At 37.8% G+C, this 121896-nt stretch overlaps 5 protein-coding genes and 2 long non-coding RNA genes across 9 annotated transcripts in view; 2 read left to right on the forward strand and 5 right to left on the reverse strand.

The window, feature by feature from the left end:
- The window catches only part of LOC125239187 (segmentation protein cap'n'collar-like), a 252847-nt gene extending 212692 nt beyond the window's left edge, over positions 1–40155 (reverse strand). The window contains exon 1 of the mRNA XM_048146705.1: positions 39936–40155. The gene's annotated coding sequence lies outside the window, so the exon portion shown is untranslated. The remainder of the gene's footprint in view (positions 1–39935) is intronic.
- A 5430-nt stretch (positions 40156–45585) lies between these two features.
- Positions 45586–61347, reverse strand: LOC125239301. The gene is made up of 10 exons (XM_048146844.1): positions 61263–61347; positions 55394–55475; positions 53130–53325; positions 52048–52111; positions 51230–51305; positions 50640–50740; positions 50000–50092; positions 48593–48713; positions 46252–46402; positions 45586–45756 (listed from the first exon to the last, which is right to left on the reverse strand). Exons 3-10 carry the CDS (start codon positions 53285–53287, stop codon positions 45699–45701), a joined length of 822 nt encoding a protein of 273 aa, XP_048002801.1. The 5' UTR covers positions 53288–53325; positions 55394–55475; positions 61263–61347; the 3' UTR covers positions 45586–45698.
- Positions 61348–64422: 3075 nt separating this feature from the next.
- Positions 64423–80431, reverse strand: LOC125239259 (chromatin assembly factor 1 subunit FSM-like). The gene is made up of 8 exons (XM_048146792.1): positions 80296–80431; positions 79209–79371; positions 76719–76782; positions 69812–69887; positions 68847–69282; positions 67891–68219; positions 65499–65643; positions 64423–64520 (listed from the first exon to the last, which is right to left on the reverse strand). Exons 1-8 carry the CDS (start codon positions 80423–80425, stop codon positions 64463–64465), a joined length of 1401 nt encoding a protein of 466 aa, XP_048002749.1. The 5' UTR covers positions 80426–80431; the 3' UTR covers positions 64423–64462.
- LOC125239260 lies at positions 70211–74388 on the reverse strand. Of its 2 annotated transcripts, XR_007178513.1 has the most exons (3): positions 70956–73462; positions 70803–70870; positions 70211–70718 (listed from the first exon to the last, which is right to left on the reverse strand). It is a non-coding gene; the product is annotated as an uncharacterized LOC125239260 (long non-coding RNA). The 2 variants fall into 2 exon arrangements; XR_007178512.1 differs by having other exon boundaries at positions 70211–70870; positions 70956–74388.
- LOC125239261 lies at positions 74801–75702 on the reverse strand. Of its 2 annotated transcripts, XR_007178515.1 has the most exons (3): positions 75139–75702; positions 74987–75054; positions 74801–74902 (listed from the first exon to the last, which is right to left on the reverse strand). It is a non-coding gene; the product is annotated as an uncharacterized LOC125239261 (long non-coding RNA). The 2 variants fall into 2 exon arrangements; XR_007178514.1 differs by having other exon boundaries at positions 74890–75054.
- A 5177-nt stretch (positions 80432–85608) lies between the features above and the next one.
- LOC125239437 lies at positions 85609–91292 on the forward strand. The gene is made up of 4 exons (XM_048147014.1): positions 85609–85673; positions 87055–87242; positions 88637–88805; positions 90704–91292. Exons 1-4 carry the CDS (start codon positions 85640–85642, stop codon positions 90844–90846), a joined length of 534 nt encoding a protein of 177 aa, XP_048002971.1. The 5' UTR covers positions 85609–85639; the 3' UTR covers positions 90847–91292.
- An 18378-nt stretch (positions 91293–109670) lies between these two features.
- Positions 109671–117822, forward strand: LOC125239438. Its single transcript, XM_048147015.1, has 5 exons — positions 109671–109686; positions 110485–110584; positions 112619–112752; positions 115353–115488; positions 117702–117822. The coding sequence occupies exons 3-5, from the start codon at positions 112637–112639 to the stop codon at positions 117789–117791; spliced, it is 342 nt and encodes a 113-aa protein (XP_048002972.1). The 5' UTR covers positions 109671–109686; positions 110485–110584; positions 112619–112636; the 3' UTR covers positions 117792–117822.
- The last annotated feature ends 4074 nt before the right edge of the window (positions 117823–121896 follow it).

A 121896-nucleotide genomic window follows, 5' to 3' on the forward strand; every position in this document is an offset into this window, starting at 1 on the left:
TTTGCGTAACTCCTCAACGGATGAAGCAGGAGTGGCACCTCTAATGCGCACTTCATATTCCAGCTCCGACTTTTGAAGAGACAAGTACTTCACGGACAGCATGATGAACCAATTAAATATTTGGGTAAGTGGCGCAAATCAAAAGCAACTACTTAAAATTAAAATCAACTATTGTTCTCCGCACTGTTACAATGAAGAATGATGATGATGAACGTTTGGTTTTTATAATTGAAATTAGTAAAAATAAAAAATAAAATTGTTAGCACAAAAAAGCAACGCTACTAATGTGTACTAGTTTATCGTCAGTCAAATAATACAATATTTTATAAAAAATCACAATATAAAACAATTTATCCAGCTTCTGTGAGCAAGTTACAAGTAAAAAGGAATCGAGGAAAAAAAATATGATTCAATAGTCACTAAAATATATAATAAAACTATATAATAAAATGTATAATGCTGAAACTTCGTACACCTCAGTAGCAGAAAAAACCAAGAAGAAAAGAAAAAGAAGGCAAAATAAAAAAAACGTTTCACAAAAAAAACCACAAACATACACTTGGGCGCCAGTGTCGCGTTCTCTAGCGTTCTAACTCCTATCGTCTCGTTAGGTATGAGGAAATTTAAATGAGGAGTCAGAAGAACGGTAAAACAATATTTATTCCCATGATTAGCTCAGCCGGTAAGATGGGTAAAAGTCGTGGTTCGTGAAAATACTACATAAGATCGGATTCCGCTAGTCGATTGTAGCCACAGTACTCCCCTGACGATGCCGAGGTGGTAGGCGCCGTTTTTCTGATCGGCGCTGAGTTCAGCGCTGCTCGAATCTGCGTGGCGCTGAGTCGGGGAAAGGGGCCAGAAGCAATACGGCAGGCGGGCGGCAAGCAGGAAGCCAAAAGAAGTCACTCTGGACTTGGGACCCCAATTCGGGGTACACTATTAAACATAATTAAAACACCACAGTAATTTAACAAGTTGAGGAACACGTAGGGACGCAGTTAAATTCGATTACGAATTTCGATAGGTATCTGATCCGTAGCAGAGATCGATAATTAACGACGTGCGTTCCACTCAACTCCAAAGATAAAAATGGACGAGTGAGTGATGGGCGCAATGACACAGCGCCTCGACCCGTGCATTCATTCATGCACTCGCGAATGTGAACATTATTGGGAGTGAATGTTTACCGCGGCGCGACATATTTAAATCAATCAGCGTGATGATGATTTTATACTTGTAAATACGTAGTTTTAAGACATTATTGTTGTATATTTTAATATGTAATATAGTTTATTAGTAGTGTAGTATTTTTAGTTAGGTAATTTAGTAGTTTTAAATGTTTATTTTTTAAGAATGTAACGTATTACGTTACACGCTCGAAAGCCTCCTGTTCTTCAGCGCTAAAGTTGACGGGATGAGAAGGTTTTGCAGATCCGGTTAAAAACGCGTGAAGTGGAGCCTGAGTTGCTGCTGCTCCAGGGATAAATCTGCGGTAGAAGTTAACCATCCCTAAGAATCTGCGCAACTCCCTCACATTCTTTGGAACAGGGAATTCTTTGATGGCATCGACCTTGGATGGGAGGGGCTTGGAACCTCCAGCTGAAATGCTGTAGCCTAGAAACGTTACCTCTGGCGCACCGAAGACACATTTGGAGATGTTAACCACCATGCCGTACTGCTGGAACTTGGCAAACAGCTGGCGCAGGTGCTCTTTGTGAGTTTCTTCGTCTTTAGAGTATACCAGAAAGTCATCTAAATAGGCATAGCAAAAATCTAGTCCCCTTACCATCTCATCCACGAACCGCTGGAACGTCTGGCCAGCGTTCCTGAGTCCAAACGTCATATAGGGGAACTCAAAGAGGCCAAACGGTGTAGTTATGGCAGTCTTCTGAGTGTCTTCTGGGTTCACGGGAATCTGGTGGTACGCTTTCTCAAGGTCAATGGTTGAAAAGACCTGACAACCAGAAATGCTGTGGGCAAAGTCATGTATATGCCGAATAGGATATTTATCTGGAATAGTTCTGGCATTGAGCATCCGGTAGTCACCGCAGGGTCTCCAGCCGTTGTTCTTCTTGGGAACCAGGTGCAGCGGAGAAGACCAAGGTGACTCTGAAGGTCTGGCTATTCCACTTTGTAGCATTGTAGAGAACTCTTCCTTGGCGATCTTCAGTTTGTCCGGGGCCAACCGTCGAGGAGAGCAAGACACAGGAGGCCCTGGAGTAGTCCTAATAAAGTGGAGGACGTTGTGCTTTGGCACGCGATGAACGCCAAGTGGTCGAGTAATGTCGGGGTATTCAAGTAGTATATGATGATAATCTGACTCACCCGACACCACTTTCACTGATGAAATTTCGTCCGTCGAACATCCAGGCAAAGCCACGGCGCACAAGCTAGTCATCCTGTCGATCAGCTGTTTGTTCCTGCAGTCAGGGAGAAGGTCATAATGTGACAGGAAATCTACGCCAATTATAGGCTTAGTCACGTCCGCAACAATAAATTGCCAAGCAAAGTCGCGGCGCAAGCCTAGGTTCAAGACTAAGTGAATATAGCCGTAAGTAATTATTGGTGAGCCGTTCGCTGCGGCTAACTCATAGTTGGTTGGTTGTCGCCGATATTTAAGTTCGGACCTCGGGAAGACACAGACGTCGCTACCAGTATCCACGAGAAACTGTATCTTCGTTAATTGGTCCGTAACAAATATGCGACCGGGACGAGGGCAAACGGCGGTCGCCATTATCGAGTGCCCCTTTCGTTTCCCGCTTGATAGTCGCACGGCTTCACGCACCTTGTAGCCTTCTCGCCGAACTTCGCATGGTACCAGCACTCGGGAAACTTGCGGTAACTTGACTGCGACCTCTGAGAGCTGGAGCGGTTGCGAGGCTTCCTGCTGGAGGCGCGCGATCTTGATCGCGACGGCCTGTCACTATTAAACTGACTTTTCAGCGTTTTCATGTCATTAGTCAACTCACTCACTTGACGCATGAGGATAGCCATTTGTGAATCAAGCGCAGACGCTGCTGCTACTTGAGGAGTTGCTATGTCGTGGACACGGTCAGCCAACTCGGCGAGCTCTTCAATAGGATCATTGGGCTTCGATGCGATCACAAATTGCAAGTTGTTAGGCAAGCGCGACGTCCAGATAGATATAAGGAACTCGTCAGGTATATTCGGGCCAGCCAAATGACGTAGGTGACGGAGAAATTGGGAAGGTTTTCTATCGCCCAACTCTTCCTGGCTAAGTAGCTGCTTTACCTTCTTTTGCGGGGACACCGAGAGTCGTTTGATTAGCTCCTCTTTAATCTTCTTGTATTTGTCGGTAGCTGGTGGTGAAACAATAATATCTTCCACCTCGGCGGCGTATTGCGAATCAAGCTGCGCGACGATGTGATTATATTTGGTTGCGTCGGCTGTAATATTGGCAACGCTAAACTGAGATTCCATTTGAGCGAACCATACCGCAGGTTTCTCCGGCCAAAATATGGGAACTTTTACGCCAATGCGATATATTTCCGTAGATATATCAGGAGTACCTTTCATTGCTTTGCTGCTCGTCGGTGGCGTCTCGAATTCACCGTTCTCGTTATCACTCATTTTCAGTGTTCTACGTGGTCACCAGTGTAGATGCGGTAGGGTAAATAATATGCACTGGATAACTTGAATGTAGCGCGGTTTATTATTTACTTCACATCAATATTTATAGAAGGAGAAATGAGATTATAAACATCGAGAAGAAAATTAAATGTATCTATCTGTTTGACATGGAAAAAGTCAACAACGGTATCCTAGATACCATAAGAACCGACTGCGCCTGCGGGCGGCTATCTATATAATAAAAAGGTCGGTCTGTCCGCGAGTAATAAAATTTAAATGTATACTGAAATTTTGATACATTATTTGTTTGCCGAATTACTTACCTACGGAAATTTACAAAAGGTTATTATAAAAATACAAATTATATACAAGAGGTAAATTCCGACCCCAAACCGAAAAACGAAATCCTTGCCAGACATCTGTTGGCTACGCGTAAACAACGAACCAACGAAACTGTCAAAGAGTATGTTCAAGCCTTAAAACTTCTTGCCCAAGAATGTAATTTTACGCAAGTGACGGCAGACGAACATCAAAACGAGTCCATGCGTGGAGCGTTCATCGCTGGCATCAGTTCGCAGAAAATAAGGGAGAGAATACTAGAAAAATTGAATCTTAGCTTAGATGAAGCGGTCAACTTGGCGATTTCTCTAGAAGATGCTGGAATAAACTCACAAGCATTTAGCAATACCTCTAATACATCACAACATCTCAGTGCCTTACCCGAGTCTGAAAACACGGAGAATTTAGCGGCTTCATCGTCCGCCCCTCATCAAAACTCATCGAGACGTCGTTGCTTCTTTTGTGGAGGAAATGTGCATCAGCGCATAAAATGTCCTGCGGCCAACGATACCTGTCAACTTTGTTCCAAAAAGGGCCACTTTGCAAACGTGTGTAGATCCAGACAACCACATAGAGTGAATGCTATATGGACGGATGATGTTCCACATGATGCCATTCTGTCTGCTATCTCTGCCGCTTCTCCAAGTAGTCTAAGTAAAGCTACCTCGCCTATAACAATTAACGGATTTAAAGCTGAAGCGTTGATAGATACAGGAAGCTCTTTGAGTTTTATAAATAAAAGTCTGGCTGAGATACTCAAGTTAAAAATAAAGCCTTGTCATTTTTCTATCACTATGGCAGAACTTAGTCACGTTTTTCACGTTCAAGGCACTTGTCGCGTAAATATTCAAATTGAGAAGCATCAATACAAACAACAATCGCTTTTGGTAGCAAATAACTTATGCTCAGATGCAATTATCGGCCATGATGTCCTGAAAAATCACTCATCTGTGGAAGTGGAGTTTGGAGGACCGAAGGAACCATTACGAATCTGTAATGTCATGGCAGCGTCAGTCCCGCCGGCGTCCTTATTTACCAATCTTTCTCCCCACACGAAGCCTATAGCGGTCCGGTCCAGGCGCCATAGCGACGATGACGAGCGGTTTATAAAATCAGAAATTTCTAAACTAGTGGAAGACGGTATCATCGAACCTAGTATATCTCCCTGGCGAGCCCAAGTTCTTATTGCCGGTGGAGGTGTACACAAGAAGCGGATGGTAATCGATTATTCTCAAACGATTAATAAATATACCGAATTGGATGCATTCCCATTACCAAGAATAGAAACTGTTGTCGCAAAAGCTGCCCAATACAATTATTTCAGTCAGATTGACATAAAAAGTGCGTATCATCAAGTACCTATTCTCCAAAAGGATCGAATATTCACAGCGTTTGAAGCGAATGGGAAATTGTACCAGTTCACCAGAATTCCTTTTGGAGTCACCAACGGTGTAGCGGCCTTCCAGCGTACTCTGAATTATATCATAGAAAAAGAAAACTTAACAGGTACGTTTGCTTATTTGGATGACGTCACTGTATGTGGAAAGACAAGAGAACAACATGATATCAATCTATCAAAATTCAAGGAAGCCGCCTCCAAATATAATCTGACACTAAACGAAGACAAGTGTGTATTCGGTAAGGAAACAATTAACCTACTTGGCTACACTATCAAAAATAACACGATTCAACCTGACGAGAATCGTCTAAAACCACTTCTTGATTTACCAGCGCCAGAAAACGCGGCAGCATTAAAAAGAGCCTTAGGACTTTTCGCTCATTATTCCAGATGGATACCTAATTTCTCAGAAAGGATTAAACCACTGCTCTCAATAAATACATTTCCACTTTCTGTCATTGCAATGACTTCTTTCAACGAAATTAAGAAAGACATAGCTAAGGCATCACTGTCCGCTGTCAGCGACGACGCCATGTTTACAGTTGAAACCGATGCTTCAGAAAACGCGCTAGCCGCGTCGCTGTCTCAAAACGGACAACCCGTAGCGTATTTTTCTCGATCCCTGAACGACTCAGAAAAGAAGCAGCCTTCGATTGAAAAAGAAGCTGCCGCTATAGTTGAGGCATTACGTAGATGGCGCCACTATCTCATTGGCAGACACTTTCTTTTAATAACAGATCAACAGTCAGTAGCGTTTATGTTCAACCAAAATCATTCGAGCAAGATAAAGAACGAGAAGATAGAACGATGGAGATTAGAATTGTCTTGCTTCAAATACGACATAGTTTACCGACCTGGAAAAGAAAATACAGTCGCCGACGCCTTAACCAGAGTATGTGCGCACATGAACATGGACAATTTAAAAACATTACATGAGAACATGTGTCATCCAGGTATAGTCAGAATGCACCATTGGGTGCGATCCAAAAATTTACCATACTCTATAAATGATATTCGCGAAATGACTGCCAAGTGTCGGGTTTGCGCCGAAATAAAACCAAGATATGCGGCAACAAGCGGTCAACTTATTAAAGCAACGGCACCCTTAGAGCGACTGAATATTGATTTTAAGGGGCCACTGCCGTCTAAGTCGCAAAATAAATATATATTGACTATAATTGACGAATACAGCCGTTTTCCATTTGCTTTTGCATGCAAAGATATGACATCAAACACTGTCATCAAATGTCTAAATGAAATATTCTATACATTTGGCACACCTATGTACATACACTCGGACCGAGGAATGTCCTTTATGTCGCAAGAACTTACGCAATATCTTGTGTCTCTGGAATAGCTTGCAGTCGCACCACACCCTATAATCCCCAAGGCAACGGACAGGTTGAGCACCTGAATTTCACCTTATGGAGAACCATTCAGTTGAGTTTGAAAACAAAAGGCCTGGAAATAGCCGAATGGGAAAGGGTGCTATCTCTAAGCTTGCACTCGATACGATCCCTATTGTGCACAACTACCAATGCTACTCCACATGAGAGAATGTTCAATCACCCACGAAGGAGTCCTAATGGGGTATCATTGCCAGTTTGGATGACCACCCCAGGTCCTGTTCTAATAAAAAGGAGCGTGCGTAATTCAAAATATGATCCCGCTGTGGAAGAAGGCTATCTCCTGCAAAGCAACCCAAATTACTCCTACGTCAGGCATGCTGATGGAAGAGAAGGCACCATATCAAATAGACATCTTTTAAAAAAAAAATTAAAATACGTTTATTACCATAACACAAAAAGAGTACAGCAATGGAATAAAAAAGTAATATGCTAATTCACTTAAGGTGGCTCGCTTAGGTTACCCGAAGCTCAGGCTGCGTTAGATGGCGTTAATCTTCAAATTACCAGTCTTATTTTTTTTGTGGAGTCGTACAGGCATTTATATACTTTCAATTATGCTTCGCGAACATTTAATATTAAAATTGACGTATTACAACAAACATTCAACTTCTCATTGTAACGTTAATCCCCTTAATGTAGATAAATTTACTATTTTACACTATTTCTAAGTACCACTCACACATACAAACAGTGTTTTTGTATTCCTTCTAGTCGATAATTTCACGCGGCGACAGCTTGTTTAAATAGCCTTGCGGTAAATACGTGCCATCGCATGATTTGCATGGAAGTACTGGGTTCGAATCCAGGACTTTTTTTTTAATAATACGTCGGTGGCAAATAAGCATACGGTCCGCCTAATGGAAAGCGGTCACCGTAACCTATGGACGCCTGCAACTCAAAGAGTGTCGCATGCGCGTTGCCGCCCCATTAGAAACTTGTACACTCCCCTTTGCTGCGTGTGCACAGCAAAAAGGAGTGTACAAGTTCAAAGGAGGGTTTGGGTTGCCGACGACTCAAAGGACAATAGACGGAACAGATTAGTTCCGTAAGTCCTCCCGTCGTCAGCACCCCACACCCTCGTTGAGCTCTGGCAGCCTTACTCACCGGCAGGAACACAACACTATGAGACACTATTTTTTGTTTTATTATTATACATAAATGTATATGTACTCGTACAGTAGTTACTGAGCGTTTTCCACAAAAAAGATTAAAAACCTATTCTCTTACATGGTAATAATTTTTGGGTTCGTCGAACTCAGAATTTCTAACATAATTATCCTAATCTGATATTTTTAAAAATTCCAAAAAAGTATAGATAAATTTTAGTTTCTTCGAATGATTTTTTTTCTAATTGTTTATTTTCGATGGGGCAAGGGTATTCAAATCGCTTTTGAAATCTTAAATTAGTAAATGAAAATGCAATAGTTAACTGAGTAACGTAATGCTTTAAAAACTCAAGTGGACTTTTTTTATCTAAGGAGTAATTTCGATAAAATATTATATTTAGCGAGGGTATTAAAAGTTGTGTTTTATATCTCAACTTAATAAATAGAAAATCAAAATGACAATAAAAATATCAATAGGTTCTCTAAGATAAAATTGATACCTTCGGCTCTCCATTCTTGCTCGGTTAATAAAAAATACGAAATTTATATAAAAAAAAATACAAAAAGTTAATAGAATCCTGGGAATCGAACGCACCTTCACGGCGTGACAGACGACTGTACACCAACGACGCCATTACATAACACGCTGTTCCCGACGAAATTGGGCTATACATATATAATTAATTAAATATAAATAATAATGTCAAATCCATACTAATATTACAAATGGGAAAGGGTGTGTGTCTGTTTGTTTGTCCGTCTTTCACGGCAAAACCGGAGCGACGAATTGACGTGATTATTTAAGGGGATTTAGTTGAAGGGATGGAGAGTGACATAGGCTACTTTTTGTCTCTTTCTTACGTGAGCGAAGCCGCGGTCAAAAGCTAGTTTATTATAAATGGGAAAAGCTGGTTACTCTATAATCTGAAGTGGAAGAATTCGTTGTTTCACCAAAGATAATGTGTGTTTGTTTGTTTGTCCGTCTTTCACGGCCAAACGGAGCGACGGATTGACATGTTGTTTAAGTGGAGACAGTTGAAGGGATGGAGAGTGACATAATATGCTACTTTTGTCTCTTTCTAACGCAAGCGAAGCCGCGGGCAAAAGCTAGTACAGCACGGGTAGCATGGTCGCGCGCTAGACGATAAAATATCAGGCCGTCCCTGTCGCACTATTAGTAAGTGCGATTATAGGGACGGCCAGATGTTTTATCATTTATCGCGCGACCATAATTGCCTGCCTGGACCAGATTATATTGATGATAATTATTATTTGTAACCAATTTGTAACCATTTAGTTAATATTGTCTTCAGTTACCGCGATAGTTACTCATGAAATAAAAACTATGAAAACGGATTAAATCGCGTATACTCGTAATGAGTTTAAAATTCATCCCGATGTTTCAAACACTTTACAGCGTTCGTGGTCAACGGGTGACTGAGGAAAAATTACAATGTGCAAAAGCTACTCGTACCCATATTCTTGTATATAACCATTTAGTTGTTGAAGAAAAACATTCACACAACAATAACATAGGTCAACCAGCTCAGTAAATGCAATACTTTACTAATACTATGCCCACACTAGGACCTATGTATAATGTATTATACCAGACGTGTAATATTTTATTTTATCAACAAAGGCATAATAAAGGATTGTATTGTATTTTTGTATGAAAATAAAAAATAGGAAAGCAATATAGTAATAGTCAAATATTCCATTAAAAAAATAAAAAATACTTAATAAATCCATAAAAGTTCAAATGATTAAAAAAAACTTCGGATTCGAACCCACGATCTTCTGCATCATAGTCAGTCGTTTGACCGAGACGCCATTTCGATTTACATTAGCAGTGTCGAAATACACGATATGTATCTTTGTTGACAAAATGCGTCATTATTTCTGAGTCTGCTTGAGTTAACTAAACCAATATCTTTAAATAATTACTTGTCAAGAGCCAAATGTCACTGATGACAATGTCAACTAAAAATGCGCGAAATATGACGGCTCTGTGTCTGTACACAAAATTTGGCACGCACATTTACGTAAAATTAATAAAAAATTCACAAGGATTTGTCCATGATTTCTGTATGAAACAATGTATTTCATTCACTACCGCGACGACGGATAATGTATAGTAGATGTATGCGCATATTTTTATTTAGTTGTAGTGTGCGGTGACTAAATAAATGGTAGATGTTTTTTGTATGGAAAGCGAGCCACCTTAAGCTAAGCAAAATAAGAGCTAAGTACATTTTTTTTTCGTGCTTGGTAAAAGGATTCAGGTCTCAACATGTGCTAGGTTATAATACCCAGCGTTGATTTTCAGACTGATCCTTATTCCGTTGCCAGGGTGAACATCATTAGTAACAATAATTACGAGTTTTATTTATAATGTATATCTCTATGCCAAATAAATATTTTCTATTCTATTGTATTCCAAATCTAGAGTTGCAGAAGAAAAAAAAATCGTTGTGAGGGGCGGTTCGCGCAATTGTGTGTGCGTGCATGTGTGTGTGTGTGTGTGTGTGTGTGTGTGTGTGTGTGTGTGTGTGTGTGTGTGTGTGTGTGTGTGTGTGTGTGTGTGTGTGTGTGTGTGTGTGTGTGTGTGTGTGTGTGTGTGTGTGTGTGTGTGTGTGTGTGTGTGTGTGTGTATGTGTGTGTGTGTGTGTGTGTGTGTGTGTGTCTGTTTGTGTGTGTTTGTGCGTGCGTGCGTGCGCGTGCGCGCGCGCGTGTGTGTGTGTGTGTGTGTATGTGTGTGTGTGTGTGTGTGTGTGTGGGCGGGTGGGTGGTGTTTGTATAAATATAAATATAATAGACGACAATTATATATTGTTTTGTAATAATTAAATGCTTTTGTAATTTATTGTATTGTATTGTGGATTTAAGCTATATTTTGTGGTTTGTTTTACCTTACTTTCTATATGTAAATTTGTTCATGTAGTTATATGCTTAATTGATTTATTTATTTTTTGTATTTGAAGAAGGTAGGTTTTGGTTAGTTTTTTAAATTTCAGGAAATGCATCGGCTGTTTTAGTGGTGGCGGTAAGTCGTTCCAAATTTTTGTTGCAGCGAACTTAAAGCTCCCTCTGAAAGACGTTGACTTGTGTTTTGGAATTACCAGCTCAAGCTTTCTGTGTGTTCTCAGCGGTCTATTGTGTATATCTTTAATCCATTTTAGTTCATCAAATAGGTAACGTGGTGTCTCTGTCTCTATAACTTTTCGGACTGTAGCAGCAAGGTGCAGGTGCCTTCGACTTGCCATGTTCAGTATACTTTTGCTGTTGAGGTAAGGCGAGATGTGGGCTCTCTTTGGTATGTTATAGCAAAAACGAATACATGCATTTTGGACTCGTTGAATGGATTTTTTCGTTTTTTCTAGGAGCCTAGGACCGTATACAATGTCACAGTAATTTAATTGCGATAGAACTAGAGATTCGGTGAGAGTTTCTCTTACTTTCTCAGTTAAATACTTCCTAATACTATACAAAGATTTAAGTCTATAGAAGGAGTTCCTGATTTTTGCATTCACATGCTCCATATATCGCATTTCGCCGTCAAGGATAAGGCCAAGATTTTTCGCCTTTTCCACACGTGTAACTGGCTCTGATCCTATGTAAATGCCGGGGTTTTGTGCAAGGATATTTTCACGTTGTTTTTTGGTTCCCATTATGATATACTGTGATTTTGATGGATTTAAAGCCAAGCTATTTTTAACTGACCAGTCACGTACTATGCTCAAGTCTTCATTTATCTTTTCCAGTGCCAGACTTATATCTTTCACTGCAAAAGAGTGATATATTTGTGTGTCGTCAGCGTATAAGTGAGCATTGCAGTATTTCAATTGTTTAACTAAATCTGCAGTATATACAATGAACAGCAACGGACTCAGAATAGATCCTTGAGGTGTTCCTCTGTTAAGATATTTGCGGCTGGACTTGACCAGGTCACCCTGTTCCGTTTGTATCTCTACATACTGCTGCCTGCCATTGAGAAATGACTGAAACCATTTGCATGCATTTTCAGATACTCCATAGTAAGCTAGTTTTGCCAATAGTAGTGTATGGTTTATGCAGTCGAAAGCGCGGGAGAAATCTAACAGGATGAGTATGGTTCCATTTCCTTGATCTGAAGCTGCGATGATATCGTTTGTGACCTTCGCTAATGCAGTGGCGGTACCATGTTTACTCCGGAAACCCGATTGTGAAGGTGGAAGTAATTTATGTTCTTCTAAATAGTTAGTAAGCTGCGAACATACGACCCTCTCCAGTATCTTTGAAAGCAAAGGAAGAATGCTTATGGGTCGAAGGTCCTTGTAATCCTCCGCCTGGTCAGATTTAGGGATAGGTCTCACTTTAGCGATTTTCCAGCTATTTGGGAATGTGTTTGATTGAATAGACGCGTTGATAATGTGCGTTATTATTGACAGGGTGGCGCTTAATGTGAGACGTATCATGTCAATTGAAATACCATCATAACCACTCGCTTTTGTGTCGATTGATGATATGATTTGGGATACCTGCTTTTCTGTGCATTCCTTTATTTGAAATCTGTGGTCTGTGATATTTTTTCCCGCGTAGAGGTGTATTGCATCACTGGTACTATGTGCATTTCCCGGAAGCTTTAGGAAGAAGTCATTTATTTCTTCAGCGTTGTTCAGATGATGTGGAATTCTAGGCTTGTCATTATCTCCCAATATAGATGATGATTTAAGGTGTTTCCACATTTGTAACGGGTGACTCTTGTTTTTATTTACGAAATAAGTAAAATAAGCAGTTTTTTCTCTTTCGAGTGCTCCATGCGTGTAGTTTCGTAGGTTTTTATAATACTCTCGGTGAGACTCTACCTTGGTCTTACGGGCTCTGGCTAGAGCATCGTCCCTAAGATTCATCATCGTTTTTATGTTGTCTGTAATCCACGGATACGACTGATTATTTATTTTGATACGACGCACTGGTGAGTGTAGATTAAATAAATATAAAATAAATTCATTGAATTTTTCTACCTTATCGTTTACGTCAACAAGATATCTTATTTGCTCCCATGGAATGCAGCTCAAATCCGTTTCAAATACGTCCAGATTTATATTTTTCAGGAAACGCGTGTAGGAATACTGTGGCAACTGTTTCGGTTTTGTTATATTTAATTCTGCAACTATTAGTGCGTGGTCACTAATATTGTGGTCATTTTGTACACATATCCTTTTGCATAAGTTAGGACTATCTGTTATAAAAAGATCTAATAGCGATTGACTGTCACTTGTAATCCTTGTGGGCTCTTTTACTAACTGTGTAAGGTTTCTTTGAGTCAAGAATGTTTCAAGTTTTCTATTACTTGGTCTGTCTATCATTAAGTTTACATTGAAATCTGTCAGTAAAAAGGTGCCTTTGCATCCTCCAAAAGTATCTAGAGATTCACTAAGTGCATCTATGGCGCTATCAACTGATATGGATTCTGGTCTGTACGCAGTGCCTACGGCGAAACGGCCCATTGCACGAATTTGTACTTCTAACCACATTTGCTCGAGTGAAGACGGTGGGTGCTGCTTTATACGTGCTTTAATTCCTTTACGAACATAGAAACCGACTCCTCCCCCCTTTTGACCTCCGGGACGTGGGTTACTTTTCAAAGTGTATCCAGGAATTGCTGAAGTAAACTTCGCTTCCCGGGACGTAACCACGTCTCGTTTAACGCCATTATGTCAGGTTTATATCTATCCATGATAATGAGTAACTCATCGCGTCTTGTATTTAATGAACGAATATTTAATAATGCTAAAGTTAAATGGTGTCCTTTTTTCCGACCTATTTTGATAAGATGATTAGTGTTAATGTAATTACCATGATGATATTTAAAATTAAAGGTACAGTGATTTTCAGGGTCATGGATGCTGAGTGGCGGCGGGTGGTGAGTGAGTGTTTAACGTTGCAATTTTTATGTACGAAGATGTTAAGTGTATGATGTTTAAGCTGGATGAATATTGTATTTAAGTTGATTTGGGATCGGTATTCTAATGTAATAACCATTTTTGAAAATTTAAAATAGCTTATTAATGACATAATTTTATAAAAAAACAATTTCGATAGCAATATATACTTTTTAAATGTGATATCCATATTACACTTGAATTGATATTTGTTATTAATTAACCGAGTTTGGTTATACGTAATAACATAATTAAACATACTATTTATAAATTGATTATTTTTAAGGCATATCTTATAGTTATGACACTTAAGATAAGGAGCACTTGAATTAATGGTAACAGCATTATGTAAAAGTTTATAATACGACATTAGCTCAATAAAAACCTCATTGCTTTGTGTTTGTTTGTTTATGTTATTACAGTCATTAAAAGCATTTGATTGTAATTTGTTGTAATAAATATATAGTGCTACATATTTGATTTTAAAAGCTTTAAATTTGGCTTCAATAATCTTAGTTAGAAACAGTATTTTACTATGCGCTGAGAACAACTTATTTTTTTTAATATAGTAAGCTATACATCGTTCACACAGTATATAGTATTTTGATTGTAATTTGTGACAGTAAATATATAGTGATACATATTTGATTTTAAAATCTTTACATATGGCTTCATTAAATTTTGTTAGAAGCAGTATTTTATCATGCACAGAGAACCACTTAATTTTTATAATACAGTAGGGTATACATCGTTCACACAGTATATAATATTTTGCAAGAGACTGGTATTTATGACCTCCATAAAGTGACAATTGAAAGGAAAATATGCATGCATTAACATAAAAAACTAGAAAACAAAACAGTATAGTCAATGTTTTTACGTAACAAGCTACCAGCGAGTTAAACAGAGTTGTAAGGCCGCTACTAATTAACACTACTTTGAAACGGCTCTGAATGGTTTTTGGAAACCTTTCCATTACTAAGCTTTTCCAGTGTTGATTCGGCTGTGATTCGTACTACTGAGCTGCTCTCGGAACGCCGCATGTAAATGCTGCCGTTTGAAGTCCATACGAATTTGTAATTAAGTTCCGATCCAGCAGCTCTTGCTTTGCTAAATAAGATCCTATTTGTCTTGGTCAAGTGTTCGTTTATATATACGCGGCGGGAGTTTCCTGGAATGTCCAGCATATCTGTGGTCAGGCCGCGGCGCACTTTCGCTGCACGCAGGATTTTTTCACGCGGCGCTCGCCGGGTTAATGTCAGCACAATAGGTCGCGGTCGCTCAGCAGGACCGCTGCTCGCGCCGCCATTGCCGCGCTGGCCCACTCGCCGCACGTCGTCCACATCCCGCGGGTCAAGCTCGACACCTAGTTTCACACAAATTGTATTCACCATTTGTTGCAGGTTTTCCCCATTGTTTTCAGTCACCCCAGTGATTTCTACATTTTTGAGTAGGCTGCGCTGTTCTTTAGCGTCGAGTTGTTGACGAAGTTCGGCAACTTCCGCGCGCAGGCTCTTCACCTCGGCTTTGCATGCATTGAGCTCTGCAAGTTGGCTTTTCATTTGTAAGATGTCATTACGGAACTCTGTGATATCCGCTGTTGTACTGTTGAGTGAGGTGGTAAACTCGCCCATTTCCTTTTTCATTTCCTCGAAAACGTGCTGCAAATCATGGAGAGCTTTTGTGAACGAAGGTGGTACCTCGCTGGGCACTTCCATCGATGTCCGGTCCTGGGCCGAGCGCAGGTGATCTGCGTCATCAGTCTCCGAATCTTCTTTGGGGTCCAACTCGGTCTGCTTCGTTGAGCGAATAGGTGTCTCATCATTCTTGGCAACATTTTTGCTGGCCTTACAGCTAGGGCATAAGTATTTATTAGTCCTAACTAACTTTTGTTCGTCTCGAGTCAGCTTCATGCAGTGTGTGTGGTATTTTTTGGGGCATTTTGAACAGCAGAGGGCCTCACCCTCGCCGTTCGCTTTCCCTTTAGGGTTCAGGCTGAGATCGCAGCACCCGCACCGCATATTTTCATATAATGTTAGTCCTGCAACTGATATAATAATTTGAGTAGTCGTAAACGCCCTCTCTCGGCAATGTGTAGCGTTGTTAGATTGCGGCGATCGCTACAGAAACCGATGTGTTTTTGCGCAATATCGATTTGTAAACCAATGGGCTATATAATTCTGGCGTTTGACGATAGATGGCGCTGAAATAAACCCCGTTATTAAGTAGCGGCATAGACTAAACTAAATAAAGGAAGACATGTAACTCAGTACATCGCTTTATATGTTTGACTCGTAAAACAATAGATGGCATTACTATACTCTCGCGACAAATGGTATTGTTCAATTCACGAAATAATTTCATTTAAATGACCCAAGTCGTAATATTTAAAAATTTGGAACTTGATCATACAACATTATCATTATATAACACCAAAATTTACAAAAACAATTAAGTATTTTTTTACCAATCGGGATTTTTCGTACAGTTCGCATCAGAGTAAAGGACCTCCCCTAGGAAATGACATGTATAAGCGTTACATTTTTTCGTCAGCATCGGTAAGAGGATAGTTAGTGTAGCGGCTACTCCGTCTGATTCGCAAACGTGAGGTCCCCGGTTCCAACTCCAAGAATGACATATCTTTTTGTATTTTTTCTTGTTTTACTCTGATATTTTTTTTTTATTATAATATTTATAATTAAGAAAAGTAACAAATTTTTATTATAATATTTATAATAAAGAAATCTTTGCTTAAATGAACATGAGGTATACAGAAAAAGAAAGGCACTTTGCTAAAAATAAAATTATTTATTTACTTAAACATAAATTTTCGTAACGTATAAACGTTAAATAAACTTCAAAATAATAACACGAGCTTTTTTATAGTCATACTTGTTATGGAGAATTTCTGGCCAAAAGCTGCACTTTTGGATGGAAGCAAGCCGCTTTGCATGGTGATATTAGACATCATAGTAAACGATTTTTTCCGAAAATATTGAAATTTCATCCCTTAGGAAACCGAGCGTAGCGAGGTGTTTTATGAAAATGAAAAAATTCTATCTTTTTATTGTATCGTCCGATTTTGACAAAACGTATCTCAAATGAAAGGTATTGCTTTATGTAATTAAAAAAAAAATATTATAAAAAAAGTAAGAAAAAACTTTAAAAAAGTAAATTTACGTCTCACACAGCTCACACTGAATAGCTTCAAAGAATGACAGACAAAATGTACAATGTCGATATATGAGTTTTTTTATATCAAAGACAGATAAATTCATAGTTGAAAACTAAAGACCGCATCGAAATCGGATTAGCGTTTTTTAAGATACAAGTTGCCAAAGTTGGGAAAATTTGCTTTATATGGCCACTTTGAAATTCCTTTGCCAGAAAGTCAGAAATAGTATATTTTTCTTACACCGAAAAGTACATAGTGACAGTACAACTCAAATTAAATAAAAAATTCCGAGGATATCATAATTTCATGCCTTAGGTTAGGACGACGAGCGTAGCGAAAAAAAATCTTATTTATGTACGTCGTCCGATTTTGACAAAACATATTTCAATTGAAAGGTATTGTTTTATGTAACTGTATATGTGTGTATGATGTCTATTACAAATGCATACTTATAACTGTAAGAAAAATATAATGTTTCTGACTTTCTAGCTAAGGAATTTTATAAGCGACCATATAAACAAACTAAGCCAACTTTGACAACTCGTATCTTAAAAACTACTGATCCGATTTCGATTCGATTTTTAGTGCTGATTATAATCATGAATCTATTTTTCTTTAATTAAAAAAAAAACATATATCGATATTATACATCGTGTCTACCGTTTTTTGTGATACGAAAATTTAAGTTTTTTTTAATCTTACATTTTTCCAATTTTTTTCAATATTTTTTTGAGTTACATAAAGCAATACCTTTCAATTGAAATATGTTTTGTCAAAATCGGACGACGTACAAATTTTGTTTTTCGGTTTTCTTAACAGACTTCGCTACGCTCGTCGTCCTAAGAGATGAAATTATGATAATATGACAGACCCAATCATGGACAGTTTAAGAAAAAAATTCGCCTGTTTTTGATATTTCACTGATAAATGTAAAAATTCTACCGCGAAGCGTGTTAAATCTTGAATGTCCTATCCTTCTTCTACATTTCAAGCGTATTGGAGAATAGATACTCCTATTGGTTTCTTCATAGTTAACAAATTAAAACTAGGTGTTTTTTCTCCAATTATGGACGGCAGTTCTCCAGTAATAGATCCCCCATTAAGGACAGTGAAATAAGTTTAAAATTTTACTTTTAAAGCCAACTGATACGCAATTAGTCGATTTTATACGCCATAAATACAATTAGTTTGGGTTATTTTAACATAGGATTGTTTCTTGTAAATTTTGGTTTTGTAAATTGTTCCTTGTCCATCATAGGAGGTAGGCAGTTTTTCGGGTCCAGTAATGGACACTCGCAAAATAACGTCATTTCATTATATCTTTGGAGCAACAAACTAGTATCTTTTATACCTTATCTCATGCTTAATGCAGCAAGTAAAACGCATTCAAGATTACACCGTGCGTTATTTTTTTATTATTTTATACATGAACTCATCTCTCTTAGCAACATTACTAAGAATTTGTCTTGATATTTTTTTCAGTAAACTGGCGAATTTTATCTTGTCTCCAAATCCTTCAGAAATAACCGAATTAATTGAAACTTCAAAATGAAACAGCTCTACAACTCTAGTTTATGGTACATAGCCGTCAGGTTTTAGAAACTTATTTTAGATACTTATTTTTAAGGATTTGTGTTTTTTTGTCCATAATGGCAGCACCATCCATTATGGGGTATTTTACCTTATCCTCGGAATTTTTAATTTTATTTTGAGTTGTACTGTCACTATGTACTTTTTTGTGTAAGAAAAATATATTATTTCTGACTTTCTGGCAAAGGGATTTCAAAGTGGCCATATAAAGCAAATTTTCCCAACTTTGGCAACTTGTATCTTAAAAAATGCTAATCCGATTTCGATGCGGTCTTTAGTTTTCAACCAGAGGCGGCTCGCGGCTGTAATTTGTGGGTGTTCACCCAAATAATCATCGTAAGGCCCAAGGTCCTACATGTATGTAGCCTACATAACATAATCAACACTATTAACTGTGTATTTGTAATTCCTATTACAACGGCATAAAGTCTAGTGTTCCTGTTTGTACTTATTCAATGTGATTAAATTTAAATCATATTAAATTGGCTCAGAGATGCATTTTTTTTCTTTCCTTCAATTTTCCAACAAATGCCTTAACTATAAGTTTAAATTTCAGTGAAAAATATTCTTTATTTAGTTTATATAGCTGCCCAGCTTCAGGGTTAATAACAGTAAAACATAAAAATGAATAGACGAAAACTGCAGTTCATTCAGTAAATGAACGCGGGATTGTGAATGTTTTTTTTTTTATTTTCATCGAAAGATGTGATAAGTCACTGACGGTCACTATCGGTCCATGCAGACTCACCACCTCCGCCGTCCGCGCCCGCTCCAAATAAAAGAGATGGAAAGCAAAACAGTTTATCACTTTTTTCACATCCACATAACCACGGTGTTTTTTCATACTGTTCCGTTTTAAAAACACGTGTAAAATTTTGGTTTTTGAAAAAACATATTTACGTAAATTTAAGGTCGGGCCGCGGTGGTCCTTTAGCTTTTAATTCTAATCGCGTTGCAAAAGTTTTTTCACACTCTTTTATAAATGTCACATTGTATCCATCCATTCTCACACACTTGCAATAAAAACAATTTAATCGGTTTCAAAATAAGGCAAAATTGTATTCCCGCGCGTGCCTTAAAATAAAACTTGTTTATCTATTGTTTACTAACAATTAACAAAATAGCGCGCGAAATACGCGGCTCGCGGATGACCGCGACGCATTTCGCGCCTGCGCGATGCAACGGAGACGGTAATCAAGGACAAACCCACAGACCTATATCGAGATAGAAGGAAAAAGCTTGGCGGTTGACAGGGAGACCGATCGTGTAACATTTCGCATTTATTGGTATTCTTATTATGATTGGATTATCCTAGTTAATTATTAATGTAATTTAGAATATTTATAATATAAGTTAGTTTAAGATTTTTGCATGAATGTATTTGTAATTTAATTTGTGTTGCATACTTTTTAATCTTTTGAATAAATAGATAAATACTTGATACCACAAATGTGAATTGACTCGACAGTTTGAATTCATGGCTTATTTTTACATCGCTCGTACTCTAATAAGAACAAATCAATTTATTTTCATTACAATCATTACATACACATTATTCTAGCATTTATTTCATGTTTATAGGTCGTTTGTTTTGAACGCACGCCAAATCGAGCTCGTCAAATTAAAACCGCAATGGAAAACTAATTTTGACATCCAATCGTCGAGCAGACTGCCGTTCGCGGTACTAAATATGATACTTTTTCTTTCTATCTTGATATAGCTCTGTGGTCAAACGTCCCTAGGAGCGGCGCTCCAGATTTACCTAATATTTCATACATAATCTTCTGTCTCACGCGCGGAGCTATGACTAAACTTCTCTTTCGCTCTTACTGAATTTCGTATTAGAGAATGTACTGAATATTTCTCCATAGGAGCGCAATTCAAAGCGCTCCGTTGAGCGCGGTGCGTATGAAATTGTATAGGAAGGGAATTGGCGGATTAATATAGACTGTATAATGAACTTTTAAGAAATATAAGTAATTGTTTGATTGGACTTTTTTGCGATAGTTTTTATATAGTATAATACATTAATTTGAGGTACCATAATTGATGTATTACTATAGTTTAATTGTGATTATTTTTGGGAGTGCACCGCACAAGCGCACTTTAGGGCAAGCCGCTACTGTTTTCAACTATGAATTTATCTGTCTTTGATATAAAAAAACTCATATATCGACATTGTACATTTTGTCTGTCATTCTTTGAAATTATTCAGTGCGAGGCGTAAATTTACTTTTTTTATACATTTTTTTTTCAATTTTTTTTTCAATTACATTTCATTTGAGATACGTTTTGTCAAAATCGGACGATACAATAAAAAGATAGAATTTTTTTCATTTTCATAAAACACCTCACTACTAGGGAATGCAAAACCGGTACCAGTCCCAGAACCGTGACTGAGATTTCCGGTACTGAGAAAGAACCGGTAAATCCCGGTTCTTCCGTACTTTTTGGTACTGAGGGTTTACTAGTACATTTGTTGAGGTTACATATCTACAATTTAATGTTCCTACTATACAACTCATGATTTAAATAATTCATATGACCTATTATTTTATTCCGTCCTCTTGACTTCGGCGGCAAGTGATTAGAGAGTCGAGTAGGTATAGGACTTATACCTATGGTTTTTATAAACAGACAACAAGTAGGCGCGAACAATACTTAATTTTCTATGATTCAACTTCAAATCATACTTATTTTTCTAATATTCAATTATATATATAAAAAAAGTAAAAAACAACAATATAACTGTTTTTCAAACATATTTAAAAAAATCCGGACCTGGGTCTCGAACTCGGGATCATAGACGTGCAAGTCAAATACACTAACCCCTAAGCCAAAAAACAAGGAGCCGCCCGGCTCAAAATATTGAATCATATTCAGATATGGTTACTCGGCAATGTAATTAATTATTATCTCACTAGACGGCACTTTTAAACATTGAAAATAGCGCCATCTGTAAATAACTCGAAAACTAAGAGGTACCAGCGACGATAACTCGCGTTAAGTAGGCCGTGTAGCGATGTACTGAGTTACATGTCTTCCTTTATTTAGTTTAGTCTATGGTAGCGGTAGGACGAGAATAATTTGTTTATTTTGGATTAAATTACGTGCACTCGAAGTTATGTACAGTATTAGCAGAATATTTAACGACACTAACACTTCACTTAACAAGTCTACGTAGTCCGAAGTGAGAAACTTGCACATAAATACACAAAACGTCACAAAAGTTTTGTCCTCGTATGATAGGGCCGATAGGGGTTTTGTAGAGTTTTCGTCACATATACTCCGGGAAGAACTATAATAACACTTCTGCACAGAGAGTAAGTCTTTACACAACCTTGACGATCGAAATTTTGGCCGAAAAACTATAACTTTTTCTCGTATCGAAATATAAATACGCGGTGTAACATTTTGATGTTGGCGGTAGAAGCGCCACCTGGCGAAAAAACCGCCACCTGGCGAAAAAAGGGCACCAATCCCCTCAGATGATGAATATTTTTCCATATCCTCTGATGACTCTGACGACGTGCCTATGGCCGTGACCGAGGAACCACCTGAAGTTGAGGCAGAAGAACCGCCTGCGTCTGACGAGATTACTGAGCCACCGCCAGAACAAGCGCAGAGACCACCAGGCACGCCTCCAGTCGAAGTACGGCGCTCAACGCGTGAGCGGCGTCCGCCGGCCTACCTAGGGGACTACCAGACATCTTAGGAGGGGGTGAATGATGTGTATCTCTATGGTCGTTGCCATGGATTGATTTATAATATTTATGTCAGAACTCTGTTATTACTATCCTTGTGTTTTTAGCTGAATAAAGCCAAGTTTTCTTATGGTTTATCTCTCTATTATGTATCAGTGACAAGGGACAGAAATCATCACTTATTTTTGCCGGTGATTATACCTACTTTGTGAACTTATAGTAGGTACACAGTAATCCTACTTGTCAATATTGTCATGTCGAAACTTCAAAGAGTTCAAAGGGCCGTATTTTGGCCTACTAAAAAACATCGCACGATCCACGCGGACCACGCGTTTTCACAGAATATATAATACGTTATTTAAAATGATTAATTGTCATTAGTACCACTACCTACAAGGCTACTATCGAATGATCTGTACACCCCACATTGTTTATGGTCTCTATGAGACACTAACTCTATATATATCTGTGGTGAGCTGTCACTGCTCTCTTGATTCTCCTCCGCTGAGCCAACAATATGGCTCCCTTATTTTTATATTAAATCGTAGTTAATCCGTAATGCGAATATTATAATCTGACACACAATGTAATGTTTTCAATATATAAACAATATTAAAAACTGCATTGGCTGGATTTTGGGTGTTTCAATTAATCTCATGTAAGTACCAACATTCTTTATATTTCACATGTCGGCAGCGACGCAAATTCACTGCGCCCTTCGTCTGCTATTAGGTTATGGGCCCAGATATGAACGCTGCACGATTGGAAATTTGTAACCTGATTTGTTAACACCAAGACGGTTTAAGATTTTGAGGTTATACATGTGACACAAGATTTCTCTCCCCTCGAGTAATCTGATATATTTCCCAAATCCAGCCAATTCGCATTTATCAAGATGACTACACCAATGAAGAATACGGACCATAATATCCCTGTCGAAAAACTTGATGGCATCAACTCCTACGTCAACTGGAAATTTGCTATGCAAATGTTGCTGACCCTGGAGGGTCTATGGAAGTGCGTCGAGGGCACCAATGCCGATACGACCCTAGACAGCCGTGCTTTGGCTCGCATTTGCCTCTCCATCAAGCCCAATTTATACCAATATGTCAGAGATGCAAAGACTGCTAAGGAGGCTTGGAAGAAGCTGGCGGATACGTTCGAGCCAAAGGGCCTTTACAGGAAGGTACTTCTACTTAGACAGCTTCACAGGATTGAATACAAGCAGTATTCCAACATGTCAGAATACATAGAGGCTGTCATGCGGCTAGTACAACAGCTTGATGACATCGGGAAGACCATTGATGATGCTGAGGTTGCTGAGATACTGCTGTCTGGCCTACCTCAAGAGTTCGACAATCTTGTCTCAGGCTTGGAGACTGCCTGTTTAACCAGTAATTTGAAAAGTGAGGTTGTCCGTACGCGTCTGCTTCAGGAGGAGCACAGGCGCAACGGCGAGGAGAACTCCACGGCTTATTATGTTAAAAAGAAGAAGGGTGCCTTATTCTGCAAATACTGCAAAAGGAATGGACACACGGACAAAAGGTGCTTCAAGAAGAAAAAGGATGAGCAGAAGAATCCACACGAATCTATGTATGCTTGTGCGAATGCAGCCTTCAGTGAGGATTCCAAAGAGTTCATTCTGGATTCCGGCTCGACGTCCCATATGTGCTCAGACAAGGACCTTTTTAGTGAAACCCAAGGTAAAAGTTCTATTGTTTTTATTGCTAATGGTCAAAAACTAGTTAGTAGTAATACTGGTAGGGTTCCCATAACTTCTAGTATAAGCCTAAATAATGTTCTCCATGTGCCAGACCTCACTAGTAATTTGCTGTCAGTAGGACGTGTTGCAGACAGGGGATATACTGTCATTTTTAATAAGGATAACTGTCAAATATATAAAGAATGCAAAATCACAGGCAACCATGTTTTAACTGCTAGGAAAGAAAAAGGGTTGTATAAAGTTAAGGTGCAAGGGCGGCGTGTCCTTGAGGAGGAGTCTCTCAAGCCCATGCATAGGCAAGGGACAGAGAAGGCTCATGCTGCGTCAAGTGTGTCTATGGGCACATGGCATTCACGCCTTGGACATTTATCAGAAGAAGGTATGCGGATACTGGGTGATGGGAAACATTGCATGAATTTTCGATTTCAGGCTCAAGACATGCATGGTAGTTGCGAGTCGTGCTTGGCTGGGAAGATGCCTCGAGCTCCTTTCCCGGTCAGCACCAGCCGTGCTTCCCAACCGAACCAGCTCATACATTCAGATGTCATTGGCCCGATGCAAGTACGCTCATGGGGCAACGCACGCTACTTGCTAACCTTCACGGATGACCATACCCGGAAGACATGGGGATACTTGATGAAGAACAAATCTGAGGTGAGTTCCCATTTCATTAATTTCAAAAACCTAGTAGAGAAACAAAAGGACTTGCCAATTAAAGTGCTTCGCACTGATAATGGTACAGAGTATGTTAATCATAGACTCAGTAGTTATCTTCAGAAGCATGGCATTATTCACCAGACTACTGTACACTACTCGGCACAGCAAAATGCCAGAGCTGAGCGTGCAGGAAAAACTATATTTGATAAAGCAAGAGCAATGTTACAGGAATCTGGCCTTTGTAATCGCTACTGGGGAGAAAGCGTAATGTGCGCGATTTATTTGAAAAATAGGTCTCCTACCAGGGCTCTGTCGGGTGACATTCCTGAACGCTTATGGTCTGAATCTGAGATAGATGTTAGCCATTTACGCGTCTTTGGTTGTCTTGCTTATTCTTTAATTCCTAGTCAAAAACGTCGCAAGCTAGATGCAAAAGCAAAAGCGTACATTTTTGTGGGTTACGGTGAACATTGCAAAGGTTATCGTTTGAGTGATCCTGCCAATCCTCGTAACGTAATACTTTCAAGGACAGTATCTTTTATAGAAAATAAATTTCCTGGTAAAAATGACAGGTGTAAGGCAAAATGCGGAGATGATTTTTATTTTTATAATGTTGACATGAGCAATGGCAATTTTAATGTTAACAATTTTAATAATGTGGATAATTTAAATTCAAATAAATCTAGTCATGATGTTTTAAATGATGAAATAATTTTAAATAATGAAATGAATTTAAATAATAATGCCAATTTTAATAATGAAAGTGATAAATCTAACAAATCTTGCTCAACTAGCCCTCGTCAAATTTCAGATGCGGAGACGCTGACGCCACCTGCGTGGTCGCCGTTGTCTGAAAGATACTGTACTGGCGATGAAGGTGATGATGACGCGCGTGATGGGGACTATGTGCCGGAGGGCTCAGAGTCTTCGCTTCCTGCGTCATCACTTGATAGTAATGACAAAGGTAATGGAGCTTGTGTCCCACTGGACATTGTGTCTTCTGTGCCGGAGTCTTCTTCACCTGGTAAGGAGTCAATGTCGTCGGTCACTGCCGACGCATCTAACTCTCGCCCCGTACGTAGTACGAGAGGTACTGTACCGAGCAGATTTGACAGCTACGATTTATCCATGTTATCAACCATGGCTGACGGGTCATTAGATGAACCCTCGTCATATGAAGAAGCGGTCAACTCTCCAGAGAAGGATAGTTGGTGCGAGGCGATGCAAAGTGAGTACAGCTCTATGATCAAAAATAAAGTTTGGACGCTAGTTGATAGGCCCAAAAACGAAAATATTGTTAAGTGTAAATGGGTTTTTAAAAGGAAACTAGATGATTCAGGTAAAGATTCTAAGTTTAAAGCTAGACTGGTTGCTCGGGGCTTTAGTCAGAAAGAGGGGATAGATTTCACTGACACTTTTTCACCCGTAGTGAGGCACAGCACCTTGAGAATTTTATTTTCTTTAGCAACTGAATTAGAATTAGAAATTGATCATATAGATGTCACTACTGCATTTTTAAATGGAGAATTAAATGAACGAATTTTTATGGAACAACCATCAGGTTTTAAATCTAATGACAAAGTTTGTTTGTTAAATAAGAGTATATATGGCCTGAAGCAGGCAAGTAGGATGTGGAACGCAAAAATCCATTCAGTTTTGTCACAAAATAATTATATACAAAGTAAATGTGAACCTTGCATATATACTAAGAAAACTGAGACAGAATATGTAATTATAGCTCTGTATGTTGACGATTTCTATATTTTTCATAATAATTGTATTAAAAATGTTTTAAAACTTTTGCAAGATAATTTTGAAGTTCGTCATTTAGGTAAATTACAAAATTGTTTAGGTATGAATGTTTATAGGAAAAATGGCATAACTACATTAGATCAGTCAGCATACATAAGGCGTTTATTATTAAAGTATAATATGATGAATTGTAAGGCTGTTTCCACACCACTACCTGTAAATGTAAAATTTGAAAAATCAGAAAAAGCATGTATTGATGATGATGCATATAACTATAGGCAATTGTTGGGCAGTTTGATGTATTTAAGTGTTTGTACAAGACCTGATATATCATTTGCATGCAGCCAGTTAGGCATGTTTAGTAATTGTTTTGATGAAACTCACTGGCGCGCTGCAAAACGGGTTCTGCGTTATTTAGCTGGTACAATTGATTATAAACTGTACTTTACTAAAAGCAATAGTTTTGATATTAATGCTTACACAGACGCGGACTGGGCAAACGATATATCAGACCGTCGATCTTACACCGGGTTTGTCATAAAATTAGGCAATAATGTTATAAATTGGGAGGCCCGAAAGCAGCGTTGTATTGCTCTATCTAGCTGTGAATCGGAGTATATAGCTATTGCTGACGTTTGCAAAGACATTTGCTTTGTTAAAAGTTTCATTTCTGAAATTCTAGACAAAACTTGTAATGTAGTTGTATTTAACGACAGTCAAAGTGCACAAAAGTTGCTTCTTGTAAAAGATCACTCCCATAAAAGAACTAAGCACATAGATCTAAGATATCATTTTGTAAAAGATTTAGTTCAAAAGAAATACCTAAGTGTACAATATTTGCAAACTGACCATATGGTGGCAGATGTACTAACTAAGCCTTTATGTAGTCAAAAACATAACACCTTTGTGAAAGCATTAAATCTCAAACCGTAGTTTCTAAAATGTTTTGTTTTTGTGATGAACTGATGTTATTATGTAAAGTTATGCATCATTTACTGTTTTTATTCTTAGCATGCTATAATATAAGATTGTATGAAAGCTTGTTATATTTAAGCTCTACATAAATGTTCTTAACTAGAGTTACGTCAATATAGTAGAGCCATATTTAAATATAATATAATCCAATGTGATGTGTAAGGAGGAGTATCGAATGATCTGTACACCCCACATTGTTTATGGTCTCTATGAGACACTAACTCTATATATATCTGTGGTGAGCTGTCACTGCTCTCTTGATTCTCCTCCGCTGAGCCAACAATATGGCTCCCTTATTTTTATATTAAATCGTAGTTAATCCGTAATGCGAATATTATAATCTGACACACAATGTAATGTTTTCAATATATAAACAATATTAAAAACTGCATTGGCTGGATTTTGGGTGTTTCAATTAATCTCATGTAAGTACCAACATTCTTTATATTTCACATGTCGGCAGCGACGCAAATTCACTGCGCCCTTCGTCTGCTATTAGCTACGAACTACGATAAGACGATAAAATGTCCAAAACGAGTAAATCTTATTTTTGTAAACGATAAATCGGTCCACGAGTGTCGGTGATAACAAAATGGCTTATTATGTTTGCCTTGTGTTATGTCAGCAAGTGCCGCAAACCAGCGGCCCGTGTCTCGAAAGGTACAAGGTACAAGCCTTGTATTACAAGTGTGTTTCCATGACAACCCATACGATTTGACAGTTCGCGCACTTGTAATACAAGGCTTGTACCTTTCGAGAAACGGGCCCTGGGGATCGATTTTTGAATTTAGAACGCACGAATTCGCCGTTCGAAAGTCTGTAGAAAACGACGTAGTGCGATTATTTGAAAAAGGACGGCTAGTAATTTTAAATTAAAACTAGTGGTAGCGACCACAGAGTAGTAATAGAACAGAGGGAGTCTCACTGAAGACCGGCTGTGACCCAACAATGGCGGACGTTTTTTTTTAATGTTATTTTATGGCTTGGTGGCGACTTTTCAAGCCAGCAATGGCAGACGGTTTGCGATGTGCAAACACGATTTAAAATCAAAATAATTATAATTCAGGTCAAAAGAAAATCAATTCTTCACTTAATTTATCTAAATTTAATTATTTTAATGGAAACTTACAAATATCTTGTTTTTAACAAATAATAATGACTCAGTGCGCCGTGTGCAAACACTATTTAAAAAAAATACTGGTCACACTCTTGTTTTGCAGTTTGTTGGTTTACGATTATGAACATTAATTAATATTGTGATTATACGCATAATAACGCGATAAAGTATTAATTTATGCATGAAAAGTTGCTCCGTATTATTTTTTCTTTCGATTATTGTCATTTTTACACAATTTGACAACGCATGTAGGCATATTTTCTTATTTTTCTGGAGATGTTTTCGCCACGGGCGCCTCGATCCGACTAACGGGAGATTAGTGGATGAGGTCATAGACAAAGCTATCAATGTGGATGATGGAATCACAGGTTTTTCTTCGGAGTTATCCGTCCATAGAATTATAGGTTCATGGTAGCGACCACCCGTTTTCGATTCTGTTAGTAGAATTTAAATCGCTAGTAGTGGAGATATTATTGAACGAATTTCACGAAATCGAATAGCCGAGATTCAAAAATCGGCCCCCGGGTCTCATCGACGAACTTGCGACCATCTCCAACGCACTTTCGCCACTTCGTCCGCTTCTCCGCAAGCTTCTAGTATAGTCCATAGAGTTTGGAGTCATAATAATTTCCACAGAACCGAAGTTTGGTTTTTTTTAGTTCCTTGTGGGTGTATTTTTGACATACCTACTAAAAATATAGTAAAATATATTAGTGCAAAATGCGTTTTTTCGACCGCCAAAAGTTGTATAAAATAGTATACTATGAAAAAAAAAAACCTAAAATTTAATAATCGTCTCTGGTATCAACTTAATGGAGAATTAGGCAGCAAAAAAATTATAGCGTTGATGTTTAGCAAAAATATAAATATTTTCCACTATTTTGATAAAATAAAAACTGATAAAAATCATAAATTTGATGAAGGGGACAAGTGAATGTCAATGTCTAATATGACAAGTTGGAAAGAGACTTCCGCTAGTAACTCGTAACTTTCGAAGCACCAAATGAATGGGACTTGATTTCTAGTAGGCTACATACCAATGATAGCTGTTGAAATCTTCACTCTCAGACTGATAGCCTAACATACATAAAAACAAACAGACAGACGGACAGAGTCCCACCAGAAGGGTTCTTTTTGTACCTTTTTGCTACGGAACCCTAAAAAAGGGAGCCACAACCGAAGAGGTATTGAATCTCCTTCTGGGTAAAGAAGTGTGTTAAAAATTGGCAATAAATTACGAAATCATAGATTTGGACCGATTCTGACCTTTACACAGTTTTCGTATACTTTAAGCAACGAAACATGTATTACTGTAGTTTTTGATGACCGGTCTGGGGATCGATATTTGAATTTCGAACGCACGAATTCTTCGTTCAAAAGTCTGTGGAAAACGACGTAATGCTATTTTTGAAAAAGGACGGCTAGTAATTTTAAAACTAGTAGTAATAATGACCACCCGTTTTCGATTCTGTTAGTAGAATTTAAATCGCTAGTAGTCGAGATATTATGGAATTATTATGGAAAGAATTTCACGAAATCGAATGGCCGTCGAGATTCAAAAATCGGCCACCTAGAAGTGGCAAATATCATTCTCACCAATATTTTTGCGTGTTTTTAATTTATTTTAAGAACAAATGACATAATTTCTTTACCCATTTCAATAATTATCATGATATCACTTCAATCTTAGACATTTTGAATAAAATAATTTTGTAGGCATCATCAGTGTAGTTATGATAGTACATTTAATAGGTGGCGCTAACAATAGGGAGGTATGATATACTATTCAATATACTCTATGGGTATGATGATTGTCAATCCTTTATAAATCATCCTTAGGTGCATTGGGGTAATTCGGAAGTCGCCTAATTTCGAAAGTCACATAAATAATGTAAAATACCTACCCTATAATGGACGGTGATGCCATTAAGGACAAAAAAACACAAATCCTTAAAAATAAGTATCTAAAATTAGTTTCTAAAAACTGACGGCAATGCAATATAAACAAGAGTTGTATAAAAGTATAAACAATAGAGCTGCTTAATTTTGAAGTTTCAATTAATTCTGTTATTTCTGAAGGATTTGGTGACAACACAAAATTCACCAGTTTACTGAAAAAAATATCAAGACGAATTCTTAGTAATGTTGCTAAGAGAGTTGAGTTCATGTATAAAATAATAAAAAAATAATACTCGGTGTAAACTTGAATGAGTTTTACTTACTGCATTAAGCATGAGATAAGGTATAGAACATACTAGTTTGTTGCTCCAAAGATATAAAGAAATAGCGTTATTCTGCGAGTGTCCATTACTGGAACCGAAAAACTGCGTACCTATACCTACTATGTTGGACAAGGAACAATTTACAAAACCAAAATTTACAAGAAACAATCCTATGTTAAAATAACCCAAACTAATTTTATTTATGGTATATAAAATCAGCTCATTGAGTATCAGTTGGCTTTAAAAGTAAAATTTTAAACTTATTTCACTGTCTTTAATGGGGGATCCATTACTGGAGAACTGCCGTCCATAATTGGAGAAAAAACACCTAGTTTTAATTTGTTAACTATGAAGAAACCAATAGTAGTATATTCTGCAATACGCTTGAAATGTAAAAGAAGGATAGGAAATTCAAGATTTAACATGATTAGCGGTAGAATTTTTAAATTTATCAGTGAAATATCAAAAACAGACGAAATTTTTTCTTAAACTGTCCATGATTGGGTCTGTTACCTTATCACCATTGTTTCCATCATATCAAGATTCCCCTTTCGAAATTACCCGAGTATTTCTGTGCTTCGAAATTACCCTAATGCATCCGTAGTGTTCTATTGAACGCGTGGGAATATTATTGATTTACCGGTAAAGTGTCGAAGGCCAGGGTATTCCTATCGGTGACAATGCATCATCACTATCACTATCACTATCACTACATAGTATAAAACAAAGTCGCTTTCTCTGTCCCTATGTCCCTATGTATGCTTAAATCTTTAAAACTACGCAACGGATTTTGATGCGGTTTTTTTTAATAGATAGAGTGATTGTAGAGGAAGGTTTACATGTAGGTATAGTACCCGTGCGAAGCCGGGGCGGGTCGCTAGTTATTTATAAGGGGTTGTTTTCACCTACTTATAGGTACAGTTGGACACAAATGAAGAGGTTTTAAATACAGTATGAAAATAACCGAACCACAAAATTAAAATTTTGAGAGAAACCCCTACATAGTGGACCGATTTCCATGAAACAGGACAAATTTAAACGACGGGGTGTTACAAGTTTGTCTGTCTGTGGCATCATAGCTCCCGAACGGATGAACCGATTTAGATTTAGTTTTTATTTTATTTGAAAGATGAATTAGTCGGGAGTGTCCTTAGCCATGTTTCATGGAAATCGGTCTCTACGCCAGGGATTTTTTTTTCAAAATTTTAATTGGACAGGTAAAGTTTTTTGAAGATCTTAGGGACCATCCACACTCATAAGACGCATGTCTTGCGGCGCGCAACGGACGTCTAAGTGGTCACACAAAACTGACAGCGAGTTAATTCTTGTTAACAACTTCGCTAATTGGGCGTCCCAAATTCTGAAAATACCCTAAATCCGAGAGTCAGACTGTAAACCTAGGTTTACACACATTTTACGAATAAAGCTACTCTTACTAAGAAACTTAAATGCGTTAGGGAAAACCCGGATAACAGCCAAGGTCACGTTCTTGACGATGATCCATTTACCGAGAGAAAGATTTTCCTTAGCATTCATTTACTAGAATTTTAGATTCATCGCCATCATCATCATATCAGCCCTTTATCACCTGCTGAGCATAGGCCTCTCTTCTAGTACGCCACTTGTCCCGGTCCTGAGCTAGTCTCATCCAGTAGTCAATTTTCGGATCCAGTTGTGGTTTTCAAATTTTCCGGATGACTCGTCCACCCCCAAGCTTTTCTTTGCCAAATATTAGCTATATCGTATAACAAAACTGGATTTGCAGATTTATTTTCTGATTATGTTTGGCTATTGAAAGTAGCAAACGAGTATCTTGCCGTGATGTCTTTGACGAAAACATAATTACAGCAGATAAAGTTAACGGATTTCTAGCAAAAAAATAGTTGTGGACAACATCTTTACACAATATGAACGTAATATATATATATATATATTTCTCAAAAACTTGGATTTTGAATCCTTTTTTGAATAAGTCACTGGGCTAACGGATGCCAAGCATCTTACATCTGTGAGCGGTCAACATTCTGTTAACATTTTAGTCCATCTGCATGCCATCACTCTGTCTAATAGCAACGTGTCCCGCCCAACTCCATTTTAGTTTGGTAATGACGAAACCCACGTCTTGCACCTTGGTGCGACGACGGATCTCGGCATTCCTCACCCGGTCTTGAATCTTGATTGATACCGAGATTACCGAGCATGGCACGCTCCATGACTTTCTGTGTAACTCGGATCTTATGCACAGCCTTTTTAGTGAGCGTCCATGTTTCGGCACCGTAGGTCATGGTGGGCAGGACACATTGGTTAAAGAGGCGACGAGTCTTCAGGCATTGTGGAATGTTGAATGAATTTTAGATTAGGAAAACGTACTTACTCGTAAGTATTGAACTAAATGTAAACAAAATCTACCCTAAATATGCGCCATAAGCCACTTGACGGTAAAGTACCTAAAGGAGAAAATATACGGGCACACAAAAAGCAAATCGAATTACACATGACCTATGCCGTTGCTCTGGAAAATAAATAAATAACAGACGGATACTTTTATCAATCACTTTTTTTGTTGCCTCCGTAAGTGTAGGTATTCATTCATTCAACCATTCATTAGTTCATTACCAGCGGCCTTGGAACGGATAACTATTAATCAAATGAGAAAAACTGCCACAATTTGGCGTTTGATTCTTTTTTACTACAAATGAAACTCTATAGTGACTCTATACTGGCGAAATCTGCAAAATATTTAATCGACTAACTACTTTATCTAGCAAAATTAACTTAAATTTACGTATAAGCTGGGAATCGAACCCGGGTCTTCAGCTTCCGGGGCTAACGTGAGCACCTCTTAGCGCGCTAAACTTACGTGCCACTACTTGTACAAGTTGTACAATGCTAGCTCTGTCCATAGAGTACTAATATGTATTCTGTGCCATAGAGGATTAAGCAAGGAAAGAGTTGTAACTCCATACATCAGTAAATGCAAGTTATTTGTAGTGACATCTAACGTCATCCACGCGTCAACTAGCGTAAATTATCAGTACTGCTACTTGTCAATAGCTGTCACGGCGAACAAAAAGCCTAATGCTCAACAATTTTTAGCTAATATTATAATACTATTAATCAGTACTCTGTTTTCAATTCCTTCTGCTTGTAATATAAGTTGTAAACTGTTTATATGTTGTATATAAGTAAACTGTTTATATGTTGTATATAACTTGTAATATAAGTTGTAAACTATTTAATATAACATTTTTGGCAGACGCGACACTGTTGGCACCTAGTGTCGAGTAGTGGTACTAATAATGTACGCTGTCTGACCGTTTTTAGTTAAGCAGCTTTTGCGGCCTAACAATTTACACCAAATTACTAACAATTTGCACATATGAGTTATCACTTATTTTATTTATACACACACTCGGCTCTAGTTAGTTTTTTTATTATAAATGGGCTTACTCTTGGCCACAGACTAGCCAAAGGCAAAGACGTGGCCTACGATAAACATGTATCCGATATCGGATCTGGCCCTGGGGGCCGATTTTTTAATCTCGGCCATTCGATTTCGTGAAATTCGTTCAATAATATCTCCACTACCAGCGATTTCAATTCTACTAACAGAATCGAAAGCGAGTGGTCATTACCACTAGTTTTAAAACTACTAGCCGTCCTTTTTCAAAAATAGCATTACGTCGTTTTCCACAGACTTTCGAACGGCGAATTCCTGCGTTCGAAATTCAAAAACGCGACGCGAAACGCCACCGAAACGCCGCAGAAATGTAGTCTGGCTCTGTCACGCCAATACGCAAGAGCGATAGAGCGATAGCTACGAAAGAGATATTATCGTGAGCGTTTCGTGAGCGTTTGTGCATTCGACTACGCACACTGATAATGTGAAAACGCTATCTATCGAGTAATGTTTTCTTAAATGTCAAGTAAGTAATGGCAAAGACATATGTAACTCCGTTTAGACAGTTACAGTCTAAGAAATAAACGTACCTTAGAACCATACGGTACGGTGGCCTAGATGGCGTTACACCTTTGGGGGACGCTCGGCTAGATGGCGGTAATATTAATAATTGACATTTTAACACATATCAGGTTAAGAATATGGGCTAAATTGCCAAATCTGAGGTTCAAAAGTTTTAAGCCCGTGTCGAGAGATGGCAGTCTATGCACTGTGAATACATATTTTACTTTGACAGTAACTCTCTATAATACTTGATCCTCTTTGGTAATGTAATGGTAATGATAAGTACTCGTACTATATATTCTGTGGTAATGGAAGAGGCTTCGTCGCTAAGGCCGGCAACAGACAGTCTTAGGGAGGGCGCACACGGGGGCGACAGTCGCTCGACGACTTTTTTGTCTCTGTCGTCACCCCTTGCGACAGTCTCCGAGGTGCGCACACGGGAACGACAGCGACGTAACCACAGACTACTAAAAAGCTATTACCATAGACTAATTCTATTATCTTTGGATATTTCGGATGCAACTTTTTCTTTTTTCATGAAATTGAGAGCCTATCTAAAATAATTTTTTGGTACTTCAGGATGAGTGTTTAAAAGTTTTGATGATTTTACAACCCGGCATCGTTTTTTCTTAATATTGTCGGAATATTCTTTTAAATTCTTGTCATATAAAATCAGTCTTTCCTCTACTTCTTCAATTAAAAGACAGATATCAATGTCGTCTTCAACAATCTGCATTTAAAATTATGTTTTTTTTTCGAATAACTGGCATCATTGACAACCGACCGACGACTGTTTTGTCGCCGTGTGCGCACTTGCATTGAAACCCATAGGGAAGGAGACAGTTGCGTCGCAGGCCTGTCGTCGACCCCTGCGACAAAAAAGTTGCATCGCAACGTGTGCGCACCTTCATACTAGCCCATAGACCGAGCGACGGAGACAAAACTGTTGCGTCGCCCGTCTGCGCCCTCCCTTAAAAATTCATAATCTTAAAAAAAAATTGTATGCAAACTGACAGTTCAAACTAACACTGACAGATCTGTCAGTGTCATTTTGCATACAAATCTTTTCTAAGATTATGAATTTTTAAGACTGTCTGTTGCCGGCCTAATAGATCTAACAAACTAACCAGGGCAAAACTGCAAGTCAGTAAACTATGTATCAAAACTATCAAATAAGTGATAATACGTGCAAATCATTACTTGTTTGACGATTTCACGGAAAATTGTAAGGTGGGGCAATTAGGATAGGGGCAAATTACAACTACCTATAGGTACTCGATTTATTTCATGTTTTGCATATGGTAGATGTTTTCAGTGGATACATATAGGGCTCAAGTGCAAAACATGAAAAAAAATCGCTCAGTTGAAAATTGAGGTTATATATATTGTTTAACAATAGTAGGGGAGCCCAAGAGCAGATTTTTGTCATTACTCGAACTTGCCACTGATAAATTTATATGATATCTTGCCATTGTACAATAGAGTACCTAACTGTCTTGTTCAGATACACGTACATAAATATGTGAACACGAGTCTAAATAACCACAAAATTAAAATTTTGAAAAAAAAAAAACCCTACATAGTGGACCGATTTTCATGAGACATGGTGCATGGCTAGAACACTTCCGATTAATTCAGCATTCAAACAAAAAAAAAACTAAATCGGTTCCACCGTTCTGGAGCTGCTGCCACGATGCACACAGACAGACAGACAGTCAAACTTATAACAAACTTAAATAGGAGGTATAAATCTTTATTTACATGCACATATTTACATAATTATATAAGAAACTAAGACTAAACTTAAAAGCTAGCTAATGTTTATAATATGCCCCATTATACCAAGGATACTGGCGACATTTCCTCGCTGTATCGCAATGCTAAAACGTTGTGCGAGGAACTCGCCAGCTCTTCGGTCACCAATTACCTCAACCAGACATTTCGCGACTTCAAGGAGGAGGTTAGTTAAAAACATAGTTATACTCGATTGTCCCGTTTAAAATATTGCAATTTTTATGGGAATGTAAGCCAACTGCCACGTAGGCGTGTAATTCCCATATTTAATATAAATTATATAGAGCGCCAACAAACTGGTTTTTAATTTAATTTTGGCGCATTATAATGAATGTTTGCATAAGTGTAATTGTTTATTATGAATATCAATAAATATAATATGAATAATAATAATACCTGTTTGAATTTCTCGGAATGACGCCATTAATTAAACGATACTTAATAAGTTAGTAATAGTCGTATAGTCAGCCAATATACTTTATTTTCCTCAATTATACAACTTCATCATCATCATCCTCCTTGTGTTATCCCGGCATTTGCCACGGCTCATGGGAGCCTGGGGTCCGCTTTGACAACTAATCCCAAGATTTGGCGTAGGCACTAGTTTTTACGAAAAGCGACTGCCATCTGACTTTGGTAATGATAAGTTCAAATCTTTAAGTGTTTGTGTTTTGCTCGACGCAAAAATGACGGGGTGTTATACGTTTGACGTGTTTGTCTGTCTGTGAACCGATTTAGATTTAGTTTTTTTTTGTTTAAAAGCTGAATTAGTCGGGAGTGTTCTTAGCAATGTTTCAGTCGGTCTAGTATGTCGGGGTTTTTTCAAAATTTTAATTCTGTGGTTAGGTTATAAATCATAATTTTGATTGATACAAGTTTTATAGGTAGATTTAGTTTAGTTATAGTTTAATTTATTAGTTCATAGTGTATTTAAGTATGTATTTATCTATTTAAGTATGTATATCGTTTAATTTATTAGTTCATAGTGTATTTAATAGTACAAGCTTTGCTTAGTTTGGGGCTAAGTTGATCCGTGTAAGGTGTCCCCAATATTTATTTTTTATTTATTTTATTTATTTATTTGTTAGTTGTTAGCAGATTGTAACTATCGTCTTGATATTGCGTTTTAAAACATTAAGCTTGAAGATTTAAATCCAAAGAGAAGTAAAAGTTCGGTAGACTGATCGTTAGTGGGCGTTTTATTCTTACGTACCTATTAATAGAAAGTTTCGCAAGTAGGTAATTTCTCAAAATACAAAAACCATTAAGGCCCACTTGCACCAACCACTTAACTCAGGGTTAGTGGGCTGTCAACTGTCAAATTCCATATAAAATGGTGGGTTAACCCTCCATCTTCGTTGGTGCAAGTGGCCCTACCTAAGAGCCTAACATAGCATTAGCTGTACTTAATAAAAACGACGTAAAAAATATTTAATGCTGTATTTCTACTTTAATTTTGATTTTTTACATTTTATTTAATTATAACATGTGTCAAGGGAGCAAAATAAGGAGTTTTTATTGAATCCTGAACAAAGCATAAAACAGAATCCTAATTCCTGAATGTAGTAATAGTAGTAATAGATCCAAAACGAGCAAGTTGCAGTTCATAGGACAAAATTTTCTGCACATTTTTTATATAAAATAATAAGTATTTTGGAAGTACCTTATGAAAAAATGAATGTGGATAAAGGTAAAATAAAATAAAAAAAATATTTGGCTCTTATTTCCTTATACATAATAATATATAACCTACATAATAAAGTACTAAACAGTTTAGAAGGTTGACAGTTACTGTCAACGTTCTAAATGTTCTAATATACTTTATCGACAGATTTTTTAATTTTATAACGTAGTGAATTTTATTTTATAAGCACCTAAATGAGTAAAATATCGTTGACATACCACACGGTTAACACGGAACAATAAACAGTCAAATAGATAGACGTATAATGATAAAATAAATATGAAATAAGAGTTCCGTGTTCACGTTTTTACGTACTTATATCTTCATACTAAGAATCGTACCTTGATTTTTAGCGCCACCTATTAAATACTATCATAACTACACTGATGATGCCTACAAATTTTTAACCGACTTCAAAAAAAGGAAGAGGTTCTCAATTCGACAGTTTTTTTTTTCAAAATGTGTATTTGACGTGATATCATGATTTTAAAATAAAGAAATATGTCATTTGTTCTTATAAACCATAAAAACAAGTAAATTTATTTGGGGAAAATATGATTTTGGCCACTTCCAGGCTGCGAACAGCGCCATCTAGTTTTAAGCCTAAAATGCCCATAATTTTCAGAGGTACGCTTTTTTGTATGGGCTTTGTCGGTTCAGTAGTAAATCGTTCTTGATTTTTAGCATACCTACTTCCTATACAGTGTGGAAAAATCGAATGCCACATCAATGCCTCAGTCGGGACTCGAACCGGTCAAATGTGACAATAAATAACGTGCCTTATTTTATGATGCAGATTGAAAAGGTTACTGATAAGGTTCATTTTTCTCTAAATAACAAATACAATCAGAATAACGGAAGGCCATGAAAATTTGGCACATTATTTGGCACGTTATTTTTTGTCACATTTGATCGGTTCGAGTTAGGTCGACTGAGGCAAGCGATTTTTCATAAATCCTTAAATGCAGAATTTATTGTTTTTAAAAACAGAGGAAAGTCTCCCTTACACAAAATGTGCTATTTACAATATTTAAGGTAGTTGCCATCCATGTGACATTCGATTTTTCCACCCTGTATACTCATAGATATTATTTATATCGTATTTTAATGTTGGAAGTGTAATTTTTGTTTAAGTATACTTATATGACCCTAATATTTTTTTATATCGTGAATCGTGACCAAATCGTGACATAACAAAATAACAAATCAAGTGAACGCATAATATATACTCTTATTACTCTTACATCAAAACTTATGATTGACATATTAATATTACACATTAGATTTCCTACTCTAATACAATAACCGTTAAGTCTATGTCACATAAATAACGTCCATCTTTTTAAGCGTTGCGTAGTTATTTAAATATCGACTTTCCCTTTTAGTAAAAAAGTAACCTAATGTTCATTGCTTTAAAGTACTTATTTACTATATATTTACTTATCACATGTTGCGTCTCGCTTCTCTTAACAAAAATATGTTTTATTGCGTAACAATATCGGCCTATTTCAAAGATTGATTATCAACCTTATGCAGTCAAAAAAGGGTTCATTTTGATAAACACTTCCATGCAGTTATCACGTTTTGTTTACTGTTTAAATGAATTGTCAAATTTAAGTGCTAATTTGAGCTCAAATCAAGGCTTTTTATGTCGCAGAAAAAACATGTGATGTGCACACGGAACTAACGATATAATACATATGATCATAGTATAATAAACATTATAAATAAAATACGTTGAAATATAATGAATATTTAAACATTATCTTATTATAATAAAAAAAATCTGGCTCCCATCTATACTTACACTTAATTGAAAATCCGAAAAATCACAACACAACACCAATAAAGCACCTCCGGAAAGTTTAGAAAAAAGTTAAATTCGAAAAAGTAAACACTGAGGTAACGCGACCGAATTCAAAAGTCGCGGTTGGACAGCGGGGCGTTAAGCAGGCAGTTGCTTCGCGATTTGGTCGGGTTACGATGACGAAAAACACAATCGTGCGAACGGCAGGACAGAGACTGACTGGAACATGGCGGGCGATGACGTAAAGGCTATTTGTACAATTAACGCGATGATAATACTATCTGCTTTAAGAAGCGTTGATACCGTATTGATAAAGCAAAGTGTCTGCGATTTGAGAACTGCGAATATAAAATAATATATCAGTTAAGTACATTGTGATTTGGGGCGTAATATTTTAACTATAGTTGTGATTCAAGTCATTAAATCATAGTCATTTATAAATACTTGATCCAAGTTGTTGGCTTGGCATGTGATGAAGAGTACCTATTGCTAAGTATGTCAGATATACATAATATATGTAGATACTCAACGGACCTTTAATTCTAACGATAACAAAAAAACCTACGCAAGTGCATCTTAGGCATAAATAGGCTAGTTTCCTATAATTTTTTGAATATTGTATAACTAGCTTTATTAATAGTGTGTGAACCTGCCTTAGAAATCTATATTATTTGTGGTCATTGTTCGTTAATATTTCTTGTAAGTGGGTAGCTTTTGCACATTTTAATTTTTCCTCAGTCACCCGTTGACCACGAACGCTGTAAAGAGTTCGAAACGTCGGGATGTATTTTAAATTCATTATACGCGATTTAATCCGTTTCCATAGTTTTATTTCATTAGTTTCCTATACTTAAAATAAAATATTTTATGCAGTGCACGAAATAAAACACCACATAATTAGAAGAATAATATGGACAGTAGTTATGTTTAAACATAATTTCTATTTAATAAGTCAAAGAGAAAGATGTAAAGTAAATGAATTGACCGTGACGTCACTCCTCAGTATTTCATAGTAATTTCATATTAGCAAATCGTTTTGACATTTCTTAAAAAGAAGCTGATTTGACTAGTAGGAAACTAGCCTATTACTACGCCAGGACATACAAGTCGAGAAGACGCTATGTATCCTTTTTCTGCAAATAAAATATTTCTATGTCTACGAGTTATGTTTTAAGACGATACAGGAGGGGTCAATAGGGATGACGACTACATACATAAAAAAATGCCATTCTGTTTAGTCCGTCTGTTAGATCGTCCAAAAATACTGAACACATATTTTTGCTTTTTCTAATTATAAAAAAATACAAAGATCTAAAGCATCAAAGTTCCGGAGTAGGGGCTTGTGACGTCACTTCTAAGTAAAAAATGTACCTAGGCGTGACGTCACGCGAAACTTCAACGCACTGTACCGTCGTCATTTTTCGTTTACGAGAAAAAATTAAAAAATACGTGTCTAAGATTCTTTGATAATCTAACTCACGGACTAATTAGTTTTTTCAGTCGTCTCGCGTATTTTCTATATAAACGCTTTCGAGTATTTCCTATCTGGTTTATGAAGATAGAGCAATGATTTTTGCAACACAGATTAGTATTACTTTTATCTGTGTCGGACCGTTTTAATTTTTTTGACATTCTTTTTTTTTTTAAACGAAGAACGCAGGTTCATGTTGTCGCCAAGCACGGCTTGGCTAGTAGATAACCTTCGCTGGAATTGTATTAGATATTTGTAGAGTTGCCAGATGGTAGGGATTTGCCGGGATTTTCCCGAATTTTTGCATTGTGTCACGACTCACGATAAATTAAAAAAAAAAACAAGAAAAACATTTGCAAATACAACAAGACAAGTGTTGTTGCTGCGTCGCTCGGAAGAAATGTCATTCAATTTAGTAAATCACATAAAATAGGAGTCGATTATCGTTCAAAAATGTTTTGCTTGGCAGAAAAGCAAGCGTCTGAAACACACGTGGGCGATTCTCAGAGATGACGTTCGGTGCCTGATTTCGGTGCCGATTTTTATTTACTACTTTTTTGATATGTCAGTCAATTTACTAAAATCTAGCCTAAATATAAAAAATATTGGTGGTGGAGGCCTCCATTAGAACCTTATAGTTTTTGAGAAATCATAAATTTTAAAATCACCGAAATTATGTATGGGCACTGTAATCAATTTTCACCACCGAATTCATTTATTTACACATTAGTCCACATTTCAACTTTATTTATAACTTATTATTCAATTTATTGATATTTTCATGTTAATTCGATGACAGTTTATGTAAAAAGGTTAATAATAGCGCAATTTTACTAAGTTTAACATGATAATATCCTGATCATTATCTAGTAGTGAATTTTGTACCCATAGTACTACTATATTTGCTTACAAACATAGTTTTATGTTTTTATAAAGTATATCCTACTCTTTAAGTATGAAATTATAGAATATAATGTTCAATAGACCAGTTTACAACGTGGCAATCGAAGTCGGTGGCCAATTTTTTTGATATCGGTGGTCAAAAAATCCACCGAAACCACGGAAATCAACACCACTGATCAATATCAAATTTTATCGCTTTTTGGAGATAACTGCAATAGCATGCATGATACAGAGGAGGTGTCATAATGACGAAATAACATCCTTTCAAGGATTCATAAGTATCTTGCATAACGACAAATGCATTAAAACCGTGGGAGTAAATTGAACCACCGAATCTTAAAAAACATGAGACCAAACCCACCGAATGACTGAGAAACCTTTAAAAAGTCCCCTTTATAAAACGGTACCGCATCTCTTCTACTCTGAATGGTTAAAACATACTATACCTAATTGTGCCACTGCCTCCCTGATCTATTAATTTGTAAGAGTACCGTCATGTTTAAAAAATTACACCGAAATCAGTCACTAGCCCGGGACACCTCGTAAATGTAAACATATTATTTTTATGTAGAAAATATGATAGGCTAACTAATACCTTACACGTGAATATCTATAACAACTGCGAACAACAACTCGATCTTGAGTTATGATTTTTTGTTTTGCAAATTCTGGGTGCGGGACACGTCCACCGAAGGTCATTTTTCACCTTTAATATCACGTGGAACATGCTGATCACATGAAATTGGTTTTGTCATTAAAAATTTAAAAAAAATTAAAAAGTTAGCTGGCGGAAATTGGTTTTGTCTTATGTTTAGTGGTGTAAATTATGATTATTTTATAGTGTACAACAAGGCATAAATGTCCATTTTTACCCTCGTCTACTATTTTGGTCTTCGCTTCGATCAGACCAAAAAATTACCTCGCATAAAATTGTACAATCTACTATAAATGTAGGTATAGGAAGTAACACCTAAGTACAGTCAACCAATTGGAATCCTAGGCCACTCTACAACTATGTAAAACTAAGGCTTCCTTTTGTACCTTTTTGGTACGGAACCCTAACAAGCAGTAAGACATTTCTTACGACCTGATTTATAACGTCACTATGACATAGTTCTACAGTGGCCTAGGGTTCCAATTGGTTGACGGTACATAACTAAGTTTGTTAATCATGATCAATTTTATATGTTTGAAAATGTAGGTATTTTTCAAGTATGTAGGTATTTTTAAATGATGATTTTTAATCATAAATATTTAATAAATTGATAGATTTGATTTAGTTTGATGTTTTATATCCAGCATTTTGTTCGTGTTGGTGTGGTGAAAAATGTTGTGTTTCACTCGGCGGCAAAGTTTGTTTAACCATCGTGCCTTGAAACCCTCGCAACGCTCAAGATTCCACTTTTGAGATTCCATTTGGTAGGTAGGAGTTGAAAAAAAAAGATTTTATTTTGTATTTTTTTATTTTTTTTATTTTAGGGTTGTACAATAAATAAAAAAACTTAATGTATAATGACATTAAAGAATTACTACATCAGAAACTATGGTTGGCTTAATAGATTTAAGTTTTTGATACATTATTAAAACAACAATATATATCTTAACATGAAAAGAAAGAGGAAGATGCAAAAGTTAGGAAAATTTCGATGTAAATTTTACCTCGGATCATTCGATTTGGCAACCCCATGTCTAATCCATAAAATTGATATCGTTGAGTATCGTAGTTATCAAGATAATGGTTATAATTAGTTGATTATTTGTTACGATAAAATTATATTCCGGTATTAATCAAGTAGGTGTAGAATAATATTTATTCAGATATTGTGCAATACCCATAATTCCTTAAGCAAGGGAAAAAGGTGTTGTTTGTTTGTTCATGCTTAAATTAGATTCTAAAGATTAAACACGACTATACATGTTAAACTATTGTGAGAATATTCAAATAATCAAATTACAATACGGTTGTACTCACGTTATTATATCGCTATTGCTGCGACATGTTTCGGGCCAATTCGGAGGCCCCTCTTCAGGCATATAGGAGTTCACGCGACGGATAAACTCCGCAGACCGTCCGTCGCGTGAACTCCTATATGCCTGAAGAGGGGCCTCCGAATTGGCCCGAAACATGTCGCAGCAAAAGCGATATAATAACGTGAGTACAACCGTATTGTAATTTGATTATTTAAACACGACTATATTTGTTATGTCAGCAAGTGATTAAAAAAGTTGATTTTCAGGGTTTTGAATATTTTTAGGCCGATTTTTATTTATAAATATCTTCGCAATGTTCATATTGTTTCAACCTCGAATTACATTATGAGCTTTTTCGATACCCATAAGAGACAAAAATATATAAATTGCAGTATTTTTTTTTCTAACCAATTCTTACCAACGGACTAGCATCAAAGAGTAGTATAATATTAGCATAGACTATTAAGAACGGTAAAGGCAGACTCCACGGGTAGCAAACTGTAGTTAATGTTTTAATTTTACGCGTTCCAGTAACTACAAAAATTGCCTCTTGGGCTCCCCTACTCTTACTAAGTTTATGATAAAAACCAAACCCTAGATAGCACCATAGAGCAGCGGTTCTCAAACTTATTTTCCCATGGAACCCTTTTGGAAAACAAAATATCTGACGGAACCCTTAAATTAAATAAAGAAAAAAAAAAATAGTTTATAGCAATCTTTATACTAGATTCTAATGTGAGGTATTACATGGAACTGTTTTTATTTTTACAATTGGTGAATATTTGGTTTTATGGAATAGAGTAAAAGTCGCATATCAGTCGACCAAAATTCACACGGAGCCCCCAGAGAGGTTTTGCGGAGCCCTAGGGCTCCGCGGAGCACACTTTGAGAATGGCTGCCATAGAGGATCAAGTAAGGAACAAGGTGTAACTCCATACATCAGTAAATGCAAGTTATTTGTAGTGACATCTAGCGTCAATTACGCGTCAGATAGCGTAAATTATCGTTACCACTACTCGACACTAGGTCTCGTTTGCCAACAATGTAATATTAAAACAGTTTAAAAATTATATTAGGTACAGGCAGAAGGAATGAAATCAGAGTACTTACTGATTAATACTATTGTAATATGAGCTAAAAATTGTTGAGCATTAGACTTTTTGTTTGTCGCGACATCTATTGACAAGTAGCAGTACTGATAATTTACGCTAGTTAACGCGTGGATGACGCTAGATGTCACTACAAATAACTTGCATTTACTGATGTATGGAGTTACAACTCTTCCCTTATTCCTCTATGGCCTCGGCCGAGGCACGTCTATACATAGCACGCTAGCCTCGCGACATGCCTCGCCCTGTGTGGACCGGGCTAATAAATCTGTAAATAAAACAACATTTATATGTATTTAACATATTTACTCAGTACAGCCTTATTGGCTCCCATCCATATATATTGGGTTCGTTGGATCGCCAGCGTCTGAAAGAAATTAAAGTGTACGTAATAGCTAGCCATACACGTACGGAACGGTAGTAGAAACTCCGCGAAAGGTAGTATGACTCTGTCACGCCAATACGCACGAACGATAGAGATAGATATCTACGAGCGTTCCGTGAGCGTTTGTGCCATTCGGCTACGCACACTGATTTTGACTTCTGCGCAATAAAGCCTCCGCCACACATAAAGCGTTTTGATAGCGTAGCGTTAGCAGAGCGCAATGATAGCGGTGCGCCGGCGGAACGCTGGCGTTCCGCTCGCAATCCGCGCTCGTTAGTTCCCGCCGGCGTCCGCTGTGCGCAACGCCAGCGTTCGTCCGGCGCACCGCTATCGTTGCGCTCCGCTGACGCTCCGCTACCGCTCCGCTGACGCTCCGCCTACGCTATCGAAACGCGCATGTGTGGCCGAGTTTTCACGGTCAGCGCTAGTTTCCTGCCGCTACTTATGGAAGTATGGATGAAAACGTATGACATTTACTTGGTCCTCCGAGTGGGGGGGCTGTTAGTTAAGGAAAACACGCCGTGGTCCAAAAAGTAGTTCTTCTGCTTTTTGACAGCCTCATACTCTCTTTTCTTTGCCTTCTCCACTAGAGAGTTGACGTAATTCATGCGGTCTAATATCTTCGCGTCTGTTGACAAATAAATCATTATTTTATTTAATTACCACATAGGCATTTTTAAGTCAAATCATAGAAGATACGTAAGGAAAGAGTTGTAACTCTATACATCAGGAAATGTCAGTTATATGTAGTGACATCTAGCGTCAATCACGAGTCAATCACGCGTCAAATTCTTGGTACTGCTACTTGTCAATAGATGTCGCGACGAACAAAAAGTCTAATGCTCAACAATTTTTAGCTAATATTGCAATAGTATTAATCACTACGACACCCACGGGAAGAAAGGGGTTGGTGAAATTCTTAACCCGTCACCACACGGGGCTTGACTGTGGGATATGCATGGGATATGGGTTAAATTGTGGCGTAGGCGAGAGGCTGGCAACCTGTCACTGGAATGTCACAATTTGGATTTCTTTCAACCCCTTTTTGCCAAGAGTGGTATTGAAACTTAGTAGTTCATGTGCTCTGCCTACCCCTTTATGGGATATAGGCGTGATTATATACATGTATTAATCACTACTTAGTTTTTAATTCATTCTGCTTGTAATATAAATTATAAACTGTTTTAATATTAAATTTTTAGCAAACGCGACACTGTTGGCACCTAGTGTCGAGTAGTGCTACAGATAATTTACGCTAGTTGACGCGTGGATGACGCTAGATGTCACTACAGATAACTTGCATTTACTGATGTATGGAGTTACAACTATTTCCTTATTTATTCCTGTATGGTACACATATGTATAATTCATTCGCCCTTATCACAAATTAAATATAACAAGATCATACCATCCCATACATTAAAATGCGACCGCCTAAGACCGCGCTTACACTCCACCACACATAGATGGCGCCACAAACTCGTTTGTGGCAGCGGCGGAAAAGTGAAACTAAGACAAAGACAAAAAATAACATTTTGCTCTCTGTCACTCTTATTATAATTTGTATGTGACTGTCTCGTTCGGCAGTAGTAATAATATTATTTGGCTGTCTAGTCTATCCTATCCTTTGTTTAAGCTTTCATCCCTTCGCATCACGTGCTCTATGGTGGTTTACTGACGATTCGCCGAAAAACGTTTCCCAAAGTTTCACATCCCAAACTATTATTCCCAAATTATCATTTCCCAAATAAACGTTTGGCAAAACAACTTATCGCAAATTGACATTTAGCAAAACTTTTTTTGGCAAGTATTTGTTTCCCAAAATATTTACTTGGTCAAATTTCATTTTACCAAATATTATTTAGTCAAAGGTATTGTTGGGCAAAATTTCCATTTCCCAATATATTGTAATTAAATGGCGCACTAGAAATTTGTTTGTTGATTTTATACTTTGCGTCCAAGATTTGTGTGAAATAATGTGTATGTCTTACTTTTTTCCTCTTGCTGCAAATGTCAAGGATGACATTTTCACTTGCATGTCCGGATACATTTTATTACATATATATATATATATATATATATATATATATTAAAAATAATTACTTTTAATTAATTACTTTTAAAAGTCATTTCCGGTTTGCTCACTGTCAACCTAACACGCTCCTCCTCGCTTCGCTCGTCGTCGCACCTAAACTGACTCTGTCACACACGAGTTTTCTATGTTACAATAGTAATACAATTATTACATTACATTTATGCCTTTTAATATTTATTGTCAAACGTTGTTTTGCATGGTGTAATTTGTAGAAACATTTTTTGACAAAAAAATAGTTGTCAAAATAATTTTGTCCAGTAATTAATTTGACAAAAATAAAGTTGAGCAAACTTTTCTTGTCCAAGTGAAGCACTTGGGAATAAGACTGAAATTATCATTTGTCAGATTTTAAGTTAAATTTGGCAAAAAAATCTTCGGTAAATTAAATGGATGCCGTAGAAATGAAAATAAACCTAAATATTTTCGAAATTTGCGATGTGAAATTTTTACCAAACATGTTTTTGGGATATAAGTTTTGCCATTAAAAACATTTGCGAAATAAAGTTTTGTCGAAATAAAATTTGACTAAGTAAAATTGTGCCAAATGATAATTTGACCAAACAAATTCATTGCGAAACATACCTTTGCCAAACAATACTTTGGGAAATGAAACTATTCCGATATGATTATTGGGAAATGAAATTTGACGAAACGTTTTTTGGCGAAACGGCAGGACACCGCTCTATGGTACACATTAAAAGGGCTAAGTATTTAAAAAATCACCTCCATGATGAACCTTTTGGTGGTCCATCCCTTCAATGCCCCTCTCGAGAGCTCTAGTGGGACGAGTGTCTAAGTTCATCTCTGGTTTGTATGTGCTCGGGTAATCTATCCCGGCAGGTTCCTGGAAACAGGCACCGGGTGAAACGAAAAATAAATAAATATTGGGGACACCTTACACAGATCAACACAGCCCCAAGCTAAGAAAAGCTTGTACTATGGGTGCTAAGCGACGATATGCATATGCGATATGCATACCCCCTGGATCCACGCATGATACTTATATACATAGAAAACATCCATAACTCAGGAACAAATATCTGTGCTCATCACACAAATAAATGCCCTTACCGGGATTCGAACCCAGGACCGCAGCTTAGCAAGCAGGGTCACTACCGACTGAGCCAGACCGGTCGTCAAACTCAAATAAATTATTTATTTTTCAAGTAGGCATATTACAATGACTTATAAACGTCAAATAAAGCTAGGCCAGCTCTAACCCTACGCCCTACGCCTCAGCCTCGAGAATATTTCAGTGTTGGAGGGGGGTATCCACTATGGGGTCGACAAGTAACTCGGCGGGCCACTTCTTTTCAAAACATTACATCTTAATAATTAACATGAATTAAATAGCAGCGTTCGAATGACAGTGACAGTGACAATTTTCTGAATTCGAACGCCGTGAGATTCAAAAATCGGCCCCCAGCTCATGATTCTGAGAAGAATGAGCCAAAACACGTCCATATCTGGTCAAATTCGATATTCGGGATTGAAAAGTACCCAGTATAAATGTAGACAGTGGGGAGGGAGGGGGAGGGGGGCTTACTACTGAATGGAAATGAAAACGCTAACTTGGTACATGTGCGCGATAATAAGTAAAAGGAAAGAGTTGTAAGTTTGTAACTCCATACCATAGAGAAATAAGTTAGGAACGAGTTGTAACTCCATACATCAGTAAATGCAAGTTATTTGTAGTGACATCTAGCGTCAACCACGCGTCAATCACGCGTCAACTAGCGTAAATTGTCAGTACTGCTACTTCTTAATAGATGTCGCTACGAACAAGTTTAAGGCTCATCAATTTGCAGCTAATATTACAATAATATTAATCACAGTAAACTATTTTAAGTTTGTTCTGCTTGTAATCTCAGTTGTAAATTGTTTTAATATTACATTTTTTGGCAAACGCTACACTCTTGACACCTAGTGTCGGGTAGTGGTACTGATAATTCCGCTACTCGACGGTAGATGTGACTATTAATTAATGTACCAGTAAATAAACTGTTGTATGGAGTTACCACTCTTTCCTTACGTATATTTCTCTATGATCTATGATAGTAATAACGCAATTAAATAAATCTTAAAAGGGGGAGCGGGTTGGACCCACTAATCCCCCCTCTCCTTATTTACCTGGAACTTTGCTGACGGGTCGTAAGGCACCAGAAGCCACTCACTTTTTGGCTCTCTATTACTGTATTGCAATAGCCGGTATTTTCGAGTTACCTTAAAAAAAAAAAACATTTTACAAAAAACCGTTCTTCATTTTTTTTCGGTGTTAACCGGATATTACACCGTATTTTTAATGAACAAGTGTACTTCTTAAAGTCCAAGAGATATGTTTAGAACTTTTGAAGTCGGGGCTAATAAATACCTATGTACTAACGCAACCATAGATTACATATAAAAAGATCATAGCAAACCATACATTAAAATGCGACGGCCTAAGAACACGCATCACTACACCACACATAGATGACGCTACAAGAAAACTGTAGCTTTCAGATAAATACATACTTACATACATAGAAAACATCCATGACTCAGGAACAAATATTTGTACTCATCACACAAATAAATGCCCTTACCGAGATTCGAGCCCGGGACCGCGGCTTAGCAGGCAGGGTCACTACGCGCTAGGCCAGACCGGTCGTCAAAGTCAGTCAAGTGATGTGAAAACTAAATACGGAACCTTGATTTTTTTTAAATCACATTACGGTTACAGTACACCAGTTACACTTGCAACTAAAAGTAAGATAAAGGTATAACGTACCTCGTGTATCATATTGCTGAGGTGTATAATGGTTCGACAATCTTCTAGAATATTCTTATAAAAGAAGAAAAGGTGCGGTCTGCCCATTTTTTTCTGTGGTTCTGTGAATAAAATCCAAGAGTAGCAAAGAGGAACAAGTAAGAAAAGAATTGCAACTCCATACATCTAGTGCAAGTTATTTGTAGTGACATCTAGCGACATCCACGCATCAATCACGCGTCAACTAGCGTAAATTATCTACCACTACACGACACTAGGTCACGTCTGCCAAAAATGTAATATTAAAACAGTTTACAACTTATATTACAAGCAGAAGGAATTGAAAACAGAGTACTAAATTAATACTATTGTAATATTAGCTAAAAACTGTTGAGCATTAGACTTTTAGTTCGTCGTGACATCTATTGACAAGAAGCAATACTTACGCTATTTGACGCGTGATTGAGGCGTGATTGACGCTAGATGTCACTATAAATAACTCGCATTTACTGATGTATGGAATTACAACTATTTCCTTAGTTTTTCCTTTATGAATGTAGGTACATGTGAAGGTTCTAAAGACTATTAAAATGTGAATAAAAGTGATTTACCCAGCCTCATCACCAATTGGTACAACTCTAGAACATTTTGGTATTTCGCCATGATTGTTTGCGTTATGTAGCCGATCTGAAAAACAATAATATTTTAATTAGGCGCCGCTTTCCATCAGGCGGACCGTGTGCTTGTTTGCCGCCGACGGAGTATAAAAAAATACAAAAATCAGTATTCGTTCGGACATTTGTAAAGACTGTGTTTTTATTATTTTCCGTTAAATTCCACACGTCACAAAAAAAATTTCATCACTTTCATACATAATAAAGAATTTATTAGTGTGAGAGACCCTTAACAATAACATTCAATTTAGTGTCAAGTGATTGACGGCACATGTCAAAATAAATATTAAATTGATCCTGATGATGAACATCACTGCGTGTCGAATTTAACGGAAAACAAAAAAACACGGTGTTATATGTTTGTCATGGAAATATGATCATAGACAACATGCCGTCCTTTTTCTTCTCATTGGAGAAAAAGGGAGGCAGACAGACCTATGATCATATTTGTATGATAAACATATATATGATAGTGGACTATCGACCGTAACTACCGTAAGCCCTTTTGGCCGCACCATAAATTAAAGAAACTTAAGTAGATTATATCATCCCATACCTTAAAATGCGACCGCCTAAAAGCGTGTAAAATGAAGATGGCGCCATAAAAAATGTCTTGTTGCCATCGATTACTTGTAGATGGCGTTAAATGTCACTTTATCTTCTTAGTAGTTTGTGCTTTCGAGCTATAAATCTAAGTCCTCTCAAATTAAGTTATTTATTAAAATAATACATAATTATACTCAATGGAAACTTACTTCAAAGGGCATGTGATTAACGTATGTGTCTCGCAGTCTGAAATATCTGTGGAGACCTTTGCTCCTGAAAATTAAGTTTAAAAAGATAAGGAACGATATTTTTTTTTTCTGTGATGATGACATTATGGAAAATATTATTTTTTATAACCTTATACATTTTCCTAAACTTCAATTAATTTTTTTAATTTATTCAGTAGTGAAAATTAATTTTCAAAAAGTGGGGTTTTCAAATTCCCGCAGAAATTCTCAAAACGTAACGTGACGTCATGACACATTTGACGTCTGTAAGTGGGAGCGAGAAAAAGTCATTCTTTTCTCGCTCCCACTCGTGTGTACGGTGCTCCCGTGTGACGTCACATTACGGTCGATCGAGCGCGCCAAAATGGCCACGTTTCAAATGTTCAGAAATTGCCCGTAAATGGTATTTGGTTTTAATTTTTTTTTAGTTTCCTAGTTTATATTTTGGATGTGTTGCTTATATTGAGGTATGTATGTTGTTTATAACATAGTATAGTATAGACATAGAATTAAGTTTGCACGCCATATTTTATGTGCAGTCTTAATACACGTCGTCTACGGAATCGTACAGTGTACGTGTGTTTCATTTAATCGGCTCCACAACACATGGCAACCGTGACAGGGCTCGAACCTGCAATCTTCGGACACCATACCACAATATTTATTTTTAGTAATGTAATAATTAGTAAGGTTAGTAAGTAAATCGTGTAAAAAAATACCATGCATATTCCCTATCATTATTTGAGCATTTCCTTTTTTTTTCGCCACTTTTATGAAATGTGATATTTTTGGAAAAAAATATGGTATTTCTACTTAGAATCACTAGCTTTTTCAATCCTAGTAGTTAAAAAAATTGTCCCATACGATTTTTTCTGATTTCGTTACCATTTTCCGTATATAACAAAAGGGGAAAGTAACAAAAATGTGTGAAAATTCTGGGACACTTTTTGTCTCCCAGTGAGATTGAAAGTACTCGTGATTCTGAGTATACAATTGACCTAAAATTTCCTAAAAAAATCAAAATAGAAAAAAATGGCAAAAAAAAAACGGAAATGCTCACTTACGCTCGTCTCCACATATACGATATGGCATAGCACAGATGGGCTATAGTGATCGAGTCCGGGTTCATGGTGGACAGAGACTTGATGGTCTGGTTCGTCTCGTACGGGTCGGTGTCGACGACCTTCCCGTGGCTCTTCTGAGCCGGAGGCGAGTGCTTCATCAAGAACTCCTCGTCTTCGTGCTTCAGGAAATAGCTCTCTATTTAACACAAATATATATTACTAGCTTTTGCCCGCGGCTTCGCTCGCGTTAAATTCGTAAAAATTTTAATATATAATACATACATACTAGAGATGGGCCGAATATGGACTTTGCCGAATACGAATATTCGGCCGAACATTCGGTTCAGCTCATACCGAACTGAACATTCGGCCGAATATTCGGTTACGCCATATTTTTAAAGCGGGTGTTAAGTTAAAACTATTAAATGATTGAGATAATGGTTACATATGTTACTACAACTATGTTCTTATTAATTATGCTTTAGTGGATAAATAAAAGTTAGTTAAAACAACTCTGAACTCTTCTCAACTCTCAAACTACGGTTTTTTAACTTTTTTACAAAACAATTGTATTTACATTTTGACGCATAGGTAATTAATTATCTCTTTTTATTAGTTCCTTAGAAAACTACTAAAAAGGAGTTTATTATCCAACGGAATACGTGAGATCCTCATTAGTTATTTACTTTGTTTATTCGGTAAATATTCGGCAATGCAACCGAATTATTCGGCCGAATACGAACATTGAAAAACTTGCCGAATATGCCGAATACCGAATATTCGGCCCATCTCTAATACATACAGTACATACAATCACGCCTGTATCCTATAAAGGGGTAGGCAGAACACATGAAACTACTAAAGCTTCAGTGCCACTCTTGGCAAATAAAGGGTTGAAAGAAAACGAAACTGTGACATTGCAGTGACAGGTTGCCAGCCTCTCGCCTACGCCACAATTTAACCCATATCCCACAGTCGCCTTCTACGACACCCACGGGAAGAAAGGGGGTGGTGAAATTCTTAACCCGTCACCACACAGGCTCAAGCAATAAAAACTCATTGGTACGAGCCGGATTCGAACCTGCGACCTCCGGAACGAAAGGCGCACGCTCTTACCGCTAGACTACCAGCGCATCCCTAAGTCTATCCCTAAGTCAGTGTCGGGCGGACTGTCCACGCGGAGCGATCCGCGCGACCAATTTTTATGAAGTTGATCTAAAACGCTCCGTGAAGTTAACACATATAGTCCAGTGCGGGACCGATTTTTGAATCTGGAATGCATGAATTCGCCGTTCGAAAGTAGTATTACGTTGTTTTCCACACACTTTCGAAAGCGTTCGAGATTCAAAAATCGGTCCCCAGGGGGCCGATTTTTGAGTCTCACTGTCACTAAAATACCGGTTGAAAACGGTGATTTGCCTATTATTTTCAATGACAATTTTCTGAATTCGAACGCCGTGAGACTCAAAAATCGGCCCCCAGATCGTTTCACGTGGTCGGTCCATGTGTCACTAAAACCAGCCTAGGCCTACATATAAGATTCTTGGCCTACATATCAATAGACAGTTACTGTCAAAGTAAAATCTGTAATCACAGTGCATAGACTGCCATCTCTCGACACAAACTTAAAACTGTTGAACCTCAGTTTTGACAATTTGGTCCATATTATTAATATTAGCAATATTAGTCAAATATTAATATTAGCGCCATCTAGCTAAGCGTTCCCCAAAGGTGTAACGCACTCTAGGTCACCGTACCTTTTTCTCTAGGGCTTTGAGGTACGTTTTTTTCTTAGACTTTATCCGTGTATACGGAGTTACATATCGTCACTACTTTGAATCTCTACGCTGCTCCTCAAAGTTAAAACTCAGTAAGTCTATATGCATTCCATACATACTTACTACAATTTTCTTTATTGACAGACGAAGATACAAGTTTTTTTAAAAGTAGTGACGATATGTCTTTACTACATATATAAGTAACCTGTGTGGTGACGGGATAAGAATTTCACCACCCCCTTTCTTCCCGTGGGTGTCGTTAGTCGTAGAAGGCGACTATGGGATATGGGTGAAATTGTGGTGTAGGCGAGAGGCTGGCAACCTGTCACTGCAATGCCACGGTTTCGTTTTCTTTTAACCCCTTATTTGCCAAGAGTGGCCCTGAAGCTTTATTAGTTTCATGTGCTCTGCCTACCCCTTTATGGGATACAGGCGTGATTGTATGTATTGTATGTATGTATGTATAAGTAAATAAAAGAGTCCCACCATCAAGATTCCTCGTTTCATATTGCCGGCGGAAGGTCTGCGCAGAGTCGCCAGGCTCGTGGCAAGGCAGCCCGGCGTACGCCTGGAAACCAATCAATCAATTATTTATTCGTTATCACTACAAAAATACTCACGGAAACAGCTAATAAAAGAAATTAAGACATACAAGTTTTTTTATTTTTTTTTATTTAGTTACCACGAGAGCATTTTTTTTATTGCCATTTTTTATTTTTTTGGGTTCATTGTACTCAGAATCACGAGTACTTTCAATCTCAGCAATGTGTAGGACTCGCAGCAGCTCTAACACGCTCAAGAGCGACAAACAATTATGTAAAATATAGAGTTACTGCTATCACAAAACCATATGCACTAAGCAATGAAATAACAAGGACCTGTCAAACGAAGCAGTTAAAAACAGAAGACAAAATTGTGATATGCGTCGGTGAAAACGACCACAATGTGAAATATACTTTATCTCAGTTGCGGATCATACTCAAAAAGCTAGCTAACTTCACAGTGTTAATATTGAGTGTTCAACAAAATGTGAATGTACATAGATTATGTAAGGAATTTTCTAATAGTCACTTTATTGATTGTGCGCGTAAGACACTTTCTAAAATGTGTACTTCAATTAGTTATGAGATAGACTGTATTGACTATCGAAACAAATATTTAAACTTAAGTGAACTTAAAAAAATGATGGTGCGTAATGAACCAAGCCAAGTGAGAATTAAAACAAAATTAAGAAAGGGCACTATTCCATATTATTTTGCACGTGATAACTCCAAAAAACTGGCAGAAAATGTAAATAAGAGTCCTTTACAGTGCTCCACAGAAAGGAACCAGACAAGCAAAGGAACAATACCTTACTACTTTCCGGTAGTGAATAAAAATGAGTTTTTTCGAGCCTAATCATATCACTCCCAATGTTTTTTCAATCTTTCACCAGAATATAGCTAGTATTTTAGCCAAACAGGATATATTACAACTAACATTAAATGATCTAAAGCAAAAAAAATACGTTCCGGATATAATATGTCTAATAACGGAGACGTTCCTTAAACCAGGCTATGAAAATTACGTAAATCTCTACAATTATGACATGGTAGCTGGGTTTTGTAGAGAGAAACAAAGGGGTGGATCATGTATTTTAGCTAAAGAGGGTCTAAATTATAGGGAAATACCAGCTGTAAAAAATCTGGCCGTGGAAAAAGTGTTTGAGGCCTGTGGCATAGAATTGCCACAGCAACAGCTTGTTATTATCTGCCTTTACAGAACACCGTCATCTAACGTAAACATATTTTTGGACAAACTTGATTTATTGCTTCATGAGTTACATAATTTATATAATTCAAATATGAATTTCGTAATAACTGGTGACTTTAATATAAACACTTTGAAAAAAAGCTCTTCGGTAACAGAATTAAAAGATCTCACGAAAAATTATAATATGATCTTACACATTAATGTACCCACTCGTAAGTCATCATGCATTGACCACTTTTTGAGTAATATTCCTACAGCCAATGCAACTGTTCTTCCACTATATCTCTCTGACCATGATACAGCACAACTATTGAGCTTTTCTACTAACATGCCAGTGCCGAAGCCTACTACATTTTATATCTATAAGAGAGACTACAGCCGAGACAACGTAACAAAATTCAAGCACTGTCTGCAGAACATTTCTTGGTCAGACATCTACGAAGAAACCAATTTAAATCTGGCTTTCAACAACTTCCACGATATACTTTGTCTCTTCTACAATCTCTGTTTCCCAAAAATACGAATAATGGTAAATAATACTAATAAACAGAAACAAAACTGGATAACTAAGGGTTTAAAAGTGAGCTGTAAAGCCAAACGTCAAATAAGATACAAGTATTATAAAGAGAAAAATGAAAGCCTTAAGACTATGTATACCAAATATTCAAGCCTACTAAAACGGTGTATTTATAGTTCTAAAAAAAATGCTAACATAAAATTTATTAAAAAAAGTTCTAACAAATGTAGAGCATCATGGTTAGTCATAAAAAACACAATATCTTGCCCAAAGCCACCAGTAACAATAGAACGCGTCGTGCATAATGACACGATAGTCACAGATCCAGTTGAAATCGCCACTACCTTAAATGATTATTATGTAGAGTCTACTTTGAAATTACAAACTCTGCCGTCCATAAATTATAACATCTATAACATTAGAAGCAACTCCATGTTTTTGAATCCAGTGTCGGAAACTGAACTTAAAAATATAGTGGCGTCTTTAAAAAATACAAAATCAGAAGGTTATGATGGTATTAGTACAAGTGTGATAAAGGCCAGCATAACTGAAACTGCGAGCATTTTAACACACTTAGTAAACCAATCATTTATGTCGGGGACTTTTCCTGAAGCGCTTAAAAAGTCGGTAGTAAAACCACTATTTAAAAAAGGAAAAAAAGACGACATAAGTAATTACCGGCCAATAACATTGATTCCTATCTTATCAAAAATCTTTGAGAAATGCATGTTAAAGAGATTGCTTGATTTTTGTACAAAATACGACATTATCAAAAAGGAGCAGTTTGGCTTCCAAAAACACAAATCAACAACTTTAGCCATTTTCTCGATACTAAAGCTAATATTTTCAGGTCTTAACGGAAATCACTGGACTACAGGGCTATTTTTCGATCTCTCTAAAGCCTTTGATTTTGTATCTCATAGTTTATTATTAAAAAAACTCGAAACACTCGGAATAAGAGGGCCAGCTCTCCAGTGGATAGAGTCATATTTAAAAAATAGGAATCAATGCGTCCAGATTACAAGGAAAAGTGAAAATGACGAGATGACTAACTACTCATCTGGATATAGACACAACCCAAGCGGAGTCCCACAGGGAAGTGTTTTAGGGCCAATATTATTTTTGCTCTATATTAATGACATCACTGACATAACGAATCACAGTTGCATTTTATTTGCTGATGACATATCTATGATTGTCACGTCTGATAAAGAAATTTGTACAATTAATGACCACGAACAAGAAATTAATAATACGATCGATAAAGTAAAATACTGGCTTAATTCGAATAACTTAAAAATAAATCTAGATAAATCTAAATATATAAATTTTAATAAATCAATAAATCCGAATTTAAATGTTAATTTGCAAGTTCCTAGCATAGAAAATGTGACGCAGACAAAATTCCTAGGAATAACTCTAGATGAGAATCTGGACTGGAGGGCACAATTGGAGAACGTTACTAGTCGAATAAATAAATATGTGTTCGCACTCAAACAACTCCGTAGAGTTACTGATGCTAAAACGGCATTATCCTGCTATCATGCGTACGTAGAGTCAGTTTTGCGTTATGGCCTAATAATATGGGGTAATAGCACAGACTTTAATCGAGCTTTTGTCGCGCAAAAAAAATGCATTCGAGCATTAAACGGGATGCGACCAGGTGAATCTTGCAGACCGCTTTTTGAAAGACTTGGTTTGTTACCACTTCCTTCTCTATATATTTGTGAAATGTGCATGTTTGTTCATAAACACTTAGATTTATTTAAAAAAGCCTGTGATAGCCATCCACGCTCTTGCCGTAACCCGGACAGATTATTACCCGATGAACATCCAAGATTAGCAAAACATAAAAAAAGTTGTACGATTATGTGTCTTAATATGTATAACACCTTACCAAACGAATTAAAACAATTAAATATTACTGCATTCAAACGACAGTTGCATGAATGGCTTAAACAATTTAATTTTTATAGCACAAAAGAGTTTTTGGACATGAAAAATAATTAATTAATCTGTACGACTTTATATTTTAAATGAATGAAATGTATGAAATTTATTAATGTATACATTTGCATGATATTTTTATAAGTTTTTTGTATATAGTTTGTGTACATAGTTTGCATACCATTAATGGTTAAACATGAAACTTACCACCTATCGCATTAACACCTGTGTAATTGGTATTGTTTAAAGCAAATAAATTATTCTTATTCTTATTCTTATTCTTATTCTCACTGAGAGACAAAAAGTATCGCAGAATTTCCATACATTTTTGTTACTTTCCTCTTTGGTTACCCCATACAAAATATACGGAAAACGGCAACAAAATAAGAAAAAATCGTATTGGACAATTTTTTTAACTAGGATTGAAAAAGCTAGTGATTCTGAGTAGAAATACCATTTTTTTTTAAATATCACATTTCATAAAAGTGGCAAAAAGAAAGAAATGCTCATTTATTCGTGATAACTACAAAAATACACAAGTACAAAAACAGACATTATAAAAGAAATTAAGACATAAGTTACTACGAAATGGTCCCGACTCGAGGCCGGTAACCGAAATTGATTTGTTCCCTGTCAAAACGTTATTGTAGATTACCGGTTAATGACAGAACAGAAATTTGAACTGTTTACGAACAATATTAACCGATATTTTGAAACCGGTTCCGATCCCTGCTCGAGGGTACAGTATAATAAAGAGTACTATCGTAAAGTATGGCCACTCCCGCTCCCGATGAAAGTGCCGTCCACCCTCTCGGTTACCTCACAGTTACCGCCTGTCAATAACGCGAACAGTCGACCTGTCATATCTCACTCATACAAGCATATATAAGCATTCACCTCAGAGGAAAAAATTCTATAGAGAGGACAAGCCGCGCGCGGCCTGGTCGCAGATGTAGGCCCATTGGGCCTACACCGCCGCCAGTTCGCAGTCCGCTGTCATCGAGTGTACACGCGCGCTGTTCACCGACGAAAAACGAGTTTTATCCAAAATGCCGAAGTGTGCAATAATAACTTGCAAACATCGCAGTGACCTGAATAATTTCCAAGGCGATAGGATAACATTTCATAAGTAAATACTATTTATTTCCTTTTATTTCACATAAAACACGAATTCAACGTAATACTCCGAGTTGTACCATGTAACCTTACGTTTGCTTGTGCTTTAAAACGTTAATTATACATTGCGGCTACACAAGGAACATATTGTAAACAGTGTAGTGTTTTGCGCCGCAATGAACGGTGTACAAAACGATTCACTAAGTGAGACATTTTTCTCGGAAACGAGGCGAGGCGTTCCTGCTATTTATCGTTGTGTGCGTGCGCGATCGCGCTCGCTTATCGTTCGCATGTACACAACCATTGAAATGATGCTCGTGTATTGCGCAATAGGAGCGTCCAGCTACAAGTGTGTGTGGATTAGGTGTGTGCGTGCATTATCTTTACAATTACTGGTGCTTTGTGTGGGTTGCGCAGACCTTGCGACAGTTGCGACAGGCGTAGCGTATTCTATACAAATCGCCCGGCATGACCTATCTCCCGAAATCTGTGGCATTCACCTACACGAGCTTAGACTGTGCGCTAGGAACGCGCCTCTTTCTATTTGATCGCCAGTGTCCGGGATGTGCCGAGGGTCAGCGCTGGTCTTCCGTCGGGAACATTTTCAAAATCAAAACAAAAAATAAAATTTACAGCACCAATTCTGTCCATAGAGGAATAAGTAAGGAAAGAGTTGTAACTCCATACATAAGTAAATGAGAGTTATTTGTAGTGACATCTAGCGTCAATCACGCGTCAAATAGCTTAAATTGTCAGAACCACTACTCGACAACAATGGTGCGTCTGCCAAAAATGTAATATTAAAACAGTTTACAACTTATATTACAAGCAGAAGGAATTGAAAACAGAGTACTGTAATATTAGCTAAAATTGTTGAGCTTTAGACTTTTTGTTAGCCGCGACATCTATTGACAAGTAACAGTACTCAGTCATTGACATACTAGCTCGTATTTACTGATCTATGGAGTTAATATTCTTCCCTTACTTATTCCTCTATGGTTCTAACTAATGTAACTCTACTACCTCGGGAGATAACTCGCGGTAAAGTAACTCTTCTGGGTCGTTGGGATCCGGCGCGGTGGTGGATGAACATTGGTATACCACTGGAAGTGTAGAGTAGGTACTTAGTGTGGAACAAAACACCAGGGTACGTAGTCGAATGGCACAAACGCTCATGAAACGAAACGCTCGTAGATATCTATCTCTATCGCTCTTGCGTATTGGCGCGACAGAGCCAGACTACCTTTCGCGGCGTTTCGTTTACGTTTCGCGTCGGAGAAATGCCATTCGGCTACGGGGCCAGGTGTATTGAAATATACCTATTATAATATATTGATTCAAACTAACACGATCTTCACTCATATTATTAAATTAAAACGGGACTTAATCGCGTAAAACTTACGTTTTATATTTACGTTTTATATTTTAAATATTTAAATATTGTTTTAAATATAATACGTAAGTTTTACGCGATTAAGTCCAGTTTTAATTTAATAATATACCTATTATAAATTGTACGCCCTATCGCAATTTGGACACAATTTACTATAACATAAAATTTTCAAATTTGTACCCGTTTATTATATTATATACTTACAAATGCTTAAAAATGCTGCTAAAAACAGGCTCCTTACATACATTATAATTTTTATAATTATTTACATATGTACGCATTCACACAATTTTTAATTCGTGAAAAGTATTTTTGTAAATGCATAACATTATCACTATAAAATTATTACTGTTCTTATATTTCATTATAATTGCATGTTTAATTATATACCTAATTTCAAATTAATTACATTTTTAATGTCAAGTTAATTACATTTCCATACGCGCGGAACATATTTTTTTTAATTATTGAACATTTGATTTCTTCTTCGTGGCGACATCTATTGACAAGTAGCAGTACAGATGAATTCGTTACTTGACGCTAGATGTTGACTTTGAAAACAACTAGTGTTTTCGGAAAACTGATGCATGGAATCTGGATTTACCGCTATCATTAGATCATTTATTTACTTTATGTATTTATTTATATAAGAAAATCTTATCACTAATAAACCGGCCAAGAGCGTGTCGGGCCACGCTCAGTGTAGGGTTCCGTAGTTTCCCGTATTTAAAAAAACTGTTCAACCTATCTATCTATCTATCAAGTTCAAAAAAATTTTCATAGAAAGTCTTTATAAAGTTCTACTTTAGTGATTTTTTATATATTTTTTAAACTTTCGGTTCAAATGTTAGAAGGGCCCCCCCCTTTAGAAGGGCCGGGGACACATTTTTTTTAACTTTTGGAGAGATCATCTCAGAAAATTTTAACAATATCAAAAAATGTTTTTAATAAACCCATATTCATTTTTAAATACCTATCCAACAATATATCACACGTTAGGGTTGAAATGAAAATAATAGTTATTTGTTATACAAGGGGGCAAAGTTGTATTTTAACGCCGAGTGTGGAATTGAAAAACGAGTAAGTGAAAGGATTCTATAGTTGAACCACGAGCGAAGCGAGTGGTTCGAGAATAGAATCCTGAACTTGCGAGTTTTTTAACACACGAGAAGTAAAATACATTTGCACCCGAGTGTAACACAAAACTTTTCCCCTCACTATAGCGAGGAAACTACAACGCAAAAAATGCGTTTATCACTGCTTCCAGTAGTTCCACAGGTGGTAAATCATCTTTATTACCCGATTCACCTACTTTTATCAATTTTAAAGCAGTTAATTTGATTTTATTCAAGGTCAAATTACTTTACCCACTAGTGGATAAAATGCGTTTTTACCCGCTGGTATTAAAGGACAAAACGCGTGTTTCCGAGCTAGTGAGGGGAAAAATCAATTAAAATCACTCCTCACTTAACGTGTAGGAGTTTGCCCACATAGATATATATAACATTTTTTCTCCACCTTTTATTTTACCACTATGTCGGCGTGATTGATTTACATATTGGTTTCAGCCAAATTTCAGCTTTCTAGTACTAACAGGACGGACGGATGGACGACAGACATGGCGAAACTACAAGGGTTCCTAGCTGACTACGGTACCCTAAAAAGGCGAGAAATTCAAATTTTCTTTGGACAACAATCGGACGCCCACTTTCAGAAATTTTTGAAAGTGTTATGGCTCGCCGATGATTCCGCCAACGCGCAACGTTTAGGAAGGCACGCGCTTCATGAAGAAACTGGCCTGGGTGGCTAGCCGAATGGCACAATCGCTCACGAAACGCTCACGAAACGAAGCGCTAGTAGATATCTATCTCTATCGCGCTTGCGTATTGGCGCGACAGAGCCAGCGGCGTATCGCTTTCGTTTGGCGTCGGAGAAATGCCATTCGGCTACGGGGCCAGTTAGCCCTAGATTTTTCAAATTGCCGCCTTTTTAACCGCCTTCCAAATCTTAAAGGAAGGGGTTTTCAATTCGTCTGTATTTTTTTTTAATGTTTGTTCCTCGATATCTCCGTCGTTACTGGACCGATTTTGAAAATATTTTTTTTGATTGAATGTATTTGCATACAGATTGGTCCCATTTTTCTCAGAACCCAGTTCTGATGATGGAATCCTGGAGAAATCGAGGGAACTCCTCAAATCTGAAAGGCATACATATGGTGATTTTTGTGTTTTTAAAGGAACAGCATACATTTACGTACGGAACAGTGACATTTGGTGCAGTGAAGCTCCTTATGATGGTCAGAATGGAACTCCTAAAATCTGAACGGCACACTTATAGTGACTTTAGTATTTTTATAAGAACAGCATGCACTTACGTCCAGAACAGTGACATTTGGTGCAGTGGAACTGCTGATGATGGTCAGAACGGAACTCCTCAAATCTGAACGGCACACTTATAGTGACTTTGGTATTTTTATAAGAACAGCATGCACTTACGTCCAGAACAGTGACATTTGGTGCAGTGCAACGCTGATGAAGAGTGAGCCGCCCCTGGTTAGAGTTCCGTTCTGATAATCATTCTCATCTGTAAGTACTTCAGAATCATCCAGATTTCAAAATTGGTTCAGAAATGACGGAGATATCGAATAACAAACATTAAAAAATATACAGACTAATTGATAACATAATCCAACATTTGAAAGTATTTATCACCAGAACCCCAAAGAAAGGCGGTTTTTTTTTCTTGAAAATTATTTAGTGACAAGATTTGCTTAAAAAAACCACTAGTATATAAATATTATTTATTAGACAAACAGGTAATATTTTCTCGGCTACCATTCTTCTTCGTCTTCCCCAGACCAGCCGTAGTCAAGGTTCGGCGACCAAAGCCTAGGAATAAATACACTAACAGTCAACAGCTGTGAATACAGACAAAATGCCAAAAAGGCCAGGCCCCGTAGCCGAATGGCATTTCTCCGACGCGAAACGAAAACGAAACGCCGCGAAAGGTAGTCTGGCTCTATCGTGCCAGTACGCAAGAGCGATAGAGATAGCTACAGCGTTTGGTTTCGTGAGCGTTTGTGCCATTCGGCTACGCACCTTGCACATAAAGGTGTGTATACATATTTTTGGCACTTTGTATTCACAGCAGCGTATGGTCGTGCGATAAATGATAAAACATCTGGCCGTCCCTGATATTTTATCGTATTCTAGTCGAGTCACACGACAAAGGGTGCGGGCGTCGCCGCGGCTCTACCGTGGCGCCGCCTCCGCGTCTCGGAAGCATAAAGGAATAAGTGAAAGAGTTGTAACTCCATACATCAGTATATGCAAGTTATTTGTAGTGACATCTAGCGTCATCCACGCGTCAATCACGCGTCAACTAACGTAAATTATCAGTACTGCTACTTGTCAATAGATGTCGCGACTAACAAAAAGTCGAATGCTCAACAATGTTTAGCTAATGTTACAATAGTATTAATCAGTTTTCTGTTTTAATTCTGCTTGTAATATAAGTTGTAAACTGTTTTTAATATTACATTTTTGGCAGACGCGACACTGTTGACACCTAGTGTCGAGAACTGGTACGGATAATTTACCCTATTTGACGCGTGATTGACGCTAGATGTCACTACAAATAACTCGTATTTACTGATGTATGGAGTTACAACTCTTTCCCTATTTATTTCTCTATGGTAAAAAGTGAGGTCAGTAGGCCTAGCACATGATGGCCGCGGGAGTATGTCGAGATAGATGACACGTCTTTGTCTAATTGTATTAATGGCATAAGGACAGGTAGTCTATCTCGTGGCGACATACTCTCGCGGCCATCATGTGCTAGGCCTGCGGGTAAAGTAAGGTTAGTACCTCATTGGCTGCTGAGTCCTGGCGGTGGTAGGGTAGCGGCCAAATTTCTTATAGTACTCCCTCAAGTTTTGCAGCTTTCTCTTTTTATCCGACATCGCCTTGTTGATCAGTTTGTGAGCTTTTTCGATCTTCTTCGCGAGGTATGCTGTGATTATAAATTCGTATATTATTTTTCCCTTCACTAACTCGGAAACAGGTGTTTTGTCCTTATAATACCAGCGGGTAAAAACGCATTTTACCCACTAGTTGGTAAAGTAATTTGACCTTGAATAAAGTCAAATTAACTGCTTTGATAAAAGTAGGTGAATCTAGTAATAAAGATGAATTACCACCTGTGGAACTACTGGAAGCAGTAATAAACGCATTTTTCTGTCTGTCAGTCCGTCTGTGCGTCTGTCTGTCAGTCTGTCTGTCAGTCTGTCTGTCAGTCTGTCTGTCAGTCTGTCTGTCAGTCTGTCTGTCAGTCTGTCTGTCAGTCTGTCTGTCAGTCTGTCTGTCAGTCTGTCTGTCAGTCTGTCTGTCAGTCTGTCTGTCAGTCTGTCTGTCAGTCTGTCTGTCAGTCTGTCTGTCAGTCTGTCTGTCAGTCTGTCTGTCAGTCTGTCTGTCAGTCTGTCTGTCAGTCTGTCTGTCAGTCTGTCTGTCTGTCTGTCTGTCAGTCTGTCTGTCAGTCTGTCTGTCAGTCTGTCTGTCAGTCTGTCTGTCAGTCTGTCTGTCAGTCTGTCTGTCAGTCTGTCTGTCAGTCTGTCTGTCAGTCTGTCTGTCAGTCTGTCTGTCAGTCTGTCTGTCAGTCTGTCTGTCAGTCTGTCTGTCAGTCTGTCTGTCAGTCTGTCTGTCAGTCTGTCTGTCAGTCTGTCTGTCTGTCTGTCAGTCTGTCTGTCAGTCTGTCTGTCAGTCTGTCTGTCTGTCTGTCTGTCTGTCTGTCAGTCTGTCTGTCTGTCTGTCAGTCTGTCTGTCTGTCTGTCTGTCTGTCTGTCAGTCTGTCTGTCAGTCTGTCTGTCAGTCTGTCTGTCAGTCTGTCTGTCAGTCTGTCTGTCAGTCTGTCTGTCTGTCTGTCTGTCTGTCTGTCTGTCTGTCTGTCTGTCTGTCAGTCTGTCTGTCTGTCAGTCTGTCTGTCTGTCAGTCTGTCTGTCAGTCTGTCTGTCAGTCTGTCTGTCAGTCTGTCTGTCAGTCTGTCTGTCAGTCTGTCTGTCAGTCTGTCTGTCAGTCTGTCTGTCAGTCTGTCAGTCTGTCTGTCAGTCTGTCTGTCAGTCTGTCTGTCAGTCTGTCTGTCAGTCTGTCTGTCAGTCTGTCTGTCAGTCTGTCTGTCAGTCTGTCTGTCAGTCTGTCTGTCAGTCTGTCTGTCAGTCTGTCTGTCAGTCTGTCTGTCAGTCTGTCTGTCAGTCTGTCTGTCAGTCTGTCTGTCAGTCTGTCTGTCAGTCTGTCTGTCAGTCTGTCTGTCAGTCTGTCTGTCAGTCTGTCAGTCTGTCTGTCAGTCTGTCTGTCAGTCTGTCAGTCTGTCTGTCAGTCTGTCTGTCAGTCTGTCTGTCAGTCTGTCTGTCAGTCTGTCTGTCAGTCTGTCTGTCAGTCTGTCTGTCAGTCTGTCTGTCAGTCTGTCTGTCAGTCTGTCAGTCTGTCTGTCAGTCTGTCTGTCAGTCTGTCTGTCAGTCTGTCTGTCAGTCTGTCTGTCAGTCTGTCTGTCAGTCTGTCTGTCAGTCTGTCTGTCAGTCTGTCTGTCTGTCTGTCAGTCTGTCTGTCAGTCTGTCTGTCTGTCAGTCTGTCTGTCAGTCTGTCTGTCAGTCTGTCTGTCAGTCTGTCTGTCAGTCTGTCTGTCTGTCAGTCTGTCAGTCTGTCTGTCAGTCTGTCTGTCAGTCTGTCTGTCAGTCTGTCAGTCTGTCAGTCTGTCTGTCAGTCTGTCTGTCAGTCTGTCTGTCAGTCTGTCTGTCAGTCTGTCTGTCAGTCTGTCTGTCAGTCTGTCTGTCAGTCTGTCTGTCAGCCTGTCTGTCAGCCTGTCTGTCAGTCTGTCCGTCTGTCTGTCAGTCTGTCTGTCAGTCTGTCTGTCAGTCTGTCTGTCTATCTGTTAGTCTGTCTGTGTGTGTCTGTCTGTGGCATCGTAGCTCCCGAACGGATGAACCGATTCAGATTTTTTTTTGTTTCTAAGCTGAGTTAGTCGGGAGTGTTCTTACGCCGTGGCTTGCGTGGGCGAAGGTCGCGCGATGGTCGCGCGACGGCGATGCGACGCATACGAAATCAAACCTTATCGATATGGAAGTATGAGACGCGACGGCGACGGTCGCGCGACCGTCGCCCACGCTGACACGGCGTTAGCCATGTTTCATGAAAATCGGTCCACTATGTCGGTGGTTTTTTTCAAAATTTTAATTGGCAGGCTGTACCTTTTAAATGAATCAATCACCTTTCTGTTTGGGCCGGCCCGCCCTGGTTCTTGCTGCCTGAACTTTCTGCGGTTGCGTTGCTCCCTGCGTTGTTGTTTCCGTTTCGTTACTTGTCTCCGTTTCGTTACTTTCCGTTTCGTTACTTTCTGTTTCGTTAAGCGTCGTTTCCTGCTTCTTTTGCTGTTTCTTTTGTTTCTGTTGTTTCTGTTGTTTCTGCTTGTCCTGCGGTCTGCCCGGTCTACCCGGTTTCTCTGGTGGTGGTCCATAACCCTGGCCATGCCCCTCCCCCCCCCAGCCGCCCTGCTGCCCGTATGCTTCGGTGGTCGTTGTTGTGTCCGTTGTGGTACGACTAAAATAGAACAAACAATAGTTTCGTTTACATCACAATTTCGGAAAAGGCCGTTTTGACTTTTTAGGGTTCCGTAGTCCTTATAGTTTCGCCATGTGTGTCCATCCGTCCGTCCGTCCGTGGATAATCTCAGTGACCGTTATGTATATCATTCACGCCGACAAAGTGCAAAAATAAAAAGTAAAAAAAAATGTTTTATTAGGGTACTCCCCCTACACGTAAAGTGAGGAGAGATTTTTTTTTCATTTCAACCCCAGCGTGTAATATATAGTTGGATAGGTATTTAAAAATGAATAGTTGTTTACTACAATTGTTTTTTGATAATATTAATATTTTAGGAAATAACCGCTCCTAAAGGAAAAAAAAAGTGTATGTCCTCCCCCCTAACTTTTGAAACATAATTATTTAAAAAATATGAAAAAACTCGCAAAACCAGAACTTTATAAAGACTTTCTAGGAAAATTGTCTTTAACTTGATAGGTTCAGTAGTTTTTTGAGAAAAATACGGGAAACTATTACGGAACCCTGCACTGAGCGTGGCCGTCACGCTCTTGGCCGGTTTTTATTCATTATTTCTACTCTCGAACTGTTGTGCATATTTAGGAGATAAAAAGAGAAAATACTTACATGTCAAATCTGTTCTTGGGGTCGTAGGGTTTCATCGCGTATTTATTCTTCAACTCGTTCAGCATGTTGCAGAGGTGCTCTATCTGTCGGGCGTCCAACTCAATCGAGTGCAGGAAATGCTTCAAATGCATCACCGTAATGACCGGCTCCCTGCTCAGTTTTTGCGCTTTCTTTGCTTCTTTTTCCGCTTTTTTCCTATCTTCCTCTTCTTTTTCTTTTCTCTTTTTCTCCTCCTCTTTTCTCTTTTTCTTCTCTTCTTTCTTTTGACTTTTACTCTTCTCTGTTGTTGTTGTTGTTGTTTCTGTGGTTGTTTCTTTGTGTTTCTTTTTCTTCTTTTTTGGTTTATGTGTGGTCGTCGTGGTGGTGGTGGTGGTCGTTGTCGTAGTCGTGGTCGTCGTCGTTGTTGTTGCTCCTTTCGTGTTTAACCACGGACGTACTTAAATCACAACATATATTAAATTTATTTATTTATTCACAAATAAGCTTACAGTTATAGTATGAATTTTCTGAGATAATTTTTTGGCTTTTGCCGTAATCTGTTAAACAAAAGCCTTTGTTTCTATTAGGCGGTTAGCTCCCGTTTAAACGGGACGCGCTAAAGTCTCAGTGTAGTTAAAAAGCAACTATCATGATAGTAATAAGGTTCAAATCCATAAAAAACCATTTGGAGATAACACGTTTTGTCATCTTCGAAAAAAGTTACCGTTTAAACGGGAGCTAGCTGCCGTGAATAATAGAAACAAAGGCTTTTTTAACAGATTACGGCTAAAACCAAAAAACACTTTGGGGGTCACGTGGTAAAGGCCCAGGCCTCAGGTATGGCGAACCTAGGCTCCAAGGTGGGTCAAATTCCCCTGACTCTCCCCTCTGGGATCCGCGCATGCGCTGCCTGTTAATAGTCATATATTTCTGACTTTAAGTAGGTAGTCATATGTCATATATATTTCTGGTCTGGCTTCACATACCTTTGAGAAGGCTGTACTGATATAGTTCCAACATGTTTTGATATTTTGACATTATTACGTGAGAGATGTAGCCGACCTGTAAAAATAAAATAAAACATAAATACCAACATCATACTGAAGCGTTTCCCGTGTGGTGACGGGTTAAGAATTTCACCACCCCCTTTCTTCCCGTGGGTGTCGTAGAAGGCGATATGGGTTAAATTGTGGCGTAGGCGAGAGGCTGGCAACCTGTTGTAACGGAGGTGTATTTGATGGGGGGTAAATAAAATAGTATGGTAAGCTCCGGCTAGTTCAAAGTAAATACACCCACGTTAGCACATAATTTATAATAAAACAAAAGCTAAATGGTGTCTCTATACTTGCTGGAGGAAAGCTAGAGGAGAAACAAATTAAACAAGATAACATTTTATAACTTTATTAAATATAAGCTAATTCTTGCCTAAACAGAAATTAGTGAGTTATACTAAATTCGACACCATATAAAAATATGAACTACGCTCAGTGGTAAAGCTGGGCCGCTTTAAGAGGGTCCAGGAAAAGGTTTCTTACAACCATTTATTCTACAAAAACTAAATATGAATTTACCTAAAGTTATGCACCAGAATTCTCAAAATAAATGAAATCAGAAATTACTTTACACAGAAATTAAAAACCTGAATTACACAGCATTACCGGCAGGAAACGGGCAGGAGACACACCTTGTCAGGGATGAGCCGGCTGCTCCCCGGACTCCGGTGCTGACGCCCCCTCGCCACGTGGACAGGGCTGACCCTTCCATACGAAAACAAGGTCCAAAGACACCTTGCGCCAGTAAGCCAAAGAAGTTTCCTTGCACATCGAAATTGTAAAGGTTCTTGTTTAATTATCTACTTCTGCAATTCTCTAATTCTTTACTTCTTCCCGACTCCTATGAAACAAATAAATTGGTCACATTAGTCGAGTGCCCTCACACACTGTGATAGACTAAACAAAAAAATGTAAGCGAGCTCACCGGAGACCTGCAGACTGCAGACCGAGGATCTCCAAGGAGCACTCCCACCCTTAGCATGTTTCTGCCAGCTGGAAATAAACCAATTTATGGTTAAGAATCTCTCCACGTTTCACGCCATGGAAATATCAAAAGCTCACAAAGAAATCTACTTACTCAGACTGACAGAACGCACCACACAAAATATGGAACGCCACGGCAGCACGTGGCATGCCGGGCTCCAGGCCCTTATACGGCCGTCCGATCACTATACAAGAGGATCTCGTCACAGAAAGAACGGCGCACTGAATGATCTCGAATTTAAAGGACCCAAAACAAAAGCCGGGTGGCAAACGAATAAACAATAAAATACTCTAATTCATTAAATGAAAATTACTCCAGTTTCTGTATCAGACCTTGAAGTAAACAAAACCTAACAAATATCATTCCAGAACAGCCTTAAAAAACCTATGATAACATTTGTTATCATGTCTCTAAAATATTATATTTTCCAAAAATCAATACTTAAAGTATATCAAAACTATACAAAGTTTTCCTGGAATGACAGCCAAAATACCTACAATTTCGAATAATACTTGTTGTATGGCAACCCTACAACAGATAAACATAAATATGTGCATTTGAAGTGCAACAGATAATGCAATGAACGAGAAGGAAGTGTTTCATTCAAAAATTAAATCTATCCAAAATATTTAATTACGACTATCAAAAAATCTGCTACGTTACAATACCCCCCTTCCCGATTTAAGGTTCAACGTAGGTGAACCGCTCGCTGTCCTCAGCGACTTTCATAAAAAAAAAACAAAATCTGAAGGCAAGAAAACTAAACCTACCAAAAAAATATCAGAATCAAAAAAACCTGACGCAAGTTCGAGACTGCAAAATCTCAAAAAAAATCCCCCAAAATCTGCAAAATTATACCAAAAGGTATTTAAAAACAAGCAAACTACTGTTTGACCACAAAAAAAATATTTAAAAAAAATCTCGAACCCGCGTCAACCCTCGGAGGGTGAAAAAAACTATGCGGCCAACTGCGCTGCATATAGAAAAAAAACCTCCGCTAATTTCCAAACCAGTAAACCAACCGTTGGCCTTCTCAGTGCAACTTGCAATAAAGCTTATTGTGCTGAGAAAGCCACAAAACCAACCGCCAGGACCGATGTTCAGCATTCCCAAAAAAAAACTCAGCTAGACCGGGCGAAACCAAAGTTATAGTCTTCCGACTATAAAAATCATTGTTACAGCCCTACAGGTTGACGACACCTGCTTGTCTCAACCCTTCAGGTGAACAAACTAAAAAAAAACAAACTGAACCAAAAAAACTATGCCTGGTTGAATTGGCCACACCAATCTGTGCCAACTCTCCCTCAAAATACCAAAAAAATTTAAATACGTTGACGACGAGACCCCAAAATCTAAAAAAAGATTCAAAGTTGCACTCAACCCCCAACAGTAGGTGAGGTTCTCACCTAACCCTGGCAAAAAAATAAATCAAAACCAAAACCATACCTACAACCATTTGGCTGAAGCTAAACAAAAAAAAATACAAAACAATTGCATGTCTGTAGTAAACTCAAAAAAATTCAAAACAATTGCATGTCTGTAGTAGGCTAAACAAAACATTACCCTTCTTCCTACGAAGTCGGGTAAAGACGTGGCAACAAACTCCGTGTGTCGTTCCAACGCCGAAAAATGGCCATTGAACCCGCCAGCACGATAATCACAAAAAGGTACCACCAAATCGGTGTACCGCGGTCGATATGGCCCAAAAATGAGAGCCCGAACCAAAAAAAACAGCCCCTGAAAATGGGTGACTGCTGGCTCTCCACACCAAACCGACCAAACTGCGTAGCCACAAATACGCAAAAATGCACAAACCGTGCTCGGGTGTGGTAAGCACCCGATACCCACCTACTACAGAACACCCAATTTGGCCATGTTAAGGACCGCTCAAACCTAAAAGTGAGCCAGGTTGTGTCGCCCCTAACATACATCACGCATATAAAGTATTCATACATCATATCTGCCGTGTTTACCATACCTCACGCATTCATACCTTCCATGCCTCTCTCATACCAAAAAAAATCGTAGTGGAAGCAGTCACATTCTGTCCACCACTTTCCGAACACGAGTCGTGATTGAATATTCTACCATTAATATCCAACACTCTTCACGAACAACCGCGAAAACGAAACGTAATTGAGTAGGGGAGGGCTTAACCTCATTAAAAAAAACCTACCAAAAACTTATGTTCACAACCAAAACATGCCATAACAAAAACCGAAATAACCAAAAAAGAAACAATTTAAAATTGCCAACCAAAACTAAAACCGAACCAATATTTTACTTAAACGAGTTTAAGTTACAAAAATAATTCAAAAAATGTTTTGAAATACCCAGGGTTGAGTGCCAAAAAAACCTTATTACTGTATTGAATTTAAGTAATTACAATACTAAAAAAACCGAAAAGAATTGTACAATTACCAATAAAATTGTTACAATTTGTTGCACAATCTGAGTCGTAACCAAAATATTATGCGCGTTTCCGAACGCACCCTAAAAAAACTTGTCTGTCAAGTGTCAACCTAAATAAATTTGAAAAACTACCGTGCTACGGTGCAAAATGAGCGAAAAAAAAATTAAATATCATAGCACTTAGTTCCGAAAATAGACTAAAATACTTTAAAATATGCAAGGAAACATTTGTTGTTGCAACCGAAATGAAATTCAACGAAAATCTAAATAAAAAGGCAACAATTTTTATGTTGATCAATAACACGAAACAAAGTGAAACAAAACTACAAAAAATTCAGGTAAGTACTAAAAAAAAATGAGCAAAGGAGGCATACTTTACGCTGTGGCTCCTCTCTCATAACAAAATAAACGCTAAATGTTGTTGCAAGTTGTAACAAAATAACCAAACTAACCTGTATTGCATACTTCTAAATTAAAATGAAATTGTTACAGATTTCTACTAAATGCTGAATTTGGATACATAAACCACGAAACAAAAGCAAAAACAAGATTCAGCCATGCCCACAACTGGACACCGGACCACAGGAAATGTGTAAAATTGAAAATTTATCCTGTAAACTGTCATTGGAACTAAAAGCACAAACACGCCGGAGGAAAATATCTTCATATTTAAATGACATCACAAAAGAAGATTTGCCGGACACTGCTGCCAGCTATCCCGAAGAACTCTGAAAAACAAAATAGTGGTGTCGCTTTCACCACATCACAACCTATGAAGAACAGTGATTTACTATAAACTTTATTAACTAATAAGCTGTGAAATTATGTGCTGTGATCTCTAATAAAATATACTGTGTTGAAAATTCTGGTGTTTGAAAGTGAAAAATTAAAAGTATAGTAACAAATACAGTTGTTTTCCTTAATAAAACTTAATCCGTAATAAACTATTATGTCTATTAGCTTAATCCATCAAAACAATTACATTGCAGTGTAAAATAGACAAAAGTAACAAATACTAAAAAAAATCATTACTAAAATTGCAGTTCCAATAAACAGTTGGTCAAAATTATAAAACTAAAATGTTCCCGAACAAAATTCAAACAAATATCAATTTCATAAACTATTTTCTAATTGAATGTTGACTACACACTATTTTTCCAAAAAGAAATACTAAAATGCTAAAGCATACGAAAAACCAGACTAAATAAGTCCAAAATAGTATCCAAAATTATTCAAAACAAACATGTGCTTTGATATTAGTTAAGTCAGCAAAATTTGTTAACCTCAAAATGTATCACACAAAATGTAACTCTTTTTCTAAAAATTATATGTCAAATGAACATAAAATAAAAACACAAAATGTATGCTAATACCAAAAAATACAATGCAACAAACATTTAACTTCAAAATAGTTACTAAAAGTTTCACAAAAGGTGAGACAAAAAAATTAAAGTAATTTCTGGTGCATAACAAAATCTAGGCTTATCCTTCAGCAAGTCATTACTAAAAAATCAAAATTCCCAGGGCGCCTGTAAGCCAAAGAAGTTTCCTTGCACATCGAAATTGTAAAGGTTCTTGTTTAATTATCTACTTCTGCAATTCTCTAATTCTTTACTTCTTCCCGACTCCTATGAAACAAATAAATTGGTCACATTAGTCGAGTGCCCTCACACACTGTGATAGACTAAACAAAAAAATGTAAGCGAGCTCACCGGAGACCTGCAGACTGCAGACCGAGGATCTCCAAGGAGCACTCCCACCCTTAGCATGTTTCTGCCAGCTGGAAATAAACCAATTTATGGTTAAGAATCTCTCCACGTTTCACGCCATGGAAATATCAAAGCTCACAAAGAAATCTACTTACTCAGACTGACAGAACGCACCACACAAAATATGGAACGCCACGGCAGCACGTGGCATGCCGGGCTCCAGGCCCTTATACGGCCGTCCGATCACTATACAAGAGGATCTCGTCACAGAAAGAACGGCGCACTGAATGATCTCGAATTTAAAGGACCCAAAACAAAAGCCGGGTGGCAAACGAATAAACAATAAAATACTCTAATTCATTAAATGAAAATTACTCCAGTTTCTGTATCAGACCTTGAAGTAAACAAAACCTAACAAATATCATTCCAGAACAGCCTTAAAAAACCTATGATAACATTTGTTATCATGTCTCTAAAATATTATATTTTCCAAAAATCAATACTTAAAGTATATCAAAACTATACAAAGTTTTCCTGGAATGACAGCCAAAATACCTACAATTTCGAATAATACTTGTTGTATGGCAACCCTACAACAGATAAACATAAATATGTGCATTTGAAGTGCAACAGATAATGCAATGAACGAGAAGGAAGTGTTTCATTCAAAAATTAAATCTATCCAAAATATTTAATTACGACTATCAAAAAATCTGCTACGTTACACTGTCACTGCAATGTCACAGTTTCGTTTTCTGTCAACCCCTTATTTGCCAAGAGTGGCACTGAAACTTGAGTAGTTTCATGTGCTCTGCCCCCCCCCCCCTTCATGGGATGCAGGCGTGATTGTATGTATGTATACTGAAGCGCTAGTGTAGATGTTGGTCTTTACAATGTATATTACTTGTAAAATATTACGTTTATTCCCCGCCCATATAACTTATGACAATGATTTGAACCTAGGCCATCGGACACTGGCGATCAAATATATGAAAAAGGCGCGTTCCTATCACACAGGTAACCGAAAGAAGCTGGGCGGCACTTTCAGTGGGGAGCGGGAGTGGCCATACTGTACGATACTACTCTTTATTATACTCATACTGTGCCTGATACCTATTTTCGACCACCATCTACAGTGGCGCCAACTAGTCAGCACATAGAGTCCGTCCAAAATTAGTCTGTAAAGATTTCTAAACGTCATAATTTCATCAAAGTTTGACTTTTAAAATAACAATATCTGGGCGACCGAGCTTCGCTCGGTTCTATTTTAATATATCACGTCTTTAGATAAAAAAAGTCTTATAAATACAAAAACAAAAAAAAAGACAAAAAATAAAAACTTAACTTCTGGCCGGGATTCGAAACCCTGACACCTACGATCTATCTGCGTACATTAGACCTACCTCGTACGACTAAGCTAATCGGAATCGATGCGCGCGCGGCGAAATTAACGACCATATTTTACGTTTACTAACGCGAAAGAAAAACTCACGAAAACTCGAAAATTCGCGTTTTCCGGGATCTAAGGCTACGCTAGATCGATTTTTCACCCCCGAAAACCCCCACATAACAAATTTCAGCGAAATAGTTACAGCGGTTTCCGAGATCGTCGGTATAAATAAATAAATAAATATACAAGAATTGCTCGTTTAAAAGTATAAGATCTACACTGGCGAGGCTGTGAAAATCGTTGTAAACTTATCGTGGATTACGTATAAATGATAAACGGCCTTACCTCAAACGGCAAATGGTTTACATATATGTCTCTTAAATGGTAATATTTACGGATACTCATGCGACTGAAAAAAAAACAGGTTCAAATTAGTAAACAGTAAGTATAGAGCGTAGAAGAATAAAATGAAGAGCTGTAACTCCTTACATCAGTAAATGAAAGTTGTTTGTAGTGACATCTAGCGTCATCCACGCATCAATCACGCGTAGCTTAAATTATCAGTACTGCTACTTGTCAATAGATGTCGCGACAAACAAAAAATGTAATGCTCAACAATTTTTAGCTAATAGGTATTACAACAGTATTAATCAGTAATTACTCTGTTTTCAATTCTTTCTGCTTGTAATATAAGTTGTAAACTGTTTTAATATTACATTTTAAGCAGACGCAACACTGTTGGCATTAGCAGTTACACAGAGAACCTCCTATAGAGTGGCAGTCTTGTATATTTGGTTCGCGATACGAGTCACCAGTGTTTGGGGTGCGAGGAGCGGGCGGGGAATGTGTTAAGCGCGCTGTGATTGGCCGTTTCAAGGACGGCGGGCAGTCGCGCCAGATGAAAAGGGACAGAAGTATGACTGTCCCTCTACTGACGCGTAAGTGGCCAATGTAAGTTGACCTATGCCGGCTCTGAATAAATTATAAATATGACTTATTTGTGGAATGTAATGCCGTCTGTTTTTAAATTTGAGCTTCTTGTTACCTTTCCACACCATTTCACACTACAGGTGGACATCTTTAAGGCATCAAAATACCCTTTTCCAATTTTTTTGTGCGAAAAACACGCGCTGCTTTCGGGTCTGTTACTTGGTCGATACTGATCGGGCACGGCGAGCGCCCGCGCTTATATCAGTGCAAATACTAGGAAGGCTGGCCACCGCGAGTCGTCTTGTAATAGATGTCTATAGGGGTTGGTCTGTGAGCAGTTAGCACCTAGTGTCGAGTAGTGGTACTAATAATTTACGCTACTTAACGCGTGGTTGACGCTAGATGTCAGTACATATAACTTGCATTTACTGACGCATGAAGTTACAACTCTTCCCTTACTTATTCCTCTATGTTGCCTATCTTTAGGTATTTAAGTAAATAGATGTAAACAAAGCTCAAAAAGCTCCTCAGAAATGTCAGTGGAGAGCAAATTAAAACATTACACGATCAAGTAAAATGGTTAGAGACAGGTCGCTCAGTGACAGAGCCACCTGATTTGGTATTTGGTTGGTTAACCTAAAGCCTAATAAATACCAAAAGATGCAAACTATGACTCAGCAATTCCCGTCAACTTTGTACAATGCCACGTCAGCAAATTTTAATTGATCCTATTTTGTTACCAACATTTAGTAATATAATTCGACTTTCGTAAGATATATACAGGATAATTGTTATAATTAAGAAAATATAGATACTAGAGAACCTTAATGATGAAATAAAACTTAATAAAATCTCAATTTATCAACAAAATCTTGGTAACAAAATAGGAATTAATAAAAACAAATTTAACTTTTCCCTTAATTTTTGTACAAACTTTTCGAGAACTGCTGGACTATAGTTACTGCTATGAAGAATAGAGGACTCTACTTATTCAGGCATTTTATCGAAAAAAATTCATAACTTTTTTTTTTAAATAAGTAGTTAATTTTAATATTTTTCCTACTCAGAATCACGAGTCCTTTAACCATAGTAGGTAAAAAAATGCGTCCTTAATTTTTCCACTTCGTTGCCATTTTTCAAACATAGCGGTTACAAAGTGGAAGTTTGCAAAATAATAGAAAATTTTGGGACCATTTTGTTGTATCTGGTTTTTGTCCTAGATCAAAACGGCTCGTACCTTTAAAAAAATATTTTTGGTGTTTGTTCTCGCGAAAATGCCGATTCTTCATGGTTACTGCACTTAAGCATGAGAAATTAAAAAAATCTATCCATATATAGATGCACGGCCGGTTTCCATCTTTACATGGTAGATACTTATTCGAATTCGCACGAAGCGCTTTGCTTCTTCTCTTCTTATGCGCACTGCCAAGGAGTGGAATTCCTTGCCGGCGGCTATATTTCCGAGCTCATATAACCCAGCAATCGTTAAATCTAGGGTGAACACTTGAACAGGCATCTGGGCGAGCTCACTCCACCGTAGGCCACGTCTTTGCCTTTGGCTAGTCTGTGGCCAAGAGTAAGCCCATTTATAATAATAATAAAAAAGTCTCGACCAACATCTTAAGAGACTCTCGCTAGGTGGCTGGATCAAGGGCCAGATGCAGAAGGCGGTGATCTTGGACACGGCGCGAATAGTCCGACGGTTCCTCTCTCTGCAGCCCTAACCACCGGCAGCTTGGGCCCTGCCCCGCTGCTGGCAGCACCCTAGGTCAGGTTTTTTATAATATGTTTATATGTTTTTATATCGTTTTGTAAATGTTTTTATATTTTATTTTTATATACATGTTGTAAGATACCTAGCCTAAAAAGAAAATATTATAAATACTGAGAATAAGAAAATCTTACCCTCGTCGCCAAATGTATGTAAGGCAGAAACATAAATTAAAAACTGTTCTTTCTGTCACCGTCTTGTCGCCTGGATGGGGAGACGACAGGGCATAGTTTTCTACGTATTTGCTGCTTTGCCTCGCCATGTTGTCCAATATCGAAAGATCGAAATGTTCGTAGCCTAAAAGTAAAGGTAAAAAGTAAAAAAAAAAACCGGCCAAGAGCGTGTCCGGCCACGCTCAGTGTAGAGTTCCGTAGTTTTACGTATTTTTCTCAAAAACTACTGAACCTATCAAGTTCAAAATAATTTTTCTAGAAAGTCTTTATAAAGTTCTACTTTTGTAATTTTTGTCATATTTTTTAAACATATGGTTCAAAAGTTAGAGAGGGGGAGGACACACTTTTTTTTCCTTTAGGACCGATTATTTCCGAAAATATTAATGTTATCATAAAACACTTTTAGTAATTTATCCTTATTTATTTTTAAATACCTATCCAACAATATATCACATGTTAGGGTTGGAATGAAAAAAAAAATCTGTCCCCACTTTACATGTAGGGGGGATACCCTAACAAAACATTTTATTCCACTTTTATATACATATTAGTACCAAATTTCAGCTTTCTAATGCTAACGGTCACTGAGATTAACCACGGACGGACGGACGGACAGACAGACATGGCGAAACTATAAGGGTTCCTACCCTAGTTGTCTACGGAACCCTAAAAATGGTTGTGGATACATATTTCTGGCACTTTGACCGCATCTATATTTAATATCATGAAGAGCAGTTCTCGAAAACTTTGTACATAGCCACGTCAGCAAATTTTAATTGATCCTATTTTGTTACCAACATTTAGTAATATAAGTCGACTTTAATAAGATATATACAGGATAAAATAGTTATAATTAAGAAAATATACATAATAGAGAACCTTAATGACGAAATAAAACTTACTTAAAAAAAAAATATTCATGAAATAAATCTTGGTAACAAAATAGGAATAAAAACAAATTATTTAACTTTTTCCCTAATTTTTGTACAAACTTTTTGAGAACTGCTGTGATAGTCTTGATAGCACGAACGGATACATAAATACATACCTTTCTTGCCGTCTCGCGTATCCGTTATACCAGCGTGCATAGGCCCTACAGGATTTACACCGGACCCCGCAGGCCCCATAGATCCCATACCAGGTCCCATGTTCCCCATACCAGGCCCCATAGGCCCCATACCAGGCCCCATACCAGGCCCCATAGGCCCCATACCAGGTCCTATAGGCCCCATGTTCCCCATACGAGGCTCCATAGGCCCCATAGGCCCCGTACCAGGCCCCATAGGTTCCACACCAGGTCCTATAGGCCCCATGTTCCCCATACCAGGTCCCATATGCCCTATACCAGGCCCCATACTCCCCATACCAGGTCCCATTTGCCCCCCACCGGGCCCCATAGGTCCCATACCGGGCCCCATTTGCTCCATACCAGGCCCCATATGCCCCATGTTCCCCATACCGGAACTCATAGGCCCCACGTTTCCCATACTGGAACCCACTTGGCCCATATCGGGCGCCATATGCATCATATTCTCCATACCAGGCCCCATACGCCCCATACCTGGTCCCATTTGCCCCATACCAGCCCCCATGTTCCCCATACCGGGCCCCATATGTCCCATACCAGGCTCCATATGCCCCATACCAGCACCCATGTTCCCCATACCGGGCCCCATAGGCCCCATACCAGGCTCCATAGGCCCCATACCAGGCCCCATGTTCCCCATTTGCCCCATGCCAGGCCCCATAGGCCCCATTTGCCCACGCTCATTGTCTTTCATGGTGAAAAAGGCCTCTGGTGTCAGTTTATGGTACACATCCTCAGACTCTGAAGGAGTGCCTGGTTTTGAAGTTTCTTCGGACTCTTCGGATTCTTTGGACTCTTTGGACTCTGCGGACTCTGCGGACTCCTTGAACTCTCCAGACTCTTGCTCGTTCAATGATGAGCTCTGGAATACTGAAAATACAACAGATAAAAATAAATATCATCATTATCGTCCTTGCGTTATACCGGCAATTGCCACGGCTCATGGGAGCCTGGGGTCCACTGTGACAACTAATCCCAAAATTTCCGAACTCATATAACCCGACAACCTTCAAATCAAGAGTGAACAGGCATCTTCTGGGCGAGCTCACTCCATCGTAGGCCACGTCTTTGCCTTTGGCTAGTCTGTGGCCAAGAGTAAGCCCATTTATAATATTAAAAAAAAAATTTGGCGTAGGAACTAGATTTACGAAAGCGACTTTCATCTGACCTTCCAAAACAAAGGCGTAACTAGGCCTTATTGGATGGCCGGTTTCCTCACGATGTTTTCTTTCACCGAAAAGCGACTAGCAAATATCAAATGACATTTCGCACATATGTTCCGAAAAACGTATTATAGGAGGGGGTAGTACCTCCGCCTTACAGAAGACCGCAGCCAAATAGCACTAGACCCTACTCATAGTGTTGTGTTCCTGCCAGTGAGTAAGGCTGCCAGAGCTCAACGAGGGTGCGGTGCTGATGACGGGAGGACTTACGGAACTAACTTGTTCCGTATATTGTCCTTTAGAGTCGTCGGCAACCCGAACCCTCCTTGGAACTTGTACACTCCTTTTTGCTGTGTACTTAACACAGCAAAAGGGAATGCAAGTTTCTAATGGGGTGGCAACGCGCATGTGACACTGTTTGCGTTGCATGCGTTCATAGGTTACGGTGACCGCTTTCCATCAGGCGGACCGTATGCTTGTTTGCCACCGACGTAGTATTAAAAAAAAAAAAACTCATTGGTACGAGCCGGGGTTCGAATCGGACCCGCGCTCTTAGTCGCATGCTCTTACCGCGAGGCCAACAAGCGCTTCAAATATAAAATAAATATAAATGAGCATCATTCCCGAAAAGTTGTACATTTGGATCACGTCTCTGATTTTATAGGTATACCTGATACCTGCCGGCGTATCATATCCTTCATCCACCTGGGCTGATGGGCCTTCATCTGTTATTTAGTATATTTAGTGTGTTATGTTATGTTTAATTTTGCTGTTTAATATTTTATTTGGTGTTACTTGTTGTAATGTTTATTTAAAATTCACGGTGCTTTAGTTTATTTACTGTCATACTGTGTAATTTTCTTTGTGTAAATAAATAAAAAATAAATAATAAATATATATGCTTCTAATTTTGGATAAGACATCTGTCACTCTCACACTGACATACTTGCTAAAGCGTGACAGACGTCTTATCCACGTGGATAAGTGATAAAATTGGAAGCATGGTAGGCCGGCTGGGCCTGGGACATTTGGGAAACCTAGTGGATCTTGCTCAGCATCATGGACTCTATTAGCCTACCAATTTTTATCAAAATCGGAGACGGAATCCAAATGTACAATACAAACTTTTCGGGAATTACTGACTTAACTTAGGCCGGCAACAGACAGTCTGAAAAATTCATAATCTGAATTTGGATTTGTATACAACCTGTCAGTTCAAACGGACACTGACAGATCTGTCAGTGTCAGTTTGCATACAAATCTTTTCTAAGATTATGAATTTTTAAGACTCTGTGGCATATCTTAGACTTGAACCTAAACTCAAGTCGCTTTTCCTTGTGACGGAAATGGCTTGACAGATATTACATATTTTATATTAAAGGAAAAAATGGAAAAATTTACGCTTCCGGCGGGACTTGAACCCGCATCATTTGCAATCCGTGCAAGGCTCTTAACCAATTGAGCTACGGAAGCCACGCCGGACATCGCAAATCTTTCCATGCCTTTCCTTATGTACACACGTCTTGGGGTGACGTCTAGCGCCATCTACCGACAGACTATTACATCTTGTAACGGCACTGGAGTCTCAAGTTATATTGAGAATTCACCAGTAACAATGTGCTAACCCATACTAAATTTATTTTTAACAAGCAGAAACGTCTGCTAACGATATAAAAATGTTTAGAATCGTTAGCAGGAAGTTAGGAAAGATTTGCGATGTCCGGCGTGGCTTCCGTAGCTCAATTGGTTATGCACGGAAAAATGTTCAAGTCCCGCCGGAAGCGTAAATTTTTCCATTTTTTCCTTTAATATAAAAATGTTTAGAATCGTTAGCAGACGTTTCTGCTTGTTAAAAATAGATATTACATAGTTTAAGTTTAACCACACCTCGGACACTGGCGATCAAAATACATGAAAGAGGAGCGTTCCTAGCGCACATTCTAAGCTCGTGTAGGTGAACGCGTAGGTACTATGCTTGTATGAGTGAGATATGACAGGTCAACTGTTCGCGTTTTTGACAGGCGGTAACTGTGAGGTAACCGAGAGGGGGTGGGCGGCACTTTCAGCGGGGAGCGGGAGTGGCCACACTGTACGATAGTACTCTTTATTATACTGTGGTTTAACTAACCAAACTACAATATTTCCACGTATGTTTTCGGATTTTTGGCGAAATTCTTATTTTTTGCGGTGGGAAGCATTCGGTGGGGCTTCGGCGGAGCGTGTGGTACAATTTATACAGCGTCGCGTCGACTCAGGACACTTGTATAAGCTTCAATTGTTTGACCCCCCCCCCCCCCACCTCCCCACCCACTGCACGGTCCATATTATGAGCGTGTACTCAAGCTTACACTTACTCGAAGGGGCGATTTCATTGAAGAGTTCCTATACCTTTCTACTTCATCATCAGATCAGCCCATGATCATCCGTTTTAAATCTCAACAATGTTGCTACCTTCGTGCCGAAAACACCCAAGTTAAAACCACTTGACTTCCAAAAGCCTTTTACCACCCTTTTAACAATAATCAAAATGAAATCAATAACAACTGTCCTGTTTCGCGACATCATCTGCGATTGATACTAAAATGGTTTGTTTACATTCGACTAACTAACTATTGTGGCTCAGTGATCCAAAGTGAATCTTGGCCTCCGAAACGAGAGATCGCCACCTGTCCCGATCCTGCGCAGCCTCTTGCCAGTCACTGACTTGAAGCCGACGCAGATCCTCCACCACACTGTCCTCCCAGCGGTACCTGGGTCGACCCGCCGGGCGGCCACCAGCCGGTCGACCCAAGAACGCTCTCTTGACAGCCCGATCGTCTCCCATTCTGAGTAAGTGACGGAACCAGCGAAGTCTGTGGGCTTTCGTTTCGCCGATGATATTGGGTTCGGTCACTAACTCCTCGATCTCAGCATTTTTCCGGACCCTCCAGGTGCCATCGTTTCTCTGAATAGGTCCCAGGATCTTGCGAAAAATACATTCGACTACCCGCGTTAATACAAAAATAACAATATTCGTTGCGAATTAGTGTAGAAGCTGCCTCACGATACGACATATATATAATAAAGCTTTACCAGAAATATATGAGTATTGTCAGGAGAGCGCTGTTATTCTGATGTATGGGGTGTCAGTTCAGTTAAGTATGAAGAAAATAGTTCTAAAGAAATTCCGCAAGATGGCGCGTAGTCATATATTTCTGGACAGGCTGTATGTCATTATCATTACCTATTACAAAGAAGGTAAGCACCGCTCTTATCTTCATTTTGATCTCTTCAATTTATTCCTTATCAAATAAATAAATACCTAAGTAATAATCGTAAACACTTTCAATAAAAAATAAAAATACTAATGGCGTTTTATAATTGTTGTTTTGAATGGTAAAAAGTAAAGGCGGCGTTTACATTGGTGTTAATAGTATTGTTTTTATACTAGTGCTTTTAGCTACCGAACTCTATACATCAGTAAATGCGAGTTATTTGTAGTGACATCTAGCGTCAATCACGTCTCAATAACGCGTCAAATAGCGTGAATTATCAACTACTCGACACTAGGTGCCAAGTGTGCCAACAGTGTTGCGTCTGTCCAAAATGTAGTATTAAAACAGTTTACAACTTACATTACAAGCATATAGCTAAAAATTGGTGAGCATTAGACATTTTGTTCGTCGCGACATCTATTGACAGGAAGCAGTACCGATAATTTAAGCTAGTGGAAGCGTGATTGACGCGTGGATGACGCTAGATGTCACTACAAATAACTTGCATTTACTGATGTATGGAGTTACAACTCTTCCCTTACTTATTCCTCTATGATTATGATCGTCAATTATAATAATTTGGCATGCAAAGATAGGTAGGTACAATACTTAATATTAATGTCAATAATAATCAAAAACTATAGAAAGTAAAAAATGTTACGTTTTTACTTTTTTAGATACGAAACCCCTAAAAATATTCATTATTAACACATATCCTCTCTCACCTTCTTATGAAACCTTATCTAAGTATTTTAATTAAAGGTAAAGATGTTATAAAAAACTTAATTAAGTCTACTCATTTGTTTTCAATTATACCTACAGTATTTTATCAAAAAGTTTTAAGAGTGTTTGAGAGTTTTTATGGAAAAAAAATAAAGAAAATATAAAATGAAGAAGACGCTTATACTTTTCTGTCTGACATGTATGTTAAATTTGAATTTTACTTTTTTATTTTTGTTACTAAGTAATAGAAAAATACGCGGTTACGATCGTTCAAAATTTTAACTACTTAAGTATATTTGAAGTCGAGAATATAATGGTATTTTTCTACTCGTTGACTTTAATCTGTCAATTAGGACACCACACAGACATAGACTAAACAATAAGTGCTGACTTTTCAGTGATGGATGGCAACTTGACTGTACTTAAAATAAAATATTTTAAATACCACGCACTAAATAAAGCATCAGATAATTAAAAGACAAAATCAGATAAAAATATATAAAGTAAATCAGTTGACCGTGACGTCATTCAATTTGATTTCGTACTAATTCCATATTAGCAAGTCGTTCAAAATCGTTTTGACAGTTCTTAATAAGAAGCTAATTTGACTAGGAGGATTTTTTCTGCATCTGAAACACATTTTTTTTATCTATCGCGTTATCGGCCATGTGATAGTGTCCACAAGAACCATTGTGAAACATTTTAGTTTTCATTTATATCAGAAACTGATGATGTTCGACGCCGAAAAGAAAAAGTAAGCCATTTTGATTTAAATTAATTTAATACTTACTGTTTTTTTTCCGTTCTTCTGTATTGCTGTATTTGATGAGTACTAGTTTCAAATGTTTCAATAGATATTCTACATTTTAACACAGTAGAAACTGGATCATTAAGAAGCTTACTTTTTCTTGTAAATTTTTTGCTCGTTCTCAAAATTTCGGTTTGTCTTATGTACCTACAGTCAGCGTCAAATACATTGTGACTGCCAAAATATACCGCCCCAGCCGGCGTATCATGCTTCCAATTTTATCACTTATCTGCGTGGATAAGACACCTGTCACTCTTACACTGACATACTTGCCAGAACGTGACAGATGCTTTATCCACGCAGTTTAGTGATAAAATTGGAAGCATGGTACGCCGGCTGGTCCCGTGGCCGAATGGCTGTCAGTGGCTTGCAGTCTGGCTCTGTCGCGCCAATGCGCAAGAGCGATAGAGATAGATTAGCTACGAAAGAGATATTATCGTGAGCGTTTGTACAACCGGCTACGCGCGCAGATCTTTATTATTATGCTAACAAAGATTTGTTAGGACTTTAGGACATATTTGGCGCTTTGGCCGTCACAATTAATGTATTTGACACTGACGTACGCTACTACGCTACGCTAAGCTAAAAATTGTTGAGCATTAGACTTTTTGTTCGTCGTGACATCTATTGGCAAGTAGCAGTACTGATAAGTTACGCTAGTTGGCGCGTGATTAACGAGTGAATGACGCTAGATGTCACTACAAATAACTTGCATTTACTGATGTAGAGTTACAACTCTTCCCTTACTTAGTCCTCTATGCTCCTATTCCAGATATAATATGGCCTTCAGCTGCAGACTATTTATTAGTCGAAGAGGAACAGTCGGCCCGGTACATGATATCGGCAGCGATGGACTGTTTACAACACACACAGATCGAGCTATGGAAGCTGACCTTACAGAGGCAGATGTTGAGAGGCAACGCGCCGTATGAAATCGGGTTCCTGGTTAGAACTAGCGAGGTAAATCATAGATTTAGCAACAGTCACTGTCCCGATCGGACGATTCCAGCTGCATTGCTGCGTAGCAATTATTAGGATTGGCACAACTTGATGTCACTTTGCGTGCGCTGCCACCGTTAATAGAGGTAGGTAGTTGATTGTTTGAGGAGTTGGTGGGCGAAGCGAACATCATCGGCGTAACCAAATCCCACAGACTTCGCTGGTTCGGTCACCTACTAAGAATGGGAGAGGATCGGGCTGCCAAGAGGGCGTATCTGGGAAGACCAACTGGTGGCCGCCCGGCGGGTCGGCCCAGATACCGCCGGGGAGACAGTGTGATGGCGCATCTGTGTCAGCTACAAGCCGATAATTGGCAGGAAGCTGCTCAGGATCGGGATAAGTGGCGTGCTCTCGTTTTGGAGGCCAAGATCCTCTTTGGATCACAGTGCTATACTAGTTAGTTAGTTAGTTAGTTGATTGTTTGACACGTATCTTCAAAGCGACAGCACGAACTGCTATCAAACTTCGGCTGTATATAGGTAGTGGTAGGTAGTGTCTTTTCTGTACCTTAGTACTATTATTTAATCTGAGGTTTTAGTGAGATTGATATCGGCATTCGGCAGCAATGGACGGTACTGTTTACAACACACACAGATCGAGTTAGTGCGTTTTCATTTCACATTATCCGATCCGATATCGGATGTCGGAAGGATTTCAATAGAAAAAAATCTAAGATGGCGCCTGTAATGTATGGAATATCGGTCCGATCCGACATCCGATATCGGATCGGATAATGTGAAAACGCATTTATGGAAGCTGACTTTACAGCGGCAGATGCTGCGAGGCAACGCGCCTTATGAAATCGGGTTCCTGGTTAGGACTAATAGCGAAGTAAATCATAGATTTAGTAGGATATGTACATGTGACGTGTAAAAGTGCCCCTGTGGCCTATTTGCTGAATAAATTATTTTGATTTTTTTGATTTTTGATATCCACCACATCATAGAGGAATAAGTAAGGGAAGAGTTGTAACTCCATACATCAGTAAATGCAAGTTATTTGTAGTGACATCTAGCGTCAACCACGCGTCAAGTAGCGTAAATGATCAGTACCACTGCTCGACAATAGATATCAAGTTATCAACAGTGTCGCGTCTGCCAAGAATGTAATATCAAAATATGTAGTTTACAATTTATATTATAAGCAGAAGGAATTGAAAACAGAGTAATGATTATTAGCTAAAAATTGTTGAGCATTAGACTTTTTGTTCGCCGCGATATCTATTGATGACAAGTAGCAGTGCTGATAATTTACACTAGTTGACGCGTGGATGACGCTAGATGTCACTAAAAATAACTCTCATTTACGTATGGAGTTACAACTCTTCCTTTTTTTTAACTTTTTATACTTTTCAGGAGCGTTACAGAAAGATGGTGGACATATACAACTCAAGTACAATACTGGATGATACTGTACGCATGAGAGACCAGATATTGCATTTGCAAAAGATTGAGAAACTGCACTGGGATGTCTTGCATCTTGCGAATATGCTGCACGAGGTAGAGAAGAAATACAAGATTAAACGTAAGTATTACCTATTTCTAGGTTCCGTACCAAAAAGGTACAAAAGGCACCCTTATGGTGCGACTCTGTCCGTCTGTCACATTGCGTGAACTACTGAAATCTTCTCGAGGCTGAGGCGTAGGGTTAGAGCCGGCGTAGCTTTATTTGACGTTCATATGCGCATTGTAATATGCCTACTTGAAAAATAAATATTTCATTTCATTTCATTTCATTTCATTTCATTTTACTTATGATATCGATATGAAATTTGGAATAGTCAGTAACATCGTTTACCTGTATAAATTGAAAGTATAATTTTCTTTAATTATTAATATTAATTTATTAAAATAGAAAATAGCCAAAACGAATGGGGGATAAACTGTAAATGTCATGTTACTAGGTCAAGTGGGGTATCGTTAGAAAGAACTCAAACTGTACATATGAAAACTATTTTTTATATTTTTGTAGTGGTAAAGAAAATAATTATGAAGGAAAATAATATTAATATTTCCGTAAATAATCGCTCCTAAAGGAAAAAAAGTGTGTCCCCTCTAACTTTTGAACCATATGTTTAAAAATATGAAAAAAATCACAAAAGTAGAACTTTATAAAGACTTTCTAGCAAAATTGTTTTGAACTTGATAAGTTCTGTAGTTTTTGAGAAAAATACGGGAAACTACGGAACCCTACACTGAGCTTGGCCCGACACGCTCTTCGGTTTATTTAATGATATAGGCAGCAAACGATAAATAAATAAGTAAATCATCATCTTCTTTGCGTTATCCCGGCATTTGCCACGGCTCATGGAAGCCTGGGGTCCGCTATGACAACTAATCCCAAGATTTGGCGTAGGCACTAGTTTATACAAAAGCTACTGTCTGACCTTCCAACCCGAAGGATAAACTAGACCATACAATTAGTCCGGTTTCCTCACGATGTTTTCTTTCATCGAAAAGCGACTGGCAAATATCAAATGACATTTCGCACATAAATTCCGAAAAACTCCTTAGTGCGAGCCGGGGTTCGAACCCGCGACCTCCGGAACGAAAGTCGCACGTACTTACCGCTAGGCTACCAGCGCTTAAGTATATAACAAAGACATATATAACTCCGTATAGACAGATAAAGTCTAAGAAAAAAACGTACCTCAGTACCGTACAGAAAAAGGTACGGTGACCTATATGGCATTACACCTTTGGGGTACGCTCAGCCAGGTGGCGCTAATATGAATATTTGACATTTTAACACATCAAGCTAAGAATATGGGCCAAATTTTCAAAACTGAGCTTCAAAAGTTAGAAGGCTGTGTCAAGAGATGGCAGTCTATGCACTGTGATTACACATTTTACTTCGACAGTAACTCTCTATAATACTCGATCTTTTTTGGTATATAATAGAGATGGGCCAAATATTCGGTATTCGGCATATTCGGAAAGTTTTTCAAAGTTCGTATTCGGCTGAATAATTCAGTTACATTGCCGAATATTAACCGAATAAACAAAGTAAATAAATAGCGTAAGCTGTTGTGTAATTCATCACATAATGACATCCTATTTCTGCATTCTAAGGAACTACCAAAGGGAGTTAAAAATGCGTTAAAGTATAAAATACAATAATTGTGTAGAAAAGTAAAAATAACGTATCTTAAGAAACAAAAACCAAGATTTTCTTTTGCACTAAATTATAGGAATATTAAGATAAATGTGTACCATTTACCAATCATTGAAACGTTTTTAGCTCTAAGTCAGGATTTAAAGTATGATAGTACTCTATTATACTGTGGTATGGCTCAACCGAATATTCGGCCGAATGTTCGGTTCGGTAACAGCTGAACCGAATGTTCGGCCGAATATTCGTATTCGGCAAAGTCCGTATTCGGCCCATCTCTAGTATATAATAAACGTTTTTTTCTTTTTCAGCCCAAGTGCTAGACAAGCGTGTGTTCTACCCATTCGGGGCGACACCCTCAACGTCTACAGAGTCCGTGACGACTGAGGAGACCACTACTTCCGAATTTGAGGAAGACGACTCAACCACCACTTCGACTACTGAGGAACCATAATCCATAATAATATTATAAATGGGAAAGTGTGTGTCTGTTTGTCCGTCTTTCACGGCAAAACGGAAAGACGAATTGTCGTGATTTTTTTAAAGGAGATAGTTGAAGAGATGGAGAGTGACATCGGCTTTTTTTGTCTCTTTCTAACGCGAGCAAAGCCGCGGGCTAAGGCTAGTAATATATAGATTGTTACACCTACGACCGAAATCAGCCGCAAACCATAAATTAAATATAGGAAGATTATACTACCATACATTAAAATGCGACCGCCTGAAAGCGTGGAAAAAGTAGATGGCGCCACTAAAAAAATACCCAGTTGCCATCGATTAGTTGTAGATGGCGTTAAGTGTCACTTTCGTCATAGATTTATGGCTCGAAAGCATAGAGCAATACGAAAGGAAAGAGTTGTAACTCCATACATCAGTAAATGCAAGTTATTTGTAGTGACATCTAGCGCCCACAGCGTAAATTATCAGTACCACTACTCGACACTAGGTGTCAGCAGTGTCGCGCCTGCCAAAAATTAACAACTTATATTACAAGCAGAAGGAATTGAAAACAGAGTACTGGTTATTAACCTAGTTGTAGGAGGTAGGGCATAGCGAATGATATTCCGCTTTGTGTGGTAGGGCACAGCACAGCGGATATCATCTCGCTCGAATCTAGAGCAGAGCCCAACTGGGGTAGCACCTCCGCCTTACAGAAGACCGCAGCCAAATAGCACTAGAGCCTACTCATAGTACTCATAGTGTTGTGTTCCTGTCGGTGAGTAAGGCTGCCAGAGCTCAACGAGGGTGCGGTGTGCTGATGATGGGAGGACTTCCGGAACTAACTTGTTCCGTCTATTGTCCTTTGAGTCGTCGGCAACCCGAACCCTCCTTAGAGCTTGTACACTCCTTTTTGCTGTGTACTTTACATCAGGCGGGCATGCTTGTTTGCCACCGACGTAGTATAAAAAAAAAAGTATTGTAATATTAGCTAAAATTGTTGAGCATTAGACTTTGTTCGTTGCGGCATCTATTGACAAGTAGCAGTACTAATAATTTACGCAAGTTGACGCGTGGTTGACGATAGATGTCACTACAAATAACTTACACTTACTGATGTATGGAGTTTACAACTCCTTCCTTATCTTATACTTTTAAAATAGCAATTCTTGTATATTTATTTATTTATATATTTATTTATTTATATATACCGACGATCTCGGAAACCGCTCTAACAATTTTGCTGAAATTTGTTATGTGGGGGTTTTCGGGGGTGAAAAATCGATCTAGCGCAGCCTTAGATCCTGGAAAACGCGAATTTTCGAGTTTTCATGAGTTTTTCTTTCGCGTTAGTAAACGTAAAATATGGTCGTTAATTTCGCCGCGCGCGCATCGATTCCGCTTAGCTCAGTCGTACGAGGTCGGTCTAATGTACGCAGATAGATCATAGGTGTCAGGATTTCGAATCCCGGCCAGAAATTAAGTTTTTGTTTTTTGTCTTTTTTTTTGTTTTTGTATTTATAAGAGTTTTTTTTATCTAAAGACGTGATATATTAAAATAGAACCGAGCGAAGCTCGGTCGCCCAGATATTTTATTCCTCTATGCTCGAAACCTAGAAAGTGACACTTAACGCTATTTACAAGTAATCGATGGCAACAAGGCATTTTTTTAGTGGCACCGGCTACTTTCTGCTCGCTTTTAGGCGGTCGCATTTTAATGTATGGGGATGGTATAATAATATAATTAACATATAATTTAATTTATGCTCCAAGTGCTCCAACGTATCGCCTATCATCCGTACCATGGTCAGCAAATAAATGATTTATGATTTATGTTCATGAGGACGATGACGTCAAATAGAAATAAATAATTAACCTACTAAAAGCCCATTTAGATTGTTACACCTACGCCGAAACCAGCCTCGGATGCCTTCCACTGCTTCCAGCTTCCACCACAGAGACGTGTGCTATGTAGCTAAATCATTATAGTATTTTATGCAACAGGCGTTTAAAGGAGGTCAAAAAAGACGAGTGGCGTGGGTAAAAATTTGAGGCGAAGCCGAAAATTGTTATTAAGACGCCACGAGTATTTTTTGACTCAGTTAAACACCGTTGCATACAATACTTTTTCTACGACCATGCACTTAGTTTTTAATAGTGGGTCATTCTACGAGACAGCGATTTTTGTCTTATTCCTCTGTCCATTTTTATTTTTGAAATTTGACCAATAAGGACATATTCTTGTGAAAATAGATTTATTTTTAGACATAACTATGGTGTTGGCCCATATTTTTGTGAACTCATTCATAAAATAAATTCATTTTAACTTTTCCACACACATAGGGTCCACAGGAATAAGAAATTTAGGCCCAGAGGAATAAGATAAGTCAGGATAGGTTAACAAAAATGTTAAAAAACCGTATATTTATAAATTATATATTGTACTTTTGTTCACAAAACTATCAAAAAAGTATTCTAGAATATTTTTTATATTTATTTTTATTAATAACATTCAGACTGTAAATGCACTAGGTGCTAAAAAGATCTAAATTTAAAACTTATTGTTATTAAATTTACTCACTGTACTTACAATGAGTGATTATTAGATTATAATATGAATCATAACGTTATCATAATCATTTTTAGTCATTTAAACCTTATTAAAATTAAATAAACTTACATAGTTATGACTCTTCAAAATAAACAAAGTACCTATTAATTTCTTGTACGATTTCAAATCGAACTGTTTTAACTAAAATATTGTTAAATAACAAAATATAGGAATTCTAATAATTTTTCATTTGTTTTTACTTTAAATTAAATATTTAAATTTTAATGTAACAGAAACGCGAACAGACATACCTACGATTTAAAGTTCCGATTTTTTTTATTAAGGTACTTTAAAATATAGGAAATCACTTGATAACTACTCTTCTTTTTGAAAGTCAAGTTAAGAAAAACAAGAAAAATTTAGAAAATTCTTATTCCATTGTGCAAAATCCATAGGAATAAGGGACAGAGGAATAAGAAATTATCGAAAAAAAACCAATGATTCATAATGTGTATATACAACGCGGATGTCGTTAATAATATGAATAGATAGTACGTAAAGCAATTAATTAAGCAAAAAAGTACATTTTTAAAAGTTACACAAATCCCAAAAAATCGAACAGAGTAATAAGAATGATACCTGAACCACGGACAGAGGAATAAGATATTTACCTTCGTAATTCCGGAGCCACGTGCAACAGCCGACAGTTCCTCGTACCACGTTCCGAGCGCGACTGATTATTCCCCGCGGGGGGAAGTTTGTCTACAATCTTCAATACGTTTACAATACAGGCGAATAAAACCCGCACCAGAGAAATAAGAATTTTGTCGCGGACATCTCTTATTTCCTAAATTTGAAATACAAAATTATAGATAAAAAAATACTTGTTAAATTTTAGTAATGTAGTAACTAATAATGTATCCATGTACTCAATCAAAATATTCGTTAAGTTGACTGAATTGAAGGTATCATCACATGTTTAGAGAAAAATGGAGAACGGACACGACAGAGTAGTAAGAATAACGGATATATTTTTTTAATATAAAAAATTACAATGACCTTACACAAAAGCTAATCGATGTCCCAGTCGACTAGAGATATAAAGTATCTCTGAAAAAAAAAACAGGATTTTAAACTAAAGTTTTCAGTGAAATAAGCCTCCGGACATTGAAAATTAGGGTCTCGGAGAATCACCCTAGTCTTATTGAATAACTTTCGTGAAATTCATACTGAATCCATATCAATCCGGCTTACGTACAGGGCATAGCACTACTACAGCTCTTGTAAAAATTACTGACGATATCCGGGTCGGTATGGATAATCGCAAGATCACGGTACTATCGCTTCTTGACTTCAGTAACGCTTTTAACTCAGTCGACTTCGATATCTTACTTGGCATATTGCGCTCACTTAATGTATCTCCTGCGGTAGTTGAATGGTTCCATAGTTATTTGGTGGGCCGGCGGCAGCGTATAAAAGTGGATTCCTTTCGTTCTTCGTGGTGCAACAAGCTGGCTGGTGTCCCACAGGGCGGCGTGTTTGTCTCCCTTACTTTTTTCGATCTTCATAAACTCTATTACTTCCAATATTTCTTCTTCCTACCACCTTTACGCTGACGATCTTCAGATTTATGCTCAGAGTTCTGCTGCCGATCTACCTCAGACTATCTGCGCCTTAAACACTGATCTGGAGAGAATACTAAACTGGACTAAATGTTACGGTCTCTCGGTAAACCCTACTAAATACCAGGTAATAGTCATAGGTAGCTCAAAGCTTACTTCCAGGATTGACTTTAATTCTTTACCTGCCATTGTGTTTGATGGCGTACGGATTCCATTCTCTCCAAAGGTTAAAAATCTGGGTATCTTGATGGATCAGAGTCTTTCTTGGACAGCTCAGGTGAGTGAGGTTAGCAGGAAAATGTTCGCTGCGGCCGCATCTCTCCGTAGGCTTCGTAATCTCTTGCCTTACGCAACTAGGATTGCGCTTGCTGAATCTCTGTTATTGCCCATATTAGATTATGCCGACTTTTGCTATATTGACCTTACGGAGGATCAACTCAATAAACTTGAGCGTCTGCAGAATCTTTGTATAAGATTTATTTTCGGCTTGCGCAAATATGACCACGTGTCTCACTTCCGTTCTCAGCTCAAATGGCTCCCTATTCGTCGCCGCCGGGACTCTCATATACTCGCCCTTCTTTTTGGCATTCTCTTTAACCCTGCTACTCCGCCTTATCTCAAAGAGCGTTTCAAGTTTCTCTCTTCTATCAGATGTTCTCAAACTCATATTCTTGCTCCCCCACCATCTACTTCTAAATTCTATAGCAACTCTTTTACCTTCCGGGCTGTACGGTTGTGGAATTCCTTACCAGTAGAATTAAGACTAGCAAAATCTCTTCCAATTTTCAAAAATCAGCTTAAATTATACTATCTATCTCTATCTTAAGTTGCCATTTTTATTTATTGTATTTATGTATGTATGTATGTATGTATGTATTATGTGTATGTAAGGTATATTTATTTATGTATTCGGTATATATGTATGTGGCGTTCCCTTTATCTTGCAGAATATCGATTGTCCGAAATACATTTGGCATAGCAGCTTTCGCAGAAACATTTTTACCCGAATGATACTTTTGCATAATTGTACAAATAGCATAACTGTCATATCACATATAATTTATTTGGCAGAATTCTGGATAGCAGAATACTAATATTGTCGATTTTAATATAGCCGAATTGTGTATAGTATACATTATATTTCACCGAATTAGTAATAGCATACTGCTAATATCGTCGACTATAATTTTGCAGCATTTTATGTCGCATAATACTCATGTTGCTGACTGTAATTTTGCCAGAAATGTACATTAGGTTAGAACCCCATCCAGACAAAATACTCACACGACACAGAAATCGTATATGTCACAGAGTCGGTTTAGGTGCGACGACGAGCGAAGCGAGGAGGAGCGTGTTAGGTTGACAGTGTTATGTTATTAATATAGATTAGGTTAGAATCCCTATCCAGACAAAATACTCACACGACACAGAAATCTTATATGTCACAGAGTCGGTTTAGGTGCGACGACGAGCGAAGCGAGGAGGAGCGTGTTAGGTTGACAGTGAGTAAACCAGAACACCCTTTTTATTGTAAAAAATAAATAAAACATAAGTGACATTATTCTGCGCATCAACATTATGCCAATGTATTATTCTGCCTACGACAATTGTGCGAAATGACAGAATGCCAAGTCAATAGAATGCGACACAATTTTCGACAAAAGAATTAATCGATTATACGACTATTATACAATTTACCATTATGCCATTGTATTACTCTGCTTTAAATAATTATGCAAAATGACAATATGCCAAGAAATTAATGCAAAAAGTCATTCTGCGAAAAGAGGATTCTGCCAAGCGTTGTTATGCGAAGGTAAAATAAGACAAAAAAAATTATGCAAGATAATGGTAATCCATGTATGTGTGTTTGTGTTGGTTTTCTCTATATTTTTTGTTCTTGCACTGCCTGTTAACTTTTGTTTCTGTTCCGTTTTTCCAGCTACCCTAAGGTTGTCTGGAAGAGATCGCTTTTTAGCGATAAGACCGCCTGTTGTTACCTAGTTATACTCTCACTAAACATTCTGTATACTTATAACATGTAAAATGGTGCAATAAAGAATATTTACTTACTTACTTACTTACTTACTGTTTCCTGTATTTTGACGCAAAGGTTTGCACTGTCAGCTCAGCTGCCCAAAGCCTTCCCGCGCACTCGCGCAGTATCGTTATAACTATTGTTGCCATGGTTACAGAGCCAAACAATGCGTTTTCAGTTTTTTCGATATTGCGCGCATGCGCCGACAGCCGGCGGACGTTGGCTTTGGGTAATAGACTTTAATGTAGGGTTTTAGTAAAAAAAAACATTTTTTCTACTCCCCGTAGTGTTATTCGTCATTTACTGTCTCGTGCATTTCTTTAGTAACTCTACATAAAAGATGCCAAGCCTCCGTCCGGCGCCCCGCGCACCCACGCATACGATATAACTCTTAAAGCATTGTTTAGGAAGCATTTAAGGGATATAGCGGGGGTGCGGGGCGCCGGGGAGTGCGAGCGACAGGGTGAGGCAGGAACAGAGGAGAGGCCGACAAGTCAAAATAAAGTTATTCTAGAAACTGTGAAAAAGTAAGTGCATGGTCGTAGAAAAAATAGTATTTTATACAATCGTGATATAATACAAAGCTTTTCAGTCGAGTACCATGTTTAGGCCACGAAGCTTGCTGAGTGATATCATTAAGCTTTTCACTCTCGTAGTGAAAAGCTTAATGATATCACTATTGTATACAATACTTTTTCTACGAGTCATCATCTTCATCATCAATGGACGGAAATGTCATCATTCATCATGCAAGTTAAAATTAATGTTAATAGAGTCGTTCACCGTTGTATCAACATCGAATTACCTAGCAACCAATTGTTTGTAATAACCGTCTCTGATTGGCCGATAACGCGACAGATAAAAAAAATGTGTTTCAGATGCAGGAAAATTTGCCAGGTATCTAGCAGCTATTTAATAGACGCCATTTTTGTCACGCACACTACTACAAACGTATACATACATTATATACGCACACAAACAAATATTATCGGCCGACAACTGACGGGGGTCCGGCATGCCAAAAAATGTCGGAAGCGTCCTGCCGATATCGGCAGTTCGATGGTGCCTCGGACATAAACTGTTGTAGGAGAGTGCCATCGGCATTAAATCCGCAATTTTTGCGTTTTATATCGTTTTTTAGTAATAATGATCTATTAAATACATAAGTAAGACCTGGAAGCGCATAAATCTTACATTTTACATCCTTCCTACATCCGATATCGGATCGGATAATGTGAAAACGGCCTTACCGGGATTCGAACCCGGGACCGCGGCATAGCAGGCAGGGTCACTACCGACTGCGCCAGACCGGTCGTCAAAGAAGCTGAATTTACATCGCTGACCTTTCAGAAGCACACAACTTCAGCAAAATTACAAGGATTCCATCGTTATCAGTGTCAAGCATAGAGGAATATGAAGGAAAGAGTTGTAACTCCATACATCAGTAAATGAAAGTTGCTTGTAGTGACATCTAGCGTCATCCACGCGTCAATCACGTGTCAACTAGCGTAAATTATCAGTAATGCTACTTGTCAATTTAGATGTCGCGACGAACAAAAAGTCTAATGCTCAACAATTTTTAGCTAATATTACTATTAATCAGTATTCTGTTTTCAATTCCTTCTGCTTGTAATGTAAGTTGTAAACTATTTTAATATTACATTTTTGGCAGAAGCGACACTGTTGACACCTAGTGTCGAGTAGCAGTACTGATAATTTACGCTATTGGACGTGTGGTTGACGCTAGATGTCACTACAAATAACTCGCATTTACTGATGTATGGAATTGCAACTCTTTCCTTACTGATTCCTCTATGTTAGATAGATAGAATACTCTTTATTGGCAGTCCTCAGCAAAAGATACAGAAAAAAGATACGGTGGAGACAAAACAAATTATTATAAATAGAGGCAGATAACAGGCGATTTTAGGTATAAGCAAAGACATATGTAACTCCTTATCTAGACAGCTACAGTCTAAAAAAAAAGGAACCTCAAAGCCCTAGAGAAAAAGGTACGGTGGCTTAGATGGCGTTACACCTTTGGGGAACGCTTGGCTGGATGGCGCTAATATTAATTAATACCATATGGTACTGAGGTACGTTTTTTTCTGTCTATATGGAGTAATATATGTCTTTGTATACGGTTACTATTTTTTTATTTATTTGGGAAACATACAGCACATAATAATACATTATGGTAAACAAATATAGCTAACTCATAAGCCAAAACAGTTTCCACTTATAGCTATTACAGAATTCTTTGCTCCGAAAAACAATACAAGTAAAATTTAAAAAAAGTTGATTTTAACAAGCAGTAATATAGTACATTACATCAGAGGCCGGGAAAATGAGGATTTCCGGCCAAGTGGGTATATACGGCCGAGCGAGCGTGCGAGCGAGGCCGGATAGGGATACGAGGCCGGGAATCCGTTTTCACGCCGAGGCATGTATAGTGCTTTTCTCAAACATACAATGAAATAAAAAAAAATGCTCTAAAGGACAATATTTTATAAAAAAAAGTTACTTTGCAGGCCTAGGCCTAAAAAATAATATGAAATCCCTTTACAGTCCTCTCGAGTTGTTGCGCCCAAAAAGCGATACTTCCCAGCCCATTTTAAGGAACGTAAAGACAATATTTCATTGCATGTTTGAGAAAAATAGTTTTACATGCATGATTAAAGTAAAGTATTCAAGCAAAACTATTTTTTCCCTCACTAGCTCGGAAACACGTGTTTTGTCCTTTAATACCAGCGGGTAAAAACGCATTTTATCCACTAGTGGGTAAAGTAATTTGACCTTGAATAAAGTCAAATTAACTGCTTTAAAATTGATAAAAGTAGGTGAATATAGTAATAAAGATGATTTACCACCTGTGGAACTAGTAGGAGGCAGTGATAAACACATTTTTTGCTTTGTAGTTTCCTCGCTATAGTGAGGGGAAAAGTTTTGTGTTACACTCGGGTGCAAATGTATTTTACTTCTCGTGTGTTAAAAAACTCGCAAGTTCAGGATTCTACTCTCGAACCACTCGCTTTGCTCGTGGTTCAACTATAGAATCCTTTCACTTGCTCGTTTTTCAATTCCACACTCGGCGTTAAAATACAACTTTGCCCCCTTGTATAACAAATAACTATTGCCAGATGCCGTGTTCTACAGCCTGGGTCTGGACGCGGATATCGAGAAGATAATGGCGGAACTGAGCTGGACCACAAGACCCATGTTTATGGACTACATCAATGTTGCCAAGATTGAGGGTAGGAACACCAGCAGGTAAACGACGGTATTAGCAAGGGTAATTTAGATATATTATAGGATTTATAGTTAATAGTATGAATAACAAAATTAGTTATTAAATAAATAAAAGTTACTACTCGTAATATTGGGAGAAATTATTCATTAATTTTATTATTTTCAATTCATAAAGTAATTTTTGACGATCATGATGAGAAGATAAACATAACTTTGGCATGTAACAAATTTATAGTGTAATTTTTATCATGAAATAAAGAAATCTAAATCTAAATCTATGTACAATCTTAAACAAATAAAATATAAAAATTAAAACTAAACTACCTTAAAAAATTTAAATAAAACTAAATTAAAATACATGTTGGTATGTTAACTGTGGTACCCATATACCAAACTAACAAACTATTGTAAATAAGAACCAATAGCAAAAAAACAATTCATTATCGTTGTGATCTAAATTATTGTTACTTACACAGTTTTCATTATTAAAATATATAAACCAAATGTAAACTAATCAGCACGGGAAGCATGGTCGCGCGATAGACGATAAAATAGCTGGCCGTCCATATCGCACTATTTGTAAGTGCGATAGGGACGGCCTGATATTTTATCGTCTATCGCGCGACCATGCTTCCCGTGCAGAAAGACCTTCGCGAGCTGTACCGGGTGCAAAGGTGCCCATCAAACTTGCCGCATTGCCACGTTGGATGGCAATGGACAGCCTTTGCAGCAGGTATGAGCCCGCACGAGCGTCGGAGGTCCTCTCTCTCAGCTTATGTCCCAAGGAGGATTATAGGATTTAGAATCTTTTTTAGGGTTCCGTAGTCAACTAGGAACCCTTATAGTTTCGCCATGTCTGTTCGTCCGTCCATCCGGCCGTCCGTCCGTCGGAGTCCGTCCGTCCATCCAGCCGTCCGTCCGTCCGTCCATCCGCGGATAATCTCAGTAACCGTAAGCACTAGAAAGCTGAAATTTGGTACCAATATGTATATCAATCACGCCAACAAAGTACAAAAATAAAAAATGGGAAAAAATGTTTTATTAGGGTACCCCCCCCTACATGTAAAGTGGGGGCTGATATTTTTTTTCATTCCAACCCCAACGTGTGATATATTGTTGAATAGGTATTTAAAAATGAATAAGGGTTTACTAAGATCGTTTTTTGATAATATTAATATTTTCGGAAATAATCGCTCCTAAAGGAAAAAAAAGTGCGTCCCCCCCTCTAACTTTTGAACCACATGTTTAAAAAATATGAAAAAAAATCGCAAAAGTAGAACTTTATAAAGACTTTCTAGGAAAATTATTTTGAACTTGATAGGTTCAACAGTTTTTGAGAAAAATACGGAAAACTACGGAACCCTACACTGAGCGTGGCCCGACACGCTCTTGACTTGGCCGCTTTCACGGCAAAACGGAGCGACGAATTGACGCGATTTTAAGTGGAGTTAGGTAGTTAAAGGGGTGGAGAGTGACATAGGCTACTTTTTGCTGTTTCTAACCCCTCCACTTCCTTAAAAGGGGGGGGGGATTTGTATGGAGCATAACTACATTGATGATGCCTATTTTTTTTTAAATATTTATTGACATGATATTTATCATGATATATTATTAAAATGTATCACTTGTTCGTATAAAAAAAAAAGACGCAAAAATATTTGGGGAAATATGATTTTGGCCACTTCCAGGCTGCGAAACAGCGCCATCTAGTTTTGAGCGGTTTAAGCCTAAAAATTAGGGATGTACCGACTAGTCGGGAAAGCCGACTATCCGGCCACATTTCTAGTCGGCGATTAGTCGGCGACTAGTCGGCAAAAAAGGCCGATTAGTCGGCACTTCATTACTGATAGAAAAACAGTACAAAACTAAATTATCAGCTGAAAATTATGGTTGCATTATGTACCTATTCGTAATTCCTTTCTCTGTCAAAACAACAAATTTCTGTAATCATCACAGAAATAAATTTCCTACCTAGGATTATAGATTTCATAGGCAGGATCATTACCCACTAAGCCAAGCCGCTTGTTAAAAATGGAAAATGTATATAAATATTAGCATGAACCTTTGAACCTGTAAAAAATCATAAAAAGCGCGAACGTAGAACCAAAAATGACATTCAAAATGTGAATTTAGTCGAAAATTATGTTTTGGCCGACTAGCCGACTAGTCGGCCGACTAATCGGCCACTCAAGCGCCGACTAGTCGGTAGTCGGCCTAGTCGGCCAAATCAATAGTCGGTACATCCCTACTAAAAATGTATCACTTTTTCTTATAAAAAAAAGACGCAAAAATATTTGGGGAAATATGATTTTGGCCACTTCCAGGCTGCGAAACAGCGCCATCTAGTTTTGAGCGGTTTAAGCCTAAAAAGCCCATACATTTCAGGGGTACGCTTTTTTGTATCGGCTTTGGCAGTCCCGTATTATATCGTTCTTGGTATTAGTACGAATTTGCACGAGGCGCTTTGTTACGAAACCGTTCAAAAACCACCCTGGTTTTTGATCCTGTCTTCGTTAGGTTAAGATATTCATTTTTGTAATTAAAAATCAATTTTCAATTTTATAAATTTAATAATAATAATTCATTTTAATTCATTATCATGTAACTGTTGACATTTCAATTTGTATATTCTTTCATTAAAATATTCAGTATTGTTCGAGTCGACATTATGCATTTTATAAATCTTCAGTATTAATTTATTCAATTTTTAATTTCATGTTATTGGTAATGTTTTAATTCATTCACATACTACTTGACTATTTTTTAAATAAAATATTCATTGAATTGTATAATTAAGGTAATGGCGCCTATTAACGTGGTACTTAAGGCAGATTTCAAAAGATACCAAAAAATTAAGGGTATCAAAGCTCATTAACGACCACAAATATTTTTTTTATGGAAAAGTATTTATTGAACTATTAGTTTTGAAGAGTTTTAGGATCATTTTAGTTTATTATATGTCATAAAATGATTATTGAAGTCAACATACCTAAATTTTCTATTACCGTGGTAATGAACAGGTTGCAGTTCTATTAACGCGAATTGAGATTTCATTACCGAGGGTATGAATGACAGTGTTTTTCTGCCATCGGTAAATAGAAACCCATCTCAAAATTCGGAGCTTAATACCGACGGTTGAATATACAAATTATGACAAATACATATACCTATACTATCCTCCTTTATAAATACCCACAGAAGACTCAGTTTCACCTAAGAAATCTGTACTTACGGTACACTAAATGTCATATTTTGATACAAGACTAATATGTCGCTCGGTAATAGATACTTCTATAGGAACCCATTACCGACCCAAACAAATATTGCATGGATCGGTAATAGATTCTTATATATTCTATTACCGAGGGTTATCTGATCGTACCATCGGTAATAGGCATAAATTGGAGTATTATAAAATCTAATTCCGACCCATAAAAACAAAGTCATACAGATGTATTTTCATTACAAATCAAAATAAAATATTGCAACCTTATATTAAAACCAAGTTTACATAACTGGTAAGTAAGCATCAGACTTTATGTCAATGTTTAAAAAATTGACAAATTAACGGTTTTCATAGAAACTACGAAATCAGTCATGAAGTTTTTGCTAAAAATTAAGGTTTTGTTGAATAATTTTCATACCGCGTAAATAGTTCTTTGATAGCGTGAATAGATCAAGATTGAAACAACTGTAAGACATTATATAACTGATCACATATACTTAAAATAAAGCAAAAAGAACTAATATCACTACTTTAACTATTACCGTGGTATACCACAGTAATAGAATCTACTCACGAAATGGCGCCTTTCACCGCTGTCTTTTAATTTCCACTTTAAACACATTTCCAGGCTAAAACAATACGTAAAAAGTACTCAGAAGTCATGTAGAAAACTATAAACAATAATTTGAAATGCATAACTTTCTCCTGTTTGCCATAATTATTACGTAAACTACTAAATGAGATTGGAGTTCACTTAGGTTTAGCGTCACACGTCAGTATGACACAACCTCTTCTCGCGGCCCCGTGGCAAAAACTGTCAAATAGCGAGCGTCTTCTTTCATTCACACTCTCTATCGCCTATATGTGCGTTAGTCAACTAAACAGGCTTCCTTTGTGTGAGTAACTTTTTTTAAGAAATTGGTCGGTTTGCCTATAAAATGCGTATTTGCAAATGCGGCGGTAATGGACGTCGATTTCGATACCCGCGTTGATAGCCGCCGTTACCTTATAATAATATTTCAAATCTCTAGTCAAATCTAAATTTACAAATGGCAATGTGATAAGTTCAAATTTGACAGCTTTTAGAGCTTTTTAAAAACTTACGGTTATTCCGCCTCCAACGACATTCACTGTACCACTTTCTTTGTCCTCACAATTTGCATTTATTCACATTTTTTTTCAATTTGGAATCCACATCCATTTGGATTTTACATGGTCCTTACGAAGCCTCTGGGTTGTGAGAGGACAGGACTGTGGCACCGAGTCAGGCTCCACCTATGCAACGGGTCTTCATCATCGAAGCCGTGGGTCGACCAGGTTGGCGCAGGGCGTATTCAGCTGCGTGCAGGTTCCAGGGCTTCCACTCATCGAGTCCCATCCCATCAGCCAGGATCCAGGACGGGTGAAAGTCGCGACGAGCACACGCAGCATCCCATTGCAGTGGGCATCCATCCGTGACCAGCAGTCAGTCGCGGGATCCAGCCAATTCAGCGCCAACTAGACCAGTCCAGGAGTATTCAGTGGAGATCAGCGGGAGCCAGCATTCAAAACCAAGCAGCATCCAGCACAGGAGGGAAAACGAACAAAGTGAGATCGTTCCATTCCTTTCTTTTTTTATCCACATTCCTTTGTTTTCTTCATTTTCTGTGTAGCTGCAATATTCATTAGGTATTATTCAGGCATACCTATTCAAATACCAAATTCATTGCTTTCCCATTAAGTGCAGAAAGTTAATTCATTGCCATCATTTGGATTAGAAGCCAGTAGACATTTCGATAGGATTATTCACTAGAGATATTCATTTTAGTAGGTATAACCTCTTGACCCAGTTCACAGTAATAATATTTAAGATTTTAATATAAACTATCACTTTCACATAATTCCTATATAATACGATAACTATAATTCAATAATTTTGTAACTTTATTACGCTAATTTCAATTAAAAACTTCAAAAACAATAGGCAAACACGTTCTTAAAACAATCTTGATAACTAACTGCAGTGCAAATAAGTCGTAAACAAGGTTACGTAATACAAGTGCATACCTTTGATTCGCATAGCAAATAGTTTTAGCGCCTGGAGATTTTTTAAGAGCAAAGTTTTTATTTAAGGTCATAATTTGTACCAATATTTATAGGCTCATTTTTAGCATTTTATTATGCCACAATGTCATCGACACAGGATTTACATCAACTTAATTACAAACGTGACCTTATCAGAGGTAAACTTACTGTTTTCCACAATTTTGTGTCGCATTTAGCTGATGACCCGCAATTAAATGAATTACAGCTTGCAGAGTTGCAGTTACGATATGACAAAACATTGCCGCTTTATGATGAATTTGACACATTGCAGACGAATATTGGTATATTATCAGAATTCACAAGCGAAGAGTGTATAGAAGATGAGCGGGTACTATTCGAAGACATTTACTTCGCTAGCATGTCGCTAGCGAAAGTACTAATTCATAAGTATGCAAAACTTAATTCAGCAGTAAAAGTGTCCCCTCAGGCTCTTAAAAATACATTAGATATGAGGATAAATAACCTACAGTCTACGACAAACACAAAGGTGTGCAAATCTGCACGCGACATTTCTTTAAATTCAAATATTCATGTCCCGGTATTTAGGGAGTTCAATTCAATTGTTCCCAGGCACAGATTGGCGCCAGAACAGAACTCTCGTGACCAGTTTCCAAAAGTTGACCCTAGCGACCAATACGTACAATTCAATGAGTCGCCGTCAGTCCAGGGGTACTCATATCAGTATACATCGGCTGCGTCTCTTCACATGGAGCGTAGTTTTGAAGCCAAACATGGCTATACAGTCCACAGATGCAATTACAGTCGTGTGGCGGGAGCACCGAGCAACTATGTTTACGATCACGTCCTCGATAGTTCAGAGTTGCTCAGTTCCATGGTTCGTCGTCACCAAGTATTCATCGTAATATACAAATATTACCGCCTTACGTTCTTACATGCAGGGCCTCTTCTGAACAACGAAACGAAACAGCTCTTGATAGGTAACATATCAAGAGAGCTTGACGCGTTAGAGGGTTCAGCAATCCATTTATACCGTTTTCACACATTCATACCTTTTTAAACACATTCATATAAATATCTGGGTACTTTTTCAAATTATGGCAATTTTCACCCAAACAGATTTCAGTCCTTTCCTTCCTTTCCACGTCCTGATGGGCGATCCACACATTTCGTACCAAACGCACAGATTGCAGCCTTCAATACATCACCAGTTCGTGGCACTCATCTGCAGGACAACTTGAAAGGCATCCATGGCAGCGACGGTATCTCACGGTCTGCAACAACGTCTACCCTCCCCCTCGGCATACAGTTGAAGTCACAGACTTCAAGGCGGGAGCATGTTACGAAACCGTTCAAAAACCACCCTGGTTTTTGATCCTGTCTTCGTTAGGTTAAGATATTCATTTTTGTAATTAAAAATCAATTTTCAATTTTATAAATTTAATAATAATAATTCATTTTAATTTTAATTCATTATCATGTAACTGTTGACATTTCAATTTGTATATTCTTTCATTAAAATATTCAGTATTGTTCGAGTCGACATTATGCATTTTATAAATCTTCAGTATTAATTTATTCAATTTTTAATTTCATGTTATTGGTAATGTTTTAATTCATTCACATACTACTTGACTATTTTTTAAATAAAATATTCATTGAATTGTATAATTATAATAATATTTCAAATCTCTAGTCAAATCTAAATTTACAAATGGCAATGTGATAAGTTCAAATTTGACAGCTTTTAGAGCTTTTCAAAAACTTACTGTTACTGTTCGTTATTCCGCTCTCCAACGACACTGTACTACTTTCTTTGTATTCTTTCACATTTCGGAGTAAACCAGCTTTAAACTACAGTCCGCTTATCATTTAACACCTCTGCAACACCTGAGCCCAGCGAAGATTAGACACGCTTTGCTTCTTCTTTTCTTATGCGCACTGCCAAGGAGTGGAATTCCTTGCCGGCGGCTATATTTCCGAGCTCATATAACCCGGCAACCTTCAAATCTAGGGTGAAAGGGTACGTAGCTGAATGGCACAAACGCTCACGAAACGAAACGCTGCATAGATTGTATTCCTAACCCCCACTTCCCCAAGCGCGGATCCAGCTTCGTGCCCAGGGGGGGGTCACGTGGTAAAGGCCCGGGGCCCCAGGGGTGGGTCACGTGGTCTATTTGTATGGCCAACTTAGGCTCCAGGGGGGGGTCATGACCCCCATGACCCCCCCCCCCTGGATCCGCGCATGCACTTCCCTAAAATCGGCTTGCCGATAATTGGCAGGAAGCTGCGCAGGATCGGGATAAGGGGCGTGCTCTCGTTTTGGAGGCCAAGATCCTCTTTGGATCACAGTGCCATACTAGTTAGTTAGTTACCTCCCTAAAATAGGGGGTGGAGTTTCCGCAATTTTAGAATTTAATGCGAGCAAAAGTCAGTTAATAACAAAGTCAAGTATCTGACGGCACATGTAATAAGGTAACGGCGGCTATCAACGCGGGTATCGGAATCGACGTCCATTACCGCCGCATTTGCAAATACGCATTTTACAGGCAAACCGACCAATTTCTTAAAAAAAGTTACTCACACAAAGGAAGCCTGTTTAGTTGACTAACGCACATATAGGCGATAGAAAGTGTGAATGAAAGAAGACGCTCGCTATTTGACAGTTTTTGCCACGGGGCCGCGAGAAGAGGTTGTGTCATACTGACGTGTGACGCTAAACCTAAGTGAACTCCAATCTCATTTAGTAGTTTACGTAGTAATTATGGCAAACAGGTGAAAGTTATGCATTTCAAATTATTGTTTATAGTTTTCTACATGGCTTCTGAGTACTTTTTACGTATTGTTTAGCCTGGAAATGTGTTTAAAGTGGAAATTAAAAGACAGCGGTGAAAGGCGCCATTTCGTGAGTAGATTCTATTACTGTGGTATACCACGGTAATAGTTAAAGTAGTGATATTAGTTCTTTTTGCTTTATTTTAAGTATATGTGATCAGTTATATAATGTCTTACAGTTGTTTCAATCTTGATCTATTCACGCTATCAAAGAACTATTTACGCGGTATGAAAATTATTCAACAAAACCTTAATTTTTAGCAAAAACTTCATGACTGATTTCGTAGTTTCTATGAAAACCGTTAATTTGTCAATTTTTTTAAACATTGACATAAAGTCTGATGCTTACTTACCAGTTATGTAAACTTGGTTTTAATAAGGTTGCAATATTTTATTTTGATTTGTAATGAAAATACATCTGTATGACTTTGTTTTTATGGGTCGGAATTAGATTTTATAATACTCCAATTTATGCCTATTACCGATGGTACGATCAGATAACCCTCGGTAATAGAATATATAAGAATCTATTACCGATCCATGCAATATTTGTTTGGGTCGGTAATGGGTTCCTATAGAAGTATCTATTACCGAGCGACATATTAGTCTTGTATCAAAATATGACATTTAGTGTACCGTAAGTACAGATTTCTTAGGTGAAACTGAGTCTTCTGTGGGTATTCATAAAGGAGGATAGTATAGGTATATGTATTTGTCATAATTTGTATATTCAACCATCGGTATTAAGCTCCGAATTTTGAGATGGGTTTCTATTTACCGATGGCAGAAAAACACTGTCATTCATACCCTCGGTAATGAAATCTCAATTCGCGTTAATAGAACTGCAACCTGTTCATTACCACGGTAATAGAAAATTTAGGTATGTTTGCTTCAATAATCATTTTATGACATATAATAAACTAAAATGATCCTAAAACTATTACCTTAATATCTAAATAATCCATACTAATATTATAAATGGGAAAGTGTGCTTGTCTGTTTGTTTGTCCGTCCTTCACGGCAAAACTGAGCGACAAATTGTCGCGATTTTTAAGTGGAGATAGTTGAAGTGATGGAGAGTGACAATAGGCTACTTTTTGTCTCTTTCTAACGCGAGCGAAGCCGCGGGCAAAAGCTAGTAGGTATCTAATACTACTGTAAATTATGTTTGTACTAATATGTATTCTGTGATTATGTTTCAGTTCTATAGGCAGATCTTCGTCTCGCCAAATATTCGGCGTAAGGAAGGCAAGATCAGTTCCTGATACATACATCAGCGATGAGGCCTTGAGGTACATCACGCTTGTGTCCCAAAAAAGGGTAGGATGAAACTAATACTCATGTTTCAGTGCCATTCTTGACAAGTAAGGGGTTGAAAGCATAGATAAATAAGTTAGGAAACAGTTGTAACTCCATACATCAGTAAATATGAGTTATTTGTAGTGACATCTAGCGTCATCCACGCGTCAAATAGCGTAAATTATCAGTACCACTACTCAACACTAGATGTCAACAGTGTCGCGTCTGCCAAAAATTTAATATTAAAACAGTTTACAACTTATATTACACGCAGAATTAATTGAAAATCAGAAACTGATTAATACTATTGTAATAATATTACAAAACCTCTTCGCTTCTTATCAAACTCACTATCAATTAATATCTTAGGTAAGATAGATAGATGTACATATGTATGTATTTTTGGAAATATTTATTTAGGTGTACGTGTATGTATATTTATTATGTAACTTCTTATGTAGGTAACTATGTAAAGTTTTAGTAATATCACCGCCCACAATATCTCTGCTTTGCCTAAAAGTTGACTGGTAGATAATGCTGTCTGGCATTAAGTCCGCCTTTTGTACTATAAATTTTTCTTTCTTTGTGTACAATAAAAGGTTGCCAGCCTCTCGCCTACGCCACAATTTAACCCAATCCCACAGTCGCTTTCTACGACACCCACGGGAAGAAAGGGGGTGGTGAAATTCTTAACCCGTCACCACACAGGTACAATAAAGATTAAATAAATAAATTAATTAAATAAATAGATAAGCCCGGAAAGCAAACAACAACTTTGCTCACTGTTTCAGCGAGTACAAAACGCAGCAAAACATTCGGAAAGCGCGCTCCATTGCAAGCTCTCTCCTCAGCACCCGGGAATTTAACGAGTCACTCTTTGGAGCCAGCAAGGTAGGCCAACAACAGGGTGTATTTTGATAGCGGGTCAGTAAGGGCAGCTATGAGATCCCGTGATTCCCGTGGTCCCATGCGAAAATGGTCCAAGGAGACCTTCCCTCGATTTCAAATTGATGACAAATGGTATTTTAAGATTTTGGAAAAAACATACAGAGTGCGAGAAGGGCATTTTGACAATAGTTATTTGTTATACAAGGGGGCAAAGTTGTATTTTAACGCCGAGTGTGGAACTAAAAAACGAGCAAGTGAAAGGATTCTATAGTTGAACCACGAGCGAAGCGAGTGGTTCGAGAATAGAATCCTGAACTTGCGAGTTTTTTAACACACGAGAAGTAAAATACAATTTGCACCCGAGTGTAACACAAAACTTTTCCACTCACTATAGCGAGGAAACTACAACGTAAAAAATGCGTCTATCACTGCTTCCAGTAGTTCCACAGGTGGTAAATCATCTTTATTACTGGAGTCACCTAATTTTATCAACTTTAAAGCAGTTAATTTGACTTTATTCAAGGTCAAATTACTTTACCCACTAGTGGATAAAATGCGTTTTTACTCGCTGGTATTAAAGGACAAAACACGTGTTTCCGAGCTAGTGAGGGGAAAACTTTTTTGACGCTTTCGATCCCATTCCTATCCGTGATCAAAAGCTTGTACCTACAGGACAAAAAAAAATCAGGCTAGAAACTTTTCAACTTTTCGTTTTTCTGATGCCAATCGATTCCATAATATTCCTATTCAGTAGTTTCTTGTTAAAAAACAACAAAAGCAATTAATATACTGATTATTTATTACAGTGATTACTGAAAATTAATTAAAGTAGTTATTTGTGCAACAAGAGAGCAAAGTCGATATTTTCATTGAGTGACAAATTGAGTCTGGAGGAAGCTCACTCGCTACGATCGTGATTCTAGTTTAGAATCTTGAACGTGTGGGGATACACATAATGTATATAGAGGTATTATGTGTATCCACAAATGCAATAAGGGACTCAAAAGTCACGAAATGTAAATAACTTTGGTCTCGTGTCGCACATACAACTTTTCAGCTCATCATGACCATAGAGGAATAAGTAAGGGAAGAGTTGTAACTCCATACATCAGTAAATGCAAGTTATTTGTAGTGACATCTAGCGTCAATCACGCGTCAACTAGCGTAAATTATCAGTACCACTACTCGACACTAGGTGTCAACAGTGTCGCGGTCTGCCAATGTCTGTAATATTAGCTAAAAATTGTTGAGCATTAGACTTTTTGTTCGTCGCGACATCTATTGACAAGTAGCAGTACTGATAATTTACGCTATTTGACGCGTGGTTGACGCCAGATGTCACTACAAGCCGCCGAGGACGCCTCTATTTGGTCATGTGCAGTGAGCAAATAGATACTTTGCTCACTGATTCTAAGCAACAAAGTAGGCTCTTAGACGAAAAAGCTTTTGTTTCTATTATACACTGCGGTCAGCGCCAAATGATCAATGCCAAAGTGCGAGCCTAGTGGATCTATTACCTCTGCCACACTATGCTCCTCGCGCTGCCGCCATGTTGCCCTCTCCGGCCACACACTTTCTCACACCCCCACACGCGTGATTATCGCACAGGTTGTTGCCGGCCCTTAAACCTCAGCCACACACTCGACGAGCGGCGTGGGAAGTAGGCAGAGGCATAGTGTGGCCGCGCTACTCGTCATGCCGCTCGTCATGCTCCTCGTCATGCCCACCGTTCCCTATTTTGTCGGTTTTTTGGCGCGAGTCAAAGGGCCGGCAACAAACCTAGTGCGATAATCGCGTGAATATTATAGGGCATTGAATGGCCAGAGAGGGCGACATCGCGGCAGCGTGAGGAGCAGCGCGTAGGGCATAGTGTGGCAGAGGTATTTCACTCGCGCCAAAAAACTGACAAAATAGGGAGCGGTGGAAGTAGCGCGGCCACACTATGCCTCTGCCTATACTTACCACGCCACTCGTCGAGTGTGTGGCAACGGTATAAATGAGGCTAATGTTCAATAATACTTATTTATTTGTTGTTAGGACACGGATGATGACGTCATGAAGATGAAGTTGTTCCGTCTCATGTACGAGTCGGTGAAGGACAGCGATCTAAAGATCAAGAGAGCGGAACTGGTGAAATCTGGCTTCGAGAACTCCACGGGCTTTGACTTAGGGTAACTTACCCAAAAAATACATAATTTTTAGGGTTCCGTAGTCAACTAGGAACCCTTATAGTTTCGCCATATCGCGGATAATCTCAGTGACCGTTAGCACTAGAAAGCTGAAATTTGGTACCAATATGTATATCAATAACGCCGACAAAGTGCAAAAATAAAAAGTGGAAAAAAATGTTTTATTAGGGTACCCCCCCTACTCGTAAAGTGGGGAGTGTTTTTTTTTCATTGCAACCCTAACGTGTGATATATTGTTGGAAAGGTATTTAAAAATGAATAAGGGTTTATTAAAAACGTTTTTTGATAATATTCATATTTTCGGAAATAATCGCTCCTAAAGGAAAAAAAAGTGTGTGTCCCCCCCCCCTAACTTTTGAACCATATGTTTAAAAAATATGAAAAAAATTAAAAAGTAGAACTTTATAAAGACTTTCTAGGAAAATTATTTTGAACTTGATAGGTTCAGTAGTTTTTGAGAAAAATACGGAAAACTACGGAACCCTACACCGAGCGTGGCCCGACACGCTCTTGGCCGGTTTTTTTGGTTCCTAGCATAGAGGAATAAGTAAGGAAAGAGTTGTAACTCCATACATCACTAAATGCAAGTTATTTGTAGTGACATCTAGCGTCAATCACACGTCCAATAGCGTAAATTACTAGTACCACTACTTGACACTAGGTGCCAACAGTGTCGCGTCTGCCAAAGTTCTAATATTAAAACAGTTTACAACTTATATTACAAGCAGAAGGTATTAAAAACAGAGTACTGATTAATACTATTGTACTCGTAATATTAGCTAAAAATTGTTGAGCATTAGACTTTTTGTTCGTCGCGACATCTTTTTATACTACGTCGGTGGCAAACAAGCATACGGTCCGCCTGATGGAAAGCGGTCACCGTAACCTATGGACGCCTGCAACTCAAGGAGTGTCACATGCGCGTTGCCAACCCATTAGAAACTTGTACACTCCCTTTTGCCGTGTTAAGTGCCTACACAGCAAAAAGGAGCGTACAAGTTCCAAAGAGTTGGGTTCCGACGACTCAAAGGACAATAGACGGAACAAATTCATCTATTGAAAAGTAGCAGTAAGTACAGATAATTTACGCTAGTTGACGCGTGGATGACGCTAGATGTCACTACAAATGACTTGCATTTACTGACGTATGGAGTTACAACTCTTTCCTTACACATTCCTCTATGGTTCCTATTAATAGCACAGAATATCTTATACTTTTAAACGAGCAATTCTTGTATATTTATTTATTTATTTATTTATATATATATTTATTTACACTGACGATCTCGGAAACCGCTCTAACGATTTCGCAGAAATTTGTTATGTGGGGGTTTTTGGGGGTGAAAAATCGGTCTAACTTATCCTTAGGTCCCGGAAAACGCGAATTTTCGAGTTTTCATGCGTTTTTCTTCACGCGCCATCTCGTGTGCAGTAGTTGTACTGTTAAGACAGAATTCTTTCGGTTGATGTAAGTACTATTTATTGCAAATACTAGATGGCGACACAGGTCAAGGCTAAAACGAATAGAAAAATACACTATTTGAGTTTTTGTGGCGAAATGCGCGCCATCTCGTGTGGAGTAGTTGTGTTGTTAAGGCTGAGAATTCTTTCGCTCGATGTAGGTACTATTCATTTTTGAACTAGATGGCGACACATGTCAAGGATACGAAACAGAACCGAGCGAAGCTCGGTTGCCCAGATATTAATATATAATGCAAATAATGCAATGCTCCTTCAATATATTTGTAACATTTCGGGCCGCGGGTGATGAAAATTATACACGAAAGGGTTCTTTTTTTACAGTTTATTTACACCGTAGACCAGCATCATCACTTACCATCAGGTGTGATCGTGGTCAAACGTCTACCTATTCATACTAAAAAAAAAAAAAAAACACACACACACACGGGCACAGGTTAAGCACATTACACAATTATTTACACGGATATATACAAAAGAAAAGGCTATTTACACATAATAATTACAATCGAATGTGCAAAACTATACATATGACTTATGAGCCTTCTTGACATTTGGATCACACACTGAAAAAAAAAATACATAAACAAAAGACGCGCGCTGGCAGCGGCATCAATACCGGCCTACAGCACGGAGGTTCTAGTTCGGTCGCCTACAATATTTTTTTCCCCTCACTAGCTCGGAAACACGTGTTTTGTCCTTTAATACCAGCGGGTAAAAACGCATTTTATCCACTAGTGGGTAAAGTAATTTAACCTTGAAATAAGTCAAATTAACTGCTTTAAAATTGATAAAAGTAGGTGAATCTAGTAATAAAGAAAATTTACCACTTGTGGAACTACTGGAAGCAGTGATAAACGCATTTTTTGCGTTGTAGTTTCCTCGCTATAGTGAGGGGAAAAGTTTTGTGTTACACTCGGGTGCAAATGTATTTTACTTCTCGTGTGTTAATTTAACTCGCAAGTTCAGGATTCTATTCTCGAACCACTCGCTTCGCTCGTGGTTCAACTATAGAATCCTTTCACTTGCTCGTTTTTCAATTCCACACTCGGCGTTAAAATACAACTTTGCCCCCTTGTATAACAAATAACTATTTTCGCCAGATACGTGTTTGGCGACGCTTCAGACAAGCTGAACGTGATGGTCGACATATCGAAGACCCTTAAAAGCATGTATGATGTCTGGAGGCCCGTGGAGCACATCAACGCGTATGAACAGATCGCCAATCTGGCTATAGAGGTGAGAGACGAAAGTTTGTATAAGAAACTTTTATTTTGACGACCGGTCTGGCTCAGTCGGTAGTGACCCTGCCTGCTGAGCCGCGGTCCTGGGTTCGAATCCCGGTAAGGGCATTTATTTGTGTGATGAGCACAGATATTTGTTCCTGAGTCATGGATGTTTTCTATGTATATAAGTATGTATTTCTCTATCTACGTATGTATATCGTCGCTTAGCACTCATAGTACAAGCTTTGCTTAGTTTGGGGCTAAGTTGATCTGTGTAAGGTGTCCCCAATATTTATTATTTATTTATTTTGAGCATAGAGGAATAAGTAAGGAAAGAGTTGTGACTCCATATATCAGTAGGTAAATGCAAGTTATTTGTAGTGACATCTAGCGTCATCCACGCGTCAAATAGCGTAAATTATCAGTACCACTACTAAAATATTTTATGCAGTGCACGAAATAAAGCACCACCTAATTAGAAGAAAAATGTGGACAGTAATTATGTTTAAACACAATTTATATTTATTAAGTCAAAGAGAAAGATATACTTAAAGTAAATGAATTGACCGTGACGTCACTCCTCAGTATTTCATAGTAATTCCATATTAGCAAACCGTTTTGACAGTTCTTAAAAAGAAGCTGATTTGACTAGTTGGAAACTAGCCTATTGGACCTAAGGAGCCTAACTACATGGTTTTTTTATTGAATAGATGAGATATTTTTTTTATACATAATAATTCAGCACGCCATGTATTACGTCCACATCAATTAGCGTACCTACCTAAACGTCATTACGACATGACACAGGTCAGATAAAAAAAAATAATTACTCTTAATTAATAACACTTTTTAATAAAATGATTATACTATATGATTTGTATGGTTAGATACTATAACTGGATACATTATTCGCCTGTATGGAATCCACACGCTGTATATACCTACGATTGTCAGTTACAGCTTGAAAAAAAAGAGCAAAAATGGAAGTAATATTCTTTTCCCCTCACTAGCTCAGAAACACGAGTTTTGTCCTTTAATACCAGCGGGTAAAAACGCATTTTATCCACTAGTGGGTAAAGTAATTTGACCTCGAATAGAATCAAATTAACTGCATTAAAATTGATAAAAGTAGGTGAATCTAGTAATAAAGATGATTTACCACCTGTGAAACTACTGGAAGCAGTGATAAACGCATTTTTTGCGTTGTAGTTTCCTCGCTATAGTGAGGGGAAAAGTTTTGTGTTACACTCGATCTCGGGTGCAAATGTATTTTACTTCTCGTGTGTTAAAAAACTCGCAAGTTCAGGATTCTATTCTTGAACCACTCGCTTGGCTCGTGGTTCAACTATAGAATCCTTTCACTTGCTCGTTTTTCAATTCCACACTAGGCGTTAAAATACAACTTTGCCCCCTTGTATAACAAATAACTATTATCATAGCAATACTCACTGCTTCTCATACAGAAGTGTCACAACACAATAGTTAATTGCCACATGCAAAGCGGTTTACATAGACTGTGGAGCTCTATTGTCTACTTTTTTTGCTGTAGGGACGAAGGTTTAGGAATAATTCCCATAGAAAATTTGAATTTCGAGCCTTTTCAGAGCCAAGATGTGTTTGACCGGTTATACACCGTGGGCCTGAATAACCCGAAAGATATTAACAGTGTATTACTGACCACATTTGTAAACTATAATGTATAAACTTTTCTGGATATCGCCTAGTTTCAGAGTTATTACCAATTGAAAAAATAAATATTTTGTTATTGTTACTCAGTACAAAAGGCCTTTTTAACGGCGTTGATGCCATTGTCGAGAATAGTCTCACTATCCTCATTGATAGATGTCCATGATAGAAACCTTTCAAAAAATTAGGTTTTTAGAAAAAAACGGTAACACAATGAGTGTTACTGTTTTTTTTCTAAAATGTCATACAAATGTCAAAAAATAACTAGTAACTCATTGAACAAAAAGTATTTGTCTAGAAAAAAAAATGTTAATTTTTATTTTAAGTGCCAGTTTTATGAATAACATTTACTTTTCATGTGAAAATACATAAAAAAATTGTAAAAAAACTACAAAAACTTTGTCTAAAAATTACAAAAGTCATAATATTTTTTTTTACATCAAAAATGCGTGGTTAAAATATTTCAGGTTTATTCAGGCCCACGGTGTATAATAAGGTTGTAAGTTATACTATTATTATTTACTGTCAAATCCCTTGCAGGTGAGCCACCTGGTGGATATGGTTCGCACGATCGCCGTGACTCCCCCCGGCAAGAACCCTCAGGAATCCCTCGGCGTAGGCAAGATGTGAAATTTATGTTTATAAACATGTATTGAAATGACATGTTGTTTTGTTTGTTGTTGAGCGTAAGGCCTGATTTAGACGGCGTGCAAACTCGCATGCGATTTTAGTTACATTGCGGGCTGTGGAGGTTAAATACATTCAGCAGAGCCATCTATACCGCAATGTAGTAAAACTCGTATGCGAGTTCTCGTACCGTCTAAATGGGCCCTAATAGCTCTGGCCCTGCTTGCTAATAGTGCTCCCACACTGGCTGTTATTTTAGTGTTAATATACTTAATATTATTTGCTTGTTTTGTATATATTTTTTTGTAATCATTATTATCAAATTGAATTTTAAATATCGTCACTACTTTTAAAAAAACTTGTATTTTCGTCTGTCAATGAAAAGAAAAAAAAATGGAATGCATATAGACTTACTGCGTGAGAAGCAGTGAGATACGATATTTTTAGGGTTCCGTAGTCAACTAGGAACCCTTATAGTTTCGCCATGTCTGTCTGTCCGTCCGTCCGTCCGTCCGCGGATAATCTCAGTAACCGTTAGCACTAGAAAGCTGAAATTTGGTACCAATATGTATATCAATCACGCCAACAAAGTGCAAAAATAAAAAATGGACAAAAATGTTTTATTAGGGTACACCCCTACATGTAAAGTGGGGGCTGATATTTTTTTTCATCCAAACCCCAACGTGTGATATATTGTTGGATAGGTATTTAAAAATGAATAAGGGTTTACTAAGATCGTTTTTTGATAATATTCATATTTTCGGAAACAATCGCTCCTAAAGGAAAAAAGAGCGCTCCCCCCCCCCCCCCCCCCTCTAACCATATAAATAAAATAAATAAATAAATATTATAGGACATTCTTACACAGATTGACTGAGGCCCACGGTAAGCTCAAGAAGGCTTGTGTTTAAAAAATATAAAAATATAATATGTTTAAAAAATATGAAAAAAATCACAAAAGTAGAACTTTATAAAGACTTTCTAGGAAAATTGTTTTGAACTTGATAGGTTCAGTAGTTTTTGAGAAAAATACGGAAAACTACACTGAGCGTGGCCCGACACGCTCTTGGCCGGTTTTTTTTTTCAGCTTTGGCTTTTACTCCCTGCCAATGCACAGGGTGAATTTGCCAATATCAGTGTTGGCTTGGTGTTACCGTATTGTTGACTTTCACACGTGAGGAGAATAATATCTAGAAAAAAAAAACAGCAACTCTGGATGTCATATCATCGATTGTCATATGTCAGTGTGACTGTCACTTTAACGAATTTCGGTAAAAGTTAACAGCGAAATCTATAAATAATAATGAATAACACCATAAAAATTAGTAAAGTAAGTGCTGTAAATATATTAGAAATAATAAAAAAGAAACCATGTTATCAATGTGATGCCAGCTCCAATTTTTTTGAAATTGCCACGTTTTTTCGGGCTCAACTTTCATTAGCCAGACTCTATCTCTATCGCTCCCGCTTAACCGTGCAAACTATCGGTCGACGGACGCGGACGTTTGGCACGGACGTCCGATGAAATCTGGCTGTCTGGATGTTTTGTTCCCACACTGATAGGTATTTACGACGGACGTCCGCGTTATTTATAATCTGAAAATTATTAGAATATAATTGAAAAAAAGATTTATGAATTTTAGAGACTGACGAGACCGGTGGTTCGTTTGACCGGACCGATTGCTTAGTTTCGGGAGTTGATCTGTCTAGGGTGTCCCCAATATATTTATTTATTTATAATCTGAAAATTATTAGACTATTATTTAGATTTGCATTTTAAGACTGTCTGTGGCAAAAATAAAAAATGGAAAAAAAATGTTTTTACATTATCCGATCCCATATCCTGTACATTATAGGCGCTATCTGATTTGATTTTTGACACCCCAACGAGTGTGATAGGTATTTAAAAATGAACATTATAAGATCCGATATCGGATGTCGGAAATAATCGCTCCTAAAGGAAAAAAAAGTGCGTCCCCCCCCTCTAACTTTTGAACCATATGTTTAAAAAATATGAAAAAAATCACAAAAGTAGAACTTTATAAAGACTTTGTAGGAAAATTGTTTTGAACTTGATAAGTTCAGTAGTTTTTGAGAAAAATACGGAAAACTACGGAACCCTGAGCGTGGCCCGACACCCTCTTGGCCGGTTTTACATTATCCGATTCCATATCGTATACATTACAGGCGCTATCTTTGATTTTTGACATCCTTCCTACATCCGATATCGGATCGAATAATTAGAAAACGCACTTACAAAGCCCATATTTAATGTGTATTTAACATAAAATTAATAAATAAATAAAAGACATGTTCTGTTCACATCCAGTTTAATTTAGGTAACCATGGAAACATTTATTATTACCTAAGCATAGATAAAAAAATAGAACAATTTAACCTTAAGTCTAGAGCTTCCGTTTGGTCGAATTTGGTAACTAAAAATATCACAAATAATAGATAATATAGATATCATAACATAAGCAAATTAAATATAACATAATAAAACCATAGAGGAATAATAAGGAAATAGTTGTAACTCCATACATCAGTAAATGCAAGTTATTTGTAGTGACATCTAGCGTCATCCACGCGTCAACTAGCGTAAATTATCAGTACTGCTACTTGACAATAGATGTCGCGACGAACAAAAAGTCTAGCTCAACAATTTTTAGCTAATATTACAATAGTATAGTCTTTCTGTTTAGCCTGTTGGTTGACTGGTAGAGAATGTCTTTAGGCATTAAGTCCGCCATTTGTACTTTATTTGTTATAGTGTGCAATAAAGTTTAAATAAATAAATAAATAAAATAGTATTAATCACTACTCTGTTTTCAATTTCTTCTGCTTGTAATATAAGCTGTAAACTATTTTAATATTACATATTTGGCAGACGCAACACACACACCTAGTGTCGAGTAGTGGTACTGATAATTTACGCTATTTGACGCGTGATTGACGCTAGATGTCACTACAAATAACTTGCATTTAGTGATGTATGGAGTTACAACTCTTCCCTTACTTATTCCTCTATGATAAAACCGAATATTAATAAGTATTGAGTCAGACCAATGTTAGCAGCAATATTGATAACATAGACGGCACAAATGTAACTTTAAAAGACTTATGAAAATAATTAAATTCAACACTTGCACGGTCTATCAAAAACGCTGCTAACTTACCTTGGTCCGACTCTAATCCCAAACGAGTGTCAATATTTAAAATTCGAGAAACGAAATTACAATCATTCCTAATATTATTAATATAATAGGTAAATATGAAACATCAATATTATATTTTAATATCAATTCTAAATATAGGCAACTATCCGTCAATTACACAGATATAGGAAGGAAGGAGAACGGATATGTCGCACGATTTGTATTGAATACGGCTCTCGCAAGCTCTTGAACCCACACACACACACTTCAAGATGGAAGCTCTTAGGCCCCCCACAGACGGGAGACAAAACTGTTTTGTCTCCGTCGTATTTGTATGAAAAGTTGCGTCGCCTCGTGTGCGCACCTTCATACTAGCCCATAGACCGAGCGACGGAGACAAAACAGTTTTGTCTCCCGTCTGTGGGGGGCCTTAGTGGATTATTGACGTTATTGTGCAATAGGCTACTAGACTCTTATCGAATTTGGCACAAGAAATTATTGTTTCCTGTAGTATTTTTTTATTTATTTCAACTATGGCCACCGAAAACGCTGTCAGACGTGTCGTGTAGTGACGTCATAGAACCTAACTTAACTTCATGCGGAGATGCTGTCAGAAAATTTTGTGCTCAATTCGATTTACATCATGCGCAGACAGTCTATAGATTAACATGGCTAATGTTGTTTTTGCCTGATTAAGTTAAAGCAAACTTTAGAAATGTTTTTTTGTGGTTTTCAAGTCGTAATAAAATATGGTAGTAATTTTTTTCGGTTAATTGGACAGTAATAAATAATATAAAATGGACTTTAAAAAAGGGTCAAGTAGCCTATACACGCTCATCATTTCCATGTGTGTACAGTCAAGTGCAAAAATATGTATCGAAAAAAATCGCCTCATTAATGGGCCATTTTTTTTTCAAAGTTGTCCATACCACTTTTTTGGATTAGGAAAT

Source organism: Leguminivora glycinivorella, chromosome 25, assembly GCF_023078275.1.
Source record: "Leguminivora glycinivorella isolate SPB_JAAS2020 chromosome 25, LegGlyc_1.1, whole genome shotgun sequence".
In the NCBI taxonomy this organism is placed as follows: Eukaryota; Metazoa; Arthropoda; class Insecta; order Lepidoptera; family Tortricidae; genus Leguminivora; species Leguminivora glycinivorella.

Excerpts from the sequence above, each read along its gene's own strand:
- LOC125239437 (XM_048147014.1), top strand. The coding sequence starts at position 85,640 with ATGAAGAAGACGCTTATACTTTTCTGTCTGACAT. Across the intron at positions 87,243-88,636 it reads TCCTGGTTAGAACTAGCGAG|GAGCGTTACAGAAAGATGGT; the intron begins GTAAATCATAGA and ends TATACTTTTCAG. Across the intron at positions 88,806-90,703 it reads GAAGAAATACAAGATTAAAC|CCCAAGTGCTAGACAAGCGT; the intron begins GTAAGTATTACC and ends TTTCTTTTTCAG.
- LOC125239438 (XM_048147015.1), top strand. The coding sequence starts at position 112,637 with ATGAAGATGAAGTTGTTCCGTCTCATGTACGAGTCGGTGAAGGACAGC. Across the intron at positions 112,753-115,352 it reads TCCACGGGCTTTGACTTAGG|ATACGTGTTTGGCGACGCTT; the intron begins GTAACTTACCCA and ends TATTTTCGCCAG. Across the intron at positions 115,489-117,701 it reads TCGCCAATCTGGCTATAGAG|GTGAGCCACCTGGTGGATAT; the intron begins GTGAGAGACGAA and ends AATCCCTTGCAG.
- LOC125239259 (XM_048146792.1), bottom strand. The coding sequence starts at position 80,425 with ATGGGGCCTATGGGGCCTGGTATGGGGAACATGGGACCTGGTATGGGA. Across the intron at positions 68,220-68,846 it reads CCCAAGAACAGATTTGACAT|TCGTACCACAACGGACACAA; the intron begins GTAAGTATTTTC and ends GTTCTATTTTAG. Across the intron at positions 64,521-65,498 it reads AGGACTCAGCAGCCAATGAG|GCTTTGGTCGCCGAACCTTG; the intron begins GTACTAACCTTA and ends ATTTATTCCTAG.
- LOC125239301 (XM_048146844.1), bottom strand. The coding sequence starts at position 53,287 with ATGAAGCACTCGCCTCCGGCTCAGAAGAGCCACGGGAAGGTCGTCGAC. Across the intron at positions 51,306-52,047 it reads TTAATCACATGCCCTTTGAA|ATCGGCTACATAACGCAAAC; the intron begins GTAAGTTTCCAT and ends ATTGTTTTTCAG. Across the intron at positions 45,757-46,251 it reads CCCCCCACTCGGAGGACCAA|ACGCTGGCGATCCAACGAAC; the intron begins GTAAATGTCATA and ends AATTTCTTTCAG.